The sequence below is a fragment of the Carcharhinus amblyrhynchos genome, chromosome 9 (assembly GCF_965287045.1).
Source record: "Carcharhinus amblyrhynchos chromosome 9, sCarAmb.v2.hapA, whole genome shotgun sequence".
NCBI classification, from domain to species: domain Eukaryota; kingdom Metazoa; phylum Chordata; class Chondrichthyes; order Carcharhiniformes; family Carcharhinidae; genus Carcharhinus; species Carcharhinus amblyrhynchos.
In genome coordinates, this window is record NC_137332.1 from 71,006,482 (window position 1) to 71,150,660 (window position 144,179).

Consider the following 144,179-nt stretch of genomic DNA (forward strand, 5'->3'; position numbering starts at 1 on the left):
CTTTAAGTCCTTGGGATATAAGGTGTCCCAAGTATAGGACCCATGTTTTCCTGATTTGTGCCTTCTTTTGGGGCTCACTTTTAACCCTGTGGTTTTTAATTCATTCAGTACCAAATATAAGGCTTCTTGATGCCCTGACTTGGACTACAACGCTTTTAGGATGTTGTCTATATATTGTAGGACCATACTACCCTCTGGCAGTTCTACACCATTCAGGATGTCACTTATTGCATGATGGAATATAGCAGGGCTATTATGAAATCCCTGTGGTAAACAAGTGTACTGTTTGTCTCCCACGGTACAGGCAAATTTGTGTTGGGATTCAGGGTCCAACAGTAAGGACCAGAATTCATTGGCTATGTCCCATATTTTGTGCTCCTGTGACAGGCCATTCAGGATTGTCGAAAGACTTGCTACAACAGGGTGCAACTTGGGTGTGACTTTATTGAGTCTGGTGTAATCTATCATGTGCCTATAGCTTCTGTCAGGCTTGCTCACTGGCCATGTTGGGGAGTTAGTGGTGCTTGTGGTTTCTCTCAGAATCTTCCTTTCCACTAACACTTTAACTATCTCCACTCCAGCTTTCTCTGCCTCTGGTTTTATTGGGTATTGTCGGTGTGGCTTATGTTCCAGTCCCAGCCCCTTTATTGGGCACTTTTTAGTAAAACCAGTATTTAACTTTGTTTTAACCCATACCCCGAGGACGGAAGCACAGATGGCTCCAAACCCTCCTGTCTCTAATTCCCGATTTCTGGTAGTGGCTGGTCACCTTAATGGTTGAGGTGACTTGTGAGTTTCCCTTTTCTAGTTTTACGACCATCTTGTCTTGGCCAGATTAATTCTCCCTTTCCACAGTCTATCAAAATCTTATTCTTTCATCATATCATTTCCCATTATTATATCCTTGTTATTTTTGCACACATAAACCCTCATTAGTATATACAGGTTTTTTATCTCTACTAATGTGGTCTCACTGAGTGGGTGTTTTGTTTTCCCCCTATCCCAGTTAGGTGAATCATTTTATTTGTAGTAAGAGTAGGTCGGTGACAGATATTGCTGCTGCCCCATCCACTAGTATCTCACAGTGCCTGACCCCTACTAGTGCAGGCATGAGGCGAATGTGCAAACTCCACACAGACAGTGACCCAAGCTGGGAATCGAACCCAGGACCCTGGTGCTGTGAGGCAGCAGTGCTAACTAACCACTATGGATGGCCTGCTAAAAGTCAGTGCCTGCTTAATGTGTCTCTCCCAAGTAACTTTGTGTGCGAGGTAGCCACCCTTGTGACTTTTCCAACTACACATGGCAACCCACTTTAAATCTGAACTACCTAGCAGTGATAAAAAGATGGAGCTGGGAAGGAGAGATTGAGAATATACCAAAGACAACAACAAAACAAAAAGTTAAAGATTTCAGCATGGGGTGGAGCAAGATATTAGAAAAATGGGAAATACTGAAGCTGGCCACTCAATGTTCACGCCACAACTTGTACATGATTAATGCAGAAGGTTAGCCATTTTGCTTTTCAAATCAACCACTGGATCATTGAAGAGCGCATGGCTTTGTTATATTATTTGATCAGCTGTTGCAAAAACATGGGAACACAGCAGTTATCAGTCATTGCCCTTGGTTTCTAGGATAGGACTGTCCATAATGCCAGATGGTATGGTTCAAATTAAGGTAAACTCTCAACTAAAGTAGATACATCATAACATATCTGGTCTTATCAGGTCCTGCCTTCCATTTCAAAAGAATGAAGCATGAATGTTTTGAAATTTTAGTAACATTTTATTTAAAACAAATTATATGAGGAATACGGAAAATATTTAAGTGTACACTTAGAAAAGTATACAAATAACTCAGATGATTTCCTCTAATACCTGTTGCTGGCACAGATGTTGAACCTTTTTAGTGACAAGTGGTCTTGTGTAATTGTGCCTGATTAGTGAATCCTATTTCAGGGCAGCAAGTGATTGATGGGAGGCAACAAGAAAATACATGGACCTCCAAACATTAAGTGGTGAGTTCCCTAAAGCCCCCCCTCACCACAACTCATAGGCACGTCAATTCATGTTGGGGGAAGGATACTGGAGCATCACGTGTGGAAGACGCTTGAAATGTTAAAGTGCTTCAGCACTTGCCTTTTCTGGTGGTTAATTTATACATAGTGCAAATCTGAATTTGATAGAAACCCAAAGACTGTTAAGACATTCTTGGCATTTGTTGCTACTTTCAAGGGTTTTTTTTTGGATAAATCTAATGAGTGAACATATATAGTTAGTGCTGTCCTACACCTGAGAAGTGATTGCATAAAAATGAAGAGGTCAATGAATTAGTGTCTGATTTATGCTTTAACTACTAAGATCTGTAGTTTAACACAGAAAGGGTATTGCTTATTCTTTTACTGTTGTAGGCTAGCCCACAAAATAATGGCAGTTCTAAGTAATTGAATACAAGATAAATGAGGGACAAAAAAAAAACAAGTATTCATATCTCAGGTGATCTGGTCCCCTCTGCAGCTTTTAAAGATTTTTTCCCAAAAAGGTTTCTCACGCAGAAATGGTATTGCTTATTCTTTTAGTATTATAGGCTGGCCCACAAAATAATGGCAGTTCCAAGTAATTGAATACAAGATAAATGAGGGACAAAAAAACAATTATTCATATCTCAGGTGATCTGGTCCCCTCTGCAGCTTTTAAAGATTTTTTTCCCAAAAAGGTTTACATTTACAAATACATATACACAAAATAATAATTCAATATAAATCTAGTATAAAGCTGAACATCAATTCAAAACAAGTGCAATATCATTGGCAATAATAAACTATTCCATAATTTCTTGCAGTTGTCTTCGTTGAAGGCAAGTTGATGCTGTATAATCCAGAAGGTGGTTAAGCTGCTGGAAAAATAAAGAGGGAAGGCAGGAAACGTGTGCTGAAGAGCTCAAGGGCCAATCCAACTACTTTCATTGAAGTAGTCATCATTCGGCCAATTAACTAGATGGCAGTTGGTTCACTGGTTACAAAGTGATTGTGGAGGAACCGCAGACCAGCTCATTTGCAAACAGTCACACAATTCATATATAACAGAAACATTTTCCTCTTCCACCAATTCCAACAAGCACATGATCTTCATCACGTCTGTAGCTCACCAGCAGACTCTGGTGACAGGATCCAATCTGACAGCCTTCTTTCAATAGGGCTGATGTATAAAACGTTTCAACAGCAGACAAGCATTGCGTTCAAGTTAAGTGTTCGGACAATGCTATCCATAGTGTCCAATAATTTAAGTAAAATACTGTCAAGGTAATTTATTCACATATATTACAGGGCTTTTCAATACTAAGTGGTGTTTTGTTTAAGCTTCAACGGGTATAGCTGTGTGAAAAGTGGCACTCCTTACAGAGTAACCTTGCTTGGTCTATGCGTTGATCTGGGTAGTGTCAAGCATGACCGGCTTTGTAGCTTAACCTGTTGTCTGCAGGAGTACCGGTTTCTCAGGATAAAGCGAAATTTCACAGAAGCATCCAGAGCATAGAACACATTGGCAGTGTCTGGAATCACAAGCTCTGAAAAGCAAAGGAAATGTATAAGGTTATTTACACATGCATTTTGATAGTGCTGAGTGGCTCAGTAGAAAACTAGCAGAAACCCCATTCAATTTTCTTGTTTCGTTGCTAAATTGCCAGAGGGCCAAGAAAAGGCAGGTAAAAAGGCTTTCAATTTCAATTCTTGCATCTTTTCTCCCCCCACAGAATACTTAGCTTGAATTAGAATGAAGAAACCAGAATAATGTTAACTATTTGCAACCAACTCCAGCTGTGCATCCTTCAACACAATATTGGTTTCAGAGAATTGGTTGATATTCACTGCTTTCATTAGGTCCAGACAATTATTACTTATTGAGGAATGTAAAGTCAAATTCCTCCAAGTTGGATAGAAAGCAAAATACTACAGATGTCGTAAATCTGAAATAGAAACAAAATGCTGGAAAAAACTCAGCAAGTTCGGCAGAACCTGTGGAGAAAGGAAAAGAATCAACATCAAGTCTGTATCACTTTAATTCATTTTTCTCTCTCTACAGATGCTGCCAGGCCTGCTGAGTTTTTCAAGCTCTATTTTTATTTCTCCAAGTTGGATTCAGTTGAGTGCAACTGGATACGTTCAATAATAGGAATATGGATTTTCCAAGCTTTTTGGTGAAATATAAAGAAAACACCAATCTGCTGCCAAAAGGTAGCTACTTATCATAAATTGAGATACAATTCCCATCTCTCACCTTTATCTTTTGAGATGATCTGTATGAGCTGATAATCCTCCATCAGTTCTGGTTCAAGGTTGTGCTTGGACATGGCTCTCTGGATAATCACAGGTGCTCTATCTTGATTTGTCACCTAAATAGAAAAAATATTTACTTTTCTTTAGGAATAATAAAAAAAGTGCAAGCCCTTAAAAAATGGCTGTTTCCACTCAGTAGATATATAGTGGCATTGTATTGAATACTGTACAAATTACAGAGAAATAATATCTATCTGTATAACTGTAATGTCTTAGGACTGGTATTGCAAAAACTTGCCTTCAATGCACCGAAATCCATTTGCTATGAGCAGTGAGGGAACATGCTTAAATATCTGAGAGAAACAGAGCTCAGTGTTTCACCACAAGGATTCCTGGGCAACCTTACCTATATTTGTAGTTTAAAGCAAACAAATTTGTCCAAAACAAAATCAATTTAAATGCTCCATTCTTTTCCCCTATACCATTTGCTTACTTTTGACATTTATCGTTCATAGAGCTAAAAGCTCAATACTCAAATCTGACATATAATATGAGTTCATCTTTACATAAGTGATTCATAAAAATGATTGCGACATGAAGGAACATTTAGTCCCTGAATGGAATTCAGAAACTTAATACTCACCTCAAATTTTGAACCACTGGACTTGCGTAGGTAAACAGGATATTGAAGTGACCAAAATGTACTGCAGTGTTTTTTTTAAAACAACCTCCTTTTGGTTTTTGTTCAGTCCTATGTTACATCTGGACCTCATTTCTCCCAGCTCAAGTTTGAGCAGTCCAGCAAATGGCTGATCCCATGAGATGAAGAACACTGGCAGATCTGGTTATTTGAGAGAATTGGAGAGTTTTCCCAATTGAGAGATTATGCATGCTTTTCTTCTTTTAAACTGCAGTCCATGGTTTACAAATTCAATTTTTCCAGCCACTCAAACAAGTTGTTCGTCCATCATCATCGATGAGGACCTCGACACCATTAGTCACTTTGGGGCTGGTTGCGGTGTATCCGAAGATGACTGATCCAGCCAATTCGGGCACGGAATGTCCTGGCACAAATTGGATAGACTTGTCTAGACACTTAGTTGTTGCGCTGGTGGCTCTGGACTTGCGCAGCTTGTGCTTAAGTTGTGTCTCAGCAATACACCTTGCTTTGTGAGCTTGACAGCCTTTGTGGATGAGGCAGCACCAGGTAGGGCAATTTTCTGCCAGCGTTTCCCAGGTGGTCGTGTCAATGTCAAGCGACTTCAGGGAGGCTTTGAGCGTGTCTATGAAACGTTTCTTCTGCCCTCCATGCCAGCTTTTTCCAGCAGAGAGTTCCCCCAAAAAGGAGCTGCTTGGGTATGCGCTCGTCTGACATACGGTTGACATGACCTGCCCACCGGGTCTGCGCTCTCATCAGCAGTGCGTGGACTGACGGTAGACTTGGTCTAGAGAGAACTTCAGTGTCTGGTACTTTGTCTTGCTATCGGATGCAAGATGTTCTACGAAGACAACTGTCTTGCATGCCTTCGATACACAGTCCACGTCTCACAGGCATACAGGAGAGCAGTGAGTACCACGGCGCTGTAGACCTTCAGTTTTGTTGCTGGGCTGATTCCTCGATGTTCCCATACAGTGGAGCGCAGTCTACCAAAAGCAGAACTTGCCTTTGCTCTTCTGCAGTTAACTTCTGCTTCAATAGTCACTGCTTAGGAGAGGGTGCTGCCAAGATAAGTGAACTGGTTCACTGCCTGTAGTTTCTGCCCTTTGATTGAGATTATGGATTCTGTGTACAGTGCATGAGGAGCAGGCTGGTGCATGGCTTCGGTCTTTTTAATGTTGATGGTGAGTCCAAAGTTGTCACAAGCCATGGAAAATTCAGAAACAAAGCTCTTCGTGAATATATGGAAGAGCAACAATGTTATAGTACGAGATCCCATCAATTTGCAATTATCGATACTGAGGTTGATTTATCTGAGAATTACAACCTTTTGTATCTTTTATCAGCATATTCAGTGGAATCATACTTTGGACACAAAAGATCCTGCCATTCCAGGACGAATTGCAAGACATTCAAGATACTGTAAATTAACAAACACGCACTTCTGATTAATGATAATATCCTCCAGCATAAGAAAGGGATGGTCTATCATTCATAAGAATCAATTTCATGCTGTCATTTGGTAACAGAACTCTTGGGGATGGTCAGTTGCCCAAAGACAAGTCCAGTGACAGGTGCAGACAGATTGCAGTGATCTCACGCACCACTCTGATTAACCTGTCAGGATGCATATCAACAAAGATATGCTTGGTCTCCCGAGATTGCTCCATACGTACCTTAGCTACATCCCTATGACAGGCTATCAATCTGAGCACTGAAAGAAAATAATATACTTATGCCAATTTCAGACATGGCAATGTTATGCTATGAATTCACAAGATGGATTTCTGCCAGTTGGCATCACATTCACAGCACAGTCAGAGTGTAATCTGGTGAAGACAGATAGAACAGAGAAACATATGTTTCATACATTCCAAGTTTCCTGTTATTCTTGGTGGGATTGGTACCTTATGATAGAAAAGCTTCTGCATACATCTTTGGCATCAGAAAAGCTCTCTCCCATTATGAAAGACTATCATGATATATTCTGAATGCTTGTGTAGAAAATGTTTAAACTTGTGTGGATCTTTCTTAAAGGAATTAGATTTTAACTAACCCAGTCTCTGTACATTGATGGCTATACTGATTACAAGTGCAACTCCAATCTAGTAAACCTTAAAATGGGGCAATTCCTTTCAGCATTCATGAGGCATGCTGCATTGCAAATTTTCAGTTTGAAACGACATTTTAATTTGTTGACTTTATTCAATCTCAAGTGAAAAATAATTTCTACAATATCTTAACCGAACTGGGTCAGGAAGACTGCCCTGAACAACAGCAGAATTGAAATAGTTTCAACTTCTCATGGCTGTCTCATCTCAGGTGCAATATCAGACACAAGGTATGTCCACAACTAATATGTATAATTAATTGTTTGTACACACTGAAATGTCTCAGTCTAAATGAAGATGATTGGAGGAATTCCTCCAATCAGATCTGGAGATTGCATATCTGTTTGATATAGTTAATTGCCATCTTCATTGTTCAGGAAAAAATGCGTCAAATGACAGCTTCATGAATCTGTTTGACTAACTTCACTAAATTATTTGAGTGACTAGAGGATTAGTACAAAGATAGGTGAGGTACTTAAAAGATTTTCGCTAAAGTACTGCACAGTACAAGCAACATTGAAGCCACTGAGATGAAAGAAGCAGTGGCAACATGGATACAAAATTGGTTAAGAGATAAAAGCAGTGTAATTAAACAATTATCATTGGTAATTAAACTGTACCCTTTCACCACCTCCATTTTTGCTTTGCTCTCTTCTATTCTCTATCCTTTTAAATTCCATGCAAGCCCCAAAGGAATGCCCGGCAAAAATTAGTCAATTAGCCAACAGGAGGACCAGAACTACCCATAGTTAGTCATGCGGTAATCAAGTGACCTAGAATTCAATTTATATCTCTTAACTGCATTGTTGCACAAGGGGTGAGGAAATAGTACATATTAGTAACAGCTCACCCCTTAAATAAACAAATTAAAGTACTACATCTTGTAGTGCTCTGTATAGTTAATGAGTAAGGACATTTAAAAAAAGGCTCCAAACTCAAACAAAATGCTACATTCTATAAGAAAGCTGAAATGGTCAGAGCGCACAGCAATCAAAAGCTTCAGTGACATGGAAAGTAGACAGTGAAGTAGCACTGGTCACAGTCACACAAGTCATCTTGAGTATGACTGTACGGTAACAAATGGTTCAGAGGCCCGTTTTTGCCCTCAAAAATAAATGTCCTCTTGCATTTATGTCTATACTGGCAGAAATTAAACAATCTTTATACAACATGAACATGAATAAAGAAAACAATCCACGTACTTACCAAAACACTTTTGTATAGATTTCCATCGTCATTCTCTAGGCTGACCCGGATAACACAGCTATCTTCTTTCTGCTTGTCGAGCATGGGACCTGCATTGCAGCAAGTGACTGAGGCAAAACACTTGTGAACCTTGGTCGGCTTGGGTAATGGCGGTGACACTGGTGATGATGACGATACTGGCGGCAGCAATGATGACACTGGCAGCGGCGACAACGATAATGGTGACAGCGATATTGACGATGCTGGCGATGCTGGTGGCGGCAATACTGGTGGTGGCGATACTTGGAATGTAATTCCCGAGGAGGAGGAGGTGTCCACAGAAGACAAGGATTCGGATGACTGCAGAATTATTTTAGAAAAAAATTGCCAATGATTATATTTCAGAGAGGTCCTTCTTCCCCGTTACATTTATTTTGACACAAACTTTCTGCCATTCCCTCAGAAGTAGGGACATTGCGGACACAACAGTTTGGCCTTGACGAATGCACAATTTCGAGGTAGTTATACTGAAATCTTTACCTTGTGATTCTTCCCAGCCAAAAATCAATGCTGATGGATGATACCATCTAATGTCTACTAGTCGCCAAGCCAACATTGGCAGTTATCATTTAGCACATGTATAAGTGCCCGGTGGGCCATTACATTCAGATATTTAAGCTATGCTTAAATCGTCAAATAGTCCCTTTGGGATTTTGGTTTACACACTGTTGAGCACTCCCATACTCACAGGAATGTTATCCTGCCTGCCTCACCTGGTTACTCACTTGCAGCACCCACTGACACTGATCGAAATGAAATACATCCAGTGGTGATGGTTTGTGCAGGTGGGGCAAAGCAACAGAAAAGGAGACAAGAAGGCACAGAAAGATAGAAGGAAATTAAAAGCCAAATCACTCTAATGCAGATCTTGAGATGCAGGGTACTGGCAATGCAGTAACATTACTGGAGAGATGGAATACAAGGACTGAAAAAGGAGAATCTATAAAGAGGGAGGGTATTTTAAAACATCTAAATTACTGAAATTTCCAAGGAACAGGTCGTCAACATATTCTACTAAAAGTGACGATCCAGGTCATTGATAATCTCCCAAGAAATATCACTCACCTTTGGAGAATATGCTGAAGAATAACTAAAGGTCAAGTGCAGAAAAGAAACAAAGCAGGCAGTCAGGAGGGACTCTGTTGTACAAGCAGAGCTGCATTGCTTTGTTGCTATTGGTGGAGTAGTTTGTTAGATTTTGATCCAAAGTGCTGTTTTTGTGGACTACACACTTGAAGTTATGGTCACAACAGCCCGTGTGTTAACTTTACCATAAAAATCAGCCTGCACTATCAAAGATGTTTCAAACTTAAATTCATGATATTGGTTATTACTGTGACGTGGATCTGCCTCTGTACATATTTAATAAAATCTATGCAAAAGAAGCTCGTATTTCATATGAACAAAATCAGTTTGCATTCCATGCAGTTAATTATAAATTTTCTGGCATCTGATGGCTTTATAAACAACATGGGTTGAATTTTGTTGAGACAGAAGTCTCACCTGCAGGTCTGAAACTTTGACCAGTGCTGTAATCTGGGGTTGCATATTGCGGGCAGAAGCCAATTATGAGGCTGTCACCTTTAATACATTCAAATTAAGGACGATAGCTTGTTCCCAAGAGGTGTGTTAGCCCAATCAAATATTATGTGCCCATGAAGAAAGGCATGTTGCATTTGGGCAGGCAGAACCAGTGATCAGGTTTGGTGTTGGTGAGCACCCTTGTATCCCATTGATAATCAAAGTACAATGTACAAAGAACTCCCACAATATGTTTTATGAGAAATGTCTCTGTCACCTTTTTCTGGGGTCCTTCTTGAGCGTAAGCGTATGAAGTGCAGGGCTCTTCACTTTCCAAACTGCTGGAATCTGATGAAACGCTGACTGATTTGATGCTCTCTGCTGAACTCCCACTCTCGGGGGATTTAGGTTGGTCAGAGCTCTTAGTTGGAGTGCCGTTTGCATTAACGTCTGTTCCTAGAAATAGGCTGCATGAAGAAAAGGATCGGTCAGCAAAAATACTAAAAGACTATTAAAAGTCATTGCATGCTACAGAAAGAGTTTACAGCTGATTAAAGTGGCTCTTGGTTACCCAACACATCGACAAATTCTGAAGTAGTGGTACATACTCTTTCCCACCCATATCGATTATGCAACTTATTTGAATAAAAACAGATGAATGGCATGTTGCACTGGTCACTGCTGCCTCAGCACCGTTGTCACTGACAGTGGTGGCAGGGCATACATCAGAGAATTCTGGCCTCAGCTGTCCTTTGAAACCGAGAAAAATTCTTCCAAACAGGGGCGACTTGTACGGTGAAGGTAAAAGTGAACAGTGGCCACATGGGGTCTACTACATCATAAACCCGCATAAAATCTTCACAACACAGTCCATATTGCCTGTCTGATTTCTTGTGCAGCATTTTATGTATCGGAGGGAGAAAAAAATGCATTTGTTAGGTGAAAAATTGAGGCCACTAATACAAGCATAGCACAACAGGAATGAAGTACAAGCATTATGGAAAAACCATGAAGCCAGAAAATAGGGTTGTCTTATATGCAATGTACAGCAAAGGGCTTGTTATGTCATATTTAAACAATAGATTTTGTACGGAAAGCAAAACAGACTCCAGTCACTGAAGCTGACAAATCTCAGTGAAGAATACCCAGGAACTGCCTGTCACCCTATGCTCTCCATAAGTTCTGCAACATTGCAGTGTTATCTATATGCAAATTAGTGAACTTCATACTATTAGTCTCTGCAAAAACTCTTGAAAAGTTTATTTGTGGAATGAATTCTTTTTGAAATGATAATCTCAATAATTACTGCTAAATATCCTCAGACCCCAAAAAGCTGGTTATTTTTTGCAGAACGTCTGGTTTCAGGTGGGGGTGGTGGGGGGTGGGGGGTGGGGGAGGTGGGGTGAAAGAGGAGTTTGCAGTGTGGATCTGATGCATGATTAATTCCTCACTGAGATGGAGGTAGGAAAATTGCTCCGTGAAGATCCTGGGCAGTAATTGCTTCCTGCGGAGATCTTCCCTCTTTTGCTGGAAAAATCCATGAGGTTTTTTGTTTTGTGTGTTCAGATGACACGGCAGCCTAGACTTTTCAGTGTATTATTCCAACCCTGCCATTAATCTCTTATGTGAAAATCTGGTATTAAATATTTAGCGCACAAAATTTCCCAATGTGTACTTAATAAAATTCATCTTTCAGAAAAATTAAGGGCAAAACAACACTTATTTGATAGAAACTGCGCAAAAAACTTTTACAAGGATGTACACAGGAACTTGCATTTACATCCCATCTTTATGGTGGTTAAATGTTTCAAAGCACTTCATTGTAGTCGGGCAGATGGCAGATAAGGTTTCTGGAGGCTCATGGTGGGCACACACAGAACAATTTAGGATGAAGGATCTAACATGCCGAGGAGTCTTTTGCCAATTGTTACGTGGAGGGGAGGATGGAATTCAAAGATGATCAGAATCAAATCAGCAGAATCTCTGTACAGGTCCCCCAGGGCCAGAGAAAATTACAGAGCTAGGTATGGGCAAAGGAACAGAAGGATTCCAGGAAGTAGGATAGGAAATGGAGGTTGGTGAGAGTATGATTCAAAAGGAATCAGAAAACAAGCAACAGATTTTGAATGAGATAAAGTTCAGGGATCACATAGTACAAGGGGTTAAGGCATCTGAAAAAGTGACAAAAGCATGAATGAGGACTTCAATGGTAGAGGAGGTACATTTTACATGTAATGTTGGTGACAGTTGTAGTGATACACAACGTGTAAACATAAAACTTGGAACAGACTCAAGCCAAGTTAAAGTAAGCAACAGCCAAAATTGTACAGAACTTCTGAACAGGCACTCACAGCATTCGTCAATAATTTGCTTCAAGGATCTGCAACAATGGGAATAACTGATTATGCCCATTGGCTGCTCCAATTTTTCATTCCCTGCAGCTTGGTCCATGGAAATAAGCATAAATACCAAAATAGCTGCTGTGTGGCACAAATGGCTGGATGCAGACAAAAATGATTTAGCACTACAGGTCCCTGGAGTTGACAATAGGCATTAAGTGTTATAGGGGAAGCAAGAAAAGACAGTCTAGAACCTGTGACATCAAATAAAGAGTATTCATTATGGTTCTTGGAGCGTGACAACAACTAAGCTTCAATAATCAACATAATATAGGCATCAAAGGCTCAACAACCAAATTTGCAGATGACACAAAAATAGGTGCGACAGTAAATTGCAATGAGGAAGAAAGAACCTTAAATGGCTGTCGATGGGTTAGGAGAGTGGGCTAAAATGTGACACATGGAGTTGAATGTGTACAAGTGCGAGGTCATGCATTTTGGTCAGAAAAACAGGAAGGCGACTTATTACCTAAATGGGGAGAGACTTCAGGATGCTCTGATGCAGAGGGATCTGGGGTGCCCCATTCATGAGTCACAGAAAATTAGCATGCAGGTACAGCAGACAATAAAGAAAGCAAATGGAATGTTGCCATTTGTAGTTAAAGGAATAGAATAAAGATAAGGAAGTGTTGTTGCAACTATACAAGGCGTTGGTGAAACCGCACGTGGAGTATTGTGCACTGTTTTGGTGTCCTTATTGGAGGAAAGATGTAGTGACATTGGAGGCAGTTCAGAGGTGGTTCACTAGTTCGATTCCAGAGATGAAGGGCTTGTTGAATGAAGAGAGATTAAACAGTTTAGGCCTATACTCTCTGGAATTTAGAAGAATGAGGGGAGGTTGAGAGGAGTGAGGGGAGGTCAAGAGGAAGGGCTAGATGGCCTACTCCTGCTCCTATTTCTTATGCATACATGATGATAAAAGGTTTGGATAAAGTAATCGTGGAAGAGGTGCTTCCTCTTGTGGGGCATTCTAGGATGACAGGTCATAGTCTTAGGATAAGAGATAGCAAATTTAAAACAGTTGAGGAGAAACTACTTCTCACAAAGGGTTGTGAATCTGTGGAATTCGCTACCCCAAAGTGCAGTGAATGCTGAGACAGTGAGTAAGTTTGAGGAGTTAGACAGATTTTTAATTGGCAATGGGTTGAAGGGTGACTGAATGGCGGAGCAGACTCAATGGGCCAAAGAGTCTAATTCTGTTCCGATGTCTTATGAGTTTATAATATGCAACAAAAGCCAACCCAGTTATATAGAAAGATGATACACCAGGCAATGAATATATGTTTCTCTGCCTCAACTTCAATATTCTCTATGACCAAAACAATCACAATTTGCAATACAGACTACTGCAAGGTACAACACCGTAGTAAGGAATGATTCTCCCTCAACCTCCACATTGTTTAGTCCTTGCACATGTGGAGATAAATAAAAAGATAGTGCTTTACTGCAACAGGAAATATCCGAGAACAAAATGTCTTTGTAATCTTGATACACTTGCATGTTAATTTGTATATTTGATCTTCAAACATGAATCACCAGTGATAGAGCTGCAGATAGATTTATTTTGCTGTTTGCTGATTCACATAACAGTAAACTTTAGAGAAAATGGAATGTAGATGATTGGATTTGCATTCAAATAATCAACTCCATTCAGTTTTTATTATGTAGGCACACAACTATGCTCAAAGCCCTTTGATTTTAATCCATATTTGAGATTCCTCCTCTAAGTTTGAAAAGGTCTAGCCATTTATACACTGGCTATCATTTGATACATAGGAATTGCTAGACAAGACTATCTGGTCCAATCAAATGATACAATGATAATGGAGTCATTGATCAGTCATTAGCAATCAGCCTCTATCAATTAGTTGACAACAGATATAGACTCGAGGCAAGAACCACCCCAACGGTTATCACATCATCTCAAACTAAATTTTATCAACCACCGAATCTTCACACTCCAGTAAAACAATATTGGCCACAAATTAAAATATACATTCATGGTGGAACTGATGCACATCATGTCTGTCTATTGGTACTTATTACAAAGAAAGCAACCAGATGAGATTCCACCCTCTGTTTATGATACTTACAGGCTGAGGCGTTTCACTATACTCTTTCTGGGTTTTGGTGATGTAGGACTAACATCAGGAGTTGCCTCTAGCTCACAGGACACACGATAGCTGCAGGATGGCAGATAACAATACTTCACACAAGGTTCATTTAAAATAAGGAGATGTCTTTGCTTAATATTCCTGGCATTTTGAAAAACTTATTTGTACAAACAAAAAATTTACATGAATGATTAATTTGCTTCCAAAAGGCACTTATTTTCAGGCAGGAGAACACTGCACTTTGATTAATGATTAACTGCTGGTTCTCACTACTGGAACTGCAATCTTTTGTACTGCATGAAATGCAGATGGAAATGAATTTAACTTCACGTGTCAGACATTCTTAGAAGACAGCCACCATTATCATCATAGCCTTTTTGTGGGACACACTGAAGGGAACAAAATCATCCAACCTGAAGATCAGTTACAGGAACATAAAGCAGTAGTAAGTGCAGTAGTTAGCATTAGGCTGCAAAGTCACCAGCAGTCCCTGGCCTTATCTGTATTTTTACATGAAGGTAAAGTCGACATAGACCCAGATGACCAAAAACTACTCTCCCCCTGGATGGAGAGTATTGACTGGTGGTGATTTACCCAGACGATTACCACACCTCAGGCAAGAGACAAGGTTGAGAAGGCAGGGACTTCATTACTGACCTCAGCTAATATTGGAATTGGACCTGATCTGTTGCCGTTGCTCTGCATCACTAACCAGCCATCTAGCCAACTGAGTTAAGCTGACCTATGAGTGCACACAGCTGACAGTGGGCAGCTACTCATTGTTAATGAAAGGAGTTGGTCCATCACTCACTGATTGACTAACACTCATGTGCTAGGAGTACAGATAGCAAAATGAGGAGCAGATCTTGTTGACTGGCAATGATGGGAGCAGACAAAACATTAAAAGGGCAAGAGTTTGTGCTGCCAACATTTCTGGTGCAATCCTCCCAAAATCAACCAAGTCATTCCAAAAAGAAAAATAATAAAAGGTTCTCCCACCCACAAAATGGCCATACTCCCAGTTCAAATGAATCATTCCAGGTAATGGCTCAGCAGGTCTGTCTGCAGCCTGAGGTGGTGTAAAAGGTGCAAGAATATTTAAGCTCATTTTTTGTTCATTTACTAAGAAGCCAACTGTTGCAATTCAATGCAACTATATAAAAGCTTTCTACAAGTCCATTTCAATTATTTCAAATCCCAGGTGGAGGATGAGATATTGATTAAACTTTGGGGTTTTTGAGATAATTAATAAAACAGCAGTACATCAAGGAATAATTTGAGGCAAACACTTCGTATAAATTTAAACAAAAAAAATCATTTTCTAAAATACTGACCAATTGTGTGTGATAAAAGTCAGTGGTGCACAAACATGTTTGAGCAGAAACTTCAAAAAGTAGCACAATTTACATCTGGATCAGCAGGTATGTTCAAAGTAGAAACTCAAAACATGGTTTCTGAATCAGGGTCTCATTTTTTCCGATAACTATTGGCTTATTAGTTTGGTGCATGTTACTACATACTGATATAAAGACATGTATATGATGGCAGTGTTTGTACATCCATCCAAAATGATTTGGTTGGGCGAGTGGAAAAACTGGCAAATGGAATTGAACCTGAAGTGCAAGTTGATGCAAGGGAATAGGAAATAAACGGGAGGGGTAGATGAAATGCAATACCTTGGAGTCCATTCCACAGGTTGCTGAAGATGGCAATACAGATGGTTATGATACAGAAGGCATACGAAATGTTTCCATTATTGGACAAGATATAGATTGCAAAAGCAGGAATGTAATGCTGGAACCCATATAAAACACCAGTTAGGCCACAACTCGAATTATGTACCGTCCTGGCTGCCATGTTACAGGAACAACATAATTCCTCTGGAGTAGAGGAGATTTACAGGAATGTCATCAGGGCTTGAAAATTGAGGCTATGAGGAAAGCCCAGCTCCCCCTAACGGAGAGGTCAATTACCAGGGGGCACAGATTTAAGATGATTGATAGATGGACTTCTCCACCCAGAGCATGGCGAGTGTCTGAATTCTTGTTGGTGGAGGCAGATACTTTCAGGTTATAATCCAAGTACCTTTTTAAATTAGTTAGGCTACGGACCAGTTGTTAAAATGTGTGATTAGAACAGGTGGCTATTTTTTAAAAAAGTCTTTGAGCAGGCACAAACAAGATGGGCTGAATGAACTTGTGTGCTGTATGGTTCCCATTACAAAAATATTTATAACAGGGAACTGTCAAGCTCATTAATGGTGGAAGATTATACAACCCTTGATGGTTTGATCAGCACATGCTTGCAATACCCTCTTACCTTTCTTTGTCAGTCAAGTATTGTTGACCGTGAAACCATTTTAGAAACTTCTGGACTGGATTGATGCTGTAGTTATTGCAAGCAGACTGTAACAGTTTAATTTGTGCTATTATCTCAAATTCCTAAAAAGAACATGGAAAGAAACGTTGGAAGTTGAGATTCAAAGCTGCTGTAATTGCTGCTGCTTTACCCGAGTCATTGATTTTAGAATAGTACCAAAACGGTTTGCTAGATTTGATGCATAGTGGCTCATGCCTCAGAACCTTTCATTGGGGATCAATGGCCCATGCTGTGCTTCAGCAATGAACTTCCATACAGATTATTCAACAATGAACTTTGTGGACAACGTGTAGCTAGAATATTCTGGAATCTAACTGCTGCAGAGTTTTCTTCTCATGGGCTGTGGCCTTGTGAGGGATCCTCTTGGGAAGAGTGATCATTGTATGGTGGAGCTTCTGATGCAGATGGAGGAGGAGAAAGTAGGATCCCGGACCTGTGTCCTTTGTTTGAACAGAGGAGAGTACAATAGGATGAGAGAGGAATTGGCGAATGTAGATTGGGGGGCGCAGATTGGTCGGTAGGTCTGCTGAGGAACAGTGGAGGATCTTTAAGGAGATCTTTCTTGGTTAGTTTAACATCTGTTGTAGGAAAAATGCTTGAATCCGTCATCAAAGAGGAAATAGCGAGGCACCTTGAGAAGAATTGTTTGATGGAGCAGACGCAGCACAGATTCGTTAAGGGGAAGTCGTGTCTGACGAGTTTATTGGAATTCTATGAGGATGTGTCTAGTGTGGTGGATAGAGGGGAACCAGTGAATGTGGTGTTTCTCGATTTTCAGAAGGCGTTTGATAAGGTGCTGCACAAAAGGTTGTTACAGAAGGTTAGGGGACATGGAGTTGGGGGTAAGGTGTTAGCGTGGATAGGGGATTGGCTGTCAAATAGGAGGCAGAGAGTGGGTGTCAATGGGTGCTATTTGGATTGGCAGTCGGTGACTAGTGGAGTGCCCCAGGGATTGGTGCTGAGGCCTCAGCTATTTACTATTTATATAGATGATCTGGAGGAGGGAGCCGAGTGTAAGGTGTCGAAATTTGCCGATGACACAAAGATAAGTGGAACAGCAAATTGTGCGGAGGGTGTAGAGAGTTTGCAGAGGGATCTAGATAGGCTGAACGAGTGGGCGAGGACCTGGCAGATGGAATACAATGTTGGCAAGTGTGAGGTTATCTACTTTGGTAGGAATAATAGTAGGAAGGGCTACCACTTACAGGACAAAAAGCTGCAGCATGCTACGGTGCAGAGGGACCTGGGGGTCCTTGTGCTTGAGTCGCAAATACCCAGCCTACAGGTGCAGCAGGTGGTCAGGAAGGCAAATGGGATGCTGGCCTTCATAATGAGGGGGATTGAATATAAAAGTAGGGAAGTCTTGGTGCAACTGTACAGGGCACTGGTGAGGCCGCAGCTGGAGTACTGTGTGCAGTTTTGGTTGCCGCACTTGCGGAAGGATATTTTGGTTTTGGAGGGAGTGCAGAGGAGGTTCACTAGGCTGATACCGGAGTTGAGGGGGTTGAGCTATGAAGAGAGGCTGAATAGACTGGGCTTGTACACGTTAGAGTTTAGAAGGATGAGGGGGGATCTTATTGAGACATATAAGATGATGAAAGGGATTGATAGGGTAGAGGTGGAGAGGTTCTTCCCGCTCAGAAAGGACAGCGGGACTAGAGGGCACAGCCTCAAGATAAGGTGGGGGGGGGGGAGCAGTTTAGAACAGAGTTGAGGAGGAACTTCTTCACTCAAAGGGTGGTGAATCTCTGGAATTCTCTGCCCGTTGAGGTGGTGGAGGCTGCCTCGCTGAATATATTTAAGACGCGGGTTGATGGGTTTTTGATAAGCGAGGGGATTAAGGGTTATGGGGAGAGGGCGGGAATGTGGAACTGAGCCACGACAGATCAGCCATGATCTTATTGAATGGCGGGGCAGGCTTGAAGGGCTAGATGGCCTACTCCTGCTCCTATTTCTTATGTTCTTATGTTCTGTTCTATCTTGCATTCAGTGACAGTTTGACAAGTAAAAGACGAAGACGTTATCCGAGTGAAAATTTGACAAAAGCATTGCACTGTTGGGTTGTAAAGTGTAAAACTGGTCAGTTGATAAGTCTATAGTCGTATCCACCTAGATGGGGGATGTATGGATTTGGGATAGATAGCCACTTTGCGTCCCTCCTGATTTCATGAACCACTGGAGTCAAATCAGACAGGGTGCAAAGTGGATCAGGTAGGAACCCATCTCATTCCTGGGTTCGGCTAAAAAAGTGGAGCTCAAGTTGCAGTTTTAGGAATGAAGTGTCACTGCTTTCCACATGGTCAGGTTCCTGTTGTGTTAGCATTTGCAGGTTCTCCGTGGCATAAAATGAAACTAGCACAAAACATGCTCAACTGTAACGATAGCAATAAAGCATGTTTGCAAAGTTGATAGTAGAAAAGTCAGAAATGGGTGTTAAAAATCCATCACTGGTGCTAAAAACAGGAGCTGCAATCCTGCTTCAATTTACTGACATGCCATGACTGCTGCAAATGTTTCTCTTCTGGAAGAAACTGCTATCTGATTATTGAGGAATAAGAACATAATAAGAACATAAGAAATAAGAGCAGGAGTAGACCATCTAGCCCTTCAAGCCTGCCCCGCCATTCAATTAGATCATGGCCGATCTGAAGTGGCTCAGTTCCACTTTCCCGATTATCAGAAATGATTCAACCAGTCTCAGGATTAAGGCAATACCTTCAGTCTTGCCAAAACACTAAATTATAATATAATTCACGTAACACCACTAGGTACATGCTTTACCTAGCAGTGACTGCTGGTAGGCAAACTGCATCAAATTAACAGTCATGATGTGGAGATGCCGGCGTTGGACTGGGGTAAACACAGTAAGAAGTCTCAACACCATGTTAAAGTCCAACCAGTTTATTTGATAGTAAATCCACAAGCTTTCGGGTTTGCCCCTTTGTCAGGTGAGTGGAGTGTTCTGGTCTCAAACAGAGCATGTAAAAGGCACACACAGTTTACAGAGTACTGATTAGAATGTGAGTCTTTACAGCTAACCTGCTATTCAAGTCTTAAAGATGCAGACAACATGAGTGGAGATAGCATTAGGCTTAGGTTAAAGAGATGTGTATTGTCTCCAGAGTGGAGAAGCTATGACATCTTCTCCGGAGTCTTCAACATATCATCGATGAAGATGAACATCTCGCCAGGGCCATCCCCATACCTCCACTTCTTGCCTTCAAACAACCACATGACCTCAAACAGACCATTGTTCACACCAAACTACACAGCCTTCAGGAGAACAGTGACCACAACACCACACAACCCTGCCACAGCAACCTCTGCAAGACATGCTGGATCATCAACATGGGTGACATCATCTCACGTGAGAACACCATCCAACAGGTACACGGCACATATTCTTGCAACTCGGCCAACGTTGTCTACCTAATACACTGCAGGAAAGGACATCCCGAAGTATGGTACACTGGGGAGACCATGCAGACATTCCGACAACAGATGAATGAACATCGCTTGCCAATCACCAGGCAAGACTGTTCCCTTCCTGTTGGCAAACACTTCAGCAGTCACAGGCATTTGGTCTCTGATCTTCAGGTAAGCATTCTCCAGGGTGGCCTTCATGACACACAGAATCGCTGAGCAGAGACTGATAGCCAAGTTCCACACACGAGGATGGCCTCAATCGGGATCTTGGGTTCATGTCACATTATCTGTAACCCCCATGACTTGCATGAACTTGCAACATCTCACTTACTGTCCTGTCTGGAGACAATACACATCTCTTTAACCTATGCCTTATGCTATCTCCACTCACACTGTCTGCATCTTTAAGACTTGCATAGCAGGTTAGCTGTAAAGACTCGCATTCTAATCAGTATTCTGTAAACTGGGTGTGCCTTTTACATGCTCTGTTTGAGACCAGAACTCTCCACTCACCTGACAAAGGGACAAACCCCAAAAGCTTGTGGGTTTACTATCAAATAAACTGGTTGGACTTTAACCTGGTGTTGTGAGACTTCTTACTCAAATTAACAGCACAGACATAGGCTATTTCGCCCAACTGGTTGTGTGGTGGTGTTTATACCTCTCGCGTCTTCATCAGACTCCAAACATTCTCTTATTCATTTAGCTTTCCCGGAAAGACAACCATGCCAAGTTCCTCCTTCACCCAATTTTTAGTGACTTTTATGTTTCAGACCTGGAGTTTTGGATTCCCACTTCCAAATCCAAAAACAGAGGCATGCTCCCCTTTCCCCCCCAAATACAACTGTCGAAGTTTTGCTCGCTACAATAATTTATACGAACCTTCCGTCTCTTCTCAAAGTTGATCAAACCATTCTATATGAGACAAACAAGAACAGCAAAAATTAATTTGACTTGTAGAAAGGTCAGATCACACTACAAGATTGTGAACTTGAAAGGATTCCTAGGAGCGAAATCCAAGTCCTGGAAACCTGTTCCAGATTAAAATGTAGCCAAAACTCAATGTGTACAACACAAATAAATGCATTGCACTGACTGAGCGTTATTTTGCAAAATTATATAGAATCCTCTGCTACAGTCAAATTTGTAAACACCAAGTTTATTATACAAGTAGGCAAGCTAGGGGAGATAGTGGCAAGCACTGCTGTCTCATAGCACCAGGGACCTGGGTTTAATTCCCGGCTTGGGTCACTGTGGGGGTCTGCATGTTCTCCCCCTCTCTGCATGGGTCTCCTCCAGGTGCTCTGGTTTTCTCCCAGAGTCTGAAAGACATGCTGGTTAGCTGCTTGGGTCATGTTAAATTCTCCCTCAGGGTAACCGAACAGGCAGAGTGTGGCGACTGGGGGATTTTCACAGTAACTTTATTGCCGTATTATGTAAGCCTACTGTGACATTAATAAGCTTAAAGTTAAGAATGCAATAGAAAAAATGTCCAATTAACAGAATCTTACCTAGGCAAATAAAAAGTGTGCAATTTAGATAACATTTTCAGGCTACAAAATAAATAGGTCTACACTCAACTGGCTGCTTTGTGAATAAGCTGCATGTAAATCACCAAGTGATTGATCCATAGTACAAAGCATCAAATCAAAGCCGTGCATGTACTGTCTTTAATGTGCTTCATTCATTAGTCTCATTAATTCTTTTATTGTCACTTTGATTCCTATCTCCAAGCAACTCGCACTACAACTGTAATCATAGCAAAGAAGAAATCTCAACATGTCGTAAAGAGACTTACATCAACATAATCTGGAAGAGCAGTGTCCAACATAGTTAGATCAGTTAAGAAAGTCCCCAGGTAGGGCACAGTTCCCTGCATCACACCCTATAAAAGAGGAGCAAAAAATTGTTTAATCCATTTTAAATGCATGTCACGTTTCCTAAACATACTATCCATCCAAAACCGATCCCTTTAGTATGCAACTAAATCAGTTTGCAACCCAAACACACAAGTCCATTTAATTACAGATTGTACCATGGGATAGAAAGCTAGAACTGGATCTCCCATGTTGATTTGATCAATATTAATCACTTGAAGGTTGGGAATTCTGCCACACATCAGGGCTTATAAATAGATTACCCATTCTTGCTAATGGTGAACACAAGTGATAAGTAATTATGTACAAAACAATAATAAATAAACAGCATTGGTCAAATACAACATTTGCCTCTAATAACCCCAAGTTACAAGCAGTTCACTTAATTACAAGTGCTGGCAAAATATTATATTATCCTCCATCACTTTATTTTCTTTTTCTCCTTTGTTACCAGAAATTCATGGCTGGAACTGGTCTTCATATGGTGACCTGGAGGATGACCATTGGTACCTTATTCTATCAAAAGGCACTACAGCTGAGATCATTTGAGTCCTTAAATAATGATCAGATATGCAGCTTTCCAGCAGGAGTTAATGGTCAGCTATCAGCAGTGCCAACTAGTTGTGTTATTTTATAGCGCAGAAGGAGATTCAAAAGGACACAAGTAACAACTAGAGTAGACTCTACAGCTCACACAATTCAATAAGTTAATAAGTGACCGTCTTTAATTCCACTTTTTGGCTCGATTCTTATCTCCCTTGATTTCCTTGATTCAAAATCTATTGATCTTCAACCGAGTGTCCACAGCTCTTCCGTGTATAGATTTCCTGCCAAATCCTCAATCTTGCATTTGATTGAGATTCCATCTCATTCTTCCAATCCAGTGCATTGACCTGCATGATCTTTCACAGGATTATACATCCATCCCCAGAACTAATCCATTCAGCCTAACGGATTTGAGCTGACACTAATTACCTATTTCTGTATGGAATTTAGTTCTTTCTTCCTTATCCTAAAATAGGTGACCAAATGTGAGCCCCAATTTCTACCCTTGTGAACATCAGTATACTCAGCAGTGATTGAGTCAGTATACTGCCTTTACCCTCTAGACCATGAGGAAGATTCTGTCCATACTAGCTTTGGATCATCTTAAATGTGGAACAATTTAGATCTTAAATGATACATTTGTTGTCAATACATGATTACATTTATAAAACATTAGCACAGTGCCAATAATTATAGCTTTTAAAGTGCAACCAGTCAAACAGCAACACTGGCGTCCTCATTGGAAACAGAAAAGAGAACTGATTAATAGCCTTATTTGAGCAAAGAATTACTTAAAGATGAATCACTATTTGAATTTTGAGAATTGTTAAGTCTTGGAATGACTAGATGACACACCATTTGTTTCTGCATCTGTAGCCGTTTCTGACCCCACTTTTGGTTTTCCTTCACACGGCTGTCAAGGTTTGCAAACTTTGAAGTTCCTTCCTGAAGATTTAGGAAGAAAATCAATTATTAACTCGTGGCCAATATGACACCAAGTGAGATCTTAACCCCAAAGCCTCATGTTTTTATAAGTTACATAGCAAATCTGAAGCCTTGTGCTAACATGTTGGGCAAATTCCAATTTCAACTTGCAATATTCTGAAGTGAAACCACAATTTATCCCATATTGAGAACCAAATGAACACAAAAGCTGATCATTAATGCCAGTCTCAGATTAGAACACAAAAGAGAACACTTTCTGGGTGATGCACTCGAGACTGGATCGTCTGTCGACAGCAGAATTAATGTAGTTTACGGCATGATGTAATTGAGGGCATTTGAATCTCAAATTCTGTTTGTGATTTTGTTAGAAAGGTCTGTTTCTGATTGCCCTTGAGGTGGTGGCAAGCCATTCTCTTGACAGCTGCTAGGCCATTTCGGAGGCAGTTGAGTTAACTGTATTGCTGTGGATCTGGAGTCACGTGTAGGGCAGACAAGATGAGGATAACCAATTTTCTACCCTCGATGACATTTGTGAATAAGATGGGTTTTTACAACAATCTGATAAATTCAAATCAATAGGCATGAAACTAAATCCCTAGTTTCTGTGGTCGGATTTGAACTCATTTATTATAATGCAGCAGGTGCCACAGGCAGAGAGTTGGAGAGAAAGGAAAACCACACCTTCTTTTACAGTTCTAGTTGTCATAAAGCAGGCAAGTTTAAAAGGTCCAGCCACATTGGGAAAGACATGGAGAAGGTAAGTTTGTAAGACAAATGGGTAGAATTGGGGAGCAGCAGGATGGGGGTTGGGTTGTCAATGGTGGGGCTCAGAGTGAATATTGTACTTTATAGTTATCCAGAAGTTAGAAGTGGTTTTAATTCTGACTTCTTCTGGGAAACGATTATAAGACAGTTGGAACCAAAGTTTGCTATTTATATTGTACTTTTGGATGGCTCCCATTGCAGGGTAATTGCGGTTTGAAATTTTTACCTAGGGTTTCTGGGTGGGGCTGGGGGGTGGGGGAATTCCCCAGCAGACAGTTATGAATCTGTGGCATTCCCTGCCCAGTGAAGCAGTTGGGGCTACCTTGTTGAATGTTTGTCTTTAAGGCAAGCATAGATAGATAGATTTTTGAACAGTAAAGGAATTAAGGATTATGGGGAGGTGGAGCTGAGCCCATAAAAACATGAACCATGATTTTATTGAATGGCAGCTCAGGCTCAAAGGGCCAAATGACCTACTGCTGCTCCTTTTCTAATGTGCTTATGGATCAGGGTGCCTGACAGATTAGTCCTAACAAAAATATTACACAGTCCTCTTCGAATTCAGAAGACAAATGCTTTGACTACCTCCAAAATTGATTAGGAATTGAACAACAACCCATGCTTGATTATTTTCTGCTCTGTACACAATGAAGCATGTGGGATAATTTGGCACCTCGATATTTATAATGTAATTAAGCAGATAAAAATTAATGGACTATGAGCACAACTGTTAGGAGAGTTCACTGAAATTTTGATTGAAAATAAAGCTTTTCAGAACATTCCTCAAGTTAGCGAGAAAGAGGGAGTAACACGTCAAGGATGAGGTACAAAGTTGGACTTAAGGCTCGTCAAAAGTGGGGTGTTGGAAGTATCCCATCAAATGTAAAGATTAAAAATTGCAAGGACACTGGAACTAAGTTGATGTGGGACACAAGATGCTGCAAAGAAACAAGTGGTCTTGGTGATGGAGTTCATGTAGGATATAGGTCTAGATAAAACAGAAAGCCAAAGTTTTTCCGCTGTCCAGTTCAGTCTGAGCAAAGGAGGGAGCTTACGGCAGGAGCGAGAAACAATGGCTTCCTGATACCCAAGTGATGATAAATATGCCAGGATGTGCTATTGTATGTACAGGCGATGTTGGAGTGCCTTAATATTTTTTAAAACAGCACGAGACAAACTGAACACTTGCTGCAACCCACAAATTATGAATTTTGGGAATGTACCTTATTCTTGACTAATATATTGACCATTCAGCCCAATTATTCAACTGAAAATATGCTGGAAAATTCCACTACAGGGAGAAGCAAAATCAAATTTAGGCCTCCTGCATGTCATTTACTAGGCCAATCAGCTTAATCAAGTAAAAAAACAACTTTGGAAGCACTTCAAGATAAAATCTGTATCTAATTTGGGGGATACAGTCCCCCAGAGATGGACAAATGCTTTATGAGATCGCCATTTTCTTCAAAACACAAGTATCAGCATTGATTGTTACAATATTAGCATAGATTTACTGCGTCCCATCCTATTGGACACTAATTCAAATCAAAGACGACATGTTTGAAAGGGAGTGCCTGAAAGTGGGGAAATAAAAACGCTCCTCATGGAGCCAAGCACTAAAAACAGGCACGGTGGTGAAAAGGGTAGGAGAAGAATGCAGCTGCAATTCCTAGAAGTGCAATATGTGCTCGAGCTGAATCATGTTCTTTTAGAAAAGGCAAAAATCAATTCAGATGAACTGAATTATTGTCACACTGCCAAAACGTAGCAAGTCAATAGTCACATCAACTTTGTACAACCACAGCATGGCATTGCAAAATCATGTCAAACACATATTAAAACAGGCAATCCTGTCAAACCCCTCAATTTGACCGATTGCATTTTGGTCCTTCTCAGATAGCGAGAGTTAGGTGTTGCAAGCCATATCCAAAACATGGCGAGTGCGCATTCCTAGTTGGGCTTGTTTTTCTTCTGGTGTAGGACCCTGGTATATTTGGCCGTCTTCCAGAACTTTCAAAAAATATCCTGGCAAAATCATTAACAATCATCCAATATTCTTGATAAGCACATCAGAGAAAAGGAGTTGTTATTCAATTGGTCTTAGCCCTCAATGGGAGGCAGGCAAGGAAGGGATACCAAGAGGTTTAGGTCAAATATGTCCCTCAAAAAAACTAGACTAACAAATCCAGGGCCCCTGGCTGTCAAGAGGCTTAGGAGAAGAAAGAAAAGGAAGCTTATGAAAGATACCAAAGGCTCAGTGCTATGAAGAATCTAGGAGGAGTAAAAAAAAGTGTAGGGGTGACATGAAAAAGAAAGTAGGAAAGTAAAGAGAGGGCATCAAGATATTGGCAAGTAAATCAAAGAAACCCAAAGACTTTGTCAGAATACATTGAGAACCAATGCAGAACCAAATAAAGAGCAGGATTTACTAGGAACCAATCGGGTGGATATTCCAATGGTTCTAATAATAGTGACAGGGTTTAGGAACTCGCTGGTAGTGACAAGAGATCCTCTAACTACTTGGATGTACACCTATCAAAATCAAAATTACGGATCAAGATCTGGAAAGTGGGATTAGACTGACGGCTGCTAATCAGCCAGTATGGTCACAATCAGACGAGTGGCCCCTTCATCACTGTAAATTTCTATGTATAAAATTTTGGTAATTCAGTATTCCTGGAGTATGTGGCTCTCTTAAAACAAAAAAAAGCACAATGTTTCCAGATGCTGTGATTGGGGTCTGTTTTGGTACAAACTATATGAAATTAGATCATTGCAGTCTGAAATATTCAGCAAATAAAGCAATCGGATTACAAATATGCCCCAGTTCTCATGCAACAACTAATCCTTATTATAGAGGACAAACAAGAAAAACAGGTGATAATTTAACAAATAAATACTTAGGGGAACCAATCGAATCTGTAACTCTTCCACTTTGGGTTTTAATTACATGCCCTCAGTGCACAAAACAAAAAATCATTGGCACAAGTCTCACTTTATCCTTCAAGTTCAAATTTCTAAGATATACTTAGGTTGTATTCTTGGCAGCATACCCACATTAAATGTTTATTAAAAAAGTTAGCATCCGACAGGCTTTGAATGCTTAAGCCAAACCAGACCACCAGTACACTTACTGCTTCGTTGGTTGACAACATTCACATGTAGTCAGCCGCCAGTTTAACTCATTATAGATACTATTTATTATTTATTTTAAAACATTGAACAGCTCACTAAAATAGATCCATTGAGCCACATGCAACATCTTACCTTCATTAGCAGGTCTCTACTTGTCAGAGAGTTATTTTCATTGGAGAATATATCCGAAAGCTCGTGAAACATTGAAGTACTGTGCCTAGCCAAGAGAATGAGACAAATTACTCATGAGGGAATAGGAGATTAACTAATGGCTGCCAAGGACTCCGACATCTACAAACAGGTAACGAAGACAATGGAGGATGATGAGCATTTTGGGAGTTTTACAGAATTTAATGTTAACGAATCGGATTAGCTATCCTTTGGCAAATATTATTGGCAGCAAGAGAAACTGTCAAGAAACCCAAAAATGCAAACAGGATTAAATTGTCTGCAGCACAGAGATAAAAATTACAGGTGTATGCTCTCAGAGATTTATTGCACTTCCTCAGGAGATAAAAGACTGTCTTTTCTATACTTCCAGCACCCTTTATGAAATCAAAAAAGAGAAAAATGCTGGAAAATCTCAGCAGGTCTGACAGCTTCTGTAAGGGGAGAAAAGAGCTGACGTTTTGAGTCCAGATGACCCTTTGAATGTTCAGCTCTTTTCAGATTCCAGCATCCACAGGAATTTGCTTTTATCCACCGTCTTATATGGCTGGCACAGCATCATTCTAGGCGAATTGTGGCAGGTTATATCTAAGAGCAGATCAGTTTGGGAGCACAATAATTTAAAGTTCAAGCTGAACAGCGTTATTAAGAATCGGAATTCCTACAGTGCAGAAGGAGGCCATTCAGCCCATCCAACCTGCACCAATAACAATCTAATCTAGGTCCTAACTCCATGGATTTATCCTGCTAGTCCCACCAAGGGGAAAAACCATGCAGCCACAGAATGTGCAAACTCCACAGTCACTCAAGGCCTAAATTGAACCCAGGTCCCTGGCGCTAGCCAAAGGAAGAACAATTCTGACAATTAGCCAATTGTTAGGAGTGCACAGCAAGTACCTCTGGTAGTCTAATTGACACACGTAGAACTTGCTATCCAGTACTGTATGTTTAACAGAAATATTTCACAGCGACAGTGGAAAAGGAGCTTACTTTGATACGAATGCCCAAGTCTTCTTCAACTTGAATATTTGAGTTGACTGCATTGCAGACACAATCGCATACAGAGATGAAAAATTCTTCAAGATCCTACATTCCTGTTGGAAAACAAAGGAGTTCTGTGTAAGTAACAGCAGCTCCCATTTGCTGATAAGACAGAATCTGAGATATTAACAGAAGTTCAGCTGTGAAAATAACAGCAGCAAAAACAGATTACGGAAAAACATTGTCACACTTCACGCTCGTTACTCCCTTATTTTTCCTCCAGTACAATCTCTTCAGCTGTGGTCAGATGGTGTGTTTCAGAGGAGAGGGGAAGGGAAGAGAAGAGAAGAGAAGAGGAGAGGGGAAGGGAAGAGAAGAGAAGAGGAGAGGGGAAGGGAAGAGAAGAGAAGAGGAGAGGGGAAGGGAAGAGAAGAGAAGAGGAGAGGGGAAGGGAAGAGAAGAGAAGAGGAGAGGGGAAGGGAAGAGAAGAGAAGAGGAGAGGGGAAGGGAAGAGAAGAGAAGAGGAGAGGGGAAGGGAAGAGAAGAGAAGAGGAGAGGGGAAGGGAAGAGAAGGGAAGAGGAGAGGGGAAGGGAAGAGAAGGGAAGAGGAGAGGGGAAGGGAAGGGAAGAGGAGAGGGGAAGGGAAGGGAAGAGGAGAGGGGAAGGGAAGGGAAGGGAAGAGGAGAGGGGAAGGGAAGGGAAGAGGAGAGGGGAAGGGAAGGGAAGAGGAGAGGGGAAGGGAAGGGAAGAGGAGAGGGGAAGGGAAGGGAAGAGGAGAGGGGAAGGGAAGGGAAGAGGAGAGGGGAAGGGAAGGGAAGGGAAGAGGAGAGGGGAAGGGAAGGGAAGAGGAGAGGGGAAGGGAAGGGAAGAGAAGAGGAGAGGGGAAGGGAAGGGAAGGGAAGAGGAGAGGGGAAGGGAAGGGAAGAGGAGAGGGGAAGGGAAGGGAAGAGGAGAGGGGAAGGGAAGGGAAGGGAAGAGGAGAGGGGAAGGGAAGAGGAGAGGGGAAGGGAAGAGGAGAGGGGAAGGGAAGAGGAGAGGGGAAGGGAAGAGGAGAGGGGAAGGGAAGAGGAGAGGGGAAGGGAAGAGGAGAGGGGAAGGGAAGACAAGGGAAGCCTCTGCCCACTCTATTAAGCTGATTTGGTAACAAAATATTGTAACTTCTAACAAAGTGCAAAAAGGGTAGTACAGGCAGCACAAGATAAAGAAAAGCATATAAATCACAAAATTGAGTACATTTCTATTGGCTACATTTTGACTACAATAAAACTGTTGATATCCAAGTTAGCTGATCTCAACTAGGATAGCAGCAGCAGTGCCCACCATACACTTGGCTCTACAGAAGGAAGCAGGAGAAATTAAATCAGTCATAATTCCCACTGCCGAGGGCAGGAAACAGGATCTGGGACTGTTGCCACGTTCCAAAACCACCCTGGTTGAGAGGCTGGGTGAGGGTGTATTTGTAAAAATGTCACTGATGTGTGATTTTTATGGAAGCGCTCACTTGAAAAAGGCGTGGAGACAGGGATCACAGGCAGGCTCTTAAACCTAGAGGGGCATCAGCCTTCCAGCTCGAGGGGAACAGCCAGCTGCTGCCAAGGATAAGTAATAGAAGATGTTTCAAAATGAAACAAAAAATCTGATTTCATTCTAGATAAAGCAAAGGCCACCAACAGGATGGGACTGCCTCTACAGGGTGGCCTTTGGTTGTGCTGGTACCCAGTTAGGCAGGGAGGACCTGTCTGCCTACCTGGAGTATACATGCGAGACTGCCACTGGGTGTCTGCCAGGCTGCAGCCAATTGAACTGTACCTGTCATGTTGTGAAATTGGAGACCAAGTGGAAAATCTCATTTAACCTCCTGTCAATGATCTTAAAGAGCGCAACCAAGGTGGGCACCCTTGCTGAGCCTCAAACCCACCTTCCCCAAAATGAGCAGGAAAACAGAATACCAAACTGGCACTGATAATTTTAGACCCAGTCTGCCTCTATTGCTGACCTAAAAGAGGACCTGCTCCCAATCTCTTTTAATCCCCCCATCCCCTGCCTCTGCGTGTGATGAACAGCCAATTTGGAAGATGCTGGAGGGAAGTCACTTGGGCATGGGGTCATTCACCAGCAAGAATTGATGGAAAGGAAGAATAAACTATAAACATTAATTACAGCCAGAAGGGGAAGGGATGCAAAGTACAAACTGTAATACTCAACTTCATTGCGGAAATGCAATTAATAACCTGAAATCAGTTTGCATTGTTCCTTCACGTGACTTGTTAATATTCAAATACAAGCATTAGCAGAGGCATGACCTGTCAGCTACATAAATCCAACCTCTTCCTCTTTAGACATCCTGCAGCTTTATTAACTACTTGATTTCGTTGAGGAAAAATAAAGCCTAGGTTGAAAACTGGGCAGAGGTCTTGACCCAGAGCTCAACCTAACAGTGGCTTTAGATCTTTAAAAACGCAGGGCAGTCACATGGCCGCCATACATTTCATACAATTAAATGATGCCAGATTGTGATATGACTACGGGATCTCTAATGCACAGGAGCTGGCAAACAGCTTCTGTAATAGGTACTGCAAATTAAGAAGGGGCTGCTTACTCAGCTTACTCTGTTATTTGCGGCTATACAAAGGATACAATGTTCAGCACATACTGGGTTTTTGTTTACAAAAGCAAATTAGACTGATTTCAGCTTCCAAACTCACTGTGGGAATTATGATTGCCATGATTCAACATTCTACAGAAGCAATCAACTTCTCTTCCTCAGAAGCTTACCTCACTGCTCCTCCCTCACCCACTATCCATGAGGTTCTCTGTACTTAACACCCAAATTGCTTGCATGCGGCCTTCCACATCCCTGTGGGATTTTGCCTTTTGCATAGAGATCAATAAACAATGTCATACCTGAGCAATGTGAATCCACTTGTCAATTATTTTAGCCCTCTGCTGTGGTTTCAACTGGAGATCCTTTAATATGGTACTAATGACACACTGAGTGACGAGATTGAATTGGGTGATAGTAGCCCGGACTGTAGGTGCTAGATGTTTGTTTTCCTTCTTGTCCCGTTGGGACCAGATGCATCCCAGGCAATGATGGGGGACCACCTTTTTGAACAGGTACTGATCAAAAATAAAAATGAATGCAAAAGATGTTTTCACTACCATAGACCTTTTGAACACTAAAGTGCAAATAAAACTTGCCCAGGTAAGAGTCAACCAGCTTCACTACTTTGTACATTTAAAACTAAAATAAAGGTTAGACAGCGACAGTGTATAATTCTCACAGGTATGGGAGTGCATTAGTGGAGTGAAACATGCAGTATCTGTTCAGCTGCCTGCTAACATTGGATGGTGTATATATAATGAGTGGCTAATCCAATACCACACAATTTGCACAACCACCTGAGACAAATTTCTACCCCATAAGTGAGTGACAGATTACTTTTGACCAGATCATCTACTTTACAAGAGCCTCTCATACACCAATTAAAATATTTGATAACATCTAACAAGATCTTCAAATTAAAAGGTGAGAGTGAATCACAACAGCTACAACTATATTACTCAATCATATGGAGATGGGATTCAAGACATAGCCAGAAACAAGGGGCAATATTAGGAAGGTTGACCAAAACCTTAGCTAAAGATGTATGTTTTAAGAAAGGCCATAGCAGCAAGAGGCAGAAAAGATTTGGGGAGGAAATGCAAGCATGGAATATAGGCAGAAAATACTAGAGTTGGAGAAGTGGTGAATTTGTGCTGATAGGATACAGTGTCAAGAGTTTTGGAGGATCTCCTGAAGAGTTTTGGATATGGAAATGAAAGGCATGAACAATGGCTTCAGTGGAAGATTGATTGTTCTATGATCAAAAGCAGGCAGTATTAGAATTGAACTGAATTCTTTGTGCGATGGGGTTAAAAGTGACACTTGTACATGCTGTAGACAGTTTGTTTTTAATCAGAGATGGTGACTGGGAAGGCATGCAGTTTCTAGTGCCAGCTGAAGATGGACTATGCCTTCATTCTCCTCCATGATCAATGCTGGGAAATTTATGGCTTGTTCATGCACAACTGAATGAACTGCCAGTCTAACAATGCAAATGACAAGGCAAAAGGTCAAGAAAAATGGCAGAGAGGTACAGTTAGGCATCAAAGTACTGGTAGAAGCTAACTCCCATGTCTGCAGATCATATTGCCAAAGAGGCAGCATGTAGTTGAAGTAGGGTGGGTGGGTTCAGGGTGCTAAAGCAGCATGTACTTTATTACCTGGATCCAGTGATGTTTGGAGAGGAGAATAGCTGATCTGGACTAAAGGAAGTCAATAGATACAATGTTTTACTGTTAAACAGCTGCCCTCTCCCAATATTCTAAAAAAAGTAAGATGTCCTGCATAGACTAGGCATTTCAATTAAACAGATTTCTAAAACATTTTGAGACAACCATAGGTTGCAATTTTAACTTAACTTGTCCAGGTAGGATTGGGCAAAAGACTAATTTTACAGCCTATTTGTACCCTCCAATAGCATATGTTAAATTGTTCTCATCATAAACGATAACATTGAATACAGCAGTTGAGATTTGTACATGACATACTTGGAATACTGTGTACAGTTCTGGTCACCCTATTATTATAGAAAGGATATTATTAAACTAGGGGAAAAAAAGTGTAAAAAAGATTGACTAGGGTAGTACTGGGACATTATGGTTTGAATTACAATGAGAGGCTGGGACTTTGTTTATCAGGAGCATAGGAGGCTTAGGGGGATCTTAGCGGTCTATAAAATAGAAGGGCACAGATCAGGTAGATAGTCAACATCTTTTCCCAAAGTTGGGAAGTCTAAAACTAGAGGGCATAGGTTCAAGGTGAGAAAGGAGAGATACAAATGGGTTTAGAGGGGCAATTTCCCTCCCCCCACCCTCCACAGTGTGGTGGGCATCTGGAATGAGCTGCCAGAGGTAGAAGAAGAGGCAGGTACAATTATCTTGTTAAAAGCATTTAGACAGTCACATGGGTAAGACTGGTAGACTGGGATATGGGCCAAATATGGGCAATTGGAACTAGCTTAATGCTTAAAAGCTGAGTGGCATGGACAAATTGGGCCAAAGGGCCTGTTTCCATGCTGCAACTCTCTAGGATACTCAAGTGGACTGGTTGCACTTTGACTGCTATACACCATGAAAAGTGTGCCAAGCTTTCTCCATGCAAACCAGACTTGCATCAGTCTTTATCTGAAAACTAAAAAAGGAAAATGCACTAGCCTGCTCATATTTGTTACCATTTTTATGCCAGCTGTGAACATTGTAGCTTTAATCCTGCAATACTATTATTACACAATGCATAGAAGTCTAACAGTAGATGTTAATAATAAAGGGGTTTTCAGTCACCCCCAAGGCTACTTGTTTCTCATGACTTTCACCTTCAGAGAAACAAAGTTGAAGTTTTCATTGAAAGATATTCCAATCTTGTTACTGAGGTCACATGTCAAACATGTTCTGGTGTCTTAGACACTGCATTGTGTGTGAACTCAGTTATAGTGACTGCTAATGACGTGAAGAGAGATTGGATCACTGACTGCCGTCCAAAACATCACACGCAGAGTAATGGGCAACTGATCCCGACAGAACGGCCCCAAGTTCACGTTTACTCACAGCATCCATGTACGTCAGCTGCTCTGCAACAACGTCTGACGGGAAGGAGAGGATGTCCTGTTTCTCGTCAACTCCCTCTATCTCTACATCCCCTTCCTCTCCCAGTTGGAAAGTGATGTTTCCATAGTTACTATCTGTACAATTGAAAGGAGACATTTATTTTGTGCCCAAAGTTCATGGCACTCAACTAAAATTTCTAAAAACAATACACTTCTCAAATATGCACAATTAGAAATCTAGCACTGGTCTAAAATGTTCTTACAGCTGTATTTTTTAAATCTAGATTCAGTGAAATTAATCTTCAACAATGTTACAGTCAAAGTCTCTTAATGGAGAGCACTTGAGTAGCAAGAAAATATTTATTGATGTGTTCCCATTAAGCAGTCCTGATAGATGGGAAGCTAATCTGTGTCTGAATAAATCTTCCACTACACTTAGTATGTTCTTATTTCATAACTTTGTCATAGAGCAAGTCACAGAATGTAACAAAGATACCATTGATAGCAACAGCTAGAAGAAATTGCCAATAGGTCACAATAAATGCTGCCAGGCAAAAATCAGATCATAGTGCATCTTCCTCTTAAGGTTGCATGATGTATTCTGTAATCATAACCTCTTAAGGTTGCTTGTGTATTCTGTAATCATAACACCTCAAATTGGTAGTGCAAGGGGTGGCGGGGGGGGGGGGGGGGGGGCGGGGGGGGGGCAGGAAAAGATTGGGGTTAGAGAAGGAGAGGGAAACATTTCAGAGTCCTTTCCAGAAACACACAGTTCTGGAAAAGCCTTTCCGATACTTTGACAGATACAGGCTTTACAAAAGGTCAAGACTGAAATGGCAAATAAGTATCTGGCACCACAACAAAAAAAAAAGTCCCTCTTCCAGTCAATGTCAGCACAACACTCAACTCTGATTCATTTTTAAACAAGCTTAGCTTAATTATAAATTCAGAATTCAGAAACAAATTTCCAAAAAAAATGCGAAAGGAAACCCAAATGAACTTCAAAACCACTGGGCATAACTCTGCATGAATCTGTGGTCAGTGGATATTCTGAATTAGTTTACTTAAGAATGCCAGTAAAGTGAAAAGCTTTACACAATACACATAAATAAACTAATTCACAACATTCGGAAATGATTCTTCCAACCTGGCAGAATACTCAATTGGAGTATATGTGAGTAAAATGGTGTTGCTGTAACAACATGTATTGCATGTTGGTGATTACAATTTGTCAATAGCGTGTTTTTTAAGATCTGGTAATCTTTAAAATATCATTGTACCAATTTCATTAACTCCATTACAATCCAGTGTATAACTAAACCATTTTATCTTTCAGAGAGACTCAAAACTTTTATCTTTTGAGTTACCATTGAGCTGTAGAGTAGTTTAACTGGCAGTTATCAAAGTATGTTTATGAAGATGTTTCAAAGTGAAACACAGGTCAACCATTTGGCCAAAGGTGACAGTGCTGGTTCCAACTCTCAAAATGGATCCATTAGCTGCAATCTCATTTCTCAGCACTTCTCCGCCCAGCAAATTGTAATAATCCATGCACCAATGGTTTTCTAACTCCTTCAGTGTTTAAACGTTGCACAAAAAGCTGACTGGAGTATTTCCAACATAACAAATAAAACTGATTCTTTTGAATGGAGGTTCGAAGTGAAAGTGGCTCTGGAGCCGATGTTAAAAAGACAAATGCTAGAATGCTCAGCAGGACTGGCAGTGTGTGGAGAGACTGCTTCAGATCAATGACTTATCGTCGGAATTAAGATTTTTAAGGGAGGAACAAAAGGAAAGGGTGGAGAGGAGAAATAAACAAGGGATTTTGATGCAATAGCTAGAGTGATAATGTATACAGTAAAAAAAAACAATAGCTGTGTCCAAGTGAAGGATGAATGATATAGCAGCCATCCAATTGCAACATAATCAAAAACAATTCAGCAAAAAAGAGGCAAGGCTATTATCCAAGTTGTGTGTTGAGTGTTGTATTGTGTGGAGATGAAAGATCAGGTGTTGTTCCTTAACCTGTATCAATCTTCATTGGAACATCACAGCATGCTATGGACAGAAAGGTGGGAGCAAGGTGGTGAATTGAAACGACAATTGACAGGATACTTATGGTCATGTTTCTGCAAAGTCATCACCCAGTTTAGCCCTCTCTACTGAGCAGCAAACAGTATTAGTAGAACACTGATTAATAGGGTCACCTTGCCCATTCCTTCCACCGGATCATTTTTTTTTGCCAGCTCCAGCTTGATACCACCACCAAGTACATCTTGCCTTGTTCTTCTCTTTCAGAGTAAAAGTAATATCGCTGTTTCACCTGGTAAGAATGGCTGGGGTCTTGGATGTAGAGAAAGGAAAAGGTCAAACTACAGGTGCAGCATCTCCTGTGAATACACAAAGATGCTGGACATGTGTTAGTGGTGACTGGAATACTGAAAGGGGAAGATGTACTTGGTGGTAGTATCAAGCTGGAGCTGGCAAATAAAAATGAGAATGATCCGGAGAAGGGCAAGGGCAAGGTGACCCTATTAATTAGTGCTCTGGAAGGAGGGAAAGGGGTGAGAACAAAAAAAACGTGTGTGAAGTAGACTGGGCACAGTGAAGTGGTCGATCAACCACTCTGGATGGCAATCCTGATTTATATCAGAAGCGCAGATGTGGAAGGTTGCATCAGCAGAACAGGTGTAACAGAGTCAAAGAAACTGGGAGAATGGAATGAGTCCTTACAGGAAATTGGAAAATTTTCAGACCAGTTACCAGCAGTGTACCATAGGGATCAGTACTGGGTCCTCTGCTATTTGCAATCTTTATTGATGACTTGGAGGAGTGGGCTGAAGGGTGGGTCAGTAAATTTGCTGATGACACCAAGATCGGTGGAGTAGTGGATGAGGTGGAGGGCTGTTATAGGCTGCAAAGAGACATTGATAGAATGGCAGATGGAGTTTAACCCTGATAAGTGCAAGCTGATTCATTTTGGTAGGACAAATTTAAATGCGGATTACAGGGTCAAGGCAGGATTCTGAGGAATGTGGAAGAACAGAGATCTTGGGGTTCATTTCCATAGATCTCTGAAGGTTGCCACTCAAGTGGATAGAGCTGTGAAGAACGCCTGTAGTGTGTTAGCATTGATTAACAGGGGTTAGAATTTAAGAGTTGCGGGGTTATGCTACAACTGTACAGGACCTTGGTGAGACTGCATTTGGAAAATTGTGTGTAGTTCTGGTCACCTCACTATGAGGATGTAGAAGCATTGGAGAGAGTGCAGAGGAGATTTACCAGGATGCTGTCTGGTTTGGAGGGTAGGTCTTATGAGGAAAGGTTGAGGGAGGTGGGGTTTTTCTCTTTAAAGCGGAGAAGGATGAGAGGTGACTTAAGAGATTTATAAGATGATGAGGGGGATAGATCGATAGAGTGGACATTCAGAGACTATTTTCTCGGGTGGATGTAGCTGTTATTAGGAGGCAAAACTGTAAAAGGTTCATGGTGGGAGATATAGGAGGGATGCCCAAGGTTGGTTCTTTACTCAGTGGTTGGGGTGTGAAATGGGACTGCCTGCTGTGATAGTGGAGTTGGACACTTCAGGAACTTTCAAGCAGTTATTGGATAGGCACATGGAGCACACCAGAATGATAGGGAGTGAGATAGCTTGATCTTAGTTTCAGACAAAGCTCGATACAACATCAAGGGCCGAAGGGCCTGTACCGTGCTGTACTGTTCTATGTTCTATGTAGAAAGCAGTGCAAAAAATGTAGTCAAGGTAGTTGTGGCAAATATTAATTGACAGGCTGAATCCAGAAACTGAGAAAAATCAAGGGAGGAAGAATCAGAGGTGGACCTAGTGAAGGTGAGGGAAGGGTGGAATTCAAAAACAAGGTCAATTAAATTTCCCAGATCGTGGCTAGAGCAGTCATCAACATACAGGAAAAATGAGATAAGGGAGGGCCCCACGTAGGACTGGAAAAATGAATGTTCCACTTGGTCCTGCAAAATAAAAATGCAGTCATAACTAGGACTCACACAGTTCATTATTTGGAGAAAGTGAATGGAGTTGAAGGAGAAGTTGTTCAAAATTTGGACAGGCTCATTCAGGTATGGTAAGGTAGTGGATGGGTCTCCATTTGAGGAAGGAGCAGAGAGCTCTGATATTGTTCTGGTTTTGGGACAGTGGGAAGGAAGGAAGGAAGGAAGGAAAAAGGGGTTGTAGAGGGATTGGAGGTCTATAATTCTGATGTAAGCTTTGAAAGATGAAATTAAAATAAGCTTCACAGTAGTATTTGCAATCACGATAAAATATTTGCAACCATCACCCACCCACCCCAGTAGAATTTCCTGGCCTTGCTGAAGCCAATGGACTTTTGAACAGTTCATCCTATTTTCTGGCTCCCAAGACAGGAAAATTCCATTCTACCTCTGTTGTTTTGACAAGCAGTTTTTATCTTTGCAATGCAAAAATTAATATCTTACTGTCAAGCTCCTGTTCTCCTGATTCTTCCTTCTGAAACTGAAGGAGGAGATTCTGTGCCCGTTGCTCATGCTCAGATCCTGGCATCGTCTGCCTCAAGTAGGCAATAACCTTCCGGAGGCATGTGTAATTTGGAACTTGGCGGAAGTCTTCTGAGCACTGGTCTAGCCAGGCTCGTAGAATTGAGACTGTAGTACTGGAAATAATTATACAAGTGAGGAATTAGTAACTGCCAACAAGCGAAAATTAAGTTAGTAATCTGCAACTTTAAACTTTGTAGATCAAGACTGCTTTTGAATGTATTCTTCCGATATGGGTCACACCAGCATTTCTTTGTACCTCCCTAGTTAGCTGACAGCAAGTGGTGATGAGCCACCTTCTTGAACTGCTGCTGTGAGCTTGCTGATGGTACTCCCATGGTGTCATCAGGCTGCAAGCTGCTGAATTTTAACCTAGTGGCACTCCAGGATTGAAGATACATCAGGATGTGACATGTCTTTGAACAGAACTTTGAGGGTGGTGGTGTTCCCAAGGTATTTCTTCTTTGGGGAATTTCACTGATTCAACCTCCTGAGGCTCATCAAACAAAGCCAGACAAACCAAAGGAGACAATTTTTCCAAGAGCTTCTTAAAAAGAGAAAGATGGATATGTTTAAGGGGAAGGATTCATCCAGTTGAGATACACAACAGACCATACTTAGTGGAACATGGAGCTCCAGAAGTATTTTAGAGATTCACAAGGATGAGAGAGAAAGGAGGCCTTGGAGAAATCAGAATTATTCAAAAAAATCAAATTCAGGCGTTCGTGAAGCAGGAAACATTTGGGTCAGCAAATAGAGATGGACTGAATTCCAGATGAGATTAAGTTTACAAAGAACATAAGAAATAGGAGCAGGAGTAGGCCATCTAGCCCCTCGAGCCTGCCCCGCCATTCAATAAGATCATGGCTGATCTGTTGTGGCTCAGTTCCACTTTCCCGCCCTCTCCCCATAACCCTTAATCCCCTCTCTTATCAAAAACCCATCAACCCGCGTCTTAAAAATATTTAGCGAGGCAGCCTCCACCACTTCAACGGGCAGAGAATTCCAGAGATTCACCACCCTTTGAGTGAAGAAGTTCCTCCTCAACTCCGTTCTAAACCGCCTCCCCTTTATCTTGAGGCTGTGCCCCCTAGTCCTACTGTCTTATTTGAGTGGGAAGAGTCTCTCCACCTCTATCCTATCCATCCCATTCATCATCTTATACGTCTCAATGAGATCTCCCCTCATTCTTCTAAACTCTAACGAGTACAAGCCTAGTTTATTCAGCCTCTCCTCATAGCTCAATCCCCTCAACTCCGGTATCAGCCTAGTAAACCTCCTCTGCACTCCCTCCAGGGCCAAAATATCCTTGCGCAGGTGCGGCGCCCAAAACTGCACACAGTACTCCAGCTGCGGCCTCACCAATGCCCTATACAGCTGCAGCAAGACCTCCCTACTTTTATATTCAATCCCCCTTGCTATGAAGGCCAGCATCCCATTTGCCTTCCTGACCACCTGCTGCACCTGCAAGCTGGGTTTTTGCGACTCATGCACAAGGACCCCGAGGTCTCTCTGCACCGTCGCCTGCTGCAGTTTTTCGCCACGTAAGTAATAGTCCTTCCTACCATTCTTCCTACCAAAGTGGACCACCTCACACTTGCCAACATTAAATTCCATTTGCCATTTCCTGGCCCATTCGCCCAGCCTATCTAGATCCTTCTGCAGACTCTCCACACCCTCCGCACAATTTGCCTTTCCCCCAATCTTGGTGTCATCAGCAAATTTCGACACCCTGCACTCGGTTCCCTCCTCCAGATCATCTATATAAATGGTAAATAGCTGAGGCCCCAGCACCGACCCCTGGGGCACCCCACTAGTCACCAACCGCCAATCCGAAAGGGGAGTTTAAAGTAGGAATTGTTATTTGTAAAGACTAAAGTGAAACATTCTTCTTAAAAATAACATGCAGTTTATACTGAAGTCATCAGTTTTTCATTAGGAAACTCTCCTACAAGTCTGCACTGTTTACTACATCTGACTGGAGGTTGGTTTAGCTCAGTTAGCTGGACAGCTGCTTCAGTGCCAACAGCACAGGTTCAATTGCCATACTGGCTAAGATTATGCACAAAAGCCCCATCTTCTCAATCTTGTCCCTTGCCTTCGGATCCTCAGGTTAAATGTTTGAGAGGGAGAGCAGCCTATAGTCATTTTGGACTATGACACTTTACCTTTTTTGCTCCATTTAACTGAAACAGAAGGACATGCCTTTAAAAGTTGCACACATCTGTTCTCAGTAATTCCATATTGTGTGGATTACACGCATGCACAGACTCTACTGAGACTAACCAATTTCATTCTTATTAAAATGGGGGTGGATGGGGGAGGTGGCAGTAGCTTGCTGTGTCACATGCAGTAATAGTCTTATGCTGTTCGATAATGAGATGACTCATTCTTAGAAATATTTTGCACTGCAGGGACGATTCTTACTTCATTGTATTCAGTATGACGGCGTTCAGATCACAGATTAAATCCAGGGATAACTGTTCTTTCAAATCAGTCCCAAAACTGGTGACCTAAATTTTTAAGGATACTGAATCAATTTGAAGTGAAGTACTGGAATTTTTGGAAATATCAGTAAATTCTGTCAGTGAAGTCAGCTGCATTACCTGAACCTTGATAAATGATAGTTTTTTAAACAATTGCATAGGAATTTCAGAGTTTAGGGTCAAAACAGCTGAAAGCACAGCTGTCAATGGCAAGACAAAGGAAATCCAAGATGCACAAGAGGATCAGAAATCTCAGCATTAGGTTCAAGGAAAATATCAGACGGGGGGAAAAAAGCCATGGAAACGTTACATATATTTCAGGTAGTTACCTTCGCTAGAGGAAACAGTGGCTCTACAACTGAAATAAGACCACAGGAAGAAACCAGGATGATTTATTGCACCAAGAAATTAATGCTTGGTACTGCTCAAATCAAATAGTTTAGGCATTAAAAACATCCAACCAGTAATACTGACTCATTATGGTAGAATTTAATCAGTACCTGCAGCCGAGAAAATTTGGCCCAAATCACTATTCTGTGATCCCACTGGAATAAAACCCCTGTTTGCAACATGTAATTAATGAGTGAGTGTATCGCCACTGAGTCATCTGAAACTTCCGTTCTGTTAAGATTTAATTACCCAACAGCATTCTTTTCAGTACCCAGAATGGTCACTTCTGAAAGCCAACACTGAAAATACTCAAGCCTGTGGTGACACTGGAGAAAAATGCAACAACATGATAGGACTGGAAAAAATTGTAATCTCAGATAATATTTCAAATAATTATACACACAGTATCACAGAACTCTGCATATTTTTCTAAGTAATCATCCAATGCCCTCTTGAATGCCTCGATTGAACCTGCCTCCACCACCCTGCTAGGCAGTGCATCCCAAATCAATGTGAAGGTGTTTTCTTCCTCATCACACACTTCATTTGCAAATCACCAAGTTTGTGGACTTTGTGCACTTTCCTCTAGTTCTGTGCCATAAGGCATCTGAGTTTTATTGCACTTTCAATGTTAACTCCATCACAAACCTCTCCCCCTCCCTCCTCTTGAAAGACCTTCCTTAAAACACCTGTTTTCAAACATGCTTTTGGTCACTTTTGCAACTTTGTTCAATAGTGTTCCTATGAAGCATCTTGGATGTTTCACCACATTAATGGCATTTAAACACAAATTGTTCTTGGCATTTGCTTAACTAAACACAATGCCAACAGTTCAAAAATCATGATTCTGTGGGAAAAAAAGCAAGTTTCATACTGCCCTCGCTCTACCCAAAAAGGGTTGTAGAGATCAACTTCCTAAGTAACTGGCCAACTAGCACATTATCTTAATGTGAATTATGCTTTCCTCAATGAGGAATCAGCAATATTTTGGCCCCTTCCTGTTTCATTACTGTATATACACATCCTGGTACAATAAATAGGATCCACATAACATTCATCCAGAACGGATACAGTCTCCTGAATTAGTTTCCCCAATCTAAAATGAGTTAGTTAGGGGGTTGGAGGATTTCCACCACACCACCCCCCGCCACAGGTTTTGATAAACTTTTTTTTTGCACATTCCAAGAGGTGACAGATCTCTGGGTGGGGTGGCATGGTAGGTACTGCAACAGTTGGATTGAGCAGAGGGTGTTCTTGCACATGCCATTTTCAAGCATGTACACAGATTGATGAGTGGTTTCTTTTGTGTCAATGCATTCTTGTTGGAATTGTTTGCGATTTCATTGCAAGAGAAAGCATTCCCAGAAAAGTGTCTTTCCTCCAAACTGAACACTTCTCTTTAATAATACAATGCAAACATGCTTTCCAATTTGATCACAAGCAAATTTGTTTTTTGCTCCTTGGTCTTTCAGGTCATTCTCACTAACCAAAGTGACAAAAGACAATACCTCCACTCAAAAAAAAACAAATTAGTGAGCAAACCATAAACAGAAAAGACAACCACTGCCTAAGTACAGAAACCAAACTCCAAATTCACCACTCAATCTTTTTTGATGCCTTTTCTTTCTTTCCTGTTAAATAGCTCAGAGTTTAATTGAAAAGTTGTATTGACCAGGATACCCATGGGTTTAATCCCATGTCTCAACTCAATTAACAGATGATTTGGCCCACAGCCATAAAATGACCTCAACAAAAATTGGTATTCCCACCAATCGCCAATGTATTCTGCAGCTTCGTATGTGATACTGCCTACAGTCAAATACCCTTGGCAGCACTCAACTAACATGATTCAAACAATTGGAAAAAGTACTTGACAGCATTAATTTAGGAACCAGTTGAGAACTTAGTGAGAAGTCTACCAAGGTAGGATACCAGGAACAAGTCACAGTTCAGATGAATGATTTCACCAGATGGGCAATTTATTTTCCAATAGAACACTGACAGGAAGTTTGAAGGATATTGTTGAGAAGCCAAGGTGAAAGAGGGAAGCCAACTTAATTATACCCTTAATGCAAGGTCCAAAAATGTCAATCCAAGATAAAGTAACTCAAGACCTTGATATTGTCAGCCAATCAACCCAACTCGAAGTTTCAGATATTTTGCGCTGATGTATATATTTTTTAAACTCTCTCCACCAGTTTCTCTAATGGGACTGCTATGGTCTGGAATGGTGCTCACTTCACTGCAATGAGATGTCCACATGGGAGAAGTTTCCACATAATCTTATAGAAACTGCTGGCTCTCCAGTAATTTCACTTCATTGTACTCTGAATGAGGCATTTGGTGGTTACATGTTAGATCAAAACTTACTTTTTGAGCCCTGCTGTCGGTTCTGGAAAACTTGTCTGGAAAATTTTATCATAGTTTGAAGTGCCAAAGTTTCCGCATCTGCAATTGATCACAAAATAAATCTTTAAAATGTTGCATGCATCTACAGTGGTGGTTAGTTGTTCAAAGCAACCCAAACAATCAATTATGCATCTTGGGACTTGGATCAGCTCATTTTGTTGAACAGGTTGCACTGCAGATGTATGGTTGTAATGGATGGTGATTTCCTTTTTCCCCTTCAACCTTTCGCAGGAAGTTTACAGGGCATTGCCACAAGGCTGGAGGGCCAAGGCAGTTGAGAGTGGGTACAATGGGGAGAGAAGGTGGGGGGTTTCCCTAATATTTCATCCCTGCTGCATAGTCCATGAATATTAAACTGGGGCAAACAACAACACTTCGGTAATTAAAATTGCTTACTATTTAATTACCATGTTTTGCACTGACAGTTTTCTCGCATCTCTCGAAATGGTGCAAGTATTATGTGATTGCTGTTGTCAGTTAATACACTGCAATGGAATGTCTTCGAGGAAATTCCTACATTATCTTACAGGAATCGTCAGCAATTCCCCTTCACATTACATTCTGGATAAAGTAGAATTGAGTCACACATCAAATCCAACATACTTCCTGATTATTTCGCTCATTCCTGGTGGACTTAGATTTCCATCTTCCTCACAGTTTGGACTGTCATAGTTTCCGTGGCTGCAACTGGTTTTAAAGCACAAAATGAACAAGACTTTCATTCACAATTAAATCCAAAACTGAAGATTCAGTATTTCAAGCTTGGCTCAGTGGGCTTTAAATAGATCACACTCCAAATATATAATTAAACTGACGTGGTGATAAAATCTTAATTGTTCAAAATTAAATCACATTTTTTGAAGTAACTGTTACTTTTAGCCCAGAATATCATTTCTAAGTGCTTTCCCACCAACTAGGTTTATCTTCACACCTTTCTAACAAGGTTGTAACTTCTGCCAATCTCAGGTGCTCTGGCGTTATTGCTGTAATTAGGATTGGACAGTTATGGACAAGTTATTCACGTTCCACTTGCACTTGTTCCACTTCTGGACAGTTTTGCAGGTTCCACTTGCACTTTAACTATCCTTGGATGTCTGGTAAATCATGAAGACTAGATCAGTGTTAAATAGTCAGTCTTTCTAATACTTCTCCAACCAAACCCAGTTCATCTAGTGCCTCAATTACCTTCTCTTTCATTTGGACAGCATTTTCTTTGGTATAGGCTAATGCAAAGTGCTCATTTTACAGCCAGCGTCCTTTGTCTCCATGTATAGATTCCCCATTTGACCCTTAAACTATTCTTATTATTCACATGCCTGTCAAGGACTGAGTCACCAATTTCTTACTCTCTCATTTCCTTTAATCACAAGAAAATTCAAGTACAGAGACAACGTCCCATTCTCTCAACTCTGACAAAAAACTCAAGCTCTTAACGGACCATTCCCAATTCAACCCTCAAACATAAGCTTCCAACTCAACATGTGACCTGGAGCTTCAGTGTATATAATATTGTCCATGATGTACATTACTCAGATTCAAAGCTTAATTCCACATTATTGCTTATGGGCTGTTTAAAAGCTTTTGCTAATAACTTTGTTTTCTGTTGTATGATGAGTTTAGAGCTGAGGTAAAGAGCTACATAGCTCAGAATAATCCTAGGTTTAGGTCTCCAGTGAGTTAATTGACCTGATCCAGGGAATTAAAATGACCTCAGCAATCTTGAAAGGAAAAAATAGGTACCTATGGTTTTTATTAATCTATGAATTATTCATAATTGCATGAGATGCAATCTGCAAACAAATGATTACATTTGAAAATGTTTTTTCTCAACACAAAGAATCATCAGTTTGGACCATCAAGGCTTCCCTACCTTCAATTTGCCACAAAGCCCAAGTCAAGTCATCTTAAGCATCTATACACCATTGGCTGCTCACCATGAAAAAAAAACTATTTAAAGTTTTGATCAGCTGGTTTTGTTAACGGCCATTGTCCAGGTGCACGACTGCATCAGATGGCAGTTTCTGAAACTTTCACAAGTAGTGTGGCCGGGGATGGGGGTTAGAAATAGTTGAGGTAAACAGAATTCTGGATATTTATGTTGATGCAATTTTATAATGCATACACCATTGAACATCTTCATGGTTGGACTGTTCTCCTTGGCAAGGCAGCGGCTAAGAGATTGAATAGTTACGTCCAAAATCACGAGGGGGCTGGGTAGATTAGATAAGAAACTGTTTCTGTTCATCAAGGGATCAAGAATGAGAGGGCAATAATTTAAAGTGATTTGCAAAAGAAACAAATGTGACGCGAGGAAAAAATACCACACAACGGGTGGTTTGGGTCTGGAATTGTGATGGAGGCAGGTTCAAACAAGGCACTCAATGATTACATTAATATAAACAATGTGCAGGGAAATAGGGGAAAGGCAAGACAACGGCACTAAGTCATAATGTTCTCTTGGAGAGCCAGGGCAGTCACAATGGGCTTCTGCTGCAGTAACAACTTTTAGAGGCAATCCAGCAGTTTAACATGATAGATATGGTCTGGAATGGTGTTTGCTGCACTGCTATCGGAGGCCGCCATGAGAAAGTTTCTATCTAATTTTTTTAAAATATAAGGGTGGCAACAGTTCACAATCTTGTATTCCAAATGAAGTAGAATTTAGTCATATCAAATTAAACTTACTCTCTGATTAGTGCACTTGGTTCTGGTGAACTTAGATTCCCATCTTCCTCACAGTTCGAGTTGTCAAATTTTCCATCGCTACTATTGATTATAAAGCACATGTTAAGTCATTTCAAATAAAGAACTTGCAGCCACATCAAATGATTTGAAATAAAAAGCTCTGCAGCCTTGCCACATCTAAATCGTGAATAGTGATGGACAATTAAACAACTCACTGGAGGAAGTGAGTTCACAATTATCCACACGCTCAAAAATGAGGACTCCCAGCACATCTGTGTAAAAGACAAAGTGGAGGAAGCATTTGCAATAATCTTTGCCCAGAAGGGGTACAGACAAGCTAGGTAGTCAATATCTTTTCCCAAAGGTATGGGAGTCTAAGGTTTAAGGTGAGAGGGGAGAGATGCCAAAGTGTCCAAAGGGGCAGTTTTTTCACACAGTGGGTGGTGAGTGTTTTCTTACTCACAAGCTGCCAGAGGTAGTAGTAGAGGCAGGTAAAATTTTATCTTTTATAAAGCATTTAGATAGTCACAAGTAAAGCTTACATTAACCCTGCAATTAAGTTACTGTGAAATTCCCCTAGCCACCATATTCTGGCACTTGTTCGGGTCAATGTACCTAACCAGTACGTCTTTCAGAACATGGGAGGAAACCCATGCAGATACAGGGAGAAGCTGCAAACTCCACACAGACAGCGAGTAACCCAAGCCAGGAATCGAACTGGGTCCCTGGCAATGTGAAGCAGCAGTGCTAACCACTGTGCTACCATGCCAGGACCTCAGTCAGTTCCTTTCATGTGATTGCTATGGTCCAGATGGTGTTTGCTGCACTATTACGTGCCTTTATGAGCAAGTTCCTACATTACCTACAAGAACTGCTTGCTCCCCAGCCATTCATTTACATTGTGGTGTTCTGAAAGAAGGAATTGCTGTCACACATCAGATTAAACTTACTTTCTAATTACTGCAATGGTTCCTGGAGAAACACGATTTCCATTTTCCTCACCATTTGGACTGTCACAGATTCTGCAGGTGCAATTGGTCACAAAGAAAAGTAATTTTAAACAAATGCTTTCATCCACAAGTGGCCATCATTTAAAAAAAAAATGAGACTCTGGGATTCAATATTTCAACCTTTGATCAGCTTGTTTGTTTTAATGCATCACCTTTTATTCTGTACTAATGTATTTTTCATTTAGAAATGCCGAGGAATAAGACAAATGCAGAGAGAGGCAGTAATGTCAGTGTTGTGGTCTGGAATGGTTTTCACTACACTATTATATGAAGCTGTTCCTACATGATTCTTACAGGAAGCGCCAGCAATTCTCTTTTACACAGATTCTGAATGAAGCAGAGTTTAGTCAGGCATTGGATCAAACTTACTTCTTGACTGAGTAAATTTGTGATGAACATGGCTTACTATCTGCCGTGGAGTTTGGACTGTCAAAGTTTTCATAGCTGTGGTCATAAAGCAGGTCATTTTATACAAGTATTTGCATTCAAAATTAAACCCATTAAACACCTCCCACACCCTTAAACTGAAGATGCAGTATTTCAAGCCTTCATCACCTGGGTTTATCGAATATCCCTCACGGCCTGGCAAATTCCTCACTGTTATAAATCAAGCTGGGGAATCAGCCCTAGTTGAATGAAGTGTACAGGAGGACAAGTCAGGAGGAACACCAGTCTGACCTAAAAATATGTCGTAAGCCTGGTGAAGCCACAACATAGGACTTTATGCTGCCCAACAGTATAAACAGCAAGGTGAGATACTGTGGATCAGAGCCACGCTCTGCAGTCTTGCAGCATCTAATCGTGAATGGTCGTGGACAATTAAACAGGCGGAGGCGGGTCCACAATTTTCCCCATTCTCAGCACATCTGTGCAAAGCTGAAGCAGCATTTGCAATAACCTTTGCCCAGAAGTGCTGAGTGGATGATCCATTTTGGCCTCCCTGATCACCCAAGCATCATCGGTGCCTGTCTTGAGCAAATTTGATTCACTTCACGTAAAGAAACGTCTGAACTCACTGGATACCTCAAAAGGTAAGGACCCCAACAACATAACACCAATAGTATTCAGGATTTGTGCTTGAGAATTTGCTGTACCCCAATCAAGCTGTTTCAATCAAGCTACAACACTGGAATCTACCTAATGTGGAAACGTGCCTAGGTAGGTTCTGCACACAAGCAGCAGCCCAGCAAATCAAACAGCATAACTTGTGCACAAGAGTTCAGTTTGGATTCAGTCATTGGATCAAACATACTTCTTGACTGAATTGGTTTTTGAAGAACGTGGCTTCCTATCTTCCTCGCACTTTGGACTGTCAAAGTTATCAGGGCTGCGGTCATAAAGCTGGTCATTTTAAGTATTTGCATTCAAAATTAAACCAAACACCCCCCACCCCCCCTTAAACTGAAGGGGCAATATTTCAAGCTTTCATCACCTAGGTTTGTCGAACACCCTTCATGCCTGGCAAATTCCTCACTTTTATAAACAAGCTGGGGGTCAACCTTATTGAATGAAGTGTACAAGAGGACAAGGAATACCAGGCTGGCCTAAAAATGTGACACAAGAGTAGTGAAACTACAACACAGGGCTATTTGCCGCTGAACAGCATAAACAGCAAGGCGATAGATTGTACTATTACATGACTTCATGAGCAAATTCCTACATTATCTACAGGAACTGCTAGTTCCCCAACCATTCACATTTACATTGTGGTGTTCTGAATGAAATGGAATTGCTGTCACACATCAGATTAAACTTGGTGCCAGGCAAAAGGCGGGGAATTATAGGTCTGTTAGTTTAACGTCTGTTGTAGGTAAAATGTTAGAATCCGTCATCAAGGAGGAAATAGCGAGGCATCTTGAGGGGAACTGCTTGATAGAGCAGACGCAGCACGGTTTCGTTAAAGGGAAGTCATGTCTGACAAATTTACTGGAGTTCTATGAGGATGTGTCTAGGGCGGTGGATAGAGGAGAGCCGGTGGATGTGGTCTTTCTGGATTTTCAGAAGGCGTTTGACAAGGTACCTCAAGAGGTTATTGCAGAAGGTCAGGGGGCATGGAGTTGGGGGTAGGGTGTTAGCGTGGATAGAGGACTGGTTGTCAAATAGGAGGCAGAGAGTGGGGGTCAATGGGTGCTATTCGGATTGGCGGATGGTGACTAGTGGAGTGCCCCAGGGGTCGGTGCTAGGGCCTCAGCTATTTACCATTTATATAGATGATCTGGAGGAGGGAACCGAGTGTAGGGTGTCGAAATTTGCTGACGACACCAAAATTGGTGGAAAGGCAAATTGTGCGGAGGGTGGGGAGAGTCTACAGAAGGATCTAGATAGGCTGGGCGAATGGGCCAGGAAATGGCAAATGGAATTTAATGTTGGTAAGTGCGAGGTGGTCCACTTTGGTAGGAATAACGGTAGGAAGGATTATTACTTACGTGGAGAAAAACTGCAGCAGGCGATGGTGCAGAGGGATCTCGGGGTCCTTGTGCATGAGTCGCAAAAACCCAGCTTGCAGGTGCAGCAGGTGGTCAGGAAGGCGAATGGGATGCTGGCCTTCATCGTGAGGGGGATTGAATATAAAAGTAGGGAGGTCTTGCTGCGGCTGTATAGGGCATTGGTGAGGCCGCAGCTGGAGTACTGTGTGCAGTTTTGGGCGCCGTACTTACGCAAGGATATTTTAGCCTTGGAGGGAGTGCAGAGGAGGTTTACTAGGCTGATGCCGGAGTTGAGGGGGTTGAGCTATGAGGAGAGGCTGAATAGATTAGGCTTGTACTCGTTAGAGTTTAGAAGAATGAGGGGAGATCTCATTGAGACGTATAAGATGATGAATGGGATGGATAGGATAGAGGTGGAGAGACTCTTCCCGCTCAGAAAGGATAGTCGGACTAGGGGGCATAGCCCCAAGATAAAGGGGGGGCGGTTTAGAACAGAGTTGAGGAGGAACTTCTTCACTCAAAGGGTGGTGAATCTCTGGAATTCTCTGCCCGTTGAAGTGGTGGAGGCTGCCTTGCTAAATATTTTTAAGACGCGGGTTGATGGGTTTTTGATGAGAGAGGGGATTAAGGGTTATGGGGAGAGGGCGGGAATGTGGAACTGAGCCACGACAGATCAGCCATGATCTTATTGAATGGCGGGGCAGGCTCAAAGGGCTAGTTGGCCTACTCCTGCTCCTATTTCTTATGTTCTTATGTTTCCGATTACTGCAATGGTTCCTGGAAAAACACAATTCCATTTTCCTCTCCATTTGGACTGTCACAGTTTCCGCAGTTCCAATTGGTCACAAAGAAAAGTAATTTTAAACAAACAGTTGCCTCCACAAGTGGCCATCATTTAAAACACAGGAGACTCTGGGATTCAATATTTCACCTTTGATCAGCTGGTTTCCATTAGTGGATCATCTTTTGTTCTGTACTGATGCATTTTTCATTTAGCAATGTTGAGGAATAAGACAAATGCAGAGGGGCGCAGCAATGTGATTGTCGTGGTCAGGAATGGTTTTCACTACACTATTATATGAAGCTGTTCCTACATGATTCTTACAGGAAGCGCCAGCAATTCCCTTTTACACAGATTCTGAATGAAGCAGAGTTTAGTCAGACATTGGATCAAACTTACTTCTTGACTGAGTTAGTTTCTGAAGAACATGACTTTCTATCTTCCTCGCACTTTGGACTGTCAAAGTTTTCATGGCTGTGGTCCTAAAGCGGGTCACTTTAAGCAAGTATGTGCATTCAAAATTAAACCCATTAAACCCCCAACCCATCTTAAGCTGAAGGTGCAGTATTTCAAGCCTTCATCAGCTGGGGTTGTCGAACACTCTTCATGGCCTGGCAAATTCCTCGCTTTTATAATCAAGTTAGGGATCAACCCTAGTTCAATGAAGTGTACAGGAGGACAAGGAACACCAGACTGGCCTAAAAAAAATGTGAAGCAGGCCTGATGAAACTATAACACAGGGCTATTTGCTGCCCAACAGCAAAAACAGCAAGGTGATACACTATGGATCAGAGCCAAGCTCTGCAGTCTTGCCACATCTAATCGTGAATGGTAGTGGACAATTAAACACGTGGAGGCGGGTCCACAATTTTCCCCATTCTCAGCACACCTGTACAAAGCTGAAGCAGCATTTGCAGTGACCTTTGTCCAGAAGTGCCAAGTGGATGATCCATTTTGGCCTCCCTGATGACCCAAGAATCATTGATGCCAGTCTTCAGCAAATTTGATTCACTTCATCTAATAAAGAAACATCTGAAGTCACTGGATACCTCAAAGGTAAGGACCCCCAACAACATTACACCAATAGTATTGAGGATTTGTGCTTGAGAATTTGCTGTCTCCCTATTCAAGCTGTTCCAGTCCAACTACAACACTGGAGTCTACCCAACAAAGTGGAAATATGCCCAGGTAGGTTCTGCACACAAGCAACAGCCCAGCAAGTCACACAGAATAACCTGTGCACAAGTGTTCAGTTTGGATTCAGTCATTGGATCAAACTTGCTTCTTGAGCGAGTTGGTTTCTGAAGAACATGGCTTCCTATCTTCCTCACACTTTATACTGTCAAAGTTTTCAGGGCTGTGGTCATAAAGTAGGTCATTTTAAGCAAGTATTTGCATTCAAAATTAAACTAATTAAGCCCCACCCCTCCTCCCCAACCCCTTTAAACTGAAGATGCAGAATTTCAAACCTTGATCAGCTGGTTTTGTTGAACAGGGCACAGCCTTCATGGCCTGGAAAATTCCTCACTATTATAAATCAAGTTGTGGGACCAACCCTAGTTGAGAGAAGTGTACAAGAGGACAAGCCAAGGCTGACCTAAAAATGCGGCGTTCAACCCGATGAAACTATAACACGGCTATTTGCTGCCCAACAGTATAAACAGCAAGGTGATAACTGTGGATCAGAGCCCAGCTCTGCAGTCTTGCCACATCTAATCAAGAATGGTGGTGGACAATTAAACAACCCACTGGAGGAAGCGAGTCCACAATTATCCCCACTCCTAGCACATCTGTACAGAAGGCAAAGCTGAAGAAACATTTGCAAAAATCTTTGCCGAGTGGATGATCCATTTTGGCCTCCCCAATGATCCAAGCATCATCAATGCCGGTCTTCAGCAAATTTACATAAGAAACATAAGAACATAAGAAATAGGAGCAGGAGTAGGCCATCTAGCCCTTCGAGCCTGCCCCTCCATTCAATAAGATCATGGCTAATCTGTCGTGTCTCAGTTCCACATTCCCGCCCTCTCCCCATAACCCTTAATCCCCTTGTCTATCAAAAACCTATCAACCCGCATCTTAAAAACATTTAGCAAGGCAGCCTCCACCACTTCAACGGGCAGAGAATTCCAGAGATTCACCACCCTTTGAGTGAAGAAGTTCCTCCTCAACTCCGTTCTGAACCGCCCCCCCTTTATCTTGAGGCTGTGCCCTCTAGTCCTACTGTCCTTTCTGAGCGGGAAGAGCCTCTCCACCTCTATCCTATCCATCCCATTCATCATCTTATATGTCTCAATGAGATCTCCCCTCATTCTTCTAAACTCTAACGAGTACAAGCCTAGTTTATTCAGCCTCTCCTCATAGTTCAACCCCCTCAACTCCGGTATCAGCCTAGTGAACGTCCTCTGCACTCCCTCCAAGGCCAAAATATCCTTGCGTAAGTGCGGCGACCAAAACTGCACACAGTACTCCAGCTACGGCCTCACCTGTGCCCTATACAGCTGCAGCAAGACCTCCCTACTTTTATATTCAATCCCCCTCGCTATGAAGGCCAGCATCCCATTAGCCTTCCTGACCACCTGCTGCACCTGTAGGCTGGGTTTGTGCGACTCATGCACAAGGACCCCGAGGTCCCTCTGCACCATCACATGCTGCAGTTTTTCGCCACGTAAGTAATAGTCCTTCCTACCAAAGTGGACAACCTCACATTTGCCAACATTACATTCCATTTGCCAGTTCCTGGCTCATTCGCCCAGCCTATCTAGATCCTTCTGCAGACTCTCCACACCCTCCGCGCAATTTGCCGTTCCACCAATCTTGGTGTCATCAGCAAATTTCGACACCATACACTCGGTTCCCTCCTCCAGAGCATCTATATAAATGGTAAATAGCTGAGGCCCCAGCACTGACCCCTGGGGCACTCCACTAGTCACCAACCGCCAATCCGAATAGCACCCACTGACCCCCACTCTCTGCCTCCTATTTGACAGCCAATCCTCTATCCACGCTAACACCCTACCCCCAACTCCATGCCCCCTGACCTTCTGTAATAACCTCTTGTGAGGCACCTTATCAAACGCCTTCTGAAAATCAAGAAACACCACATCCACCGGCTCTCCTCTATTCACCACCCTAGACACATCCTCATAGAACTCCAATAACTTCGTCAGACACGACTTCCCCTTAACGAAACCGTGCTGCGTCTGCTCTATCAAACAATTCTCCTCAAGATGCCTCGCTATTTTCTCCTTGATCACGGATTCTAACATTTTACCTACAACAGACGTTAAACTAACCGGCCTATAGTTCCCTGCCTTTTGCCTGCCACCCTTCTTAAACAATGGTGTAACATTAGCCGTTTTCCAATCTTCCGGCACTTCCCCGGAATCCAGCGACGTTTGGCAAATAATCACCAAGGCACCCACTATCACCTCCGCCATTTCTTTCAGAACCCTTGGAATGCATTCCATCCGGTCCTGGGGACTTGTCCACAATCAGTCCCTCCAGTCTGTCGAGCACTGCCTCTCTAGTAACAATAATGTCATTCAGGCCCTCCACTCCTACGATCTTTCCATCGCTAACACCTGGCAAATTATTCACGTCCTCTTCCGTGAAGACCGAAACAAAAAAGTTATTCAAGGCCTCAGCCATTTCCCCATCCCCTACCACTAAGTCCCCCCTCTCATCCTCTAAGGGTCCAACGTTCACCCTAGCCAGCCTCTTCCTTTTTATATATATTTATAAAAACTCTTGCTATCCTTTTTTATATTAAGAGCTAGCCCAGCTTCATAGTTTATCCTACCCTTCCTTTATCAACTTCTTTGTCATTCTTTGTTGACATTTAAACCCCTCCCAATCCTCTTCTCGCCCACTACTCTTAGCTACTCTAAATGCATCCGCTTTTAATTTAACACTTTCCTTTACCTCCTTCGTTATCCACGGCTAATCATCTCTCCTCCTACGATCCTTTTTACCCATCGGAATAAATTTCTGCTGAGCACCAAGAAAGATCTCCTTAAAGATCCTCCACTGTTCCTCAGCAGACCTACCTTCCAAATTTGATTCACTTCATGTGATAAAGAAACATCTGAAGTCACTGGATACCTCAAAGGTAAGGACAACATTACACCAATAGTATTGAGGATTTGTGTGCCCCTATCTAAGCTGTTCCAATCCAGATACAACACTGGAATCTACCCAACAATGTGGAAATATGCCCAGGTAGGTTCTGCACACAAGCAGCAACCCAGCAAACCACACAGCATAACCTGCGCACAACTGTTGAGTTTGGATTCAGTCAAGTCACTTAGCTCCTGACCACATTACAGCTTTAGTTCAATCAGGCACAAAAGAAATTGAAATCAAGAGGCAAGGTCAGAGTGACTGCCATCAGCATCAAGGAACACAGGCAATATTGGAGTCAATGGGAAATCAGCGGAAAAACTCTCCAGTGACTGCAAATGTACCCAGCAGAAATGAAGATGGTTGCACTTGTTAAGTCTGTCAGTTCACCCCAGAACATGTCTGCATGAGTTCCTCAGGTGAGTGTGTCCTTGGCCAGCCATCTGCAACTGCTTCTTTCAATGACCTTCCTCCATAAAGTCATAAGGTCAGAAGTGGGCATTTTGCTGATGACTGCACATGATTCAGCACGATTTGTGACTTGAATCCAACCTTGAAATTCAATTGTATCATTGCTGATTCCCAACTCTCTCTATCCTGGGGTTACAATTCATCAGAAATTAAATTGGACCAGTCTTGTAGATATTGCAGCTCTAACAGCAGGTCAGAGGCTGGGAATTCCATAGCAGGTAACTTGCCTCCTGACTCTTCAAAACCTGTTCCGTATCTACCATTCACAAGTCAGGAGTGGTATGGAATACTCTTCTCCTCATTGTTGGAACTGCAGTCATCAAGAAACTCGACACCATCCAAGACAATGCAGCCATATCCATCACCTTCAATATTTATTTCCTCCACCAGTGACAGCAGTGTACATCAGCTACAAAATGCACTGCAGGAACTCACCAAGACCTATTTCAACAATCTTGTTAGACCATGTTCTCTACCACCTAGGAGGACAAAGAGTAAACACATGGAGCACTACCACCTCCCAGGTTTCCTCCAGGTCATTAACCATCCTGACTTGGAAATATATCACCGTTCCTTCACTGTTGCTGGGTCAAAGTCCTGGTATTCCCTCCCCATTGATGTACCTACACTTCAGGGATAATAGCAATTCAAGAAGATAACTCACTACCATCTTCTCAAGGCAATTAGGTACAGGCAATAAATGCTGGTCCAGCTAGGAACACCCACATCCCATGTATGGATCAAAAAGTAGTCAATGACTCACTACCTCCACAGGCATTTTGCTCATGCCAACCACACCCACCACTTGGGGAAAACACCAGATAAATCCTGGCCTATTCTGGAGGTAACCTCAGCAATGGCCACCAGTAGCACTGAATGTGTTTTTGCTGAAACATCCCAGTGATTGGACAGGCTGTTCTGGAGACCAGGCAACACTATTTATTGGATCAGGTTCATGGCAGCAGGACATCCCCAGCAACATGCTGCCCTGGGTCCAATGCCACTTTAAAACCAGGTGGGCTTTGCTTTCACCCACAAAACCTCCCCCTCCCTCTCCCAAAACACACACAGAAGTTAACTGCCTCTAGGAATAATGGAAACTTTAGACAAAAAAATTGTCACAGGTATAGCTTACATAAACACCACAACTAAATTACTGTGAAACTCTGCTAGTCACCATAATCCAGCACCTGTTAAAGTCAACGTATCTCCTAACTTGCACATCTTTCAGAATGTGGGAGGAAACCCACACAGACACAGGGGGAATGTGCAAAGTCCAGTGACCCAAGCTGGAAATCGAACCAGGTTCTTGGCGTTGTGAAACAGAAGTGCTAACCACTATGCTACCGTGCCAGGCTCTCACATTCCTCTCACGATTGCTATGGTGTTTGCTACACTATTACGTGCCTTTATGAGCGCGTTTCTACATTATCTACAGGAACTGCTAGCTCCCCAACCATTCACATTTACATTGTGGTGTTCTGAATGAAATGGAATTGCTGTCATACATCAGATTAAACTTACTTTCCGATTATTGCAATGGTTCATGGAGAAACACAATTTCCATTCTCCTCACCATTTGGACTGTCACAGTTTCTGCAGGTGCAATTGGTCACAAAGAAAAGCGATTTTAAACAAACACTTGCATCCACAAGTGGCCATCATTTAAAAACAGGAGACTCTGGGATTCAATGCTTCAACCTTTGATCAGCTGGTTTGCTTTAATGCATCAACTTTTGTTCTATACTAATGTATTTTTCATTTAGAAATGTTGAGGAATAAGACAAATATAGAGAGAGTTAGTAATGTGATTGTTGTGGTCTGGAATGGTTTTCACTACACTATTATATGAAGCTGTTCCTACATGATTCTTACAGGAAGCGCCAGCAATTCCCTTTTACACAGATTCTGAATGAAGCAGAGTTTAGTCAGACATTGGATCAAACTTACTTCTTGACTGAGTTAGATTCTGAAGAACATGACTTTCTATCTTCCTCACACTTTGGACCGTCAAAGTTTTTAGGGCTGTGGTAATAAAGTAGATCATTTTAAGCAAGTAATTGCATTCAAAATTCAACCCATTACCACCCCCACCGCCGCCCCCCCCCCCCCCCCCCCCCCCCCACCCCCCTTAAACTGAAGGTGCAGTATTTCAAACCTTGGTCAGCTGGTTTTGTTGAACAGGGCACCTTTCATGGCCTGGCAAATTCCTCACTTATAAATCAAGCTGCGGGATCAACCCTAGTTGAATGAAGTGTACAAGAGGACAAGCCAGGAGCAACGTCGGGCTAACCTAAAAATGCAGCGTCGGCCTGGTGAAACTACAACACAGGGCTCTTTGCTGCCCTACAGTATAAACAGCAAGCTGATAGACTGTGGATCAGAGCCAAGCTCTGCAGTCTTGCCACATCTCATGATGAATGGTGGTGGACAATTAAACAACCCACTGGAGGAGATGAGTCCACAATTATCCCCACTCCCAGCACATCTGTGCAAAAGGCAAAGCTGAAGCAGCATTTGCAGTAATCTTTGCCCAGAAGTGCCAAGTGGATGATCCATTTTGGCCTCCCCAGTGATCCAAGGATCAACGCCAGTCGTCCACAAATTTGATTCACTTCATGCAATAAAGAAACATCTGAAGTCACTGGATACCTCAAAAGGTAAGGATGCCAACAACATTACACCAATAGTATTGAGGATTTGTGCTTGAGAACTTGCTGTGCCTCTACTCAAGCTGTTCCAGTCCAACTACAACACTGGAGTCTATCCAACAATGTGGAAATATGCCCAGGTAGGTTCTGCACACAAGGAGCAGCCCAGCAAATCACAAAGCATAACCTGCACACAATTGTTCAATTTGGACTCAGTCATTTAACTCCTGGCTTCATTACAACTTTAGTTCAAATAGGCACAAAAAGAATTGAAATCAAGAGGCAAGGTCAGAATGACTGCCATCAACACCAAGGAACCCAGGCAATACTGGAGTCAATGGGAAATCAGCAGGAAAACTGTCCACTGGCTGGAGTTGTACCCAGCAGAAAGGAAGATGGTTGTGTTTTAAGGTCTGTCAATTCAGCCCCAGTAAAAAGTCTGACAACACCAGGTTTTAGTCCAACCTATTTATTTGATAATGGACTCACAAGCTTTCGAGGGACACCCTCTTCTTCAGGTGAATGGAGAGTTCTGGCCTCAGACAGAGCATATAAAGCACAGACAGTTTATGCATGAGTTCCTGAGAGGGAGAGAGAGCGAGATCGAGGGGGAGAGAGAGTGAGATCGAGGGATCCTCGGCCCAGCCATCTTCAACTGCTTCTTTCAATGACCTTCCCTCCATAAAAGGTCAAAAGTGGGTATTGACTGCACATGATTCAGCACCATTTGTGACTTGAATCCAACCATCGACCCTTGAAATTCAATTGTATTATTGTTGCTGATTCCCAGCTATCTCTACCTAGGTGTTGCAATTCATCAGAAACTAAATTGGACCAGTATTGTAGCTTATAACAGCAGGTCAGAGGCTGGGAATTCCGCAGCAGGTAACTTGCCTCCTGACTCTCCAAAACCTGTTCATGACTCAAGTCAGGAATGATATGGAATACTCTCCCTATTGATAACTGCAGTTCCAACAACACAAGAAGCTTGACACCATCCAAGACAAAGCAGCCTGCTTGATTGGTACCATATCCATCACCTTCAATATTCACTTCCTCCATCAGTGACAGCAACGTACATCAGCTGCAGGATGCACTGCAGGAACTCACCAAGGCCAACTTCAACAATCTTATTTGCCCTTCACCCTTTGTCCTCCTAGATAGTAGAGTGCAAGACATGGAGCGCCACCACCTCCCATGTTTCCTCCAGGTCATTCACCATCCTGACTTGGAAATATATCACCATTCCTTCACTGTTGCTGGGTCAAAGTCCTGGCATTCCCTCCCTAACAGCACCATTGATGTACCTACATTTCAGGGACAATAGCAATTCAAGACGACAGATCACCAACCACCATCATCTGGAGGGTAAATAGGGACAGACAATAAATGCTGACCCAGCCAGGGACACCCACATCCCATGTATGGGATCAAAAAGTAGCCAATCACTTGCTACTTCCACAGGCATTTTGCTCATGCCAACCATGGCCACCACTTGGAGAAGTCACCAGGTCAATCCTGGCCTATTCTGGAGGCAACCTCAGCAATGGCCACTAGTAGCACTGAAGAGGTGGTTGCTGGAACATCCCAGTGATTGGATAGGCAGTTCTGGAGACCAGGCAACACCATTTATTGGTCAGGTCCATGGCAGCAGGCAACCACCAGCAACATGCTGCCCTGGGTCCAATGCCACTTCAGAACCAGCAGCAGGACTTCGCCATCAACTAAAAAACCTCCCCTTTTCTCTCTTTCCTCCCTTCAACCCCCAGACACCCACAAAAAAGTTAAAAGCTACCTCTAGGAATAATGCAAACATTAGACAACAATAAATATTAATCACAAATACGGCTTACATTAACACTGCAATTAAGTTACTGTGAAATTCCCCTTGTCACGTCAATGCACCAAACCAGTACATCTTTCTGAATGTGGGAGGAAACCCACGCAGATACAGGGAGAAGGTGCAAACTTCACACAGACAGTGATCCAAGCCAGGAATCAAACCAGGTCCCTGGCACTGTGAAGCAGCAGTGCTAACCATTGTGCTACCGTGCCAGGACCTCAGTCAGTTCCTTTCATGTGATTGCTACGGTCTGGATGCTGTTTGCTACACTATTACATGCTTTTATGAGCAAGTTCCTACATTACCTACAGGAACTGCTAGTTCCCCAACCATTCACATTTACAATGTGGTGTTCTGAATGAAATGGAATTGCTGTCACACATCAGATTAAACTTACTTTCCAATTACTGCAATGATTCCTGGAGAAACACGATTTCCATTTTCCTCACCATTTGGAATGTCACAGTTTCTGCAGGTGCAATTGGTCACAAAGAAAAGTGATTTTAAACAAACACTTGAATTCACAAGTGGCCATCATTTAAAACACAGGAGACTCTGGGATTCAATATTTCAACCTTTGAGCAGCTGGTTTCCATCAATGCATCATCTTTTGTTCTGTACTAATGTATTTTTCATTTAGCAATGTCAAGGAATAAGACAAAAGCAGAGAGAGACAGTAATTGATGTGGTCTGGAATGGTTTTCACTACACTGTTATATGAAGCTGTTCCTACATGATTCTTACAGGAAGCGCCAGCAGTCTAGCAATTCCCTTATACACAGATTCTGAATGAAGCAGAGTTTAGTCAGACATTGGATCAAACTTACTTCTTGACTGAGTTGGTTTCTGAAGAACATGACTTTCTATCTTCTTTGCACTTTGGACTGTCAAAGTTTTCATGGCTGTGGTCACAAAGCAGGTTATTTTAAGCAAGTACATGCATTCAAAATTAAACCCATTAAACCCCCATCCCTGCCATAAACTGAAGGTGCAGTTTATCAAGCCTTTATCACCTGGGTTTTGTCGAACAGGGCATGCACTTCATGGCCTGGCAAATTCCTCACTATTGTAATCAGCTGGGGATCAACCCTAGTTGACGAAGTGTACAAGAGGACAAGCCAGAAGCCAGGCTGACCTAAAAATGTGGCGTCAGTCTCGTGAAACTACAACGCAGTGCTATTTGCTGCCCAACAGCATAAACAGCAAGGTGATAGACTGTGGATCAGAGCCAAGCTCTGCAGTCTTGCCACATCTCATGATGAATGGTGGAGGACAATTAAACAACTCACTGGAGGAGATGAGTCCACAATTATCCCCACTCCCAGCACATCTGTGCAAAAGACAAAAGGTGAGGCAGCATTTGCAAAAATCGTTGCCCAGAAGTGGCGAGTGGATGGTCCACTTTGGCCTCCGTGACCCAAGCATCATCAATGCCAGTCTTCAGCAAATTTGATTCACTTCATATAATAAAGAAACATCTGAAGTCACTGGATACCTCAAAGTAAGGACCCCAAAAACATTATACCAATAGTATTGAAGATTTCTACTTGAGAATTTGCTGTTCCAGTCCAAATACAACACTGGTCTTTACCCAAAAACGTGGCAATGTGCCCAGGTAGACTCTGCACACAAAATGCAGCCCAGCAAATCACCATTTCATCAGTCTACTTTCAATCAGGGAAGTGATGGAAGGGGCCATCAACAGTGCTATCACACAGCAGAACCTGTGCTCAAGTGTTCAGTTTGGATTCAGTCAGGGTCACTTAGCACCTGGCCACATCACAACTTTAGTTCAAACAGACACAAAGAATGGAAATTAAGAGTCAAGGTCAGAGTGACTGCCATTGACATCAAGGAACCCAGGCAATACTGGAATCAGTGGGAAATCAGGGGTAAAACTCTCCTCTGGCTGAAGTTGTAACCAGCAGAAAGGAAGATGGTTGTGCTTGTTCAAGGTCTGTCAATTCAGTCTCAGGACATCACTGCGCGAGTTCCTCAGAAGAGTGCATGTCTTCAGCCCAGCCATCTTCAACAACTTCATTCAATGACCTTCCCTCCATAAGATCAGAAGAGGGCATGTTAGCTGATGACCTTACATGATTCAGCACCATTCGTAACTTGAATTCAACCATCACCCCTTAAAATTCAATTGCATCATCATTGCTGATTCCCAACTATCTCTACTTGGGGGTTACAATTCATCAGAAACTAAATTGGACCAGTCTTATTGCAGCTATAACAGCAGGTCAGATGCTGGGAATTCTGCAGCAGATAAAGGGAGAAGGTGCAAACTCCACACAGACAGTAACACAAGCTGAATCAAACTAGGTCCCTGGCATTATGAAGCAGCAGTGCTAATCACTGTGCTACCGTGCCAGGACCTCACTCAGTTCCTTTCATGTGATTGCTATGGTCTAGATGGTGTTTGCTACACTATTTCATGCCTTTATGAGCAAGTTCCTACACTACCTACAGGAACTGCTAGCTCCCCAGCCATTCACATTTACATTGTGGTGTTCTGAATGAAATGGAATTGCTGTCACACATCAGATTAAACTTACTTTCCGATTACTGCAATGGTTCCTGGAGAAACACGATTTCCATTTTCTTCACCATCGGGACTGTCACAGTTTCTGCAGGTGCAATTGGTCACAAAGAAAAGTGATTTTAAACAAATGCTTGCATCCACAAGTGGCCATTATATAAAAAACAGGAGACTCTGGGATTCAATATTCCAACCTTTGATCAGCTGATTTGCATCAATGCATCATCTTTTGTTCTGAACTAATATATTTTTCATTTAGAAATGTTGAGGAATAAGGCAAATGCAGAGAGAGGGGCACAATGTGATTGTTGTGGTCTGGAATGGTTTTCACTACACTATTATGTGAAGCTGTTCCTACATGACTCTTACAGGAAGTGCCAGCAATTCCCTTTTACACAGATTCTGAATGAAGCAGAGTTTAGTCAGGCATTGGATCAAACTTACTTCTTGACTGAGTTAGTTTCTGAAGAACATGACTTTCTATCTTCCTCACACTTTGGACTGTCAAAGTTTTCATGGCTGTGGTCATAAAACATGTCATTTTAAGCAAGTATTTGCAATCAGAATTAAACCCATTAAACTACCCCCCTCCACCCCCCACTTAAATTGAAGATGCAGTATTTCAAACCTTGATCAGCTGGTCTTGTCGAACAAGGCACACATGGCCTGACAAATACCTCACTATTATAATCAAGCTTAGGGAATCAACCCTAGTTGAATGAAGTGTACAAGAGGACAAGCCAGGAGCAACATCAGGCTGACCGAAAAATGCAGCATCAACCTGGTGAAACTACAACACAGGGCTATTTGCTGCCCAACAGTATAAACAGCAAGGTGATAGACTGTGGATCAGAGCCAAGCTCTGCAGTCTTGCCACATCTAATCCTGAATAGCAATGGACAATTAAACAACTCACTGGAAGAGGCAAGTCCACAACTATCCCCACTCCCAGCACATCTGCACAAAAGACAAAGTTGAAGCAACATTTGCAAAAACTTTTGCCCAGAAGTGATGAGTGGATAATCCATTTTGACTTCCCCGGTGACCCAAGCATCATAGATGCCGGTCTTCAGCAAATTAGATTCACTTCAAGTAAAGAAACATCTGAAGTCACTGGATACCTCAAAAGGTAAGGACCCCAACAACTTTACACCAATAGTTTTGAAGATTTGTGCTTGAGAATTTGTTGTCCCAGTCCAACTACAATGCTGGTATCTACCCAAAAACGTGGAAATGTGCGCAGGTAGGTTCTGCACACAAAATGCAGCTCAGCAGTCTACTTTCAATCAGTGAAGTGATGGAAGGGGTCATCAACAGCACTGTTACACAGCATAACTTGCACCGCATTCAATTTGGATCCAGTCAAAGTCACTTAGCACCTGGCTACATTACAAATTTACTTCAAACAGGCACAAAAAATTGAAATCAAGAGGCAAGTTCAGAGTGACTGCCATCGATATCAAGGAACCCAGGCAATACTGGAATCAATGGGAAATCAGGGGTAAAACTCTCCTCTGGCTGAAGTTGCAACCAGCAGAAAGGAAGATGGTTGTGCTTGTTAGAGGTCTGTCAATTCAGTCCCAGGACATCACTGCGGGAGTTCCTCAGAAGAGAGCGTGTCTTCGACCCAGCCATCATCAACTACTTCATTCAATGACCTTACACCCATAAGATCAGAAGTGGGCATGTTAGCTGAAGGCCATACATGATTCAGCACCATTCGCAAATTGAATTCAACAATCACCCCTTGAAATTCAATTGCATCATCATTGCTGATTCCCAACTATCTCTGAATCGTAACCCCCAAGACAGAAACAAAACTGTGGCAGCCTATAGATATTGCAGCTATAACAGCAGGTCAGAGCTGGGCATTCTGCAGCAGGTAACTTGCCTCCTGACTTTCCAAACCTGGTCAATATCGACAAGTCAGGAGTGTTATTAAATACTCTCCCCCATTGATGACTGCAGTTCCAACAATACAAGAGGCTCGACACCATCCAAGGCAAAGCAGCCTGCTTGATTGGTACCATATCATCACCTTCAATATTCACTTCCTCCATCAGTGATAGCAATGTACATCAGCTGTAAAATGCACTGCAGGAACTCACCAAGGCCCACTTCAACAATAATAGCTCATGATCTCTACCACCTAGAAGGACAAAGAGTAAACACCACCAAGTTTCCTTCAGGTCATTCACCATCCTGACTTGGAAACATTTGTTCACTGTTGCTGGGTCAAAGTCCTGGAATTCCCTCCCTAACAGCACCATTGATGTACCTACGCTTCAGGGACAATAGCAATTCAAGAAGGCATTTCACCACCATCTTCTGGAGGGCAAATAGGGATGGGCAATAAATGCTGGCCCAGCCAGTGACACCCACATCCCCTGTATGGATAAAAAAGTAGCCCATTACTCGCTACCTCCACAGGCATTTTGTCCAAGCCAACCATGCCCACCACTTGGGGAAATCATCGGGTAAATCCTGGCCTATTCTGGAGGCAACCTCAGCAATGGAGACCAGTACCGCTGAATGAATGGCTCCCGAGGTGACATCCCAGTGATTGAACAGGCAGTCTGAGACTAGGCAACACCATTTATTGGATCAGGTTCATGGCAGCAGGCCATCCGCAGCAACCAGCACAAAACCCCCCCTTCTTTCCGTCTCCTCCTATCCTTTTCTGCCACCCATCCCCCCAAAAAAGACACACAAAGTTAAAAACTACCTCTAGGAATAATGCAAAAACATTATTACTCACAAATAAAGCTTACATTAATACTGCAATTAATTTACTGTGAAATTCCCTCGTCATCATAGTCTTTCATCTGTTCGGGTCAATGCACCTAACCAGTACATCTTTCAGTATGTGGGAGGAAACCCACGCAGACACAGGGAGAAGATGCAAACTCCACACAGTGACCCAAGCCAGGAATCGAACTGGGTCCCTGGCACTGTGAAGCAGCAGTGCTAACCACTGTGCTACCGTGCCAGGACCTCAGTCAGTTCCTTTCATGTGATTGCTATGGTCTAGTTGGTATTTGCTGCATTATTACATGCCTTGATGAGCAAGTTCCTACATTGCCTACAGGAACTGCTAGCTCCCCAGCCATTCATATTTACATTGTGGTGTTCTGAATGAAGTGGAATTGTTGTCACACATCAGATTAAACTTACTTTCCAATTACTGCAATGGTTCTTGGAGAAGCACGATTTCCATTTTCCTCACCATTTGGACTGTCACAGTTTCTGTAGCTGCAATTGGTCACAAAGTAAAGTGATTTTAAACAAATGCTTGCATCCACAAGTGGCCATCATTTAAAAAACAGAAGACTCTGGGATTCAATATTTCAACCTTTGATCAGCTGGTTTGCACTAATACATCACCTTTTGTTCTGTATTAATGTATTTTTCATTTAGAAATGTTGAGGAATAAGGCAAATGCAGAGAGAGTCAGTAATGTCAGTGTTGTGGTCTGGAATGGTTTTCACTACACTATTATATGAAGCTATTCCTATATGATTCTTACAGGAAGTGCCAGCAATTCTCTTTTACACAGATTCTGAATGAAGCAGAGTTTAGTCAGACATTGGATCAAACTTACTTCTTGACCAAGTTGGTTTCTGAAGAACATGGCATTGAAACTAACTCGCAGTTTGGCATGTCAAAGTCTTCATCGCTGTGGTCATAAAGCATGTCAGTTTAAGCATGTATTTGCATTCAAAATTAAACCCATTAAACATCCCCCCCAAACACCCCTTTAAACTGAAGATGCAGTATTTCAAATCTCGATCAGCAGGATTTATAAAACAGATCACACTCAAGATACTCATCATTGCATGAGTGGTGACTTTTTTTTAAACCTTTGAAATTTCAAATGGAACTTTATGGCATAACCAATCGCTGGAAGTGAACATGCCTGAAGGGCAAGTCATTTTCCAATTACTCATTGAAGAGTTTTGATGCTGTGTCAATACTGTTGCACTTTCCTGGACAATTGGTGATAGGGCTGGCGGTATGAATTTTGGCGAAATAACAGGGAGTAATCAGGAGACTAGCCTAATCCTTATCTACTGTTATGCCATATTTGCCAAAAGTGTGGCACTTGGGCAGCTTGGCAAAACCACTGGGCAGCCAATTACAAACCAACTGAGGACTAACATAAGAACATAAGAAATAGGAGCAGGAGTAGGCCAACTAGCCCTTCGAGCCTGCCCCGCCATTCAATAAGATCATGGCTGATCTGTCTTGGCTCAGTTCCACATTCCCGCCCTCTCCCCATAACCCTTAATCGCCTCTCTTATCAAAAACCCATCAACCCGCGTCTTAAAAATATTTAGCGAGGTAGCCTCCACCACTTCAACGGGCAGAGAATTCCAGAGATTCACCACCCTTTGAGTGAAGAAGTTCCTCCTCAACTCCGTTCTAAACCGCCCCCCCTTTATCTTGAGGCTGTGCCCCCTAGTCCTACTGTCCTTTGAGCGGGAAGAGTCTCTCCACCTCTATCCTATCCATCCCATTCATCATCTTATATGTCTCAATGAGATCTCCCCTCATTCTTCTAAACTCTAACGAGTACAAGCCTAATTTATTCAGCCTCTCCTCATAGCTCAACCGCCTCAACTCCGGCATCAGCCTAGTAAACCCCCTCTGCACTCCCTCCAAGGCCAAAATATCCTTGCGTAAGTACGGCGCCCAAAACTGCACACTGTACTCCAGCTGCGGCCTCACCAATGCCCTATACAGCCGCCTTGAGTGGCTGCTGCACCAGTTTCTGTTGTCATATAAATGCAGCCTCCAAACCCCAATGTCTCAAGCTTCTGGTGCCCCCCAACCCATCATTGAGATGCCCTATCCTCAGAAGCCACTGGAGGAGAGGCTGTTAATTTGCCATCCATCTGATTGGACCAGAAGCTCTTGGGACTCGACTGCATCCTAAATTGGATCGTAGCCCCAGCTGCAGTCTCTTAACTGGTCACTACTGATAGCATGCAGCCTTGGGTCCCATTGCCTGAAGGAAGATCAGCTTCCACTTAACAGTCTCAAAAAGACTTGACCAGATGTTCATAAAATTTCAATCACAAATTTTTTCCTCTTTGAAAACACTAAATAGAGAGTGTCAAGCAGTCTCTCATTAAATTGCTATTGTTCAGAATGGCACTTCCATGAGATGCATTCAGAAAGTTGCTGGCACGTAATCTTACAAGAATTTGTCTCTCTAGCAATTCTGTTTTGCATTGTTTGGGATGAAGCAGAATTTAACTTACTCTCCGATCACTGCAATTGGTCCTGGAGAAGCACGATTTCCATCGGCAATATAGTTGGAGCTGTGGGGGTTTCCATACCTGCAATTCATCAAAACACACGAATTAAATCATTTCCAACAAGCATTTGCACCTGGCCGTTTAAAATGAACTCTTGCAGACTGAGGATTTGGTATTTAAACCCTTGATAAGCTGATCTGTCACACTCCAGATGGATAACTGCACCTGGGAAGAAACAGAGCGTGCAAGGGAGACGTGGAAGGAAGCAGCAAACTCATTTCTTTAATATTTTATAATTTCTGTAAGTGGTTACACATTGGAATGAACTTGCCGTCTGATGACTGCAAGTGCCCCTGGAAAACAATTACGATTTTCCTCATAGTTTGGACTGTCACAGTTTCTGCACCGGCAATTGGTCAGGAAAAAATAAGTTATGAAAACAGTTGCATCGACATTTGGCTGTTATTAAAAGTGTCAGAGTAAACAAATGGAGGTTACAGGAATAGTTCTTAAGGCAGGCCTGATGGGCCAAATGGCCTCCTTCTGCACTGCAGGGATTCTATAATTGTAAGTCACTCTAGATGTATGACTGCAATGAATGATTTCCTTCAAAACCTTCATAGGAAGTTTACAGGACACTAAAAATGAGGCTACAGCAGTTGCAGCAGAGATCATCCATTTCTTCAATATATTTATCCTTGTTTCATTGTCCAACAGTGCCAGATCAATCTTAACTCCAAGACCTAAATAATCATTCCATTGAAGGTATTGTGACGATGCAGTTTTTTAAAACAGAAGCTTTCAAATCTCTAGGAATGATACAAATATTAAAGGCAACTAATAGCTTCTTTAATGTGACTGCTATAGTCAGGAAAAGTGTCCACTTTTGAAGATTCAAAACATTTTTAAAAATTCATTTTACAGGTTGTGAGCATTGCTGGGCCAGCATTTATTGCCCAGCTGTAACTGCCCTCCATTTCAGAGGCCATTTGGAAGTCAACCACAATCGCTGTGGATCCGGAGTCATGTAGGGCTCATCATATAAAGACAAAAGATTTCCTTCCCTAAAGGACATTGGTGACCATGAAACCATTGTAGTAAAACCCATCTGGTTCACTAGATCGTTAATTCCAGATTTTTACTGAATTCAAATTTCACCATCTGCTGTGGTGGGATGTAAACCAGGATTCCCAGATTTTGCGCTGACTCTCTGGATTACTAACCAGTGATATCCACTGTGCCACTACCTCTCATACTTCATACATGATCCACCACCTCTCCTGCATTCTGATTGAAGCAGATTTGTTAGATTGAACTTACTCTCTGTTTACTGCATTCGTTTCTGAAGAATTTAGAATTCCATTTGAAGGGTCAAAGTTTCTGTATCTGTAATCGGTTACAAAGCATAAATCAATTTTAAACAAGCACTTGCATCAAGGATTGTCGTCTTCCAATCATGGAAAAACCCTGAAGACTCAGGATTCAAAACTTCAAACCTTGATCTAGTTCATTGTTAAACAGGAATTAATGGAAAGAGCTTCATTTTATAGCTTAGTGTTGAAATATTATCTTTGCTCAATATTCACATATGTGCCTTTGCTGCATTCATCTGTTTAACAGTGCCCAAATATTCATGAAAACATGTTTGGGGAAACAGAGGGAAGAGATGAGAAATATCACCATTTTTAGCATGGTGACATTTTCTATCTTCAAACCATAGACTCCACAGGTTAAGGACATTCAGGCCGCTATAGACCTGTGTAAGCTCTTGAAACTGCTATACGTTAACTCCACTCCTTCTACATGGCCACGCAATACTTTCCTTTTCAAGCATATTGCTATTAATACTTCTCACACCCTTGCAGTCAGTGCAAACCAGATCACAAGCTCGTAGCTTTCAAGAAAAATCTTGTGGTTGTCTTGCCAATTTTAAGCTTTCCTAACCATAGCACATTTGGTAAACTCTTCTTCCCCAATTGCAGTTTGTCCCTCTAAAGTCAGAACACAAAGGTCATCAACTCAGTTGGGGCACACTGGCTTGCACCACGACTGAGTTGTGCACAGTGACCCCAATCGACCACTTGTGAAGCACAGTAAGTGTGGGGGACAGGACAAAGAGAAACCAAAGTCTTATCTCTGATGGCACTTAAAAAGCATGTTATGTGCCATTGCTGCAGAATGATTGTGATATCTTCCATATTTCAGTAATAAACAGATTTGACCAACATCTCAGATTTTCTAATCAGGCTTAGTTTTAAATATTCAGTTTAGAAACTTTACATTGGGCACAATAAATTTTTTTTTAAACCCTCCAACCCCTCCAGACATTTACACATTCAGAATATTACCTGTTGCAGGTAGCTATAACCTACAAACAACAAGTCTCAGTAATGGTAATAAACTTTTAATACAGGTGTCCGGTCATCATGGCAAACTGCTTAGTGCGTTTTCAAATTTTGTATGGATTGTACTTGATTGGCTCGAGCAAGATCACAGTTATTTTGCGATCATTTGAGCACAAACATTACCACATGGTTGTGGATGTGTGTTTTGTGGCTATGTTTTATTCAGTTCTATCCCAAACCTCTACATACGGTGCTTCATTATGTTGAAAGTCTTTTTTACGGGTGGGGGGGGGGGGGATTGGCAAGAGGAGGGGTTGGTATGGCTGTTATTGGGGGAATAAAGGTAAAGTGTTGAAGACAATGGAATTGAAGATGAACAAAGCATATTTTGGGGGGAACATGTTGCAAGACTGTTTTAACTGTAACTTTGTTTTTGTTTTTACATCTGCATTACTGGAACTCCTTGCTCAAGGGATCAGTAGTTGTTTTTCACATTTAGAGTACAAGAAAAAGGGTTGAGATTTTAACCTTTTATCATATTGAATACGAGAATGGTTATGTATTGCTTGTGAATTCTGGTTAAAAAGTCAATGCAAGTGTCTATTGTAACCTCTCTAACAAAGCAATCAGTGAGACAACCATTTGCTAGCCTTCATCTACAGGCAGAAGAGTATCATTGCTTTCTGCAAGGCAACATTTGGAAAAGGATTACATAAAAGTTTAGATGGTATTGTGCCAATGGAGTTAACCAGCTGGGCTGGTGCCTCCAGCAGAGAACTGCCAGATGATACAAAAGATAGGTGGAGCAACAGGTAGCATTGAGAATGTGGGGAGGTTGCAGAAAGACTTTGACAGGTTTTAAGAGTGGTCAGAGTAGTGGCAGATGGAATACAACATAGGGAAGTGAGGTTATGCATTTTGGTAGTAAGAATAGAGTCAGACTATTTTCTAAATGGGGAGACAATTCAGAAATCTGAAGTGCAAGGGGACTTGGGAGTCCGAGTTCAGGATTCTCGAAGTTAACTTACAGTGGAGTTGGTAGTTAAGGCGGCAAATATGTTAGCATTCATTTCAAGAGGACTAGAATACAAAAGCAGGGATGTATTGTAAAGGCTCGACATTTGGAACACCGAAAGCAATTGTGGGCCCTACATCCAAGGAAGGATATACTGACCTTGAGGAAAGGGTCCAGAGAAGGTTCACGAGGATTATGTCGTGAATGAAAAGCTTGATGAGAAACATTTACGACTCTGGGTCTGCACTCAAATGGAGCTTATAAGGATGAGGGGGGAATCTCATTGAAACTTACAGAATTCTGAAAGGCCGGAACAGAGTGGATGAGAAGATGTTTCCACTTGTAAGAGACCAGGATCCGAGGGCACAGACTCAGGGATAACCCTTTCGAACCAAGGTGGAGGAATTTCTTCTGCTAGAGGGTGGTGAATCTATGAAGTGTGTTACCACAGAAGACCAGGTGTATTTATGGCAGAATAAGTTTGGATTGGTAAAGAGATTAAAGAGAAAATATGGCCGAGAAACATATTAGACATGATTGAAATGTGGGGCAGTCAGTGGACTGAATGGTCTAATTTTGCTCCTATACCTCATGGTCAGGATGCTCAGTCCATGACCAGTGACTGCTGATATTTCCGAAAGATGAGCTTCAGATTAACAATATGAAAATAACCTGACCAAATAATCCTTTCTGCCACTGCCATTAAACAAGAGATGCCACTTAATTGTTCTCACCTGTCCAGCAAGAGTTCCAACACACGATTAGCAGTAGTAAAAGCTCTGTATGTTGAGAGGAATATGCTGATATAGGTGAAATCATTGTTATCAAAAGCCGTTAATACATTTTCTACAAGCTTCCCTAAGGTCCCAGCCTTAATTGTACGGACTCTGCACGTTTCAAACCGACTGACGGTGTGACCTGGAGGCACCTCGTCTCCTTCCACCTACAGGATGCAAAGATAAAAAGGTCAATGCCACGCAAAAGTACAGCAACAAGAACATTTATTCCCATAACATTTTACACTGTAGAGACGTTCCAAGATACCTCACAGAAACATTATTAAATGAAATTGAGACCAAGTCTTGAAGAGAAATACTTGATCAGAAATATACATTTTTAAAGAGGAGTCTTTTAGCAGTAGAGGCAAGGAAAACATGAGTTTTAGGAAGGAATTCCAGAGTTTAAGGATTTGGCATTTGAAGGCCTGGTCACCAATCACAGAATGAAACAAAATCAGGGATAAACAATAAGAGTGCATGCATTGCAAGGTTGGAGGTGGTTACAATGAAAGGTAGGCTGATTTTGTTCAATCTTATTTGACACTAACTGGTCATTTCATGTACTATGGAAACCATTTCATACAAAATAGTTAAAGCCAAAACATTATGTACATGTGACTAGTTCACTGATGATTGGAGGAATTAGTGTACTGGAGCATGAAAAGAAATGCAGAGGGTAACCCCCAGTAGATGACAAAAGAGAAAGCTTCCCAATGGAGCCAAACAAGAATGTTCCAAGTTCCAAAGCTGTCCAGCTGGAGCAGGATGAGGGGTTTCCACAATTAAACTCATGAGTAGGGAGGAGAAGAAAAAAAAAGCCTCTGTTGGGTAAGTAGAATTGGAACTGCTGCAATGCTGCTGCACCCCCAGCTGGTAAAATGGCCGGCTGGAACTCTATTTAAGCTCACACCTGTATGAGCTACCCATAGATATCTGGCTTGCTGTACCACATCCAGGATGGGAAATTTAAATAAAAACAAACTTTCCATGATTTATAATCATCTCCAGAATCCTTTTAACTTATTACGTTTCCTTCATAAACCTTAAGGAAATTAGTTTGGAGGGGTGTGATTGAAGTGATGAGATGGAATGGAATAACAAGTCATCCAACTAACCAGCCACTCGGAAGTTTCAACATTAAATGTTCTTGGTTAGTTCAGTTCTCCATTGTCTATCAACTCTTCCGGGCTGGTTTTCAATTCAACAATTAACAAAAATAGAACAAATCTAAATTTGAAATTTATTCTATATTTACTGTGCACTCCAAGAAGAGCTAGTACTGAGAGCCCTTTGCAGTTGTTGTACATACAGAGAGCAGTACTGCTAACTTTCCTCATGGTCAAAACCAACTTTATCCAGAATAGCACCAATTTCTTCAATTAGTAAATACTTTGCACCACCAGGTTAAACACAGATCAATTTGCCAGTAGTCAGCACATGTTCATTTCTGTAATGTGCACTATTCTGTTGGAAATCAGTCTTGTACTTCATGGTGGCCCTGCAATCAGTCACTGTCTCACCGCTTGCGCCTCTCAGAAATGCAGGATCATACAACTTTTATTCCAATGAGCCACTTAGCTCCCAGCTGGTATTTATCCCACAAATGGACGTCAAGTTGGAATGTCACCAGAAGCGTAAGGGGTTTTAGTTAAATTGGGCAGCATAGTCGGTGCAGGCTTGAGGGGGCAGAAGGGCTTGTTCCTGTGCGGTAACTTTCCGTTCTTTGTAATCCATCCTTCTTTAGCAAATGTGAATTCCCAGCGTCTGGTGAGTGCACTGACAGCAATGGGCTTCCCAGACCTTTCTCCCTCCACTAAACGTGTTTGTGCAGCTGAATACCTGGTTGAAATGGAGTTTCGACCCAGAACAGAGAATGCTGCAGAGGACAATCAACATCTGTTAAGATGATGGATCCAAACCCCAAGATATGACCATTCTTACCCCAGATGCTCCCAAGCCTGCTTGTGTCTATTACTGGCATTTGCTGTTTCCTGCACAGTCCAGAATCCTGACTGACAGAACACACAAGAGGGTAATATTGTAAAGACTGTACATGCTATTTATTAGAACAAAAGCAAAATATTGCAGATGGCGAGCTGAAATAGGAAGCACTGGAAAAACTCAGTGGGTCTGGCAGTGTCTGTGGAGAGTGAGAAACATGTTTCTGAAGAGTCATATTGAGCTCAAACTCATTGCCCTCTCCAAAGACACTGCCAGACATGCTGAGTTCTTTCCGCATTTTCTGTTAATATTAGCACAGCTATTGGATCAGTCAGTTGAAAAAAATTCACGCGTGTGGTAAGTATAAATGATAAGTTCAAACAAAAATGTAATGAAAGCTAAATTAATACTAAAGCACAAATTTGAAACTTGAAGTTAGTTTTGGATACAGGGCAACAATATCAAACCATAATCCTAAATAAAAAAAAACTTTCAGTATTAAATTCATTATCTGCCCACCCACTGGTTTACAATTTCTACTTCAATCCAGTCACCAGAAAAAAAACCCAGCAAGGTCTTTGGCAGAAAACAGCTTCTAACGCAGCCCAGCGAGTTTCCACAGGCATTGTGGAATTATATGTTCTACAGCCCCGGGCCACAGCACACAACAGGAAGCGGGTCAGTCTGGCTTCAATCATGTAGTGGAGGATTCAGACATTATCATAGGCCTCACATTTCCCAACAATATTGTTTTTAGAAAATCTAATTACTCTTGAAAGCAAGCTTGCCTTGGCTGGAAGCAAAGTTGAAATGCAAGACGTTTGCTGAGCTGACAGGAAATGTAAAAAAAGAGGGAGGGTGGATAAAAAAAGCAAAGCTCTGATTTTACTTTATGCAAGGTCTCTTCCATATGCTGCCTCAGTGATTATTCAGCCTGGCCGTGTAGAGAGATCAAGGACTGAACAAAAAAGGGCTTCAGGATCTCATAGCTTTAAAATGGCACAACCATCCTGGTGTTAAATTTGGTCTCCTTCACAGCAACAAGTGCCCAGCTGGAATAGGAATCATCTTTGATAATGGGGATGTGGTGGGTCATGGAATTTTACCTCTTTGGGCAGCCTGGTTTGAACTTTGATGTAAAGTTTGAACCTCTGAACTTTGGCACAGTTGAGAAGCAGACAGAAAGCTTGGCTAGCAGAGTCATGAATCACCTATAACCACCGGAAATGTATTTTCCAAGACTTGTTCCAAATCAACAGAAAACAAAGTTTACAAAGCATATTTCAATTAAATTCAGAGCACTATTTAATCTTTGAACCATTCCAGTACGAATGAAGAACAGTTGAAAAGACAAATATTGCACCACTATAGCAAGGCTATTACTGTACAGTTCTAGTCCACTTTTAAAATCGATCTTGAGAAATAAAATTCTAACAGTGAGAGCTAACAGGAGAAAGCCACAGCTGGATTATTGAAACATATCAAGTGTCATGTCCAATCAATCAACTTTTCTCAATCTCCCCTGACCCTGGCAGGAGATGCATTTCACTGCAAGGAAGACGGGGTCTCCCACGTGTTGATCAAGTTTCAAAATTGACAGCTGGATCCAACTGCGGCTAACACACCAGTTTATTGCGCTTTCCTGCCAACACAAAAATAGCATTCTGCCATCAACATGTTGAGACCCAGCTAATTTGGAGGCTTCCTTTGTTGCAACTTCTAAAAAGCAACAGTGATAATGGTCTCAACAAAAAGCACAGCTAAAGTAGAAATCCCTGCCTGGCTGGGGAAGCTTGCTTGGTGCTTTTAAGGGATGAATACTCAGCAGGATAAATTTTAAGCTGTGAATTACATGACAAAACCAAAGACCAAGCTATGAGAAGCACTGTGTTATTGTGAGAAGAGTTTGCATGTTACCTCTCAATTATAGCTTATGTGTTTCAGCTGGATAGTGCAAGTCTGTATGGGTGATTGCTGCTGCAGGCACATTTTTACTCCTTAAAACGTGCACATCTGTTTTACATTTCACAAATTGGATACTCAACAAATAATTCAGAGTGTGGCGGGAAGGGAAGCTAAGTTATGGGTTACTATACATGATTTCCATTAATTAGAACTCAGCCTTCCTAATGAGCAAATGCAAAGCATACATTCAAGAATTGCATTCTACAGTTGTTTGCAGGTTTTGACCCAGCATAAACCCAATATTTGTTATTCTGTCCCCACAATGCATAGCAGAGGGACATGGTTGGAAAATTCATCAAGTGCTGAACACAATTTTACATCCTGCCCAAGTCACAGGCTATAACTGAACTACTTAAAAGACAAATGCTCGACTTAAAGCACTTGGTAGCATTAATTCAAATCTAATGGAGAACTCACTTCATTTATCATGTCTTTTCCTTCTGCCGATTGCTACCTTGTAAAACAAGTCACTACCTGCAGCATTGGGCTCCTGTTATCAATGCCTCCCCCCACCTCTTAAATTTTTCTTCAAAAAGCTGTGGATGCGCGAACAATAGCAGTGCAGCTTCCAAGACAGGTCAATTTTGTTAGGCAGGGGTATCAAGGGAGCGAGATAGGAATCGAGATGCAGATCAGCCATGGTTTAACTGAATTGCAGAGCAGGCAGGACAGAGACAGATGCGCTGAATAGCAAGTCCCTGAGGTAAAATCTATTCCCTGTAGAATGGGATAATTGCTTCCCATAGAATTCTGATTGTGGTGGAAGAGAATAAGAATGAAGGAGGGAAAATAATTAATAAAAGCAAAATACCACGGTGTCTGGCAGCAGGAGGATAGCAAAATAATGTTGAATCAAACATGACTTCAGTTGAGATATTTGAAACTAAATCAACAACTTTATCCTCATTTCCAAACACAAAAATGGGACACATTGGTTTTCCCATGTTTAGCTGAGTTATAGTTTTTAAAATCAGATAATGATCTAATGGTATAGATAAAAATTATTTTCCTTGGTGAGGGATTCTAAAAAATAAAATGAACTCACACAGGAATCAAGCGCAGAGAGGTGATTCCTACATAAAGAGGATAGCAGCAATGTGGAACTGAAAATTTCCAAAACAGGAATTCCTGTCCAGATTCTCGCCATATGCAACCAAAGCAGTTTCTCCATCTGTCAAAATTAGGCAAAGGCATCAAGGGATAGGGAGCAATGGCTGGTGCAAAAGAATGATAACAACTGGCTGACAAAACTAGAGAACTTGTAGAGCCTGTCCCTGTTTGTTTTCCTTCAAGGCATCTGTAAGTTCTCAGCCATTTCAAACAGGGAGTAGCTGAACCCCAAAGGCTAAAACTGCACCAAGTCTATTTGGACTAATTGTAGGACCACAACCATTGGCTTCTGTGCTTCTCTCATCAGAAGGGAGAGTGGGACTGTTTGCTATCCTGAACCCCTGGAAGGTCCATAGGTATAGAGGCTTTACCCCTCTGGGCAGACTGCCTTAAACCATCATGATACAAAACAGCAACTATCAGCTTCACAAACCCATCCTGTGATAGTGCTTAGCAAACCAAAGTTGAAAAGTTTGTTAACATCCAAATGTCGGAAGGCAAAAGTCATGTGACTTTAAACTTGAGAATTGGGTCATCCTTGGTGAAATCATCCGTTACAATCTCACCCTTGAGGGCTCACTCAAATCAAATGAGTACTTGAATAAACCTTTGACACCCATCCATCTGTGGAATTATATCCCAATAAGGGACTCGGATGCAAGGAAAGACACTGGTAAGCAGAAAAAAAGGATAATCATGGCCAAGATTGTCTAGGCAATTTAAGGTGGGGAAAGGGTGCAGGCTCTACTGACCTGTGCCAGAACAAGTCATTACATAGATCATTATTCTAGTATCGAGCAATTGGCCCAAGTTTCTGACACGAAGGTCAGTGTCAGAGTATTTTCAGAGAAGCGCGGGTAGTGCGAAAGTGCCCACTGGAAATTTAACTTCCCAGGCAATACCACGCATATAGTCAGGCCAGACTTTAGCAAGGTCCCTGCGTACAATAGCAGTTAACATCTCAACACTCACTGCTGCTGACATGAAAAATCCGGGCCAATACTTTTGTTCCATCCAATTTCAATTGCTGAAGTGCAACTTGATTAGTTCAGCAAACAAATTAAAAGCTAGCTGACCTATTACACCAGGTTTTGGGATTGTGTGGATAAAGGAAAGCAGATGCAATATGTCAGATTCTCAAGTCACAGGCTTGTCTACCAGAGTACTTATTGTTGCTACACAGAAGCAAGAGGTAAAATAAATGACTGTGTAATCAGATAAAGCAAAGGACCTGAAAAGCAATTAAATTCAGGCGACTGGTACCTAAACCACTTCATAGATGATCCTTAGCTCCTCTCATGAGACTTATCTTTCAAACACTGTCCAAAATGCTGCTGTCCCACTCCATAATGTGTTTTCCATTTCTCAAGTAGAAATACCAAGTCGTCTCATTTTACAGCTTACCAAAGCAGAGAAAAGGGATGACAAAAACAACAGAAAAAAAGCCTCCACGATCCCATGGTGCTCGTGCAATAGAAGCAGTGTACAACTACACACTTTGGTTTTCAAAGTTGCCTGCATTACTACTTAGTTCAGATCTACATGTCAGAAGCATAAACATGTGTTCAATATTAAAACAGAAAAGCACATTCAGGCAGCACAAGATAAAGATTCTGCAATAACAGGGGAAAAAAAAACACAACACAGGATTGACGTCATTGAGAACTGCAGCTGTAAAAGCAGAAGCCTCCACTGAAATAAGCAAAAAGTCACTGACTTGAGCCAAAATTTAAATATCATACTCCAGTGCCAGTTATTTCTTATTGGCTACTGAGAGAACTGGGATACAAGTGGTCACAAGGAGCATTCCCTATGGTTCTGTTGAATAGATGACATTATTAAAATGTTTAAGGGGGGGATGATCAAGCTGAGCTGTAATGCTGACCATGGTCAGACAGCTTATTGACAGTGACTGGCTAGGTTGCAACATGCAGCATGGTCCTGCAAACTATTGAACCTGATGGAGCCTGTGGAACAGACATTATCTTCCCATAAATTATACCAGCTAAATGTGAGACTTTTATAGTGAGACTTTATTTCATTTCTTAAGAGACAAACAAGACCAGCAACCTAGTTAACACTTGCACAAACAGCACAATTTAAGGCACAATCGACTGGATGAGAATGGCCTTCCGGCCATTTACAATACAAGCCTGGTCTATAGCCCTGGCTGGATTTCACCCCTGGTTCTTACAAGCCATCTCCTCTAAGCTATGAACAAATGTTAACGTACAACCAAATATCACTCCTTTTCCTCAAGTCTGCCACACTTAAAAGGACACCAACCAAATGAAATAACTTTTGCAGGGGTGATGGTTAGAACATTACAATTTAAAAAACAATTAATGAGGAATTAGCTGGAGGTGACTAATGGTTTTCAGCCAAGCATATCCCCAACTCCAAGTGTTCTTTAAAAAGTTAACTATTTGATTCATTTCTCAGGTAAAACCAACCTGACCCAAGGTCCATTGGAAGGGCCTCCTCACTTCCACTATCAACCTGCTTGACATAGAATCTTATTTTCAATGGTGTTCATGTATATTTACCCTTCAGCTGCCATTGTCCTGCCAATAAATGCATTACTTCTGACCAATTTTAGGCTCAATTCATTGCAGAGACAGCAATTCAGTAAAATGATACTCAACACATTTTCTGAACAGCAAATTTTGCCATAGGAAGATAGTTTGATGAAGTGATGATCAAGATAACCCACAAATTAATAGTAAATAAAAAAAAGAGGGACAATTGCTCAGCTAGCAAGTGTGAGCTATAAAGGGGTAATTCCTAAATCACAGCACTGCTTAGGGTTAGTCCATTATGGACTGAACCAACGAATTGTCATCTTGCTTATCGCAAGAATCATTGCATAAAAGGCTAGCTGCAATGTGGTTCAAAGTCAAGATATTGCACTCTCCCCAGCTATTAAAACAGGAGTCACTTGTGGCAACAATCACAAACCAAGTTAACATCAACCACAGATCCTAACAAGAGGTTATTTCGAAATAACATGCCTTCCTGGATTTTTAATCAAACTGACAACCATGATGATTACATGGCTATTCTCCTGTAAACTCAAGCAAATTCTGAAAAAAAAGGACTATAATTAGTAAGTTACATATACAGAATCAACAGCATAGACAATTTGGACTAAATGGCTTGTCCACGCTGGTGTTAACGTTCAAAGTCCGCTTCTTCCTACCTTACTGCATTTCATCTTATCAGTACATCTATCCATCCCTTTCTCCCTGATAAACATTTAAAAGAAAGTTAAGTGTGCGTGTAAACATTTGGCATATTTAAGAGGAATTGTTACACCTCAGAGTTAAACCTTCCAGTTATGAATTACTGTATCATTATATGACAGCTTGACACACAAGTATGTTTCAAGAACAGAAAAAGCAGATTGCCTTTACAGGCTTGAGACTTCAGACACTGTTGTCATATTTTACGTTCAGCAAAAAAAATGCAAAGGAAGGAACAGGAGCAAAGAAAATACATTTTTAAGGGAAACAGTTGCTAATATTTTGCCATTACATACAATTGGAAATCAGCCATGCTACTGGCTACCATCGCCGAATTACAACCCAAAGAAACAGAGTCCAAGCTCAGGAATTGTTACTTCTTTTCTAAGTAGGGAATAAACAAATGGACTGACTATGCAAGAGTGACACATGGAGAAGGCTCAAATGGTGCACATGGTATAGTTGAAGGAAAGGAAAAAGAGTTTATAGCCCTAGTACACTGCTGGAGGTCTTGGCTGCTGGCTCCTAGTTAATGGGAGCCTTGTGAGCTTCTTTTTAGCAAGGGCAACTACATCTGGTTTCATTCAGGAACTTGACAGGACAGTTGCCACCCTTTGCCCTGGGACTAAGGACCTCAGGAGTAGAAGTCCCATTCAGAAGTGCTGCCTAGAACAGCAGCCTCACAGGACAGGCAATGGATGCTGCTGGTAGGATATCCTCCCAAAGTCCAGTACGGCTGATAGATCACATCATCTGAACTTTCTCCTTTGTGTAGGAAGGACTGGAAAATATCACAGGAAACAACTGTGATTGTTGCAACTATTTATTTACAAAATCCATTGCTGTTCCCCCTTGCAACAACACAATATTGATGTTTAGACCTGGATGCAAAATCATACATTGTTCCTTGCCATCTCTATGAACAACTTGCTGCCTAGCATCCTGCATAGCTTCGTTCCCACTTGCCTGAGCTACTGATACTGACTGACACGCACACACACACACACACAGTCAAATTGCGTGTGTGTGTAACTACCAACACATTTGCTGTCAGACTTGGCAAATTTCCTAATGCTGAATCCTTGACAATTTTAAACAAGAGATTACCTATTCCTGTTCTATCCCTTTATTGCAATTTGTACTGCTAGTTCAGCAAATAATGATGAAACAGAGCTGTGTCGCTCAGTGTTCTGGGTTAGGCAAGGATATTCAAAGTTATAGAATCAAGGAAGGTAGATAGAGAGTAAATAGATGAACCAGGAGTGTCTAAAAAGAGCCTACGCTTGTTGCTATTCACTTCATATTTCACATTAACTAGTGACAACAAGCATCACACACCCTGCTATTAAATCACTTTCAAAAGTAAATCAAAATCAATACACCACTTCTCAAATAAGCACTAACAAGCAGCACCGCCTTACATATATATCCAGAGCAACTTGGTGTTCTCAGACTTTGGCTCAAAATCAACATGAATAAAAAAAGTTTTAGGCAAGGGAGCTTTTGAAATCAAAAAGGTGGTCAGTGGAATAACAAAGAGATTTGGGAGAAGGCATTTGAGTGAAACCTAGACAGTGGTGTGTTTGCCAACAGTCAACAAGCAGACAAAAGAGGATAGTGTCAGAGAAAATGTATGTGCTGGAAGTGTTCAAGGCAATGGCAAGAAGTTTAAAATGTGACATCTATTGTGTAAGTCATTGATAATGCAGAGATAGGTGAGTGGGACTTGGTGAGACAGCATTCGAGTAGCAAAGTTCAAGGATGGGGGACCTGAAGATTTTTGACTGGTTAAGTCTGGAGGAGAAAACAACAAGGGTTAGGTAGGCAATTATGATGCCGCGTATGGAATTAAACTGAACTCCAAGACTGTCAATGATGAAGACAAAGTTCAGAGTTGGGGATAAAGTGACAAGACCTGGTGATTGTGGATTCAATCTTCTCAATGTTAAGCTGGGATATATTACACCACCTGGAGGACTACACATCAGACAAGCAGTCAGACAGAACTCAGTGGAGGACGAGAGACAATGGTGATTAACAGTCTCACTAACATGGAAAAAGAAACTGTAATTGAAGAGGACATTCCGGTCAACGGTGTCAAAGAATTGAAGATGGGTCAAGAAACAAACTGTGGCAGGGAGAACGAATGCAATGTCACAACAGTGTAGAAGCATCACCTGTTTTAAGTACATTCTAACACATGCATTTGAGTGAGTTTGTCAAATTAGAGGATGTTCCAATTGTGCTATTTCATTTTAACGGGGACACAGTTTATTGCTAGGCATCTCCCTTTGTGATTGCCCTGCTTGCCACCTCCCACCCTGACATTCCCCATGTGCCTTGACACTTGCAACTCATTTTGCTCCCTTGCTCTCACCATCCATGTCCCAAGCCCTTGCTTACAGCAGCAAAGGCAAGCATTGAGCAGGGGAATCAGGAGTGGCAGTGAGCTGAATGTGGGAAGCAGCAAGGAGGTAACTGAATTGTCTGGAGAGTCAAGAGTTGAGGATTTTTGAGCCAGTTAAGTTCAAGGCAGCCAATAGGTTTTTGAATGTACATATTCCAGGTCAGGAACATAACCTACCCTTATTACACGTTTTCTTTTGGGGGGTGGGTGAAGAGCATGGAGGGAATGGTGGCAGTGACAGTGTCATTGGATTACTAATCCAGAGGCCTAGATTAATGCTCCAATGAACATGGGTTCCAATCCCATCAGAGCAGCTGATGGAATTTGAATTCACTTAAATCTAGGGGAGGAAAGTAACCAATTTGTAAAGAAAACAATTTGGTTCATTATGTCCTTTAGGGAAGGAACTCTGCTACCCTCACCAGGTCTGACCTACATGAAACTTCAGGCCCACAGCAATGTGGTTCATTCATGACTATCCTGTCCAGCAAGCCACTCAGGTCATCCATTTAAAATGGAGCAGAGGGTTGGAGAGTTTGCTTTTGATTTGTCGCATGAAAATACAGTGAAAAATATTATTTCTTGTGCACTACACAGACAAAGCATACTACTCAAAGTAGTAAGAGAGAGAGCAGAATGTAATGTTGCAGTCGTAGCTAGGATGGAGAGAAAGATCAATTTAATGCAAGGTAGGTCCATTCAAAAGTCTGATGGCAGCAGGGTCTTGCGTTTTTGGAACTCTCTTCCTGAAAACATCGTGGAAACAATTTTTGAATGTTTTTACGGCAGAGATGGATAAATTCTTGCTAAACAAAGGGGTGAAAGGTTATCGGGGGGGGGGGGGGGGGGGATAAACATGGTGCAGAAACCAAATGGCCATCAGGCTTGAGGGGCTGAATGGAGCTATTGTGAAGTTGTACGAATGAAGTAATAGCATGATGGGAAAATTGGTCAACTATTTGGTACAAAATAAGGAAAACTGATTCTGCATAACCCTAGACATGAATAAGATTGGAGAAGGTCAAGACCTGATAAGGCATAACCTAGGGCTGTATGAGTACGACAAGATAAGGTTAGGGATGAAGGAATGACCAACTTTCTTCTGTTCTATCAAAAGACAAGATAAAGGTATGACTGATGAGGCAAAGAGTCCTAGGAGGTCAGCAGGCTGTACCATGATTTATGACATTGCTTATGACGCTACTACTGATCGAATTCCTGAATAAGCTCTGGTCACGCAAACTGATAATGATTATGTATAAATACTGAACTGATTCTTTATGTAAGTGCGGACTTGAGAAGTAATTAGCAAGTCGTAATGACAGCTCTCCAAATTACTGCATGCAGTCTTTTGTAAATGAAGACTAATTATTTGGTCGGAATGAATTTTGTTGAGCCTCTCTCTCTATCACAGTCAAGCAGCAGAAAAATTTCCACTTCAACACTGGGGTAGGCCAAAGTGATTTTCATTTGGCGCACTATTTTCAGGATTACATTGGGAGTTGTAAATGAGGAATAGCTCTATTGTTCATGGCTATTTCAGAGGAGCAGGACCCTGGAGTGCAAGGTAAAATCCAAGTGTCTTAAAGAAAACTACAATGGGATGAGGAAGGAGTTGGCCAAGGTAGACTGGGAGCAATAGCTTTATGATAGGACAATGGAGAATTTTCTAAGTGCTCAGCAGAAGTATATATCAGTGATAAGGAAGGACTGTAGAAAAAGGGATAATCAGCCATGGATATCAAATGCAAAGAAAATGCATAAAGAGCAGGAAAGACTAGTGGGAAACTAGAGGATTGGGAAATCTTTAAAGCTCAACAGAAAGCCAATGAAAAAAAGGTACATAGAGGGTGGTAAACTAGCTCAGAATATAAAAACAGATAACAAAAGTTTTTACAAGAATATAAAATGAAAAGAATGGCCAAGGTAAACATTTGCTCTTTAGAAGGAGAACAGGAATTTAATAATTGGAAATGGCCAAGGCATTGAACATTTTGATGTTTTGTGTCAGTCTTCACAGTGGAAGACACAAATAACATGCCAAAAATTGATGAAAAACGTTATGAGAGGTGAGGACCTAGAAATGGTCATTATCACTAAATAAGCAGCATTGGGCAAGCTGATAGGGTTAAACGGAGACAAGTCTCCTGGCCCTGAAGGAATATATCCCAGGGTACTGCAAGAGATGTTGGGGAAAAATAGCAAAGGCATTTGTGGCAATTTATCAAGATTTGCTGCTCTGCTATTTTCCAATCTACTGGCACTGCTGCAAAAGGTGATGCCACTGTTTTTAAAATAAGAGGTAGACAAAAGGTGGCTATAGGCCAGTTAGCTTAACTTCCGCAGTGGAAAAAAAATGCTTGAATCAAGGAAGAACTAACAAGAGATCTGGATAGAAATTGTCCCATCGGGAAGACGCAGCATGGATTCACGAAAGGCAAATCATGTTTGACTAAGTTACTGATTCTTTGAGGACATTAGAAGCACTGTGGAACCAGTGATGTGATGTATCTGGATTTCTAGAAGGAATTTGACAAGTTGCCACAGAAAAGGCTGCTACACAAGATAAAGGTGCATGGTATTGTGGATACCAAATTAGCATGGATAGAGGATTTGTTAACTAACAGAAAGCAAAGAGTGGGAGTAAATGGGTGTTTTTCTGGTTGGCGATCAGTGACTTAGTGGTGTGCCTCAGGGATCAGTATAGGGATCGCAATTGTTTACAATTTATATCGATGATTTGCAGTTGGGGACCAAGTGAATGTCTAAGTTTACAGATGACATGAAGATGACTGGTGGAGCAAAGCGTGCAAGAACATCTGCAAAGGGATATAGATAGTTTGAGTGGGTAGGGCATGAAGTACAAATATTGTTAAATATGAGGTCATCCATTTTGGTAGGAATAGCGGCAAAATGGGCTATTACTTAAATGGTAAAAAAAAAATCGCAGTATGCTGCTGTGCAGAGGAACCTGGTGTTCTTGCGCATAAATCACAAAAAGTTGGTTTGCATTTGCAGCAGGTAATTAAAACAAATGGAATTTTGTCCTTCATTGCTGGAGGGAGGGAGTTTAGAATGGGGAGCTTATGTTGCAGCTGTATAAGGTGCTGGTGAAGTCACACCTGGAATACTGTGTACAGTTTTGGTTTCCTTACTTAAGGATATAATGGCACTTTGAGGGGACGCAGAGGAGATTCATGAGGTTGATTCTGGAGTTGAGGATTGGGTTATGATGAAACTGAGACCATGCTCACTGGAATGAAAAATGAGGTGGGAATCTTACAAACATAAAATTAAGAGAATATAAGATAGAAGCAGAGAAGTTGTTTCCACTGGCAGGGGAAACTAGAACTTAGGGGGCATTGTCTCAAAATAAGGGGAAGCAGATTTAGGATTGGGTCGAGGAGTAATTTCTTCACCCAAAGGGTTGTGAATCTGATTTACTCTTGTCACATGTATATTAACAGTGAAAAGTATTGTTTCTTGTGTGCTATACAAACAAAATACTTCAGAGAAGGAAACAAGAGTGCAGGATGTAGCGAAACAGTCATAACTAGAAAAATCAACTTAACGCAAGGCAAGTCCATTCAAAAGTCTGACAGCAACAGGAAAGAAGTAGTTCTTGAGTAGATTGGTATGTGACCTCAGACTTTTGTATCTTTTTCCCGAAGGAAGGTGGTGGAAGAGAGAGAATGTCCAGGGTGCATGGGGTCCTTAATTATGCTGGCTGCTTTGCCAAGGTAGCAGGAAGTGGAGACAGAGTAAACGGGTGGGAGACTGGTTTGCGTGATGGATTGGGCTACATTCACAACCTTTTGTAGATCCTTGCCGTCATGGGCAGAGCAGGAGCCATACCAAACTGTCCAGAAAGAATGCTTTCTACAGTGCATCTGTAAAAGCTGGAGTGTTGGAGCTGACATACCAAATTTCCTTAGTCTTGAAAAAGTAGAGGCGTTAGTGGGCTTTCTTAACTATGGTGTCGGCATGGGGTGGGGGGTACCAGGACAGGTTGTTGGTGATCTGGATACCTAAAAACATGAAGCTGTCAACCTTTCGACTTCATCCCTGTTGATGTAGATAGGGGCATGTTTTCCTTTACGCTCCCTGAAGTAGATGACATTCTCTCTTTTGTTGACATTGAGGTAGATTATTGTTGCCACATCAGTTCAGATTCTCTCTCTCCTGTACTTCGTCTTGTCATTGTTTGAGATTCAACTTACTACAATGGCATCGTCAGCAAACTTGAAAATCGAATTGAAGGCGAAATTAGTCACAGTTATAGGCATATAACGAATATAGCAGGGGGCTGAGGACACAGCCTTGTGGGGCACCAGCGTTGAGGGTGATCGTGGAGGTGGTGCTGTTGCCTATCCTTACTGATTGTGGTCTCAGAGTTTGGAAGTTCAGAATCCAGTCGCAGAGGGAGGTGCCGAGGCCTAGGCCATGGAGTTCAGAGACTGTGCAGCCAAATCCCCCTCCAATTCAATTTTCAAGTTTGAAGATGCCACAATACTGGGTCAGATCTCAAACAATGATGAGACAGAGTACGGAATGAGTGTTGAAGGCTGAGGTGTAGTCAATAAATAGGTGTCTGACATAGGTGTCCTTGCTATCTAGGTGAAATTCGGTGAAGCAGTTGAGACTGTCTCATTGAAGGTTTGTAAGGCTAAGATAGACAGATTTTAAAATCAGTAAAGCAATTGAGGATTGTGAATACACAGCCAAGTAGAGCTGAGTCCACAAAAGGATCAGCCATGATCTTATTGAGTGACTGATCAAATTCAAGGGGCCAAATGGCTTACTCCTGCTCCTAGTTCTTATGCTCTTATGTTCTGGAGTTGCAGATGAAATGGCCAGGGTTTGGCAGGTGCTGCTAGTACTGTGATGACAATGACAAAAGGACAATATTAAGTGAGATTATGCATCTAAGGAAGGGGTTAAGCAAACGGCAGCTCCATGCAAATAGAGTTTTCTTTTAAAAAAAATCACAAAGTAGGGGCTGTGGACAAAATAAGCTTCTCAAACAATATGAAGTGACCTGTTCAACACAGTCTTTCCAATTGAACATTCATCCTCGAGCCTCTGTATTAGTGATCAACTCTATTCAGAAAAATGGGCTGAACCTCCTACATCCCAAGTCCCAAATTTATCAGAGGAGTAACTTGGATTTCCATGGTTTGTACATTAGATCCAACATCAGTTGTTAGCACTGCTGCTTCAGTTCCAGGGACCCAGATTCAATTCAGGCCTTGGGTGACTGTATGGAGTTTGCGCATTCTTCCTGTGTTTGTGTGGGCTCTCTGGATGCTCCAGTTCCCTCCCATGGTCCAAAGATGTGCAGGTTAGGTGGATTGGCCATGGTAGGTGTGTGGGGTTGCAGGAAAAGGACAGGGGAGAGGGCCTGGATAAAATGCTCTGTCAGAGTTGATACAAATGTCAAGGGCTAAATGGCTTCTTTCTGCACTCTAGGGATTCTAAAGAAGATACCATGTTTGAAAGCATTAAATGCACCACAAAGTGAGAGAACAATCGATAAACAAAATTAGATTGCTCCTTCTATATCAGGTTATAATCCCACATGCCACCACATTAACTCACTACCCTACCAAGTTGCAAAGATCCTAGCTCTGTTCCAGTGTTGGTTCAGTTTTATAAACAGCTGTGCTATTTGGAAATTAAAAACAGCATGGTATCAAACTTATTTGCAAAGAAGTACTGTAAACAAGGATCTGAGCTGAATATCCACAATTGCAATCAGCCATCAAATGTACAAGTTACTTTTGTGGGCGAAATCCCTCATGGAACACCAGAATTCTCAGTTTCAGGTCAAACTAATGAGGTAACAAAAAACTATTTTCTTGATAAAAAGGGTGACCATCTCTAGTCCCTGTAAATGCTCAAGTAGTTTTTCCACAATGGTGTAGGAATACTTCATGCACGCCCATAGAATCACTTGGCCAAGCACAAGCACTCACTGGATATACCTGAAGTTTGCTTTAGAAGATGATTAACTAGGAAAGCACATGGCTAGATTTGACCAAGTATTGGGAACAACCAGATTAATCTAGATGAAGCTTATTTGGCAAAGATGTAATTTCATCAAATTTAATTGCTCACATTCGATGCTATATTGCTTCATTTTTGTTTCCCCTTCCTTAGTGATTGATCAGCTATTAACCTCAATACACAGGATTTTAGATAAATGTATTCCTGATGAAATGGACAATTCCCATTCAACCTTTTGAGCATTTAAGAAAGCCAGAGTTTAACCCCAATATAAGCATTTAAATGTACGCGCATTGTTTATAAAACAAAAAGGAAGAAAGGTAGAAGGGAAGATTAAGCTATACTCACCCCCAGCCATCTTGCACCCTTGCTGGCTGCTTGTTGTATTTGGATTTTCTTCAAGCTCACATTATAAACAGCCCCTTCTTCTATTTCTTCACCCCAGTCTTCAACTGAATTGTGCTGTGGAGAAATCAAACCAAAAATAGAGTAAATCCCTCTGGAGAAGCTCCTGACATTTTGCATCCAGAATGTAGACAGTATTATATCTAATTATAGGCTCCTGTAGAGTTGACGAAAACTTTGTCTACTTCACATATTGCTCTCAAAATGACATTAAAATATTCACAGTGCTCATGGGACTTCCTGAGCACTTTAGCAAGACCTTCCAACATTAATTAAATTGACAAGAAATGCAAATTACCCCTGTTTCAAAGTCTATACTAAAAATCATTCACACTTGCCATTCCCCATTGTGCTGATATTTTCCTGACATCCACAGCGCAGAATGTCTTCCCAGTATAACAGGGGTTTAAAAAGCAGCTTCTAATTTTAGTTTAGAAACTGCAGAGTTGTATTAATAATCACAGCAGTGTTAATTTTGCTCATTGCACTGTGTATACAATGTTCATGAATCAACGTACAACTTGCTAATGAGGAAAAAAACCTCTATACCTCTTCCCACTCGTGTCCCAGCATTTTCCCAATAATATCCTGGGAAAATCTGGGGCACCAATCTTTATATAAATTTTTGGTGCCAAACGGATGATACCGAAACAGTAGCGTTTCACTGAGCAAACGTTGCAAATCCTTTGCTTTAGTTTCCCCTTTGGCCATAATCAAATTAAGCCTAATTGATGTTGGCACAGTAGGAATCAATTAAAAAAATGAAACCCACACTTTAGCAAGGATCCCACGGGATCACAATGGATTTTTACAGAAGCTCAAGCATGAAAAAAGACCTTGTGGAATATCAAATTGCATTTATGTTTACTAGGCAGCAGAAAAGGACAACACAATGTGTTTCATACACTGCATTACAAGATCAACATATTCAGTGACAAGAAAAAACTAACTACAAGAGCTTTGGCTCTGGTTCTCTCAGATCCATTTAAATGAAACAAAGAAACACAACCAACTGTACCACTTTATACTTCCAAGGTAACCACATTCGTTTTTTTCTCTTCATGACAATTACTCCAGAGATCCTTGAGCACTTTGAACTGAAGTTTTAGAAATCCTGTCACATACTCCACTGAGTTCCAAAGCTAAGCAGCACAATAATAAATCCATTTCTGACACAGAATTCAGCTGCAACTCCTCCCACGCTGTGTGTGACGCAACATTTTCCTGTATGGATCCCTGGACTTAAACCTTTACTTCCAATGTCTCTTTCCCTCCCCCCCACCAAAAAAAGATTCCAGCCGCTGTCCTGGCCACACAATAGTCCATCTCCTTCTCAGGCTCTGTCTGCACAAAACTGCAGCAGCAGCAGCAAGATTGGACCCCCACCACTACTCATGAACCAGGTGCTGAAGAGAGTTTTGTCTGTGTTAGAACAAAGTGAGAAGTGGCGAAGGGGGGCGGGTTTTCAAGCAACATTATCTGCCTGTATGGGCTTGTATGAATAATTAAAATCAGGCCAACTCAATTGAGACATCAGCACTGCACAACCTGGTTGTTTATTAACAAAAAATATCTACAGACAAGTGCAAAACACTCAAGACAATGACATGCAAACTGATTGCAACCCCTTTCTTTCTGCACACTTGCATGAACTAAAAGTGTCATTGATAAGATGCCAACAGCTCAAACAGGATTCAAATCAGGAACACAAAGATATGAGCAAGTCCTTTTGGATTACATTAGTTTTCCCCTCGTTTCTCCCCCTACCCACCATAACAATAAGTTTAAAATCACTAAAGATCAACATTTGCACAATATAGAAACGAGTCATTTTAGTAAAAGTTTCACAGCAGGATAAATATTTACAGGTGGTATACAAGAAAAAAGCCATTCAGCTGCCAAGCACTTGCATGCAACCTTCCCCATTACGATAGCAGAAACACCAAACTAATGTTAGGGCAGGGGATGTGAGGACTATGGAGCCAAACCATATGACTGCACTTTGTAATGGAAATGGCAATAATCAATTAAGTGCTCTCATTTTTTGATGCATCTCCTGGTAGACTCATCCCAATCAAGGGGAGGTTTCTGCGACTAGATTTTGCACATTTAAAACCAATAAATGCTAAAAGATAACCTGTCACATACAACTCTAGTACTTGCTGAGCCATCAGTTACTTCAAAACAAAAATTTTGGTGATGGAAATAAATCTGGCTGTTGTCCAAAGACATTCTCCCTACCTTCAGCACAAAGTGTTAATATTTAAACCCGCAGTACTTTTTAGTGTTAAATCACAAATTCCCTACAAGGATCAGAAGCCCATCATAAAAAGATAATCGTATAAACTCAACTCCATAAGGTCAGACCCTTTCCTTGCACTCAGACTCTTTTGTAAATCTCCCAAGCAACATATCATCACCATACAATGCTATGTTCCCATGGAAATGCTAGATAAATCGGTATGTGTGTAAAAGCACCAAGAGATGTTGAGATGCACAACCTTCTCTTGGGTACAGAAGGCAAGACAGATGTGGAGATAGACATTTGATAAATCGTCACCACTGCTGTGAAGATTTTGTTCATCTCTTCTCTCGAGCACAGGCCCTTGGTAAAAAGGAGCACAAAGCTCTACATGTTTCTAGAGAGACTAATTTGACTCAAAAGTACCAAAATACGATAACTAAAACAACCTGAAGTGATTGCATCTGTACTCACCAGCAACTACATGCAAACTTTTGTTTCACACTATCCTCAAAGACATATAATTTTGGGTACAGTCACATAACAGTTGTTCAGCATTTGGAAGTTACAACAAATACTGTTCTGCAAACACCGGCTTTCAAGTGCTGACTGAGGCTGACCTTAATGCATGCTTACTTGCCATAATTGAATAATTACTTCAACTCTCAAGCACATTTCAGTTACACAGGTGAATAATTTGATTTGAAAACTGAGACTAAGACTACTAGAAAATGCAATGTAAAATTTTAGTCTTGCAACTGCCTAGCTAACCGGATGCAAAATTTCACCATCCTCAAAAAAAAGAATGCTGCAATGAATTGATCAAACCCATCAGCTGGCAAGAGACAACTGTCCTTCTTTTAAAAATTTACTGCTTGTAAATGAAACTTTGCGATCAAAAATAAACTTCCTGAATGTGATAGTTTCTCAAATCTGTGCCTGTATTTCCTGTAAATCTATGTTAGAACTTCTACAATCAGATTTCCAGTGTTGTAACAGTACTGAGATTACCCCTAAAATCTTAAGTTATATCTATGTGACTACAGTAAACCATTATTCTCATTTTTCCTCAAGATCACTGCAGCCTTGACACAGTTGACCATACAGCCCTCCAAAGCCTTATGGCTGAAGTCACTCACCTGAACAGTCTCACCTATCCAGTCACAGCCAGAAAAATTTCAATGGCAAGAATGTTTTGCAAGGGAGAGAGAGTTTCTGCCAGTTGGAGTCCAACAAGGAACACGCTCCTGCCGACTCTACCTGCCTCAGTTATTTCAGGCTAGAATGTGTGTTTATTGGTGACAGGTGGAACTTGTGCCCATCACTTGGAAGGGAGACCCACTTTAGAAAGCTGGCAGGTCTAGAGATCCTGCAGCGACAGAAGAGGAAGTGCATGGTGATGACTAGTCGGAAAGCTTTTCAGGGTCAAAGAACAGCACCAAACCAATTTAAAAGGGGGCTTCTGATGGAAGTGCCCCATCCTCCCCACCCCCCTGCCCCCCCTTCCCAAAGGCCAAAGCCCAATTTCAGGCTCCCCCAACACTTAAGAAGTTAAGGCTGGACAGGAAACAGGCCTCATTGGGACAAGAGAAGGTGGTCCATCTGTAGTCTGGTTGGCACTTTTACTTGAGATTGGAATGGGCAGGAACCTATCAGGGAGCCAGTTCCTTCTATTTTGTGATCCATCAATGGGGAACTTGAAATTCAGGTCAATATCTTCTCTTCCAACTCTTGCACCATTATCTCTGAAGTTTTCCAAAGATCTATGCACGGCCCCCTCCTATTTCTCATCTACACTTAAACACATCATAATCAGGATCGTGTAGGTCTGCAACACCCAATTTTACCTCTTCATCACCACTTTCCTCACTGTCCATTCCTCAGCTTGTTTATCTCAGTATCAAATTTCAGATGAACTGCAGCCAATTAAACATCCTTAAAACCAAAACCCTTTTATTTGAATCCCTACAAACTATCCCCTTACTATTGCTTCCTTTCCCTCTTTGCCTCTGGCTGAACCAGTAATTTGCATCCTATTTGGATTTCAAAGGGAGTTTCTGAATCATAACCCCTTGATTAGGAAGATTTTGATTTGATTTATTGTCCACGTATTAGTATACAGTGAAAAGTATTGTTTCTTACGCACTACACAAAGCATACTGTTGAGAAGGAAAGGAGAAGGTGCAGAATATAGTATTATAATCATAGCTAGGGTGTAGAGAAAGATCAACTTAGCAGAAAGTAGGTCCATTCAAACGTCTGATGGTAGCACGGAAGAAGCTGTTCAAGTCAGTTGGTACATGACCTCAGACTTTTGTATCTTTCTCCTGACGGAAATAATGTCTATATCTGCAACATCTCAAACCTGGATGACACACTGGGCAGTGACTAATGCCCCCAGTTGAGATGCTCATCAAATCTTATGCCCTCACCGCTTGCCATTTTTCTCCTCCTCCAGCCCTACAACCTTCCAGGAATTCTGCATTTCTTTAACCATCCACTTACACGCCCTCCATTTCCTTTGGCCATCAATGGCAGCATGCCATCAGCCTTTCAAGCCTGAAAATATAAATACTCTCCCGTTTCACCACACTCAAGGCCACTTTGACTAAGCTTTCAGTTACCTACCCAAAAACCAATGGTTCAGTGTTTATTTCTGAACTGCTTCGGGCCATTTTCCGATGTTTAGAAAGGTGCTAAAGAAAAATGAAAGTTGTTACCTAACGTGGAAGCCCATCATTATGTGCCATAGCTTTATACAATTATCATTTACAATTGGTATATTAGATACAGTAGACAGAAAGCCCACAAGTGCACAACCCATTTAATTAACTCACTTATCTAAGAGTCTCACATAGCTAAGAGGTATGTAGCTTGAAAAAAGATACACTTGAATATGTTACTCTGTTCTCACCAGAAGGTTTCCTCAAACAGCACACTGTGGCTATTTCTGATCTTCAAATGGCTTAAACCATGGCCCTGGTGTCTCAATGTTGCTGCTGTCCCAACTCTCTGATGCAGAAAGGTAACAAAGGTAGGAAGTGCTTTTCCAACTGTCGAAGTTTGTACCATCAGGATATTCATTATATCTGATCTCAATGAATAGCAGATCCCTGACCCAAACATGTTCAAGTAGATACTCCAATTCGAAAAATGAAACTCCCAATTTAACTGCTTCATTTTTGAAGTGTTATGAACATAACTAGTCATCAATCCATTAGAGTTCAACAATTGACAAATTTAAGAATCAGAAATATGACAGTTATGATTGATTGGCTGAGGCCCAAATGTTAAAACATTTCAAATGCAGAACCAAAGTTTATGGTACAGATGCTGGCAATGGGAAACAGAAAATGCTGGAAATATACTCAGGTCAAGCAGCCTCTGTGGAGAGGGAAACCAAGTTACCATTTCCAGTTGAAACAAAGTTCTGATGAAAGTCATTGTGACCTATTAATTCCGTTTTGTGCTTCAGATAATGCCAAAACCCAAATGCTTCCAGCATTTTAAAAATATAGAATGAGAGATACTTACGCAGCCAGAATGATCCAACAATAATCCCCAGGCTTTGCCCCCCACTCTCCCATGTCTTTGATTCAAAGATTTATTTTTACTCTCAAATGTAACGATCACTTCCTCTGAGCAGAACACCAGCTTATTCTCCAACATAGCCTCAATTCACTTGACTAACCTCTGGTTGGGATTAATTTTAAAAATTCTTTTACAATCGCTTCCCTATAGTAATTTGGCCCTCATTAAATAAAAATTACATCTTCATGTTACAAAAGGCCAATGATTCTAATTCTGATTCAAATCAATCTCCCAACTGAATCTTTATAGGTTGAAATTAAGTGTTTCTCAAATGGCACAGGCTCCACAAAGAGGTCAGTTTTACAGCAACTCATTCTCATCCAAGGCTCTTGTACCCAACCACCTGGAGGAGTTTCCAAAAAACTGGAAAACACCCATTTTTCAGCCAATCCCACACAAATCAGTTCTCAGGAGAAACAGGCAAAACAAAATTGAGACAGGAAGGTCACAAACTGGCAAAGCTTTAAAAAAAAATGAATCATCTGGCTGTAAAACTGCCTACTTTCAGACCGTGGTTAATCAACTTGCCATTTCAGGAACCCGGTCAATGAATCACTACTTCGACACAGGTTAAAAAATATTGCCGACAACCTTCAGAAACATTTAGAGCAAAGCATCCATTTAAAATGACTGACTGCTTTTGGGGGGGGGAAGGTTTGGGGTGGAAAAAGGGAGGGACGGAGAGCGCAAGAGAGAGGAGTCACAGAATTAGCTCAGTATCATGCAAAGAACAAAGATCATTGCAGCACAGGAACAGGTCCGGTGGCCCTCCAAGCCTGCAGTGACCCTGCTGCCTGACTGAACTGAAATCCTCTACCCTTCTCAGGGCCACATCCCTTATTCCCAACAAAGTGGAGAATTTGGGTATTCCTTCTATACTCCAGCATATCCCAGAAACAGTAACTTCTGCAACATTTGTGAACAATTTTCTACTTCCAACTATGCCATCTAAACCATTGCTCTTCCCACATTATACAGAGAAATGATTTATTTATCATATTGGTTTCAAAGCAACTACTAGTAATCAGAAATATATGGTTGCAGTATTTAGATCCTTTGGGCGGAGCCCAAAAACATTTAGAAATTATTGAATTATAGGATGTTATTGTTGATTTTGTGGAGAGCAAGGTCTGACAGTGATTAAACACTACAAATGAAACAAAGGTTTGCATTTGTAGCTAATGTCTTTCATCAACGCCAGGAATCCCAAAAGCAGTTTCCAGTCAATTAATTACTTCAAAAGTGTGTAATCACAGTTGTAAATGCAGGAAAAACAAGAGCACTATTTTGCAAACATGATTTCACAAGCAATGACGTACTGACCAGATCATTTAGACATGTTGGTTGAAGGATAAACATTGACCGATAGGTCACGGTATAGCTCCCATTTTGAAGATTTATTGAAGCTTCAAAAAAGTCAACTTCTAGACAGAGTAGAAAATATGAACTGTCAGTGTAGGAGGATCCATTTGTGTTCACTAGTCGCCACACGTGGGCTACTCTGCGCATCTTAAACCCCAGCATATCTTCCTGGCAACAGGCTTGTATCACCCAATTGATCACATAACAACAAAAGGGAGAGTATAACCCTTAACAAGCAACTCAGTTTCAGGCCCATTCTTAACGAGGGTTATAGCCTAAACACAAGTTGGACTCCATTTTTCAACTCAAATGCAAGTGCCAAGTATAGGCCCAAACATGAATTTTGACAAACCAAATTGGTTAGTTTATGCCATGATCCACTGTAACTGCTCCACTAGATCCTGAAATTTGGAATTTCCTCCCTGAACCCCACCCCCCCAAACCTTCTTTCAAGATACCATTTAAAACTAACCTTTCACCAAGCTTTCGACCATCGACTGGAATACTGCTTAATGGGGCATGGTGCCCAATTTTGCATCTGCGAAGCAGCTTACGATATTTTACTCTATTATAGGCACTATACAAGTGGTTGTTGCTTTGAAATATTATGCAATCTTTAACATCCACCCAAGGGGCAACAAAAGGCATCCTTTACAATGCAGCACTTCTCTAATATGGTAGTGAAATGCAAACCTAGATTACATGCTCAGGTCTTTGTTGTGGGACTCAAATCTATGATCTTCCGATTCAGGGTTGGGAACGTTCCTATTGATCCACAGTTGACAGTAAGCACCAACCATAACAAAAATTTCAAAGTTATGAATCATTTTACGTAATCAGTTGTTCCCTGCAAGAATAGATGTGCAAATTCTAATTGGGCATGACCGTCAGATGAAAATGGAATAATTTTTTCATTTTTCGACCCATGATGATTGCACGAATTGCTCTAGAAACTAAATGTCTATTCTTGCTGGAACAATTAAGGCAAATAAGGTTGTTATAAGTAATAGTTGATAAAAATATAATCTAGTGAGCAATTTTGATAGAAATCAACAATTAAACAGAAGGACAATGTGTGACTTCTACTTAAATGATGATCAGATTTTTAAAAATTGAAAAAAAAGAAAAACAAACTATCTTAAGGGCCAAAGACTTGAAAGCCATTAAAATGTATGGTCCATCCAATGACTATTGGATTTGGAATGCAAGCTTTGATTACCAAGATAGATCAAAAAGCTTTAGGAGTCAATTACGGAGTAAGTTTTAAAGCTGAAAAGACGCCAAGTTCTATTGCACAACACTCCCTTTTAACTTGTCGATATTTGGGTATTAGCTTCCTAGAACCAGGTTCATTCAGTCTGCTTGTACAATTTGTCAGTGTTCCAGTTTAGTCCTTAAAAATAACTGTCTGAAAATAAATACAATCCCTACAGAAGATAATGTCGTATTGTTAGAGAGCTCCCAGAGCAAGAGACTGAGAAAAAGTAAACAGAACACAAGGCAGACTGACAGTAGAAGAGAAACAGTTTGTAATTATGCTTTCTGAGCTACAGTTCAAAGCCAATTTATATCATTGGCAAACATATTTGAATCTGTTTAGAGGTGTGGTATCTGACAAATGGAGGGCAGTATTATTCTAAAGTCAATCAACACTTGATTTAACTAAATCCATGCTCAAGTTGAATGGCATTTTAGGATTTACTTTGAGGAAAGAGACTTGAGTGGCTCTGATTGGTTTAGGGAACTACGAACAGCACACTGCAAATGCATAATTGCTTGAAGGACAATTAAGAAAAAGCACAATAGACCCATTTTATCAACAAATGGGAGACGAGTGCTGACCTTCAGAGTTGTAGCAAAACATTTTACAAACATGGTGCAAGAGTGAAAAACAACTGATTGACATCATAAATAGGTTTACTGAGTAAGATGTTCATTAAATTTTCAAATCCAGTTGTCCAAGTCTCAGGCACATGCATAAGAATTTGAAAGCAACTGGTTTATAACCCAAGGGTAAGCAGGCTTTGCATTGACAATTCCCTGGCTAGGTATTTCAAGCAATTTTTCTTTCCAGCTCTTGTGTTGGCACTAAATATTGGGCACCTGTAATAGATGGTTTCACTAGATGATAAATTCTGCAATCAGCATCTTTAGGATCTTTTAATGATGATTAATATTTCCCACTTATATGCGGATAGCACAACGAATTTGGCAACTAGTTGAATTGATCCACCGCTGTATCCCAATTCCAAAATCTAAACCCAGAATTGTGGATGTTTATTTTTGCAAAGATTTCAGAGCAATTGGGCTGAAAATGCACTCGTGGCAACACTATTTTAAGGGCAGTGCAAGTACAGCACAAAATAAGCAATATTGTTAACATTAGAAATGTTAAGGGATAGATGAATAATAGGCAACCTTTTTCCAGAGAAGTAGCCACTGGCTTGGTTTCCACTTCTTTAGCAGAGTCCAGCTATTAGAGGTTGGGTATAGAAGGCAAAGGGGTGCTTTTTTTGCTTTGCTTTCTTGAGAGATCTTACCCTCTGGAGCAGGAGAGGCTACAATGGAGATCACCAATTGGTAAGTAGTGAACAAGTCTGGGTATTGCTTATAAGCATTTTTTGATTTGTACTTTGTAAGGGCTGTAGTAACAAGGTGTGGAGATGCCAGCGTTGGACTGGGGTAAACACAGTAAGAAGTCTCACAACACCAGATTAAAGTCCAAGAGGTTTATTTGATAGTAAACGCCACAAGCTTTTGGAACGCTGTTCCTTTATCAGGTGAGTAGAAAGTTCTCAGGGACCAGGGAAGAAGGTAATTTGCATCAGTTGATTTTTTTGGAGCAGGGATATCTTGCTGCAATTATACAGGGTCTTGGTAAGGCCACAGCTGAATATACTTGCTTTTAGGGGGGAGTGCAGCAGAGGTTAATCTGACCAAAGCCTAGGATAGCAGGACTGATGAGAAGAGACAGTTGGTTATTCCTCAGAACTCCAGCGAATATAATGAGGGGGTGAATCTTAGAAGTCTATAATATGCTAACAAGACTAGATGTAGGAAGGATGCTTCCAATGTGTTTAGAACTGAGAGCTCATAGCCTAAAGGATACAGAATAGACTATTTAGGACTGAGATAAGAATAAAATGAATTCACCGAGAGAGAGAGTGGCAAGCTTGTGGAATTCGCTACCACATAAAGCAGTAGGGGCCAAAACATTGTATGTTTGTTTTCAAGAAGGAGTTAAATATAGCTCTTGGGGTCAAAGGGATCAAAGGATAATGGGGAACGGGAACGGGAGCGGGGGCAGGGGGCGACAGGAAGGATTATTGAGTTGGATGATCAGCCATGATTATAATGCATGGTGAAGCAGGCTCAAAGAGCCAAATGGCATAGTCCTGCTTCTATTTTCAATGTTTATGTAAATTGTGTCACTGATGTTAGTTGTGGCATCTCTAATATCCCATAAGATAGCCAACATCACAAAATGGGGAATTACTCAATCTCCTTCTACAAACTTTGATAGCAAAAAGTTCATTCTATTCATATTTCAAAAGTAGCAAAGAATGCAAAATATCCGATTACAACTTTCAGCATGTTTTTTTTCTGTATGTTTTGTACAAGGCAAGTTGTTAGATTTTGTTTACTCTGGCATCTGAATGTAATAAGTTAGTATAATACATTAAACAAAGCACATTTCACTCCATGATCATTTCCTATTTAGCAACTTGCACCGCCTTCTGCAAACTCAATGCTCTCACACAACATTACCGAGTCCTAAACTGCATTGCCAAACGTTAAAAAAATGCAGTGGGTGGATATAATGGTCAATTATTTTTAAAAGTAGCATAGTTTAATTAAATACCTACTGCCAGGTGCTATGTTCAAATTAATAGAACCCCTGGCATCCAAAAGGACCAATGACTCAACTTAATGAGCATTTCTTCATAGCATCTGCTGACTTTAGAATAAGGAAACACCAAGAGGGAGAAGGATTTAAAAGAACGTACAGAACCAGATCTCGTCAGTTCTCAGTTTGAAAGTTACGAGCCTGACGCGCAACTCACCACCACCACCACTCCACCCCTGGAGATGTTAGCTTCTTGGCAGGACCACTGGCCTTCAGCAAAAATAAAATATGTGCATGGATTACCCATCTTGACTCTACAGGGAACTGTACTGTACTCTGCAATTCTTGTTCAACTTTGCAGGCAAGATCCTGGAGAAAAACAGAGACCATTTCTTCACTGCCGTTCAGATGCTGAACCACAAGTCGACGACACAAAATTAAGATGGCTTGTGCCCAGAGTGATGTTTACATTCACTCAAAGCTGAAAAGGAAACAAGACATTCGGACCAACAAGAAAACCTTATCAAGCACTGTTTGGTTTAGCTATCTCTGAAAATGCAACCAGCAGGACAACTGTCCGAGAGGTCTGTGCACCCCTCTAATTCAGGCCTCTTAAGCATTCATGTTTTAAATTACTCCAATAACAAAGGCCATGCCTTCAGCTGCCTGTCTGCAAGATCTAGAATACCTCCTTAAACTGCTTCATTTTGCTTCCCTCCTTTAACACAGGTTTTGATCATCAGCCCTAATATCTCTTTACATGGCTTGTTGTCATACAGCTGGTTTTATAATTCCTCCATAACAAGATTTGGGGTGGCCCATTACACTGAAGGCGCCAAGTTTTATTTAATTACCACAGACCTACTACTGTTTCTTGAATTACAGACTGAATAATTAAACCTTTGAAACAACGGCAGCAAGATTTTAGATGGTCAGTTTTCTGTTCATGCACAAATGTGAACATTGAAAGGGACAGAGGATAGCAATCTTGTACATCCAGATATCAATGAACAGCCACTTGTTGCTTGTCACCAAGTGCGACTCTCGCATGACGGGAGAACTGAGCTCTCAGTTGGTAAATGTGAATTGACAACTACCAAATCAAACAGGCTCCAGCATTTGACGCAGGTGTTATTATAATTCTGACAAATCAAGACATTATGGCAAATTAAACTCTCCTGGGACGATAAAGTATTTCAATGCTGCGAAGGTGGAAAGATCTCAAACCAACTTACTTGGACTTTCCACCTGTCCAAAGAATGCCTTCAAGGCAACATTCACGTGCAGGGCCCATTCAAAACATTCCAACAACCAGACCACACACCACAGGGAGTAGAGTGAATAGGGCTCCCATTTGCCTTTCAATTTACTTGAAGTCAGTCCAAGGTTTGGCTGAACAATCCCCTCTGGTTAAGGTAAATTTAGCTGCTTCTTAAATTGTAAGCAGCATCAAAAAGTATTGTCTAAACACAAGGGTTGGCTTAAAAAGAACCCAGCCATTATAAAGATACAGTCACTGTTCAAAGTTGCCAATGATCTGAAGGAGGGGCCAGTTAGTCAGATTCTGAAAGTCAAAAACAGGGGTTCAATTCCTATTCTGGTGGAAGATGAGTAGGGACCTGCCTCCTCATCTGCCCCCAAGAGCGCAATGCAGTGGCAAACCAAACCTGATAAAATTCAGGTCAAGAAAACAGCTCAGGATGAAGCATCAGATGACTTGAATCAAAGGCCTATTAGGCAATGCTGTTACTATTGTTGGCAGTACTTTTACCTGCCAAAGCCCAAAATTCTCAAACTCCCTCTAAATCTGCCTCCTTGTCCCTCTTCTCCTTTAAGATGGTCAAAATCTTCTGATCATCTGTCCTAATATCTCTTCAGCCCAGTGTCAAATTGTGTTTTTAACATTTGTGAACCACTATGGAATGTGTATAAAGAATGTAAAAATGTGTAAAAATGAATAGTTGGTTTTATCTTCATTCTGTCTACATATCAGGAGTTATTTTCTAACTTGAGGGGAAGAAATATTTGTACAATCATCTGGCAGTTTAGTGCAAGGAGATGCGAGACCAACCACTTGAATGACTCACTACTGATTTCATCTTTGTCTGGGGCAAATCTTGAGCCAGTGTTTATTCTCTGCACTGATGTACAAGGAAGATTAAAAAGTTTGACTTCTGGAAAACTGTCAGCCATAACTGCTGTCCCAACACATCGCAGGGCAACATGTTCACACATGAACATACTGTGCTAACAGAAGCCAATGATATTATCTGTCTAGTTATATTCCAATATTCTGCCTTTGTTGCATGGTCCTGTAAGCAGTAGTTCTGGTCTTTGATAAAGAGCTTTGAAGTGCTAGGGTAGTCCAAAAGTGTGGAAGTACAATAAAACTATTAAAATTTGATTAATTAACAAATCAACTTTGATAAATACCTGGCAAATGCAAGGAAAACATTAATATAATCTATGTCAAAATCCATTGACACATGGCTTGTATGCAACATGACTAACGACATTTATTTCCAATCAAGATAGAGCTTTCTACTGAAGTCAAAACTGCTCAATTATTCTGGAATAGTCATGCAATAAAATAGATCACATCCAACCTAATTGTTCACCAAGAAACAGATAAATTGGTCACTTTATTCCAAACTTATTTTTCAGATGTTGCTGTTTCAACAGTCATTTGTTTCATGCTAGTTTGAAAACAGTCCAGTGTCCTCAAAAAAAGTTACATTTTTTGTGACTGCATTACCAATAGAAGACTCTGAAAGAGAATGTTAACTATTTACATTGAACTTAAGCACACGACCCAAAAATAATCACTCACAACTTCTTCTTCAAGAACCACGTCCTCTACTGCCCAGAAGGTCAAAGATAGCATAAAGCATCACTTCCATGTTCAACTCCAAGTCACAGCTTGGAATGTATCAACATTTCTTTATAGTCAGCTGTCTCAAATTCTGGACATAACTACACAAATACCACTCCAACTACTTTCACCACACATTAATTTTTCAAAGGTGCTGGCACCTCAACATTCTCAAGTACAGCCAAGGATGGGCAATGCCCTTGGGCTCAGAGAGATAACTGAAGTACATAAACAATGCATTAAAAATAGCCATCAGGCATCCAGCAAGAGAGCTGACATTTAAGGAAATTTCAAAGGATTCAGCGTTGGTCATCTTCCTCAAACCACCAATAATTTATTATATTACTAATATCCCACCTGAATTGAACCACTGCTGGAATGAAGGTGATGTGGGAATGCCGGCGTTGGACTGGCGTAAACACAGTAAAATGTCTGACAACGCCAGGTTTTAGTCCAACCAATTTATTTGATAATACAAGCTTTCGAGGGGACTGCCTCTTCGTCAGGTGAATGGAGAGTTCTAATCAGTAATTCTAATCAGTAATCTCTAAACTGTCTGTGCTTTATATGCTCTGTCTGAGGCCAGAACTCTCCATTCACCTGACGAAGAGGCAGTCCCCTCGAAAGCTTGTGAGTATTATCAAATAAATCGGTTGGACTAAAACCTGGTGTTGTCAGACTTTTTACGGAATGAAGGTGACCAGCAGAGACAAATGAACAATGATACAACTTTACAAAACGACAATGGTAATAGTTTGCACAAAATTCTGTCTTAGACTATAATGACACAGCATGATAGAGGCCTTACAAAAGCCCTCTACATTCATTATTTATTCTAACAGAAAAATGTGTAAAGGCAGATCTCAAATTACTATAGCAGGACAGGTACAAGGCCATGTTGGGTCTCAGTGTTCACCTGGCCAGAATTACTATGTGTAGTGGTGCAACTAATTAAGCACTATGATTGACAAATAAAAAGGTGAAAAGCAAGTGCTTTTTTTCCCCTCACATTGCCAATTCAGAACCTGAGATTAATGTTATGCAAAGTACTTCCTGCTCCTCAGTAAAAACAGCTACCAGTTCCCAATCCAAGAGTTTAGCTGTCACTCAAAATCTAGTTTACTCAGTCCGAGTCTTCTCTGCACTTAATAAACGGAAGGCCGTACAGAAACAAGGGATAACAAATTAACTTTGTTACGTTGGAACCATGTCCCATGCTAATCTTGCAACATAAACAGGGATGGAGACTTGTGGTTCCAACTGGAGACAGAGCGAGTGTGACCAAAAAGTGTCACAGAAAAATTAAAAAAAGAGTACAAACAACTCTCCACAGTAGATATCAATAAATTTAGTGTCTGTTCAGAAAACTTGACAAGTGCAAGGTTGAGGTGTATGGAAATCAATCCATTAAAAATGGGCAATAATCAGACTACAATCACATTATGACTGAAAACGCATTTAAAAGGCTGTATTTAAGATTGCAACCATTCTACAAATGCAAAATAAACTAATACTGAAGAAACAACTGAGCAAATGTATCAGAACTATTAGATCTAACTGCAGCAACAAAAAAACAGTGATCAAGGAATTTCGAGGGCATCCTTTTTGGCACTGAAGCATGCAAACTCAAATTCTTAAATCAAATTGTAGGTTGTTTTCTGAAAAACTGCATTAATGAACACATTTTGAGAATGGAATATAAATCGCCAGGTCATCAGTTCATAAAATGAAATGGGATGGGTTATTGGGGGAGACTCATCATGATTCAATAATCATTGCCAACATCAATTACAGACAATGTTCTTTTCCACAGAAATGCCCAGGAACCAGAATGGTTGCCCATTTCACCTCGTTCATTTCGTTCATTAGCAGTGAAAAAGGTGACACAGCACACAGTCAGCTGAATACCTGAAAACAAACCTGTCACTTCAAGGTACGCAATCATTCAGATCTTACAGCTTGTAGTGACAAAGACACATCACACTGACATATTGAGAGCTCCTCCTTCAGCAAGGTCAATAATTGTGCTCAGCTCTCAAACAAGCTCAAGATAATAATAAACAAAAGAATCTCACAACTGAACCAGCTTTTGATGTGCTCTGGAAAACCTAAACAAACGAAAGACTACCCAATTTTCGAGAACTGTTTACTCTCATTTCCACTGTTGGATGTGCCACATGTAAACAAATCATTCCTCCATTAGCCACACTGTTTATTTAAGTTAGAAGCTGAACAACGTAGTCTATAATTGTTTTCATATATTACTTTTTAATTCCTGGTTGCCAACTTTATCACATTTTAGATAAACAGAAGCATTCAAAGCCCTTAATACAAATTATTTGCAAATATTTCACTGCCTCCATGTAAATAATCCAGTCAGTAAATAACCAATAAAGATGCACAAAAATACATTGCAATTTAATCTTAAGAATGGGATTTTCTTGATTGGTCAGTTAGTTGAATGGGACTGAGTTGGATTTGGAAAATTCTAGGTTAGTTACCAGAGTTGTGTTAGGTAAACAGGTTTCAACTGGGCAGGAGTGCAAACACTTGAACTTGCTTGAAAATTTGGTTCAGAAAAAAAGAATGAGTACACCAATATCATAGAATCTCTACAGAGCAGAATGAGGCCATTGAGCCCATTAATTTTGCACCACCTCTTATCCAGTCTTACCACATTGGTTAGGGTAAACATGCAAAACTATAATACTACGCAGCATTAAGAGGCAATTTAGCTTGGCCAATCCACCTAACCTATACTCCTTTGAAGAATTGGAAGGTCACTAGAGTACCCAGAGAAAACCCACAGACACTGGGAGAAGGTGGAAACTCCACACAGAAGACTGGAATGGAATCCAGATCCCTGGTACTGTAAGGCAGCAGTGCTAACCATTGTGCCACATACTATCCCTCACTGCCATGTGGCAATTCTTGCCTTTGTGTATACTGGATGATGACAGGATTGTTTAGCTGTGACACACAGACAAGTGTGCATGTGAACTGAGCACTTCAGATCCCAGATGAGGAAATCAAACCATCCTAGCATGTCACCAGAAGGATGGATCTCAGCAGAACTGAAAATCTGCAGGTCATCCCGAAATGTTGTTAAAAACTTATTGCTGTTGGTGCTTTTTTGAGGATACAACGCTGCTGTTTTGTTAATAAGCACTCTCAATGGCTGGCCAAGAAGACATTTAACCCCTGATCTTAAGAATTTAAATTTTCAGGTATTGCAAAATATGCACTTTTTCAGATCACAAGGAGTTCCTGTAATGTGGAAATCCAAGGACAGGAGTAAGAATAAATATAATTAAACAAAGTCAATTAGCACTTCCCCAAACCAACCAAGGATGTTTTGTATTCACTCAGTGAAGCCATAACATGAACGTAATGTGAACAATATACACAGGCAACAGACATGTTTATAGTTATAGCAGATGAAGGAGAAAAGTTGAAGGTTAAATTCCAGTATGTTTGTAATGATGAAGGCTCATGAAAACAGGGATAGCAGGAGACTATTCAGTCTCTCAAGCCCGTCCCACTTTAAATCTATACCTCAACTCAATTTAGCCACCATTATGTTTTAGATCTCCATTACTGTGAGAAAAGTGCACTCAACTTTAAGATCAGGCCTCCGTATTCTGGATTCCCCCAGCAGAGAAAAGGCCTTAATTTTGAAGTTAGCAACCAAATAACTTGGTTTTACTCTGACCCAAAAGAAAACTGCTGACAAAAGATTTAGTGATACTTTGATGCGGATTTCATCATTTTCAATTTCATTCCACCACAAAATATAAAAGTAAACGATTCGATCTTTCGGCACCCAGCAGTGATGCCATCAAGCAGGTGAAGCAGCTAACTACATTCTCATAGAAAACCTACAAGTAAAATAAACCAGCTACCTTTCATTTTAGGCAGGAGTGCAAAAAAGTTGCAGCATGCACAGAAGCTGAACTATCAAAAGGCAATGGAATCAGGATGATTGAGTATTTAAAATGCAATGCATTCATGTTGCAGTCTCCTCTGAAAGCATAGATTCAAATCCCACTTGACATTTAGTATCTATGTGCATAGCAGAAGTTGTCAAGCCCACCATTCTGATGGCAGAAAATGCTGACAGTTTCACCATTACAACTATAAAATCTGGGCCATGGTTTCAATATGTTTAGCCCAATAAAATTGCTGAATCATACTAAATATCTCAATTAAGTTGTGCTTTACCCTACTAAAGATGCAAGGGAACACAAACCAAGTTTTGAAACCATACTATTAATTTAACCCTTTAAAATCTAGTATGATTTGCAGCTCTAGCAACCCTCTGCCCTCCCACCATCATTAACAGTCTGGCTTGTCTCAGATACATCCGAGTGGATGACCTTAAATTGCCTATTACATCATCCAAGTTAATAAATATGTACAGCAAAAAGCTGTGACTCCCAGTGGAAGAACACAGTCCAAACAAATCACTTATCCCTCGTGTCTACGATACAATTATTGAAATATGACGCAAGGTTACCTCTAATTTCAGGTACTGCTAACCTCATGTGAAATTGATTTGATTGGTTACATCAATAATATCCATAGACAATCCTCCTTACCCACATGTGCTCATGATCTCTTCAAATAGTTCAATTAAATTAGATTTGATCGTCCCTTAAAATTATGCTAACTGATGAATTGGATGTCCAAGTGCTCAGTCACTGTGAATGTTAGATTCTATTAACTTGACTACAATTGGTATCAAACTGACGGGACTGCAAGTATCTGAATTCCTTCTACTAAGGAATGGAATGACATTTGCGATTTAATAACCCTTTAACCTAAGAACTTTGGAATATGATCTTCTCACCTGTAACGCCAGGGTGGAGATCAGGCTTTGGAAATTGTTTATTTTCTTAATTGTTTATTTTTCCCCCCAACCATTAAAGCCACTAGTCTTCATCCCTTGATCTAAATTTTTGAATTTAAAAAACACTGGTATTTAGAGCTCCCTTCCTCCACCGTGAAAACAGGTACCAAGCACCAGGGTTGTTCAACAAATCTGCCTTGTCCATTTAGTTTCACCTATACTTGTTTAATGAATCCATATTCTTGTTTAATAATTTTTCTCCAACAACATTTAGTGCTAGCTTTCCAATTTTTTTTGTACATCCTTCTAGCATATTCTGCTACATTCATTTTGTTGCTTTTTATGGTCATTGTTGGATTTCTGCATTTTATTGCAGTTCTGCAAGCCTTTTCTTTTAGCTTGATATTGTCACTTAGCTCATTTGTTGAGCGTGGTTTCTAAATTACACAAGTGGAACAGTTGCCTTTTAAGGGTATGGTTGCAATTAAGTGAGGAAAGGTTGGATGGGCACCCTCCTTTTATATCCTCTCCTTGTTTAACCATAATAGATACTTTCATTAAAATGGATATTTTGCCAATTGAGTATTTAACTGTATATGTGCTATGATAACAGACTCAACCAGACAAGTTTTCACAAAGACGACAGGACAGACAAGCTCAAGTACACAAACACACGGATTGCACATCCACATAATGTGGGGAAGGTAGGATTGAGCAACAGAGTCCCTATAGAGTCCAGAGAAGTAAAAGGGATATACAGAGTCTGAAGGTTGGTGCTCAGCTAACTTCACTTACTGTTTTCCCTTGCCGAGCCAATTTAAATAAAGATTTGGATGGACAATTTGCCTGTTCGTCTGGGAGATAGAAGTGTGGGGTTAAGTTCCTTTAGCGTAGTCAACCCACAAACAGGGTCAAAAGCTTGCAAGTTGAAGAAGGAAACCTGCCCCACCCCCCCAAAAATCTGGGTCATCTTCCTTCAGCATCTTGTCTGCCCATTCTCTATGGCAGAGAAAGTAGATACTTAAGATAGGTTTGTCACATAACTGTAACCCAGTGATGCAAACATGGTTGTGTGCTGGTGGATTCCATTGTAATTTTAATTCATTGCTGAGAACCCCCTCTCAACCAAGGGTCTGGGTGGGATGCTCTGTCAGAGTTGGTGCAGACTCAAATGGGCCAAATGGCCTCGTTCTGCATTGCAAAGATTCTAGAATCATTGTAACCTAGCAGATAAATAGTTCTATTGCCAGCAATTGGGTAACAAGCAAGATCTTGGAAACCAGGGTATACTTTTCTGCTTAGAGGGTTAGAGAGTGAGATTGAAGTTATAAATAGGACATTAAATCTGTGCCTACCCCTTCACACAGCGTCAAACATCATCCAGGATTCTCGTCAGGGTTACAATTCCAGAAATTAATTTTATCCCCTCAACCCACATTTGCAACACTGCAATTCAAAGACTGCTCCTTTACATCCTCACCTTCTAAAGGGCTGTACAAACACCCTACACTAAATAATCACTGCAACATGAAACATATCTCCCAAACAATTTTTCTGATCAACAAATGATCAAGTACCATTCGAGAAGCACCTCAAACAAGCTTTTGCACAAAAATTATTGCATTAGAATTCTCTAATGCATCAAGTGTTCCCATTTGTCACAGAAATGTCACATTAATTAGCTTGATTCACTGTCTGTATGGAAGAGCGGACAATAGAAATTTTATTAACCTTACCCCACTGGCACAGCTCTTAGTGTTACTGCCTCACCTCGAGTTCAAACTCAGATATGAGTGAACTCTATCAGAGGTCATTCATAGAGAGTAATGAAAAAACCAACAAGTTAATATGTATGATATCCATGTCATGCCTTGGAACAAATGCTGTACTTATTCACAATTTATATTAAATTGTTGTTATGCATTAATTATTCGCGACCTGCTCGTAATTAGTGAACACTGGGCTCTCTTCCTTTCCTCAACCCCACGCAGAAGATATATAATGGATTTTGGATATAAATCAAATATAGACAAAAATAGAATGTGCCATTTAATGAAGTTCCAAGTGGAATCTAACAAATCCTGGTGCTGGCAAAACGCTTCCTCCACCATCAAGAAAGTACAGGACACACATGCACATTGCACCATGCCCAGATGCAATGCCATGAAAAGTTAACTAAAGAGCACAGTGGCAGAAGACAAAACAGCAGAAAGATTTTAAAATGCTCATCATTGTCTTTAAAAAGACACTGAAAAGGTGGCTTCTTAGCATTCCCTTTGCTGCAATTGTTTTACTTGATGTCTGAAATTGACTAGACAATAAAATCACGTGCAGACATGTATACAGTGCCACCTACAGTTAAAAAATGTTGGCTCAGCCATAGGTTACCAACAGGTATTGATAACTTACAACCAGTGAAACAGATGTTAGAATTGGCCTTTATGAAACTGTGACCAAAACTAATTGATCCAGTCAGATGTGTGACATTAATTACAACAAAACCTTTATTCCATCAGGGGATTGAAACCGGCTCAAAACTCAGGTATTAGCCTGGATTGGAGATGCATATAAAGTTTATCCAGATGAACAGACCATGCAGCAGATTTAGCCTCTCTTTAGGAAGGCGCAACTAATTCTAGTCAATATCCCCCATAACTTAGATTACCAACACATGACTTAGATTTGAACAACTTTTTGAAATAACTGAAGTAAAGCATTTATAAAACTAAAGCATTGCTACTAATCTACTTTGTCTTCGAAAATCTGAAGCCACGGCATGCAGACAACTAGAAGGGCACTGAAGAGAGACATTTTTATTCTGGCACAGAAAGTCCCTTTACCTTGCCTTTCGGTAGAGACATGGGTAAAAATGATATAAACACCATCTAAGAAGTCCCCCTCAAGTACAACAGAGTAAGAATTTCAATTGAAAAATATAGCAGGTAGCTCTGCCAACAGCTGACATGGTCATATTACTCAGGTTAAAAACACAAACTGCATCCCAATGCCACACCCCAGAACCTTTTCCTGCTGGCATGATAATCCTTCAGATTCATGCATCAATCCACTAGTTTAGTAGTTAAAGTTTATTTATTGTCACAAATAGACTTTAATTAACACTGCAGTGAAGTTACTGTGAAAATCTCCTAGTTGCCTGTCTGGATAGACTGAGGGGGAATTTAGTATGGCCAATGCACGAGCCAGCACATCTTTGGATTGTGGGAGGAAACTGGAGCACCCGGGAGGGAACCCATGCAGACACAGGCAGAATGTGCAAACTCTGCAGATAGTGACCCAAGCTGAGAGTTGAATCCAGGTCCCTGGTGCTGTGAGGCAGCAGAGAAATCAAAAGGGATGACATGCATAATAATTTTATTTATACCTACAAAATTCTCAAACATAAAATGGATCTCAATTTTAAAAAAAGCAGCAAATTTCCCCAAACCCAATTTCATATACACATATACTATATCACTCATGCATGAGTGGATCAGAGGCTTGGAACATCACAGCGGTGTAACAGCAAATCCCTTGGCATCTGCAGTCATTACTCCGCTGAAACGAAGCCAGACTTCAGGAGTCCGTACACAAGCAGAATAATGTGAAAATGCAAAAATTGCTGTTAGTGATTCCTCTTTCCTCTACTGGGACAACCTCCCATTCTCTGCCCAGAGTGTAAAACTCAGCGTAATTGTACATTTACAATAGTAAATTGCACATCTCACTATAAAAACCCTAGAAAAAATTACAACTTATTGAATGGTTTTAGATGGCAGATTAACAATTCTGTTGAACACTGACATTTTTCCTGAAAAGCTAATTTCATATTTGAGGAGTTAAATCTATCCCTTATTACAATTAAGTGTCAAAAGACTTTTCCCCTCCCAAGTTTGAGTCCAATCATAATTTTATTCGTTTTGCTTTCTGACAATTGAAATTTATACAGTGAAGAAATCAGTGCTTTTAACATCTTGGTTTGCAGCCTCTTGAGGATACTTAAACTTGATTGGTTGCCTCCCCTGCTGCTGCATGCCTCAAGATCCACTTGGAAGTGGTGGTGGATTGAAACTGCTGCCAGGAAAAAGGAAAAATCCATACTACAGAAATTGCTAAGTCCTGACAGCTTTATTCAAGGTCAGTTAGTTAACTCTGACCACATTGTATTCAATAGGCCAAAGTGACTGGCTACAAAATACGCACAACTCTTGCTTACCCTTTAACTGCTGTCATTCTTTTTCACACTGACTGAACAAGTGACACATTCTATCTGCAGAATGAACTGTACATCCTACAGGATTCCAAGATAGGAACTGGCAGCCCTTCACTGCACCTTCAATGTACTGCATGTTCACTGTCTTTCTGGACAATATGCTTGTTGTTTCAAGCAAGGTCAATTGTTAAACAAAAAAAAAAGTGCTATTGCAATAACATAGCACTCCATTTTAACATACGAATGCCTTGAGAGTACAGCACCTTTCGTTTCAATTGCTCCCTCTGATCATTTTTTTGTGCAATTTCAGCCACTATGTACTGTGGATGTTTAACTCCAACTTTTAATATTTTACTGGGGCTCCAGCTTTATTCGAAAGGACCAACCATGTTCATTCCATCCCAAGTGGGACTGGTCCAAACTCTGCCATCAAAACAGTGAGCAAATGGTGCTCATTGCTATTGGCATACTAAGTTTTTTAGGCAAAAGGCAGACACGTAGTCAAATCAAAACATTCAGAAGTTGCTGCTAGCAGTTAAGCCACTTTACCATTGGCCTTGCAAACCAGTAACTGCGTCTGCTGAAACTGCAAGGTAGTTTCAAACTAAACTTAGTTATGGATTGTCCATTCACATAATAATAATAATAATAATAATAATAATAATGAACAAACTCAGGTCCTTGATGCAGTTTCCTTTACTGCATTAGCAATACTTTTTCCTCCTTTTTCCATATCTGTTATTGAACAGAAGTGCAACAGTACTCTATATTGAGGCAACACCATACAGCTATAGATCAAAAGCATTTTTAAAGTAGTCAAAGTCCTAAAAAAACTATTTACCACATGGAATATACTGCAGAGTCTGACATTTTTCTTTTAATACATTGCTCCCACATCAGTAGTTCTGAACATCCCTGTAAGGATGTTGTCAATAAGTTGATATTATGCTTGCTTGCCAGCTTTTGCTGGGTCAACAAGGTTAATTTGCTACTGTTGCTGCTGAGAGTCCAACAACTGCAGAGTGGGCTGTAATCTGAGTTCATGGTTAACTGCTGGCTGACTACGGTAGTAGTTTACACTCTTATCAGACAACACAAGTAGGAGTTTTTATTCCTTCTTATCACAGATTTATGAATATACTCGACTCAAGGATCCAAATCATAAACCAATGTTCAACGTCAGATATCATCCATGGGGAGTTAAGACGTCCGGAGATAGGTGACACTCATTAAAACTAGCAATCCTGTGTTTGAGCGCTCAGGTCAAATAGAGACCATAGCTCTGCATCTCATTTATCCCAAAGAGGTCAGCAGCAACAAGTTTTACTCGAGAGTTCCAGTAACGTTCACAACGAGGTTTTCAAAACAATTTTTTAAAAAAAGGTTTAGCCAGCTATTTTGCTTTTCTTTCTGGATAAATTCAGTTAATTCAAATGCCACCCACCACGGACACTTGTTAGAAAGTCAGCACCTTTAGAAATACAAATCTTGAAGCTACATGAAAACAACAGATCGCTCAGACCCAAATTGAAATTTAAAATAGATAATGCAAAATAGAAAATTGAACTTGGATGTTTTCACTGATTGCAATCCATATGAAAAAGCAAATCACTTCCTTTCATTCATCATCCAGGGGATAAGACAAGTAACCTGTTCCCTGGCTGTTTTGCTTTGCAATTTGCCACTGCTTATGTAATCAGTCTTCAATAACTTGGTTTATGCCTCTCTGCAGAAAAAACTGACCCCTCTTCTCTGATATCAATGACATAAGTCCAACCACTTGATGTATACCATGAGGCGACTGCTGTGACAACTTGTGCTCACATTTACATGTATTTGAAAGGGAAATGTAATTTGGACCACCGATGAGAATTATTTACAAAAGTGCAGCTGTGCACCCCAAAGCAAATTGGAGACAGATTATCCTGATGTTCAGAGATAGCAGATCACTCAAAGTTGCCTTTCAGAAATCCTACTGACTCATTTTCCTACCTGGCCATGCCAATGCATTGTACTGAGGGGGATATCACCACTCTGCTCAGCCGCAAGCATTCCTGCAGCTTTAAAACGAGGCAGCCAAATTTCAATTTTTACTTCAAGGCTTCATTGTGAGCCCTTGCACTTTGAAAGTAGTCTGGATAGATCATCAGTCTGGTCACATCTCCATTACATTTGCGTCTGTTGTATCCTAACAGACTATGGGAAAAATATTTACTACAATATTTGATTTGCTACCTAGATAACTACTAAAATGACACAGGAGGAGAGTTCTCAAATCAATTTACCCAGTCAGGCTCTTTTGGAAGGATTTTTCATTAGGGGACAGATGGGTTTTTCACTGTTTTGAATAAATGTTAAAGAATCCATGAGATAATGCCAATTTGCAGTTTCTTCACAAAGCCCTACTGAAAACATATAACCTTTGGCCTAGATACTGTAAACAAATCAAACATTCCATTTGTTTCCCCCCTTAAAGTGGGAAAACGGCAGAGCTTTCAGCATCAACTAATACAAGCAGTCCACATACCACTTCCCAATATTGCCCTAAAAATATTTAGGCTGCAGAAATGAGAGTTGAGCAGTTCAATACCAAACTGCAAAAGGTATTGAATAAATAAATCAAAATAATCTTTGCATTTATACATTGCAGACTTAGACATTTTATTACAAAGGAATTCAAGCCAACATATGGGAAGCAGTCAACTCTTTGGCACATGTTTGAATACCTTCTTATTGATGTAGTTCCTATCAATCTAGATACAAGTCTTAGTATTTATATAGCACCTTTTGTGACTTTGATGCAACCTCAAAAACAATACACAATGAATTGTAGTCACTGTTATAATGCAAGAAATGTGGCAAGCAATCTTGTGCACAACATGAGCCAGTCGGGAGATAATAACCAGAACTATTTTAATGATATTGGTTTTGGGGTAAATATTGGCCAGAACGGAGATGAACCTGACTGCCTTCTTTCAAATAGTGACATGGGATCTTGTGTCCTTTTTGATTTATTTACAGGATATGGAAAATTTCTCCTTGGCCAGGATTTATTACTCATCTCTATTTGACCTCAAGAAGGTGGTGGTGAGCTGCCATCTTGAATCACTGTAGTTCCAAAGATGCAGGTATAGCCAGAATGCTGTTAGGGAGTTCCAGGATTTTGACCCAGCAAGAGTGATGGAATGGCAATATACTTCAAGTCAGGATGGTGTGGAACTTGGAGGAAAACTTTCAGGTGGTGGTGTTTCCATGCATTTGCTGCTCTTTGTCCTTCTAGATGTTAATGGACACCCAGTATTCGGTCAATAATCAATCCCCAGTGGGAGATTCAGTGATGGTAATACTCCAGAACGTCAACATCAAGAATGCGACAGTTAGATTATCTTGCTCTTAATGGCCATTGCCTGGTGTTTGTGTGGTATGCATGAATGCTGCCACCTGTAAGCCAAAACCTAGATATTGCCCAGGTCTTGCTGTATTTGGATAGGAATTGCTTCAGTACAAAGTCATAAATGGTGAACATCAAACTGTGCAGTCGTCAGCCATAATCTTCACTTCTGACCTTTGGGTGGAAGGATGGTCACTGGTGAAGCAGTTGAAGATTGTTGCACCGAGGACACTATCCTGAGGAATGCCACCAATGACTGATCGCCAATATTCTTCATATCACATGGAGTGAATTGATTTAGCTGAAGACTGGCATCTGTGATGCTGGGTACATAGAAATCAGAAGCAGAGTAGACCATTTGGCACAGCAGGCTCAAAAGGCCTTTCCATTTTGTTCATGGTTGATACACAAATACGTAGGGTTATGGAGGTCGGCCCTGGCTGCGATTGTTGCAGGTGCAGGCTCGATGGGTCAAATGGCCTCTTTCCACTCTGTAGGGATTCAATGATTTTATGCAATCAGACAACGTTTTGACCTCAAATACTTTGTGGTAGCGAATTCCACACATTCACCGCCGTCTCGATGAAGTAATTTCTCCTCACTTCAGTTCTAAAAGGTTTACCCCTCATCCTCAAACTATGATCCCTAGTTATAGAAAAGTACCTCAACAGGAAGGCTGTACGAGAGAAAGACATAGCCTCAGTTTCACGTCTCATCTGAAAGACTGTGCTTCCTCAGCACTGTGCTATTGTGGAAATCTAGATTATGTGTAAATCTCTGGCATGCCAGAAGCAAAATACTGAGATGCAGAGATTGGAAACAAAAACAGAAAATGCTGGAAAACCTCAGCAGGTTTCACAGCATACACAGAAAGAAAGAGAGAGAGAGGCAGGATGATCCTTTGTGGTGCCAAGTGATGATCCTGACCCAAAACATTGGCTCTATTCTCTCTTCAGATGTTGTCAGATCTGCTGAGTTTTCCAGCATTTTTTGTTTCTGTCCCTGGAATGAGATGAGATCTCATTATTAAAAATCCTTCAAAACAAAATTTATGAAAACATACAGCAAGTCCTGATGACATCCAAGACCCCTGATGGACATAGTTGAGCCCAACTGGAAGTGAGCTAAGTCAGGCAAGGAGACATGCAGTCAAAAGCTCTTGTAATAGTACCTCAGCCAGGACAAGTGAAGCACATTAAATATTATGCTTGCTGCAGAACCTTAAGTCACCTCAAATTTGAGGCAATCATTCCATGCAGAATTGCATTGCCCATCACCTCATGAGAATGACACTTACACCAATGTGATTACATAGATCACTGGCATGAAACATGCCTTGGCAATCAATTCAAATTTAAAGATAATTCAGCTGCAGCAACACCTCAATTTCTTACCTCTGACATGGGAAAATAGCAACAAGCTCTCATGGTTGTGCACTTCATATAACTTGTGCTCACTGCTCAACCCTTTTATTTAAAAAAAATCCCTTGAATGAAGAAAATTCTTTTAATCAACAGCATGCCAGATAGAAAAAAGGAAAACTTTACAACAACACTGGAGCAGCCACAGACAAAAGTCAAAAACAACTCACTTCAGATGTGTCATTTCTTGAAAATAAAGATGGGTTTAAAGGAATTGACTACCTCCTTCTTCCTCCCCTTCACTAATTTGACATGATACTTTTGTCAGAGGCGATCATTGACCAATGTGCAAGATTAATGCCACAGCAACATGTGAAAGTTACAACACTTATACAGCCTTCACAGATCTTGCTTACTTGTAGCAAATTCTAACTAATCACTAATACAGGCAGTAAATTAATTGGATTGGACAGATTGCATAATATCTACTGTAAAAACTAATAATCTCATGGAATTCATTTTGGGAAAAATCAAAGAGTAAAATGAAATTGCATCTTATTCTCTTTTGGAAAGGAATGTTAACCTTCCAAAATAATACTTAGCATCAGAATGTTCAACTTTATAATGAAACGTGCAAACGAATTCCTCTGCAAGGTCAGATCTCTGATGCATCACTGCAGTTATGCGATATACACTACCCAGGCAGCTCCACTACTCCCATCATAAACCCCTTTCCGAATGATTCTCTCTCCCTCCCTCACTCACCTCCCCCCCCCTCTCTCTTTCTCTCTCATACACAAAGACAGAACATGATTTTCACCCGACAGTGAAGTCAATTACCTGAAGCTGCTTTTTATCTCCCTGGATATTATCCTCCCTGCACAAAGCCGTTACTGTATGTAAATTAAAAAAGGAAGCTATCTGCAGCTTGGCCTCAGCTGAGCTTGTGCACAATAGCTGCAGATGAACAATGACAGTGCTTCCCAATCCCCCGTTACCTTTAGGTTGGGGAAAATACAAACATTTTAGTAAATCCCACACTGTAGCAGAACTCCGAGGTCACGGCTCCGCAGTTAATTAAACGTGCTTTGTTTAAAGTGTGTGGATTGACGATTGATTTTTAAAGAATACCACAACAAAAATCCTTCAACAATCGGGAACCTTTGTTATCAGTCAACATCTCATGTTTGGAGCACAGGTTTGCCACACTACACCTCCAGGAACGGATGTATATCAGGATAGAACCTGAAACTTCATTATTCTAATAGCAGATGTACATTTCCCCCTTACCCCGCTCCCGTCCCCAGCACAAGATTAGATTATTCAGATTTTGTCCCTTATCAGTAGCTAATATTTTGCAACCGGGCGATTCTATAGCTGCGGTACGCTTTTCTAATAAAGTAATTAGCAGCATCCAAAGTGTAAGGGCTAGGAGCAAAAGACTGCATTGCTGAGGAGTCACTTGGAAGGCGTTTCAAGACAGCCAAACATTGAAATCCACATCCCCCCTCCTTTTCCCCAACTGTAACATCGAAACAAGAACTCGGGGCTTCACCTGGACCAGAATTTTGTTTGTAACATTTTTGCGCAGCCAGGCCCTTTGCGAACACATTTGATTTGATGGAATGAAAGATGAAGCTACTTGGTCATGCACGTTGAAATACTGCTAAAACTTCTCATTCAGTGAATTTAAACCAATTGCTGTTTTCAAATGTCACGTTGCGTTTTGCCCTCCCCAGCAAACACATACAAATCTCAAATTGCTGAATTTACATTATGATTAAAAAACTAACACAACAGCCCCCTCAGCGGTTGCACGCCAGAACTGTTCCAATAAAAAGTCGCACTCAAGTATGCGAAAGACCTTCTCTGCGAGAGGCAAAAACTGAGAGGACGGAGCAGCGAGTGATGACTGCTGTATAGACTCTCCCATCAGTAATGCTATGGCGAATATCTATCCACCAGCCATCTCACTGGGGAAGACAGTAACAGCCTCTTCCAAACAGGCCAAAGGGGTCTTCCAGAAATAGTCCATTAAAACAAAGTGTCTTTTCTAGCTTAAATGAATAAGTGGTCAATTAAAACTGACATTTCTGGCTTAACAAATTAAAGTGGCCAACAAAACAAAGTGGCGTTTCTAATTTGACTGATGAATAAAGCACACCAAATGGTTGTTCGTTCAAAAACCAGTTATTACTTAATACGAGTAAAATAATACAGCACAGAAATTATTATGCAGTCCTAGATATATTTCACACAGATGCCACTCAAATATAATCCTTCTCTCCTCCAACCACTGATGCAGAGTCAGGATTTGCCGCGAAATAACCTTATTATGGGAAAAAATAAACTTGCCATTTGGAATGTGTACAGCGAGTCCAGCGACAACTATCTGCTCAATACAGCCATCAGTAACCAACCCCCCACACAGTGAGAATCAAGCCTCGCCTCTCTCTCAGACACATACCGAGGAGTTGTTTTCCTCCGGACACCGGGCTTGATAGCTCTGCAGGGCCACATTGGGCTCGTCCAGCAGTTCCAGGACCAAGCTCCGCTGGATGTTCCGCACTGCCGAGCGCTTGCGGTCGAACATGCCGTGAGTGCCCACATCGGGGCTCCAGATCGGGGCTTGCAAGAGTTCCACAGGAGACGGAGAAATCATTGGCGAGAAGGGAGGAGGGGAAAAAAAAACACAATCCACCGGCTCAAAAAGTCATGTTTCGTTCCCAGCACCAAAAGCTGGACTGCAGAGAGGTCGCCTTGTCTCTCTCTCTCTCCCTGCGGTTGCCTGGCAGCCTCGCGGAAGCTTGCCCCAGCTCTCTCTGCCTAACGAGCAACAGCTGCTGGCCAGCGCCACCTTCTCCCCTCCCACTCCACACTCATCAAACTCCGCTCCGGATCCGGATCCAGATCCACTCCGGATCGGGCCGCCGCAGATTACCTCCCACCCTCTCGCCCTGATCTCACTCCCCCCACCTCCTCATTCAAATGAGCGACTTGTATGTCTGAGAGAGAGAGAACTCCTGGCAGAAGCTCTGACACACACAACCTAGTCTGGAGTAGGTAAACACAGTAAGACGTCTCACAACACCAGGTTAAAGTCCAACAAGTTTATCTGATAGTAAACCCACTAGCTTTCGGGGTTTGCCCAAAAGGGGACTTCTTACTGCGTTTACCCCAGTCCAGTGTCCGCATCTCCACATCTGCAGTAGGTAGGCAGGGTGCAAATTTGGATAAGCGGTCATCTCTCGCTCTCTCTTTCAGGCAAACCAAATAAACCAAATCAAATTAACTCTCTCACTGCACCAAGACACGCTGAGTTGTTTTTTTACAAAAACAACACATTTCCTCACATTAAGTGTTCATTATAGTTCATTAGAATGATGATAATTGGAGTCTTCAGCTATGATAGAGGCTGGCTTCCATGCCCCCTGGGCACCGCAGGGACTGGGGTGTATTACTGACCCCTTTAATCGCATTTTGATTTGATGTTTTAAGTTTCCTTTGTACTTCTGTTCAGGCTGTTCCCCCTCCTTTTGGGGAGCTGCCCCTTTTACTTTGTCCCTGAGTTAATTTGAGTTAGTTAGTTTGGTTTGCTCTAAAAGACACCGCTTATAGCAGAGGGGAAGGGGATTGAGGTGCACAAAATTATGGGGGACATAGCTGGGTAGATAGGAGGGAACTTTTTTCCCTTAGTAAAGAAGTCATAAACATGGGGGCATAGATTTAAAGCAAGGGGCAGGAGATTTAGAGGAGATTTGAGGAATTTTTTTCATCTAGAGGGTGGTGGGGATCATGAACTCACAGCCTGAAGGAGTAGTAGAGGCAGGAATCCTTAGAACATTTGGATAAGCACTTAAAACACCATGGCATACAAGGCTACAGACCAAGTGCTGGAAAATGGGATTCGATTTGATAGGTGCTTGATGGTCAGCACAGATATAATGGATTGAAGGTCTCTTTAGGCTATGCTAAAAAGTTCTATTGTTTTTATCCAAGATTTAGGCATGATTTAGGCTTGAATGTAGGAGGGTTGATCAGTAAGTTTATGGAAGATATAAAAATTGGTGGGGTGACAAATAGTCTCAGATTTCAGGAGAATATAGATGGGCTGGTCAGATGGGCTAATAATATGACTTCTCTACTAAGGGGAGAAAAGTTCCCTCCTATCTACCCAACTAACATATAAACTCAGCAAGTTTTGATGATATGGAGTTCACTACCCAAAAGGGTGGTAGAAGCAGATTTGGGAATCAAAGCTGGGAGGAAAGAGCAGCAGGGGTTGGGACCAATTGGGACTTTTTGCGAGGTGGTACAGGCACAATGGGATGAAAAGCCTTTATCTATCATGTAAAATTATATGACAATGCTCAACAGTGAACTAATAAAGACACATTCTCATAGAGTCATAGAGCAATACAGCATGGAAAGAGGCCCTTTGGCCCACTGGTCCATGCCAACCATGTGCCCTCCCAGCTAGTCCCAATTGCCCAAATTTGGCTCCTATTCCTCTAATCCTTTCCAATGATTCAGTCCAGCTCACCCATGCAAAATGCAGCAATCCATGCTCACCATCCGATGCAGAGACAGGTTATGAGCTTATTGGGAGAGATATACAGAGAGATTGTGTACTCAATATAGCACTGGCTCTCTTCTGAGATTCAGACCTTTGTTTAAAACAAAATCCTGTTGATACTTTTGAGACTATCATTATGACAGAAATTCTGCCACCTTTGTTACTGCTATCCATATCTTTGAAATAATAGATTTAATATAAATCATATTTCATGATATAAATATATCATATGATTTGGTAAATGATGCCAATTATTTATAGAAATCTGGAAGTAAAATCCAAACTTAATTTAGCAGCATCATTCTTATTGTGTTAACTGATCTTTCCTAACTGGCAGACCGATCTTGAAGCACTAGATCCATTTCAAATATAACACTGGGAGTGACATGGAAACAAGGCGCAGGGACCAGGGTTGTGGGAGGGGGGGCATCTCACTGTTCACACCACTGGCTAGGCCCATCAAAAATGGCCCTCAGTTTGGGAGATGTCTCACCAAACTATGGATTTTGTAATTAGTCACAAGTTAATGCTCCCCACATTCTTTAACTTGCTTGAAATTATTGTGAGAGAGTAGCTTCTCCAGAATGACATAAAGCAACCAACTTCAATGGAGGTTGGAAGAAAAGCTTCAGTTGCTGTGAGAGTTAGGGATCTTTTCTAATCAACAAACAAGCTAACTCACATGTCATAGAACTCTGACTGGCACAACATAATTAGTACATTTTAATCAAAACAGTCTATGTTGGATTGTAGCTGAAATATAAGTTTGAGAATAATATGTATTATTGCTATAGATGGATTTCATAGGTTAGAGCACTTCACATAGAAGGCTACTGTTTTGGACTAATTGTTAAAATCCTCATGCTGAGGAAAGTTGAAGTCCATTTATAGAACACCTTTCATAATCCCAAGACATCCCAAAATGTTTCCAGCCAATTAAATACCTTTTAAGTATACTGACGGTAGGGGAACATTGTAGCCAATGTGTACCTAGTAAGGTACACAGACAGCAGACAGAATTACCAGGTCATTTATTTAAGTTATGCTGGTTGAGGAGAGAATTCATGTTTTTTTTTGTAGTGTAGTGATATGGGGTCTTTCATTGATTTAGCATGCAGTGACATGGGATCTTTTATTTCTACTTAGGAAGGCAGACAGGGGCTTGGTTTAACATATCTTAAAAATTACACCTGCAACAATGCAGCATTCCTTCAGTGTTGCACAGGAGTATAAACCTCAAAGTCTTGGCTGTGGGACTCAAATCCACTAGCCCCCAGAGCCATGGCTAACCCCGGAAGGACAACACTTCATATACATGAATATAGGTGACTGTTTAAATATGGCAGACAATAAAAGCAAATCTGTGTGAGTACTGCCTGCATAAAATGCATGATTAAGTAATAAGCGTAATGGGTGAGTGACAAGGAGCTGTACAATTTGATGGTGTGTGAATTGCATATTCAAAATAAAAAGGAGACTGCCGACTCTGGCAATTTTAACATGGATGAAACTGGCAAACCTTAGCATACATACAGGAAATTCATCTTTTTTCAGTGACTTACTGAAGGTAAAACTCCCCAAGGGATAAAGAGGCAGATGAGTACAGGCGAGAGAACATATCCCACTATAATTGATCACAGTTAATATTGGAATTCATAAAGAATCCCTCTTTTTAAAATGTCAGTCTCTCCACATTTCTATTTAACCCCTTTTGTATTGCTGCACAATAGAGTTTTTGCCTTGATTCATGTTAAATAGCGACATTCTGTTAAAAGACTTAAAACAAGCATTGTATCTTATGTGTTTTTAGCAACTTAATTCTTCACAACTAACCAGCACCTGTTACTTAAGAAACAAAATACTTAATCAGTCTATAATTCTGGATCATTTCCAAACCATATCATGTGACAAGTTAAAAACTCATAGTGAAACAGACTTTTTGCAGAGTTCTGTCTTCTCTCTCGCTGCTGCCAGATTGAAAAAAGGAATTTGTATTATAAGATCTGTCTACCCAGAAACCTACAGGGAATTTCAGAGATAGAGTCATCGGTGAATTCCCCCGAGCGGATTTCCCAATGAAGAGAAGCTTTGGAGTTTCCAGTGCAACATTTTCAAACTTGATTTTCTGCCTTTCCATATTAATTGCTGGTGGCGATGGAAAGCCCCAACTTTTGATTCCTTTGTGAAAGATCACGGAAAGAGTAGCAGCGGGTGGGCTTGAAGATAACATAGTAAGGGGGGTGAGGCAGATGGGACTGGATGCAATAAATATCCCATTATAATTCATCACAGTTGGCCTTGCAATGTACACAAAGATTCTCTTTTTAAAACACAATGTTGGTCCCTGCACCTTTCTAACAAACACATATTGAATCATTGCACAACACAGTGTTCATTCTCAAAAGTGACATTATCTTGCCATTGAGAGTTGGACTGGGAAATACATGGGTGCGGACATTGATGTTCTGTCTGATTCAAAAGCCCAACACTGGTTGTCTGGGCTAAGAGTTCCTAATCAGTGTGTCTTGGCACACTGGTGTCCCATGAAGACCCCCTCCAAGTGTGCTGCAAAGAAAGATGCAATATTTTTAAAAATTCATGTAATTAAACTAAAACTAACTTTTGTCTTCAGCTTTGTGGTCGACCCCTCCAAGACCCAATGAATCTTGAGCTGCCCATGCATGCACTGTCTGGAAAGAGACGCACGTGCGCAGTTTAAATTTTTATGTTTGTCATGCCCATGTGCATAAGCAATGGGACTTGGAGCTGAGGACAAAGGTCCTATGCAGCTGCAGAAAAAGCAAAAACTCAAAGGGCACCAAAACCCTGGGAGAAGTGAGAGAGAGAGAGAGAGAGAGACAGGAAGAGGCTAAAAACAAAACACAGGCAAGAGAGAACAGGGATAAGTTAAAAACAAAGTTCCTGGTAAGGGAAGAAGACAGAGAAAATAGGCGGCCTCAAAATTCTTTCAGTCTGTTAGCCCCAGAGAGGAGTGGGAAGAAATGGAGGCCATTTCTAGGCTAAAACCTAAGACTCTGGCCTACATTGATGGCATTATTTGATGTTTCACCAAAAATCAACATTCAGATAGTACTGCACTCTCTCAGTACAGTGCTAAAGTATTGGTTTAGATTGTGTGTTCAAGTCTCTGGAGTGGGGTTTAAATCCACAACCTTCTGCTTCAGGTGGGTATTCTGCTGAGTCACAGTGGAGTGATGTATGCGTAAGGAAGAGCTCACAATCAGTTAAAATATGCAAGTTGTTATTCACCAATCTCTGTGTCAACCAATTAACAAACCACTTGTATGGGGCTGAATTCTTCCAACTGCACATTGAGCCATCTGCTTTGGGGCCATTTCATACCATGGAAGCTCCTCTCGTGGTGACAATGCAGCCATGAGTGTTGGCATGTCTTCACCAACGCAGCTTTAATTGTTGGATTCCTAGCTAGTTCAAGGATGAATCTCAGTTTTTCATGTGCTATTTCAGGGATTGAAGTTTTGGAAAAATGCACAGATTTGCAATTCAATGTTGCAGAATGTTGGCAAGAGGTCAAAGGGATGTGAACTGAGTATCACAAGGTATAACAGTCTCAATTCATTACAGACACTCATTTTCCCCTTTGTTTCCATTCACTGCATTTCAGATGCTTGATAACTTCCATGGAAATTGAGTTCTTAATGACAGAGGAAAAATTGTCACAGGACAAGAAAAAATACTAACAATCCCTGGAGTTCATAAACACTCCAACAAAGTAAGAAAGTAGGAATAGGCTATTCAGGCACTGGAGCGTTTTATTTGCAAATTATCCCATTTAAAGTCTTGGTTTCCAAGACTCGTCCAAAATTACAACATTAAAAATACTCTTAGATACACCTTTCACAACCTCAAGATGTCCTGAAGCTCTCCACAAACAAGTAAATATCTTTGAAGTGTCATCACTGTTGCAATGCAGGAAATGTAACAACCAACCTGCACATATCACATTCCCACAACACCATAATGACCTGGTAATGAATATAATGTTGGTTGAGGGATAAATATTGGTCACAATTTTAGGAAGTACTCCAATGCACTTTGAAATGGGTTATTTTACATCCACCTAAGGAGACAAGGAAGGCCTTATTTAATGTTATACGAATAAGACAGCACTTAGATGGTGCAGCACTCCCTTAGCACTGTACCAAAACATTAACCTAGATTATGTGCTCAAGTCTCTGGAGTGGGACTTGAACCCACAATCTTCTGTCTCAGAGGTGGATATTCCCAGTGAGTCATAGCTGAGTGGTACATGCATAAGGAACAGCTCGCATTCAATGAAAAAAACCGATCGTTTTTCACCAACCTCAATACTTGGGGAAGTTGAAACCTGTACAAGCTAGATGAGTTGCACCCCAGCAGGTCTGGTTATTTCCTATTGTAGAACCAGAAGTAATATTTCTTTTGGTAATATTTCTTCACTCAGAGCGTGACAAACCCATGGAGTTCTCTGCCATAGAAGGATGTGGAGGCCAAATCACTGCACATATTTAAGAAGGAAATAGATTTCTAGACTCTAAAGGTATCAAGAGCTATGGGAAGAGCGCTGGAGAATGGCATTGTGATAAAAGATCAACCATCATTATGTTGAATGGCGGAGCAGGCTTTAAGTGTCGAATGGCCTATCACGCTCCTATTTTTTGTTTCTATGCCAACCAACTAATAGTATGAGGCTGAATCATGCAACTCATCTGCTGCTATTCTTCCACAGGAAACAGGTGCCAAAACACTACAAATTGGACTAGTTCAGCACATGGAAATCCCCTAACACAGCACTTCATTCAGCATCTTGTTGCAGAACAAATTAGCTATAACAAATATGAAAAATTCTAAATGTGTCTGTTGTGCTTAATAGTGTAAAAGGTCCGCTTGGGAGGAGACGAGGAAAATGATGAGAAGTGTACAAACTGTGAAATGAAAGCAGAATAAAGTCTAGCCAGTGCACATAATTTGGAAAAATGCTAATGCTTAAAATTAAACAAATGACTGAATTAAAACCCATTAATGAAGTAATACATTCAAATGTTCTATTGGCCTTACTTAATTGATGTCAGAGAATGTACTGACTGACTTTTAAACATGTTGAGTTGCCAAATTTTTTAATGCTATAATGTCGCTGTTATTCTTAACGTTGACAATTGCAAACTGACAGCGAAACAAGGTAATGGATTGGAGGAGCTGACAGCAATTAAACCAAGCAAGTTTCCTCATTGCATTGTCACCCTGCTCAATTGTGTTGCAGGTATTTGTGCAAGTGATGGATTTAATCTGTATGTATGATGAGCATTTAACTTCATGGTGGATGCTTTGTTTTCCCTGCAGTTTTCAACATTATCAAGGTCCAAATTAAGCGCCAATTCAAAACAAATTTGGACCAATCCACAAATGACTATCTTACACTCAATCAAGTCTGGCAACATGTAAAACTCAGGATAAATACGCAAGCACTAATTTCACATGTTGACGAGATTTTACAAAGTAATCATTTATGCTTACAGATCAAAGCACAAAGCTATTGATTTTTTTTGTCCAGACTTTGTTCATGCTGTCTTAGCCTAACTCTTCATCTAAAAAGCATTTCAAATTGGTTGACCCATTTCCAATTTAGCGTTTGATTTTCTGCATTTTGTGTTAAGTGCCTTGGGAAGTCTTGTTACATTAAGGTACAATTGAAGTGCAAATTTCTTTTCGTGATTTCTGATTGTACGTTTGAATTAATAACATTTCAGATTACAGTTTTTCAGTCCCTTGATCACCATCTGCTCTGCATTTCTGACGCCTGGATTATAAACTTGGTTTGGTGCAGACTGATGACTTCAAATCAAGCCTCAGCTGATGGGTTCCACTCCCCTATTTTCTGGCTCAGTGGGGTCCTATTAGAAGGAGCTTTCAGCAATCTTAGTTCATAATGCAGTGCTTCCCAAACATGTGTATTGGAAACTCAGCACCAATCCTAGGACTGTCCTGTCCCTTTTAGGGCTGAGATGAAGAGAAATTTATTCACCCAGCAGAGTCAGCCTATGGAATTTGCTACCACAGAATGTACTGGGGCAAAAACATTGAGTGTTTTCAAGAAGCAGTTAGATATAGCTCTTGAGGTGAAAGGGATCAAAGGATATGGGATCAGGCTCCTGAGTTGAATGATCTGCCACGATTATAATGAATGGCGGAGGAAGCTTGAAGAGACAAATGACCTCCACATCCTATGTTCTATGTTTCTATTTGTCACAAGGCTGTTTGCAGACCAGATGATCATGGGTACGTAAGGATGATGTGGACATGGGATGTGTTGGCAGCATCAGAGTTCCTCTACAGCTCAGGCAGCCATACAGCATATAAGAGCTGCTAAGATTGTTGAATAAACCCTTCTGCTTGTCAGTCCCTTGTCGTTAATCAACACAACCCAGCAACTTCTACAACTGTTCAAAGTGTGTCTTGCATTATGAGTGTGTCCAAGGAAGCCCCCAACTAATCAATCAGAGCGCTGAATTGAACAGTTAGTCGGGTAGTGTAAGATTGATTAATTGGGGCAGTGAAATGCTGGCCCATTGATGAACCGTTTGGGCAAAAACACTGACCTCCTGTCGGAGTCTTCCCTTAACAGTTGCCATTGCTGCCTCAGTACTGACTCCACTGGGGCTTGCCACCCAGGTTTTGGGAAGCCATTGGGGCTTGCCGCCCAAGTTTTGGGAACCTTAGGTTTAGTGGACAGGGGCCACAGCACAAAACAAAAGTCCACAGGAGAGCTGGGGTTAATATTCTAACAATGGTATACCAATGACTTTTTTGAAACTTGAACAGAAAATGTCACACTGATGCAACTGATACATTCTAGAGGTTGCTAGTTGCTACGGTAGATTGCTGGGCCAGAGTTAAGGGAGTTTGACTCTCTTTCCAACCCATGCACTTTCCTGCCTTGAGATTGCTTGACGCTGACCCCCATCTGAAAACAAAAACTGGTGAAGTCTCCACTAACATCACTCATCTTTACAAAAGCAAAAAAAAATCCAATTTATCCCTTGACTGCTTAACTATGACATTAGTCACTTTAGAAATTTCACCAGCAAATTAGTAGACCTTTGTCCAGCAACAAGACTTCTAACTTTGATGTGAAAGGGCATTCGATGTGGATAAATCACTGTGCATTACAGCCCTCCAAGAAAAGCTTCACCTGGCCCAGTATAACTGAGACAACTATGTAAAGCATATAACCAGCTGACTACCTACAAGATATACTGCAAAATTATCAAGGCTTCATCAGCAACATCTATAAAACCTGTAACCTCAACCACATAAAAAGACAAGGAGCCACCATCACTTCCAAGTTTCCCATTGAGTCACACCATTTTGATTTTGATATATATATTTTGTTTTCTCAGAGATAAAAGATACAAAAGGTCACGTACCAACCAACTCAAAAATGGCTTCTTCCCTGCTTCCATCAGACTTTTGAGTGGCCCTACTCATATTAAGTTGGCTACATCTCAATAAATAACTCCTTTGACAAAAATGTTTTCTTCAGAAGAGCCACAGAATGCTGTGCCTGGTGACTGGAGCAGTCAGCACATACTCAGCACCACTTGTGATGTATTTTATATAAAGACATGCTTCACACACTTGTTTTGGACAACATGAAGAAACTAAACATAAAACAAAATCAGCTTTAGATATGACAGTGTAAATGGATGGAAAGTACATGAAACCTTTTAAAAATATATTTCAATTTTAATGGAAGTTTCAACTGCCAGCAAGCACCAGAGAGGTAGCTGAAGTTATAGTCCCTGCAGTAACTGCAATGTAATGCAGTTTGTTATCAATCATAAAAGATGTTCTAATAGATCAACACTCAAATACCAGCGTTGCAGTTTATGAATCCTGCCTTTAAGTTATTTTAAAAATATATGTGAATTATAAATAATGATCCAGGTTTCTCAGAATGAGAATGGAAGTTGTATAGATTACTGCAGCAATATTCAGGCCTCAATAAGTTTGCACCAGATGTGACACCAGATCCGTTTAATATTTAATAATCTTATCTGAAAGAAGTTCCAAGTCTTACTTCATATTGCAGAGTTAATTGCCTTTTACATGTAGGATAACACATTTGCTGAGAGTGAGTTGATAGGGTTCTTTTGGATAGTGTATAAGGGTCACTAGTTTGTAAGTATAACAGCTGAACTGCTACCTAGCATTGCTTGGTTGAATCCTTCTGTTAGATCACAGAATGTCAATCAATATGGATTTCACTGTACAATCAGTGGTTGGGGTTCAATATATAGGAAGTATTGAACTTTGTTTGATGGACAACATCGAGGACTATCATGGTATGAAAACGAAGCTCCAGCACACATCCTGAGTGCTCATTAGTTTCTATGAAGGGACTAAGATATCATTGAATACTGTGTCAAAACTGACTGGGCCACATCTTGCTCAGATGACAAGGCCATGCAGGGCGTAAACTTGGCAGGCTTCCGACGAATGCAGGGTAATGAGTGTTTGTCGATGATCGCATGATTGTCCTGCTGACCCACTCTGTAAGGACAATACTAACATAACTCGCAGATTTGCATTCATGTTATCATATGAAATCTCTACATTCTGATGTCCGATGGCATCCTGAGGCTCAATATCAAGATGTGACCTTGGCATTAATCATGCATGAGAAATGGCATATGGAGATCTGGCATTTGGAGAGCTGGTACTTGAAGAGCTGGTGCTGTCCAGGTGAAATTCCATCTTCACATGGTGAAATGACAACAATTGATGGGATGTTTTCCTCTTGATGTTGCCTTGCCAAGTTCCTGTTGTCACACTGGCATAAGTGCACTGTTGTGTGCAACAGCCTCCTGAAGGCTGCTATGGCCACTGACATTTTCTGCACCGTGGTTAAAAGGATTGCACTGTCTGTAGTTGCTGAAGAATGAGAATTGGTGGACTACTTATCCCATTGCATAGCGCCACAAGCTCCCTAAGTTACTGCACCATCCAAGGGCGATCTTATCATTATGGTTTAAGTTAACTTGTGCTTCCACCATTATCTTGAGATTGACAACCTTTCCTGAGATGAAATAATGACAATGAAAGCCTTAATGTCTCCCTTGCATTGAAGCGTCAGGAGAATTGCGCTCATATCAGCTTGGCTTCACCTTACTCCTCCTGCCATTACACTTGACCCTGTTATTGTGCACATGACTATCCACCCCCCTCCCCCCCACCCCAATTCCCTTCAACATTGATGTGCTCATGTCCTTTGTTGATCTGACCCTACTCCTTCTTGAAGCTACCTGCGCACTTACTGTCTGGGAGTTGCACCATGAGACCATCCATGACTTTGCAATTGCCAACTTATCAAATCCTGATGCCTTCCGTGAATGCCACAGTGCTCTCTGACTCCAACTCCAAGGACCAAATGCCTTCATTGACTGACCACACCTTTCAAACCATTCTGCCCAGCGATGCCTTTTCTCATCCAAGATCAAACCAAGACATTTGTGCCACGCGGAGCATTAAAACATGGCCCACACAGACCTGGGACAGTCTCTTCAATTTGCCCCCAACAGAACAGCCTCAGCCACAGCATAGTCTGTTCAGTATCCCGCTGACAGTGTGGTCTCATCCCTAGGATAATCTCTTCAATATGCCTCTGACAGCATGGCCTCAGCCTCAGGGCAGTCTGTTCAATATTCCTCTTACAGTGTGGCCTCAGCCTCAGGCTAGTCTGCTCAATATCCCCCTGACAACATAGCCTCAGCCTCCTTGTACAGTCTTAACTCTTGCCCTAGGACTATTTTTCATTTCTCCACTTTGTTCCTTGATCAGTCCATTGCCCATCCCATCCCCAGTCCTGCTTTTCTCTTCACCTTTCCCTCCTATGCTCCAATACTCCCTGCTGAAACCTGCCTCCATCTGCCCCTCCTCACTGGCCATTCCTCCCATGCCAAGCCTTGGTGCAGCTTGTGATATAGGCATCTGAAATCTTGCAGCAATGCTCTTTGAGGTAGGCAAAGCAACAACTGAGCACCTCAAAATCGTTGATGAACTGGAGCTCACATATATACAATCAGGAAACCAACCATTTTAATTATCTACTGGCATGGTGCTTAATTTGGACAAGAACATTATCCCACTGCATTGGCTATTTAATGAGCATTCATGAAATACAAATAGTTGCAAATCTGGTTCCCAACATAGATAAGCAGGAAACTCGGCCTGCCTTTAATCCACCATCAAAGCTGGGAGAACAAAATATCAACCTCATCTCCCACCGAGATGAAACTGAACAGGCCACCCAGATTTTATGCTTCAGCTCGCCATGTTTCCCATTGTTGGTGGGAGTGGAGGATTCCACCTACTGGTGGCCATTTTGCACCTGCACTCACTGTGAGCGCAAATGGCAATGTGGGCACACAATGTCATGAGAATTGGAAACTTAGATTCTCATTGGTGCAATCTCATTTCCCAATTACTTGTGAGTAGGAATCTTATTTCAATACATTTCAATAAATTTTAATATGATTAGCAGACTTCCCCGCCATATGGGCACCCTCATATTTAGAATTACTCCACGTCACGTTGGCAAGGTTTAAAAATGTTCTTTAAAACCATGAAGCAATCAAAGGGAACCAGCCAGGGGCTGGTAAGTATAGTCTCCAGGGAAGAAGGACATGCCTGTGCAGTGCATGTTCCCTGGCACCCTGGCTCTGCCTCCTGGCATTACCCTCTGGCACTGCCAGCTCTGTCAGTCCCAACCCACACCTCCAGATTTTTGTGCACAGAGTGCTAGATTATCAAGAGAGAAAACTTGGCTGTGCAGCTGGAGAGCTGCAAGGCAGTTTTATTGCCTCAGCCAGTGCTCTGTGCATACAGTAGAAAATCACCTCCACTGTCTTTGTTTTTGGGCCTTGCACTGGCCGTGACCCTATACTGAGCGAACATATTGTACAAGGAAAATTATTTCTGTATGTGTTGATGCTGGTTTTGGAGAGGGGGTAGGCATGAAAGCGTTTCAAAATTAGAGTGAAGGGAAGAAATTTTGTCTTAAATTTTAACTTCATGCATCCAAATGCTGCCACATTTCACCCATGAGAAACAACATGCAAAGCAAAAATTTTAAGATTTTAAAATATTAAGATGATTTAAAACTGAACTAAAATAATTTGAATGTTTGCCTCCAAAGTGAAGAAGGCAACAACTTTTTCTTATCGACGGATTTCCTGATCAGATTTGTATTACTCAGAGAGTGTGCACCAAGGTTGTTTCAACCCAGGACATTAATGAACTAACTGTACAAATTGACTAAGTAAATCATACAGTGGTGAATGTCGTGTGTGATGATACTGTGCTATTTTGCTATATTTTAAGGTGGAGCTGCTTTAAGAGGCAGTGCTTCGTTACAAGTGCCAATTGTCTCGTAAGCATGTAGCAGATGTTACAAATGCAGGCTAAAAACTGATTTTAGCTGGCAATGTGTTACTTTACAGAGTTAAGGCACCTTTTGTTTATTTAGGTTCTCCTGAGATTTTAGACTAGCTATGTAGAGTCATGTGAGTTATGATTAGGTTGATTAACAGGGACACAGTCATGTGGTTAATGGGAGGCACTAAACTTGCAGTAACAAAACGGTTTCATTTTCATTTTAAATTACAAGCAGTTGCTGTCTGGACCTGCTAGAAGAAACAAGTGTCTCTCTCTCCCCCTCCACAGGTTTTCTGAAAACTCCAGGACTATTAACCTAAGTCACAGGCAAATATGCATGATTTTGGTAACCAAGTATAAAGAGGGGTTTAAGTCTGTCAGGGTAATGTTGCTAGATTGGAACTCAGTGATAGGTTAGCAGTTAAGAATTGTATCTTGTCATATTTAAGTATTCAGTTGTCAAAGGTTAAGCTAATTCATTTGTTATAATTAAACCATGTTATTAAATAAAGTTCATTTTCGTTAAAAGTTCCCTGGTTTGTCAGTACAATTGCAACTGGAGTGAAACATCCTCCCCTCACATTAATGCCAAAATAGAAAATTGTTGGGGTCTGGTCTGACTTCAGAATATACATTAGAGTTTCTGATCAGTGTCTTAACACATAGATGCATTTAAGAGAAAGCTGAGTAAGTACATGAAGGCAAAAGGAATAAAAGGGTGTACTAGTAGGATGAAATGAAGTTGGTGGGGAGGAGACTCATGTGCAGCACAAATACAGACATAGACCTGACCTGTTTCTGTGCTGTCCATTCTCAAATTCTCCATAACTTCCTGATTCAAGTGTACACACCGACTGACATCTCAGTGATGTATTCACATGAAGCTGACTTAATATTGCCTCATTCAGCTCAAATGAATTAAAACCAAAGGCCAATACTCTACTGTTTCAAAAATGTCAGCTTCACCGGGTATCTCCTGAAACTGTATAATGGCCACTTTGGATGACTCAATGCAATAATTATTAAAATTTTTGACATCCAGCTTGCACAAAGGGAGTTATAACAAGGGTCCAGATGAACTGCAAGAGTAAAAATGCAAGCAGCATATTATTTGAATTCAAAAATAGCTACGAAAACTTGGAGAATTGCAGTCAGGTATAATTCTCAGTTTAGTCCTGTTTGAGGTGAGAAGTTGATGCCCTCCCTGATCAGTCCCTGGTTCATGGCATGGGTCTGACAACAGCAGATAAATGGGTATATTACATTAAATGGGCTTCATTTTGGCTGACAGGAAGCATTCCTGATAAAGAAAATATGAATGGTTTCAATAGTTTGGATTTTGTTGAACAAGAAATTTCCTCAACTAAATTACGCAGTACATTGCAAACTACCATAGTGAATCAGCTGTATATTTCACATGGGTGTAATATGTGCAGCACATGTGTTGTATTGGAAAGGGGCCACATGGAGGTGAGAGCTGAACTGCACAATCCACTCATCGCAGTCATTAGTGACTTACATCAATCAAGGTAATATACTTAACGTAGCATTTGATTTTATCTGCATTGTAACTGCATCAGAAGAGCAATGCTAGTCCCTGATTTTAGTTGATGCAGACTTAAAACATTCTGCACTTTCAAGATGAAAATGGTGCAGAAGTGGATGTATCGGAAGGCGCATGCATTGTGGAGGCTGTTGAGCACATTTAGAAATTTGTCTGTAACCTGGGGCTTCGGAACTTAAATCACTTATCAACCTGAGTTCCACTATAGTTTCAAAGAATTCTGAAATCACAACAGAAAGCGCTGGGGCAGAAATTAATAGCCCCCACACCACCTGGCAGGTATTGAAGTGGAGGGGTGGGCAGTGTGAAATTGTATGGATGGGATTCCCTCTGGGTTCCTGCCTACCACACTCTGGTGGTGATTTATGTTCAGGCAGGCTGGGCTTTGGATAGGAAGCTCACCCTTGTCCCAATTAAGGCCCTCAGTAGTGGCTGGCAGGTGGAATGCAGCCAAAGGGGTAGTTGTGGGGGGCAGGAGGGGGTGTAGAATTGTGTAAATCAGAATAGTTGGAACATGGGGAGGAAGTCAGGGCCTCCTTCAGAAGGCTGTCTGGGGACATCTTCCCCACAAGACTCAGTAAACTCTGGATTCCTCCTTCTCCCCTGACCTATCACCACCCCCCCCTCCCCCGAGACCCCAATTGCTCCGCCTCATGACCATTAAGGCCTTCCACACCTCCACCAGGATCCCTGCCAATTGCCTTGCCCTCTGTTTCCTGGAACTTAGTGCCTGGAAACTCTCTGCAGTTCCTCTTCCTGTTACTGCAGCGCTGTGCCTAGAATGACTGAATATTCTCCGTATTAAGGGGTGGAAGTGTCATCTTATGCCAATTATATTTATCTCCTGAATTCATTGCCTTCCTCATCATATTCTTAACCTTGTTACCTCAATCTTTCCCATTGTGTCAATTATAGACAACTGTCTGTGATCATTTAAGGATGCCATTTGGCCCATCATGTCTGCCCTGGCTCTCCAACAGAGCATCTTATCCAGACCCACCCCCTTATCCTATTCCAATAATTCCATTTATTAACCCTGCTAATCCCCCTAACCTACACATGTTGGGAACACTAAGGGATGGTTAATAATGGCCAACCCATCTAACCTGCATATGTTTGGATTGTGGGAAGAAACGAGCACCCAGAGGAAACCCACACACACTAGGATAATGTGCAAACTCCACACAGTCACCAAAGGCTGGAATCAAATCACGGTCCCTGGTGCTGTGAGGCAGCAGAGCTAATCACTGTGCCACCCACTCTGAAAAAAAAAACTATGCCCAGGTCACCCAGAATTGCAATTTTAAATTTCCAACCTCTAAGCCTTTGCCATTTACTACCATACTTCTGCAGTTGCTGATCTAAGCAACCAGCTCCAAGTTATACACTGTCTTGACGTTGCAATATAACACCATTCCTTCAATGTTGTTAGGTGTAACTAAACAGCAACTTACAGTTCTATGGCACTTTCAAGTATTAAAATGCCCCAAGGCACTTCGCGAGAGCATTAGAAAGCAATATATCACACTGAGACACACAGGGAATTGTTAGGACTGATGACCTAAAGCTTGGTAAAAGAGGTAGTTTTCAAGGAGTACCTGAAGAAGGAAAATACGGTAGAGAGGCGGTGCACTGTACAGAGGGAATTCCAGAACATAGCGCTCCATAATGGACCAATTAAAATCAACGATTCTCGAGAAGCCAGAAAACTAGGATGAGAATCTTAAAATCAAATTTTTTATTTGACTGGATGTCAGTGTAGTTCAACAACATGGGGGTGACAGGTCAATGACATTTGGCATGGGTTAAGACATAGGCAGAAGAGTTTTGGATGGCCTCACGTTTACAAAGGGTAAAATTTGGGAACTCCCAATTTAACCTTCATTACATGGACTGCAGTGGTTTGAGTCAACAGCTTGCCACTGCCTTCTCAAAGGCAGTTAGGGTTGAGCAATAAATATGGGCCTTGCCAGTGACATTCACATCCTGGGAACAAAAAAAACTCCACAGGGTAAAATTCCTCTGACATGAGTTCTGAGGCACTGAAAGTGTGGCCAACAGCTGGCCTCAGCCACATGTTGCTTTTTTGACAAATGATGGTAGATACTGTATGCCGCGCCTGTTACACTGGTATACATGACTGCATACCAAACATTCCAGAGCACGGAAACAGATGCCAAAGATTACCAGCCACTATATAGACAAGCCGATCTGCACACTTGTTTCAGGAGTTGCTAATATCAAAGTCTCCCCTTGCTTCAGATTAAATGCAAAACATTTTCAGAGAAAAAAAGATCAATTTCAAATTCCATTCTGCTGTGGATTATTTTGCTGAATCATCGAATGCAATGAGAACCATGAATTCTGTCATCACCTAATTTTGACACTTGTTAAATAGTCTTTAACAAGATTGATAGACAACGGGGTAGGAAAACAAACCCCAAATTCCCAAATTGAGTAAAGTTACTCTGATGAAATATTTGAGTCAATACAACAACATGGAAGTCCCTGAAGGTGCTTCAGAATTTGAAAGGAGAAAATATCTGTGGAGGTAGAGAAGAAGAGAGAATTAAAGGTGTGAAGAGACCTACCTGGGTGGTATCATAAAGTCAGACTATGCAAATATTATGAGAGAAAATTCAGTACCTTGAATAATAATGCCAAGAGTAGTCAAGTTGATCCAATATGTTGTCAGATAAATGATGATCCATGCCAAATGCCATTGTCCTATCACCCCTGTGCTTGCTGATCTACATTGGCACCCAGCCAAACAACAGTGTGAGTTTAAAATTCACATCCTTGTCTTCTGGCTTCTCGAAAATCATTGATTTTAATTAGTCCATTATTGATGGCTGTTCTCACTCAGTTATTGAAAGAGAACAACTCTTTCAATAACTGGGTGAGAACGATCACCAAGTTGTACTTGTAACAAAATATTGCTTTGTGAGAAAAACAGCACGTGTAAAAAGAAATGGGACAGAGAAAACTGGTGGGACAATGAAATGGAGAGAAATTGAGTGGGGGAGTAGATCAATTTAATAAGAAAAGTTGCCACACTTCACTCAGCATTATTACCATTTTCAGAAGTTATATTCAATGGGCCAGAATTTGCTGGCAGAATAAAGAGTGTTTAATGACATGCACCATTATTAGTGTGTAAAATGTTCAGCAATTTGTGGTGAGAAAGATATACCTATGAGCTGCAAAGATGGTGAGATTTATGTTCTTGCAATTTTATTCAGTCTCACCAGCCTGGAAAGGGAACAATTTAAACCACAGCACCTTATTCCTGTCAGTAATGCGTTATTACTGGCTCGCTTACATTTTAGTTTTGTCTTTTTTTATCATATCTTTTAATTTTCTTTCTGTACCCAAATTGCTGTAATTATCCTGATTTTTTCTTAGCCCTTCCCCTGTTTGTTTTTGCAATCTGAAGATAATCTTGTCCTCCACTGAGGTCCCAAATGCCCCATTGCTCTTCCTGTGTTATTATCAGCTTGCACTGCTGGCAATTTGCAACATGCAAAAATTAAACTCAATGACAAGGTGAAGAATAATCCATCTATAAATTCCGAATTTTTTTTTTTGGCAATTATCAATCTCACCATTCTCTCCCCAAGGCCAGATCTCCCAGCACATATAGATAGCTTGATTGGCCAATGCAGCTCAACAGATCTTTTTGCACAACCATTTGCTATCAGACGACATGACAGCTGCTGTTGGCACATCTCAGCATGTGACACTGCAGTACTTACCCTGTATAACAAGCACACCAAGTGAGAGGCTTCCTGCTGCATTAAGTAATATTTTTCTCAGTACAAGTAGGAGCTTAATACAAGTGGCTCCAGGCCAAGCTGAATGAAATTTCTTCATTCCCAACAATCAATACATGTCATTAAAAAAGCTGGAAGGCACAGATAAGGCAAACACAAATCTTGTAAATTCAAAGCGCATTAATTTAGCCTGCACTCTGAAGCAACATGAAACAGAATATTGGTTCTCTTTTAGAGTCATAGAGGTTTACTAATTAATATGACACACACACACACACACGTACACACAGATACATACACACACACACATATACACACAAAGACACAGACACTGACATACATACATACAAACACACATACAGGCATACGATACACACGCTCCAAACCCAGGTCCCCAGAGAATGACCCTGGGCCTCTAGATTATGAGTGCAGTGACAATACCATTACCATCTCCCCTTTGGTGATATTTATAAGTGTATAGCATTTGAATAGTTAATGGCAGCATTTTTCAAACGAAAAGCATGAATGTGACTTGGCTTCAGGTGCATATTACCACCAGCTCTGCTTTTAGGTTTAATAAAAACCTAAACGAACTTGATGTTTTCCACTTTTGTAGATTATGTTCAGAGAAGTACATACAATTGATACAAAATACAAAAATGTAGGAGTTGCAGGGAGAGAGGAGGAGAACCTTTGAGGAAAGGGCTCAACACTGCCTGGTAGTTGGTGTTAGTGCTGGAATTCACATATGTGGATGGACAGCACTAATATGGCAAAGATGTAAAAAAAGCGCAATTGGTCAGAGCAACAACAAATTGTAATTTGATATACATAAATCTGCTTGATATTAGTTCAACTTGATGGATGTTATCCAGGTTCTCTTTTCCTCCCTTGTATGATCTTCAATATCTAAGCACTCAAAAAGGTCGAGGAAATGACCTTTTATTCAGTCTCAGCACCTGAGTTGCTGCCTTTTCTAATCTTCCTCTGCTTTTGCTAATTCCAACAATGGCAAACCTATGGCCACACTTAGAATCTTCTGTCTTTGCTTGATAGCAATCAAAGGAGACTTTAGATCCATCAACCCATTGACTGTGAGAAGACCTGAATACAGAATCTGTGCCTTTTATACATCACTATTTACACGTGGTATACTTATCACAGAGCAGAGCTTCTGAATAAATTGACCCTGACATAAGGAATGATCTACATCTAAATATTCCACAAAAATACAAAGCAGGAAATATCTTGACTCACATGAAAAGGCCAGACATGAAAAGACTTACTAGTCCACCCAGCCAATCTCTGTAATTGTGATGTGTTATGTTTCATAGTACATATTTCTCTTGGCAAAAACACACTAAAAACCCAGGCCAAATAGAGAGAACAAAAAGGCAGAAAATTCCTTGCTGATCACCTCAGACAATGTAAACTAGCCCGGGATACCACATTAACCCAATCTAGAGGAAGAGTAAGAGGTGACTTGATTGAAGCCATTAAGATCCTGAAGAGTATTGGCAGGGTGGACGTAGAACAAAACATCCTCTCTTATCAGAAAATCTTGAACTGGAGGTCACTGTATAAAGATACGCGGTTGCTCATTTAAAGACAGTGATCAGGAGAAACTGTTTCTTGCAGAGGGTAGTGATTCTCTGGAACTTTCTTCCTCAAAAAGCAGTGGACGCAGAGGGCAGAATTTTCCCTTCCTACCCGCCATGGGAATTGTAGCAGACGGGACACGGACCACGCAAAGATCCGTGACCTTAGGCAGCAATTTATCTTTGTTTGCAACCACTGACATTCTTGTCACCAGGGCAGATTCTATGCTGTACAGAGGGATATATGTATAATACTATACACTTAGACTGTTTGAGATAGCTGGAGAAGATCTGTGCAGGACCATAATGTTAAAATTATAATGCACCACCCTCTCCCTCCACCAAAACAAAATGGGAGCTTAGAGTAGTTTGTTTTGAGGGGCAGGAGCACTCAGTAGCCACTGGGGTCACTCGTAAATGGACAATCAGGATAGCAGGTCAATGCTGCCGTATGGTAAACAACATTTCTGATGAAGTGTACAGTCAAAGTATGCTGACTTTTCAAGAGAGAAGTGGGAATTTGTCAACACTATTCAATTTAATGACTTTCGCTAGAATAAACTGTTGAAAGCCAAGGGAACACTTGCACCAGTGAGGGAAGGGACTAAATGGCAAATCAGCTGCTCAAGTCATAATTTGACAGAAGGAAGTTTTTTTGCTTTGTTGTTTTGCTGCACCAGATAGTTGACTTTTAGTGACGCTTTAACTCATTTAGTATTTTGCTGAGGAAAGCCATTAAGAGCGAGAGAGAGAGAGAGGATGGTCACGTTTGATTTCTGTGCAAGATGCCAGACTCTAAGGGTAAAACTCTGAGCTGCAGAATCTGCATAATTCGACCACAGCTCAGCACTTTTGCTTTAAATTTCAGCCCACAGCACTTTCCAACAGAGATACTGATGACTCACGTTGACTGTGACCACTGCTAACAGTCTAATAGATGGAAACATCCCTCATGGCTTTCCCCAGTACAAATGCTCACTGATAATGTGTAAACTAAATGGAATTTCAATCCTTTACACACATGAAGTATTACTGGTATACGGTTCCAGAGGCATCCACTGGGCGATTGGGAATTTCTGTGCCTATTTCATTAGGCCACTGCTGCTGGTATTTTCAGCTGCCTCATCAAACTCCTTCACGGTATATTACTACATCCCCAGGATATCACCCATACAGAGATAGTTGCAGCATATCGAGTGGAGGAGGCACAGTGAACATGAAGGGCGACTCCAGACAATTACACACAACGAGAGTTTGGAAGCCTGATGGATAGCAGGCCTGAAGGAATTCCAAAATGTAATTGATAAGGCAGTGGGTAGGTAGTTGGACAGACAGAATCTGCTCTCTGTGGATTCAGAGCAGCATATGGTTTTGACCAGAAAAGAAAAGGTCATCCGCTTTACTCACTAACTACGCTGGAGAGACAAAGAGAGATAACGAGCACAGCAGGGAAAGTAGAAGAGGGAAAGAAAAGGAGAAACTTGAAGTCGAATAAAGCAGGACTGTATCATCACTTCAAAAGAAAGCAAATGGAAAATACGATTTGTTGCCCAGAATTGAATCCTTGGAAATTAAAGGTCAACAATATTTTTTAAATCAAGAAATAAAGTTCCTTGGTGTATGATTCCCAATGTCTGGCAGGCATTTAAGTTACAAGAAAATGAAAAGGAACCCTGTACACGACAGAAGTCTCCACACAACTGGTACTATTCCAAAACATGTCATTACTGTAACAAATGCCTGCCCCAGAAAGAGTTCACTAAGATCATTTTACACGATGCTCACTGTAACTTCATGGAAATGATTTAAGAGACGCCGCACTGTCAGCATCTCAAATATGATTGCCTGCTGCAATGCAGTGCACCGTTAAAAATACAATTAATTCTCCACAGTCCCAAAAACTTCACACACACACACACACACACACACACACACACACACACACACACACACACACACACACACACACACACACACACACACACACACACATCTTGATGGAAATATCATTTGGACTAGCTGGACCAGAATTTAGTGCATGATGAGATGTCAAACTGATTTACTTAGTCAGATAACTTATTGTTGCTTTTTTGCCCATATTGCCTTTCTGTAGGTGGCGTCGTAAATTAAAAGTCAAATTACTTTCTCAGCCAGCATTGATCACTGAAACAAGCAAATAGACATCTTGTCAAAGCAATATATACAGCACACATTGGCCACATTCCCAGGCAACACTGTGGCCATCATTTGACCCGTTTTGGCAGTGCAAGTTCTTTTAGAGAGTTATCCAATTGGTCCAACTTTCCAACACTGTTGTTCCATTTTTAACCAAAGATGCAGTTCCCTTTTAAAAGTTACTTTGAATCTGCCTCGTTCATGCTTTCAGTCAAAAAGCATTCCAAAAGAAAAAATCTCATCCCACCCCTGTATGATGTATGACAAATCTATCCAAAGCTAAAAAGGAACTGCATTCGGGGGATCCACTGTTGGCACCAGATGGCATTTGTACTGAGCCAAGTTCAGTCCCTGATATGGTGCTAGACTGCAACAAGAGACAGTATATCTGTTCACCATCACCCTCTAGAAACACTGAAAGTGAACAAGATTAGGGAAAAAAGGATAAAATCTTGAGCCCATGTTCACCGTCTGCAAGGTCACCAGTGGGAGCTCACGATCCAGAAAGCACAATTCTCAACAGCATTCTTGAGAATGCTGTGATATTATGGCATGATGTAACGTTAGTGTGTTTTACAACAGCCCCCCACAGCCATGGTGAAACAGCCTGCCAGCAATCAAATTTCTATTCTCAAACTGAAAAATGTAATCACTTAGAATACCTACAGTACAGAAGGAGGTTGTTCATCAAGTCTGTCTCGACCACCACCCATCCTAGGCCCTATTTCCATAGCCCCACACATTTACCCTGCTAATTTCCTGACACTAGGGTCAATTTAGCATGGTCAATCAATCAACCTCACCTGCACATCTTTGGACTGTGGATTGAAACCAGAGCATCCAGAGGAAACCCATGCAGACATGGGGAGAAAGTGCAAACTCTACACAGACAGTGACCCGAGGCTGGATTTGAACCTGGGTCCCTGGCGCTGTGAGACCTAAAAAAAAAGAGGCCCTGGTGCTGTGAGGTAGCAGTGCTAACCACTGTGCCATCATATTGCCCACTTGGACCAGGCTCTGTCAGTCCTCCCAGAACCCTGCCCCAAACAAGAGAGAAACTGGAAACGGACTTGGAAAATTCCATCACACATATAGAAGTTAGGTGATCCCATGACTCAGATGAGCGCTCCTAAACTGAAAATCATAGTATTTCACAACAAAATTAAGACTGCCACCCTGCCCATTGAACTCATGCCAGTCCTCTGAAAGAGCTACCCAAATAATTTTTCACAAGGTGTTTTTCTTCTAGCTCGCATTGAGTTCATTGGAACAATGCCAGAGACTGAAGACAGAGAGGTCACAGCGGGGAATTAAGATGACAGAATTTTAACTGAAGATTGTTTTGGTCCAAAATGCAATTTAAAAGAAGGGAAACAGAGCATCACAGCACTAATGATTTCCAGCTGTGGCATTCATTCAGATAACACTGAGTGTAACACAGTGCAGATGACAACCAATGCTGATTTAGCTACTTGGACAATTTGCTTCCTCTGTAATACATGCAATCATTGTTTAAGATATAAAAATATTATACAACAAAACCACAATACAACTTGATTTCCTTGGTTCCATCTTAAGCCACATGCTCACAAATAGAGGAAATCAAATTCCAACAAGATGAAGCCTTTAGGCCAGTCAAGCTTCCCCACTGTTTATAGCAATGTTGGATTATACTCTGGGTCATAATTTAGTGAATTCAGAGTTTTGGGCCAAAGAATCCAAAAATGTCCATGTGGCACATTAAAGTTTAACATAGCAGATCCACATACTGTTGCAAGTCTGCGAGAGTTACGCCATTATGAAACATTAAATGAAAACCATCTGCTGAAATCTGGCACACAACCTCATCTGCTTTGAGCAGCACAAAACAATTGCAGAAAGGGCGAATGTGACACTCTCGCATCATGGTGCTTGTTCACAGCTTAGAGGCTTCCACACACCGGACAGTCAGATCAATGCCACGATGTCCACATCCCATGACAGAATGAAAAATTATTGGCACTATCGATCTGCGTATGAACCGCAATCACAACCCAGGATCTAGCAATCACGTAATTCAGTCATAACGTTCTGAGTGTCAGATTCGTTTTGTAACTAAATATTAATTTTCTCCACTTCCAAAGGACTTTAAACATTTAAAGTTTAATATGTTAAGTAACTGCAACATCATAAGGCAGATGACTTATATTAACTGAAGCAGTATCACCTGATTAAAACTAACATCACAAATTTATTGATTGTATCACTATAAACCTTATAGAGTTTAAGCGATAGGAT

The 144,179-nt window shown here is 41.2% G+C and overlaps 1 protein-coding gene across 1 annotated transcript; it reads right to left on the reverse strand.

Annotated features, from left to right (window-relative positions):
* Window positions 1–1,773: 1,773 nt before the first annotated feature.
* On the reverse strand, window positions 1,774–119,625 carry LOC145347931 (ral guanine nucleotide dissociation stimulator-like 1). The gene is made up of 30 exons (XM_080195920.1): window positions 119,230–119,625; window positions 88,981–89,094; window positions 71,917–72,125; window positions 69,143–69,208; window positions 67,826–67,903; window positions 66,163–66,237; window positions 65,736–65,813; window positions 63,006–63,080; window positions 62,578–62,649; window positions 60,844–60,918; window positions 60,414–60,485; window positions 57,473–57,547; window positions 47,663–47,734; window positions 46,713–46,793; window positions 44,631–44,714; window positions 43,989–44,066; window positions 38,665–38,858; window positions 34,196–34,329; window positions 31,451–31,666; window positions 28,556–28,659; window positions 27,530–27,614; window positions 23,408–23,497; window positions 21,928–22,014; window positions 21,012–21,044; window positions 16,644–16,765; window positions 14,304–14,393; window positions 10,089–10,278; window positions 8,252–8,590; window positions 4,278–4,392; window positions 1,774–3,567 (listed from the first exon to the last, which is right to left on the reverse strand). Exons 1-30 carry the CDS (start codon window positions 119,422–119,424, stop codon window positions 3,398–3,400), a joined length of 3,468 nt encoding a protein of 1,155 aa, XP_080052046.1. The 5' UTR covers window positions 119,425–119,625; the 3' UTR covers window positions 1,774–3,397.
* Between the last annotated feature and the right edge of the window lie 24,554 nt (window positions 119,626–144,179).

Bases quoted from the DNA above. Each gene is read 5' to 3' on its own strand.
- LOC145347931 (XM_080195920.1), bottom strand. From the start codon at position 119,424: ATGATTTCTCCGTCTCCTGTGGAACTCTTGCAAGCCCCGATCTGGAGC. The intron at 62,650-63,005 runs GTAAGTTTGATC...TTGCACCTGCAG, and splicing joins GAAACTAACTCAGTCAAGAA to AAACTGTGACAGTCCCGATG. The intron at 44,067-44,630 runs GTATGTTGGATT...GATCAATTGCAG, and splicing joins ATGAGCGAAATAATCAGGAA to ATGCGGAAACTTTGGCACTT.